The sequence below is a fragment of the Oncorhynchus gorbuscha genome, linkage group LG13 (assembly GCF_021184085.1).
Source record: "Oncorhynchus gorbuscha isolate QuinsamMale2020 ecotype Even-year linkage group LG13, OgorEven_v1.0, whole genome shotgun sequence".
Taxonomy (NCBI): Eukaryota; Metazoa; Chordata; class Actinopteri; order Salmoniformes; family Salmonidae; genus Oncorhynchus; species Oncorhynchus gorbuscha.
The window spans coordinates 53131942-53276120 of NC_060185.1; the positions used below are offsets into that span (position 1 = coordinate 53131942).

The window sequence follows — 144179 nt, forward strand, 5'->3', positions numbered from 1 at the left end:
GGAAACCACCATCCCATGAGACTAGTTACAATGGATAACCTTTATTCGTAATTGTTTCCTCGTTGCCCTGGATATGTTGTTGGTGTCCTTGGCTTGCGCTCAGCGGTTTGCAGGGGGCACGCGGGGGAAGGGGGGTTCCCGACCGGAATTCTACAGGAGGACGATGGAGGGGATGCCGCGGTGCGCATGACGACGAAACGTCAACCAGATGATGCCCCAGTTTCTCCACGATCCACATTCAAGCCCATCTTTCAACATTTTCATCGACATTGCAACTGTAGCTGTGATGAAATGTGAGACCCCGTTCGGGCGTCCCAGCTAATTACAATAGCTAAAATGTCACATGGACCCTATTGATAAATTACACTGAACAAAAATATAAACGCAACATGAAAAGTTTGGTCCCATTTTTCATGAGCTGAAAAAAAGATCCCAGACATTTTCCATACGCACAAAAAGCGTATTCTACTTTTAAACGGAGATGCTAGTTCTTGGTCCCAAGAAACAAAGAGTTCTTCTGTTGAATCTGACAATCAATCTTGATGGTTGAACATTCGTCTCAAATACAACTGTGAAGGACCTCTGCGTTACTCTGGACCCTGATCTCTCTTTTGACGAACATTTCAAGGACAGTTTTTTCCATCAACATAACATTGCAAAAATCAGAAACTGTTTTGGACAAAACTTATGCAGAAAAATTCATCCATGCTTTTGTCACTTCTATGTTAGACTACTGCAATGCTCTACATTCCGGCTACCCTGATAAAGCACTAAATAAACTTCATTTAGTGCTAAACACAGCTGCTAGAATCTTGACTAGAGACTAATAATTTGATCATATTATTCCAGTGCTAGCCTCCCTACACTGGCTTCCTGTTAAGGCAAGAGCTGATTTCAAGGTTTTACTGCAAACCTACAAAGCATTACATGGGCTTGCTCTTACCTATCTTTCCGATTTGGTCCTGCCGTACATACCTACACGTACGCTACAGTCACAAGATGCAAGCCTCCTTATTGTCCCTAGAATTTCTAAGCAAACAGCTGGAGGCAGGGCTTTCTCCTATAGAGCTCAATTTTTATGGAATGGTCTGCCTATCCATGTGAGAGACGCAGACTCTCTCAACCGGTACCACTCTTTACTGAAGACTCATCTCTTCAGTAGGTCCTATGATTGAGTGTAGTCTGGCCCAGGAGTGTGAAGGTGAATGGAAAGGCACTGGAGCAACAAACCACCCTTGCTGTCTCTGCCTGGCTGGTTCCCCTCTCTCCACTGGGATTCTCTGCCTCTGACCCTATTACAGCGTCTGAGTCACTGGCTAACTGGTGCTCTTCCACACCGTCCCTAGGAGGGGTGCGTCACTTGAGTGGGTTGAGTCACTGAAGTGATCTTCCTGTCTGGGTTGGCGCCACCCCTTGGGTTCGTGCCGTGGGGGAGATCTTCGTGGGCTATACTCGGCCTTGACTCAGGATGGTAAGTTGGTGGTTGAAGATATCCCTCTAGTGGTGTGGGGACTGTGCTTTGGCAAAGTGGGTGGGGTTATATCCTGCCTGTTTGGCCCTGTCCGGGGGTATCGTCAGTTGGGGCCACAGTGTCTCCTGACCCCTCCTGTCTCAGCCTCCAGTATTTATGCTGCAATAGTTTATGTGTCGGGGGGCTAGGGTCAGTCTGTTATATCTGGAGAATTTCTCTTCTTAGCCGGTGTCCTGTGTGAATTTAAGTATGCTCTCTCTTTCTCACTTTCTTTCTCTCGGAGGACCTGAGCCCTAGGACCATGCCTCAGGACTACCTGGCGTGATGACTCCTTGCTGTCCCCAGTCCACCTGGCCGTGCTGCTGCTCCAGTTTCAACTGTTCTGCCTGCGGCTATGGAACCCTGACCTGTTCACTGGATGTGCTACCTGTCCCAGATCTGCTGTTTTCAACTCTCTAGAGACAGCAGAAGCGGTAGAGATACTCTGAATGATCGGCTATGAAAAGCCAACTGACATTTAATCCTGAGGCACTGACCTGTTGCACCCTCTACAACCACTGTGATTATTATTATTTGACCCTGCTGGTCATCTATGAACATTTGAACATCTTGGCCATGTTCTGTTATAATCTCCACCAGGCACAGTCAGAAAAGGACTGGCCACCCCTCATAGCCTGGTTCCTCTCTAGGTTTCTTCCTAGGTTTCTGGCCTTTCTAGGGAGATTTTCCAATTTCCCAAGCCACCATGCTTCTATATCTGCATTGCTTGCTGTTTGGGATTTTAGGCTTGGTTTCTATACAGCACTTAGTGACATTCGCTGATGTAAGAAGGGCTATATAAATACATTTGCTTGATATTTATCTCAAGTGTTGTGCACAAATTCTTTTACATCCCTGTTTGTGAGCATTTCTCATTTTCCAAGATCTAGCCACCTGACAGGTGTGGCAATCAACTCTCCTTCCGTGGCCTCCAATTGCTCTTAAATTCAAGTAAAACTAAATGCATGCTCTTCAACCGATCGCTGCCTGCACCTGCCCACCCGTCCAACATCACTACTCTGGAAGGTTCTGTCTTAGAATATGTGGACAACTACAAATACCTAGGTGTCTGGTTAGACTGTAAACTCAAATCAAATCAAATGTATTTTTATAGCCCTTTGTACATCAGCTGATATCTCAAAGTGCTGTACAGAAACCCAGCCTAAAACCCCAAACAGCAAGCAATGCAGGTGTAGAAGTCTGGTTAGACTGTAAACTCTCCTTCCAGACTCATGTGTAACTCTGTGTTGTTTTTCGTGTCAAACTGCATTGCTTTATCTTGGCCAGGTCGCAATTGTAAATGAGAACTTGTTCTCAACTTTCCTACCTGGTTAAATAAAGCTGAAATAAATAAATACAATTAAATCTCAAGAAGCTGATTAAACAGCATGATCATTATACATGTGTATCCTGTGCTTGGGACAATAAAAGGCCACTTAAGCAGTTTTGTCACACAACACAATGCCAACACAGTTGGCAGTACATCCAACTGGCCTCAACACCGCAGATCATGTGTAACCACGCCAGCCCAGGACCTCCCAAGTGGGTGGGCCTACCTATACCCATCCATGGCTGCACCCCTGCACGGTCATGTGAAATCCATAAATTAGGGCTTAATGAATTTATTTCAATTGACTGATGTCCTGATATGAACTTCAATTGTTGAAATTGTTGCATGTTGCGTTTATATTTTTGTTCAGTATATATCAAACCTGGATACAGGCACAACTGTCTTCGCCGGCATAATGAATGAGGCACCAAATATTCTGGACATTCCTCGCAAAATATTTCTTCCAGCACTTGGGCTTTTGTTGCATTGCGTGCACTATCACAACAGCTGTTCATCACTTGATTTAGGAAAGTTCCTCGATGGATCAGATGATGATGTGTGAAAATATGGCGTAACTAATCAGCTGGACACCAAATGTGCAAGTATTATGCATCGTTATTGAAGAACCACAGATATGACGGTATCATTTGATCTTTTAAGCATCACGGTAAGGTGAGTGGGGCCAAGCTTCCTGCCATTCAGGACCTCTATACCAGGCGGTGTCAGAGGAAGGCCCAAAAAATTGCCAAAGAATCCAGCCACCCTAGTTATAGACGGTTATCTCTGCTACCGTACGGCAAGCAGTACCGGAGCGCCAAGTCTAGGTCCAAAAGCCTCAACAGCTTCTACACCCAAGCCATAAGACTCCCGAACAGCTAATCAAATGGCTACCTGGATTATTAGCATTGTCCCACACCCCCCATTTCTACTCTGCTGCTACTTTCTGTGCATAGTCACTTTACCTATCCATAGTCACTTTACCTATCCATAGTCACTTTACCTATGCATAGTCACTTTACCTATGCATAGTCTCTTTACCTACATGTACATATTACCTCAAGTACCTCGACTAACCAGTGACTCTGTACCGGTAGCCCCTGTAGATAGCCTCACTGCTGTTATTTTGTTGTTGCTCCTTAATTATTTGTTATTTTTGTCATTTTTAATTTGATTTATTTTTTTACTTCAGTTTATTTTAGTAAATACTTTAAGAAAATCTTCACTGTAAGCTTGTATTCGGCACATGTGACAAATACGATTTGATTAGACTCTTTCGGTTAGAAGCATTCAATTTTGAAATCACATTTATTATTTTGGATTTGTGTGCCCATTAACTTTTTTTCACCCTGTAACATGAGACACAATGTTATCTAGTTACACTGCATTTCTGAGATCTCTAAACAAAAACCTGTCCGTCAGCTAGATCCAGGATTCTTACAGGGTTCAAGTTCAATGTCTTAATTAACTGATTAATGCTTGATATATGATACGACATCTTACACTGACATAAATGCAAGGACAGAGAAGTAATGTTTTATGTCACGTGATTTTGGAGAAATCCCTCAAGACACCAACCATCATAATGGGATAAACATAGGTTTCAAATCAACTCGGGAATTTGATTGAATATTGATATATATATTATATTGATTGTGTGTGTGCATTTGTGTTGTCAGTAGTAATGTGTGTGTGTGAGCAAATGTCTGTGTATTGGAGTGTCTGTGTGAGTGTGCATCATCACCCTCTGTATCGTTATACGATCAAGGACGGGGCAGTTGCCATACCAAGTAGTGATGCAGCCAGTCAAGATGCTAACAATGGTGCAGCTGTAGAATGTTTTGAGGAGAAAGAGGCGCTGTCGCGCCTTCATGACTGTGCGTGTGGACCATTTTAAGCCCTTCGAGAAACTTGAAGCTCTCGCCCTGCTCCACTGCAGCCCCGTCGATGTGGATGGGGCATGCTTGTTTCCTGGAGTCCACGATCAGCTCCTTGCTCTTACTGACGTTGAGGGAGAGGTTTTTGCCCTGGCACCACACTACCAGGTCACTGACCTGTCTGTAAACAGCGGCATAGGCAGAAATTACTGTATGGCTGGGCATAAGTAGAAGTGACTGGGCCAACATTTTCCAGCCAAAATACCCTGACATATTTACGTGAACATTTTTGCAATCAAATAGCATAATTTAACACATAACACAGGATAAATGTGACCAAGAAACACCAGAAATGCCCCTTGAGAAGCCCGTTATTAGCAGTAGTGTAGGCTTAGTGATATGTCCTTAGGCACTGGTGTGTTTTTAGTGTTTTTATTTGCAACAGGCCAACCGTCCGAGTCCAACAGTAAACAAACATAATGAAATAGCATACATAATGAAATAGCATACGTGCCACCCTAATCTGGTGGTCCCAGCGCGCACGACCCACGTGGAGTTCCAGGTCTCCGGTAGCCTCTGGAACTGCCGATCTGCAGCCAACAAGGCAGAGTTCATCTCAGCCTATGCCTCCCTCCAGTCCCTCGACTTCTTGGCACTGACAGAAACATGGATCACCACAGATAACACTGCTACTCCTACTGCTCTCTCTTCGTCCGCCCACGTGTTCTCGCACACCCCGAGAGCTTCTGGTCAGCGGGGTGGTGGCATCGGGATCCTTATCTCTCCCAAGTGGTCATTCTCTCTTTCTCCCCTTACCCATCTGTCTATCGCCTCCTTTGAATTTCATGCTGTCACAGTTACCAGCCCTTTCAAGCTTAACATTCTTATCATTTATCGCCCTCCAGGTCCCCTCGGAGAGTTCATCAATGAGCTTGATGCCTTGATAAGCTCCTTTCCTGAGGACGGCTCACCTCTCACAGTTCTGGGCGACTTTAACCTCCCCACGTCTACCTTTGACTCATTCCTCTCTGCCTCCTTCTTTCCACTCCTCTCCTCTTTTGACCTCACCCTCTCACCTTCCCCCTACTCACAAGGCAGGCAATACGCTCGACCTCATCTTTACTAGATGCTGTTTTTCCACTAACCTCATTGCAACTCCCCTCCAAGTCTCCGACCACTACCTTGTATCCTTTTCCCTCTCGCTCTCATCCAACACTTCCCACACTGCCCCTACTCGGATGGTATCGCGCCGTCCCAACCTTCGCTCTCTCTCCCCGCTACTCTCTCCTCTTCCATCCTATCATCTCTTCCCTCTGCTCAAACCTTCTCCAACCTATCTCCTGATTCTGCCTCCTCAACCCTCCTCTCCTCCCTTTCTGCATCCTTTGACTCTCTATGTCCCCTATCTTCCAGGCCGGCTCGGTCCTCCCCTCCCGCTCCGTGGCTTGACGACTCATTGCGAGCTCACAGAACAGGGCTCCGGGCAGCCGAGCGGAAATGGAGGAAAACTCGCCTCCCTGCGGACCTGGCATCCTTTCACTCCCTCCTCTCTACATTTTCCTCCTCTGTCTCTGCTGCTAAAGCCACTTTCTACCACTCTAAATTCCAAGCATCTGCCTCTAACCCTAGGAAGCTCTTTGCCACCTTCTCCTCCCTCATGAATCCTCCTCCCCCTCCCCCTCCTCCCTCTCTGCAGATGACTTCGTCAACCATTTTGAAAAGAAGGTCGACGACATCCGATCCTCGTTTGCTAAGTCAAACGACATCGCTGGTTCTGCTCACACTGCCCTACCCTGTGCTCTGACCTCTTTCTCCCCTCTCTCTCTCCAGATGAAATCTCGCGTCTTGTGACGGCCGGCCGCCCAACAACCTGCCCGCTCGACCCTATCCCCTCCTCTCTTCTCCAGACCATTTCCGGAGACCTTCTCCCTTATCTCACCTCGCTCATCAACTTATCCCTGACCGCTGGCTATGTCCCTTCCATCTTCAAGAGAGCGAGAGTTGCACCCCTTCTGAAAAAACCTACACTCGATCCCTCCGATGTCAACAACTACAGACCAGTATCCCTTCTTTCTTTTCTCTCCAAAACTCTTGAACGTGCCGTCCTTGGTCAGCTCTCCCGCTATCTCTCTCAGAATGACCTTCTTGATCCAAATCAGTCAGGTTTCAAGACTAGTTATTCAACTGAGACTGCTCTTCTCTGTATCACGGAGGCGCTCCGCACCGCTAAAGCTAACTCTCTCTCCTCTGCTCTCATCCTTCTAGACCTATCGGCTGCCTTCGATACTGTGAACCATCAGATCCTCCTCTCCACCCTCTCCGAGTTGGGCATCTCCGGCGCGTCCCACGCTTGGATTGCGTCCTACCTGACAGGTCGCTCCTACCAGGTGGCGTGGCGAGAATCTGTCTCCTCACCACGCGCTCTCACCACTGGTGTCCCCCAGGGCTCTGTTCTAGGCCCTCTCCTATTCTCGCTATACACCAAGTCACTTGGCTCTGTCATAACCTCACATGGTCTCTCCTATCATTGCTATGCGGACGACACACAATTAATCTTCTCCTTTCCCCCTTCTGATGACCAGGTGGCGAATCGCATCTCTGCATGTCTGGCAGACATATCAGTGTGGATGACGGATCACCACCTCAAGCTGAACTTCGGCAAGACGGAGCTGCTCTTCCTCCCGGGGAAGGACTGCCCGTTCCATGATCTCGCCATCACGGTTGACAACTCCATTGTGTCCTCCTCCCAGAGTGCTAAGAACCTTGGCGTGATCCTGGACAACACCCTGTCGTTCTCAACTAACATCAAGGCGGTGGCCCGTTCCTGTAAGTTCATGCTCTACAACATCCGCAGAGTACGACCCTGTCTCACACAGGAAGCGGCACAGGTCCTAATCCAGGCACTTGTCATCTCCCGTCTGGATTACTGCAACTCGCTGTTGGCTGGGCTCCCTGCCTGTGCCATTAAACCCCTACAACTCATCCAGAACGCCGCAGCCCGTCTAGTGTTCAACCTTCCCAAGTTCTCTCACGTCACCCCGCTCCTCCGCTCTCTCCACTGGCTTCCAGTTGAAGCTCGCATCCGCTACAAGACCATGGTGCTTGCCTACGGAGCTGTGAGGGGAACGGCACCTCAGTACCTCCAGGCTCTGATCAGGCCCTACACCCAAATAAGGGCACTACGTTCATCCACCTCTGGCCTGCTCGCCTCCCTACCACTAAGGAAGTACAGTTCCCGCTCAGCCCAGTCAAAACTGTTCGCTGCTCTGGCTCCCCAATGGTCGAACAAACTCCCTCACGACGCCAGGACAGCGGAGTCAATCACCACCTTCCGGAGACACCTGAAACCCCACCTCTTTAAGGAATACCTAGGATAGGATAAAGTAATCCTTCTCACCCCCCCCCCCATTAAAATATTTAGATGCACTATTGTAAAGTGGCTGTTCCACTGGATGTCATAAGGTGAATGCACCAATTTGTAAGTCGCTCTGGATAAGAGCGTCTGCTAAATGACTTAAATGTAATGTAAATGTAAATAGGCTACAATATCATAGATGACTTTCATGTTTGGGGAAGCAGCTCAGCCCCAGCTAGATGACATTTTTTTGCCTTTTATAAACACATTTCATGCTATTCTCAAATCAAATGTTAGTCACATGCGTCAAATACAACAGGTAACCAACAATGGTAACCCTAACCAACAATGCAGTTTAAAAAAAATATGAATAAGAATTAGAAATAAAAAAATAACAAGTAATTAAAGAGCAGCAGTAAAATAACAATAGCCTATATACAGGGGGTACCGGTACAGAGTCAATGTATGTCAATGGCACCGGTTAGTTGAGGTAATATGTACATGTAGGTAGAGTTATTAAAGTGACTTTGGTGTAAAAGGTGGGGGCAATGCAAATAGTCTGGGTAGCAATTTGATTAGATGTTCAGTTGTCTTATGGCTTGGGGGTTGTTGGTCAATTTCTTCAACAAATGATCAGGTCTATATAATTATCAAACATACATTAGTAATGGAAAGGAAACACGGACTCTTTGTTTAAGTATTAAAATGATCCTTTAGTAATACAATTGTAAGCAGAAGTTGGTACAGAATACAGTATATGATCGCTTTCCCCAGGTTCTGCAAAATGTCTAAGACATCCTGTAACTCATATAGCCTCTCCCAGTCCTTCTTGCGTGATTTTCTCTGGCAACAATATTTTAATAAATCTAACCTCCCCCTGACAGCAGCAACCATCTTGTCAGCAATTAAAAGCTCAGAAGTGGGTTTGACCAAAACTTGACCTTTCATCACAAGTATAGGGTCATAACAAGGTGAACGAGTCCAAGCATCTTCTGACAGGTGACTGTTTTCATCAGGTCTGCGGCAGCCTTGTGTTCTCAGAAAACCAGTCATATTCTCAGAACCTCAGATAGCCAGGTGGGGCCCAGACACGAGGAGTATGTATGAATGTAGGCAGTTTCCGCCTTTTAATAGTGTCTGAAGGGCACAACACTCAAAACAGGTGTTAATACACACACAGAGGTCTTCTAGAAGTCTATGACTAGGGTGGCTGGAGTCTTTGACAACTTATAAGGCCTTCCTCTGACACCGCCTGATATAGAGGTCCTGGATGGCAGAAAGCCTGGCCCTGTGATGTACTGGGCCATACGCACTCCCCTCTGTAGTGCCTTACGGTCAGAGCCCGAGCAGGGGCCATACCAGGGTGTGATGCAACCAGTCAGAATACTCTCGATGGTGCAGCTGTAGAACTTTTTGAGGATCTGAGGACCCATGCCAAACCTTTTCAGTCTCTTGAGGGGGACTAAGCTTTGTCGTGCCCTCTTCACAACTGTATTGGTGTGTTTGGACCATGATAGTTTGTTGTTGATGTGGACACCAATGAACTTGAAGCTCTCAACCTGCTCCATTACAGCCCGTCAATGAGAATGGGGGCCTGCTCTGTCCTCCTTTCCCTGTAGTCCACAATCAGGAAGTTCTGTTAGTCTGTATCACCACCTGGTACGGCAACTGCACCGCCCACAACCTCAGGGCCCTCCAGAGGGTGGTGCGGTGTGTCGTCCGGAACAGCTGATGCTCTCATGTATGCTTCAGTATTGCTTGCCTTGAAGCGAGCATTTATCTCGTCTGGTAGGCTTGTGTCACTGGGCAGCTCGCGGCTTCCCTTTTAGTCTGTAATAGTTTGCGAGCCCTGCTACATCCGACGAGTGTCGGAGCCGGTGTAGTACGATTCAATCTTAATCCTGTATTGACGCTTTGCCTGGTTGATGGTTCGTCGGAGAGCATAGCGTGATTTCTTATAATCGTCCGGGTTAGAGTCCCGCTCCTTGAAACCGGCAGCTCTACCCTTTAGCTCAGTGCGGATGTTGCCTGTAATCCATGGCTTCTGGTTGGGGTATGTACGTACGGTCACTGTGGGGACGACATCATCAATGCACTTATTGATGAAGCCAGTGACTGATGTGGTGTACTCCTCAATGCCATCGGAAGAATCCTGGATCATATTCCAGTTTGTGCTAGCAAAACAGTCCTGTAGTTTAGCATCTTTGTCACCTGACCACTTCTTTATTGACCTAGTCACTGGTGCTTCCTGCTTTAGTTTTTGCTTGTAAGTGGGAATCAGGAGGATATAATTATGGACAGATTTGCCAAATGGAGGGTGAGGAAGAGTTTTGTACGTGTCTCTGTGTGTGGAGTAAAAGTGGCCCAGAGTTTATTTCCCTCTGGTTGCACATTAACATGCTGGTATAAATGAGGTAAAACAGATTTAATTTTCCCTGCATTAAAGTCCCCGGCCACTAGGAGCGCCACCTCTGGATGAGCGTTTTCCTGTTTGCTTATGGCCATATACAGCTCATTGAGTGTCGTCTTAGTAACAGCATTGGTTTGTGTTCGTAATTAGACAGCTGCGAAAAATATAGATGAAAACTCTCATGGTAAATAGTGTGGTCTACAGCTTATAATGAGATATACTGTACCTCAAGCGAGCAAATCCTCAAGACTTATAATAATAATAATAATAATATATGCCATTTAACAGACGCTTTTATCCAAAGCGACTTACAGTCATGTGTGCATACATTCTACGTATGGGTGGTCCCGGGAATTGAACCCACTACCCTGGCGTTACAAGCGCCATGCTCAATATTAGATTTCGTGCACCAGTTAGTGTTTATAAATATACAAAGACAGACACCCCTTGTCTTACCGGAGACAGCTGTTCTATTTTGCCAATGCAGCGTAATCCCCTCTAGCTATATGTTATCCGTGTCGTCGTTCAGCCACGACTCTGTGAAACATAAGATATTACCGTTTTTCATGTCCCATTGGTAGGATATAAGGGATCGTGGTTTGTCTATTTTATTATCCAATGATTGTACGTTGGCTAATAGGACTGATTGTAGAGGCAGATTACCCACTCGACATCGGATACTTACAAGGCAACATGACCTACGTCCCCGATATCTCCGTCTCTTTCTCAAGCGAATGATGGGGATTTGGGCCTTGTCAGGTGTCTGAAGTAAATCCTTTGTGTCCGACTCGTTAAAGAAAAAATCTTTGTCCAGTACGAGGTCAGTAATCGTTGTCCTGATATCCAGCAGCTATTCGGTCATAAGAGATGGTGGCAGAGACATTATGTACAAAATAAGTTACAAATAATGCAAAAAAACACACACAATCGCACAATTGGTTAGGAGTCCGTAAAAGGGCAGCCATCTCCTCTGGCGCCATTGTCTTGGCAGTGACATAGTGTCCCCATGAGTGACAGAACACTGAGCCAATCATGGCGCAAATAGAGAACATGCCCAATCACGGCACAACTAGAGAACATTACCGTTGGCTGCCCCAACACCACAGAAAGCACTGAGCTAGGCTGAAACACCTGCATTTTGGAGCTGCCTTAAGCAAAAAAGAGACCAAGTTACTATGTGGCTTTATTAACTCTTTGTAACATTTATTTTTTACATGGTTTACAAACTGATGTGTGACACTTATTGTCAATATAACATGCAAAACAGGCAACCCCTACAAAAGTGAATGACGGGTCGCCACTGTGCCTAGGGATATTTTAGATGCTACTCACTGACAGCTGCAATCAGCCATTTCATATTTGCTTCGCGTACGCTGTGCAAACTGCAGGGTTCCCGACTGTAGGCTATGAGCTTGTGATTTACGATATGATTGCGATGTAACCCATTATATCCCAGTAATCTTTTTCTGCATTTAATCGTTCTTATTAGCCAGTAGACAATAAAACCAACAAATCAAGTATATATACAGTCAAAAGTTTGGACACACCTACTCATTCAAGGGTTTTTCTTTATTTTTACATTGTAGAATAGTGAAGACATCAAAACAATGAAATAACACATATGGAATCATGTAGTAACTAAAAAAAGTGTTAAAACAAATCAAAATATATTTTATATTTGAGATTCCTCAAAGTAGCCACACTTTGCCTTGATGACAGCTTGCAAACTCTTGGCATTCTCTCAACTAGCTTCATGAGGAATGCTATTCCAACAGTCTTGAAGGAGTTCCCATATATGCTGAGCACTTGTTGGGTTGAGGTCAGGTGATTGTGGTGGCCAGGTCATCTGACGCAGCACTCCATCACTCTCCTTCTTGGTGAAATAGCCCTTACACAGCCTGGAGGTGTGTTGTGTCATTGTCCTGTTGAAAAACAAATAATAGTCTCTCTAATCACAAACCAGATGGGATGGCGTATCTCTGCAGAATGCTGTGATACAGGAGCCATGCTGGTTAAGTGTGCCTTGAATTCTAAATAAATCAGTGTCACCAGCAAAGCACCCCCACACCATCACACATTCTCCTCTGTGCTTCACGGTGGGAACCACACATGCGGAAATCATCCACAAACCTACTCTGCGTCTCAGAAAGACACGGTGGTTGGAACCAAAAATCTCAAATTTGTACTCACAGAAAAGAACAGATTTTCACCGCTCTAATGTCCATTGCTCATGTTTCTTGGCCCAAGCACGTCTCTTCTTATTAGTGTCCTTATGTAGTGGTTTCTTCGCAGAAATTCAACCATGAACACCGGATTCACTCGGTCTCCTCTGAACAGTTGATGTTGAGATGTGTCTGTTGAACTCTGAAGCATTTATTTGGGCTGTAATCTGTGGTGCAATTAACTCTAATGAACATATTCTCTGCAGAAGAGGTAACTCTGGGTCTTCCTTTCCTGTGGCGGTCCTCATGAGAGCCAGTTTCATCATAGCGCTTGAGGGTATTTGCAACTGTACTTGAAGAAACGTTCAAAGTTCTTGACATTTTCCAGATGGACTGTCTTAAACTAATTTCTCTTTGCTTATTTGAGCTGTTCTTGCCATAATATGGACTTGGTCTTTCACCAAATAGGGTCATCTTCTGTATACCACCCCTACCTTGTCACAACACAACTGATTTGCTCAAATGCATTAAGGAAAGAAATTCCAGAAATGTACTTTTAACAAGGCGCATCTGTTAATTGAAATGCATTCCAGGTGAATACCTCATGAAGCTGGTTGAGAGAATGCCAAGAGTGTGCAAAGCTGTCATCAAGGTAAAGGGTTGCTATTTTAAATAATCTCAAATATATTTAGATTTTTTTCACACATTTTTGGTTACTGCATGATTCCATATGTGTTATGTTATAGTTCTGATGTTTTCACTAGTAAAAAGAAAGAAAAAAAACTTGGTGTGTCCAAACTTAACTTTTACTGTGTCAATATATATATTTTAAGACCCCCTGATTGGGTAGGCCAGTATTCAATCTGGCAGGACCTGGCTTCACCTCTTATTGTAGATCTTATGTTCTCCCTTCATCAAGCATAGCCTACCACCCCTCTCCCACATATTCTGTGTTTAAGTATTATAAATGTCAATATTCAAATGTAAATTGTACTCCCAATTCAGCATGTTGCTGCCACTTGTAACCCCCCACCCCTCCCCCCAAAAAGGAATGATCCTTTTCTCCCTCACCCATCAACAACACTGACAAAGAACACACAGGTAAACCTAAAATAGTTTTATTGACAGAATATTTCAAAGCGATCCCTTTCCACTTCATCCTACCCTGTTAACAAGGCAATAATGAAGTCATGCTAAGGCTATAAAAAGTAATAGAAATGACAGAATGACACACATTCTGCAAGGCTTGCCGAGGTTATTTGTAGTTACAGTATGAGCATCACCTCAATACTGCAAAGACAGGATAGAGGTTCCCTACTACACCCAGTGCAGGAGTGTTATAATCTGTGTGGTTCTGGTCCAAACAGTGTCAATGAGCAGATTGACAACACACACATAAAAGATTCACTGGGTCAGGGCAAAGAGAATGAAATCTTGTTCAAATCACAAAGACCTTGTGCTCAACAGGCATCTTTTATGTCACCATAATAATAATAATAATAATAATAATAATAATGTAGAACAGTCGCAGGACCTCCCCAACAGCAGATGGTGACCCCCTGTAGCTTCACCATCAGTGCAAAAGGGCTGTGACAAACAGTAACAACAAACTGAAGTTAACAGCAGTCAAAAGAATCATGATAATAAGTCGGTAGAAAGAGAGTTAAGAAAGGGACTAGGTTGCAGACATACAAGGCCTTTAAGAAGGGGTGATACCCTCTACCTTTAAGCAGTGTTATTTCTACCTTTAAGGGGGTATTTCTACCTTTAAGAAGGGGTATTTCTACCTTTAAGAAGGGGTATTTCTACCTTTAAGAAGGGGTATTTCTACCTTCAAGAAGGGGTATTTCTACCTTCAAGAAGGGGTATTTCTACCTTCAAGAAGGGGTATTTCTACCTTCAAGAAGGGGTATTTCTACCTTTAAGAAGGGGTGATACCCTCTACCTTTAAGCAGGGTTATTTCTACCTTTAAGCAGGGGTGATACCCTCTACCTTTAAGCAGGGTTATTTCTACCTTTAAGCACGTCCTTTTGATTGCCCAGTGAAAACACTGAGGACAAGCAGCACCATTTCTCTCCTAGAGTCTTATATCCCACTAGGCCCCACAGATCCACCACGTGTGTCAGGGTCCAGGGTTTAAGGGCTCGTGGGTTCAAGTCACAAGAGAAAGGATTACAGATGTTTCAAGCCGCAAAAAAAATAAACAGCAAAGTTAGACAGCAATGATGGTAAAACACGAGTGAATATACAATAATACATTTCATACAACTACGTTGTACATAGAGTCAGTAGAAAATAAAGCATATTTTACCACTGTAAATATATGTATATATAGATATATCCTATAAAACAGACCAGTTATGCTATGAATATAGCTACATGTAAAGCTTTATTTCTTATATATTACTAAAGACAGTACAGTATCAGTGGTTCCCTGACCATTCCAGCTGAAATGGCTTCTGAGCAAGCATCTCCTCAGGGCAGCCCTTGCCTTATACCAAGGACCTGATGCAACCGTAGAATTCTAATTCCATGGTCTGATGCTGCACTCCTCCACAGGCTGAGCGGTAAGCTCAGGGTGGGTACGCAGAGGAAGAGGTCAGATGGCTGGACCCCTTTGGGAGCGTCCTCCCCTCTCCTCGTCTCCAGGGCACATCTGTGCCTCCTGTACCCATTTTAGCCTTTCACAGAGATCTTGTTCTCCACGGCAGCCAGCATGGAACAGAATCGAGAGTTCTCATTGGCCAGCAGGTTGGCCGGCTCATCAAACTCCACCACCTAAAAGAAATGGAGAAAACAAAACAAAACAAGGCTTTAGGGATTCCTTGGAGCATAAATGTGGGGTATCACTATATATATGTTGATTTAGTAAGACCTAAAAGCCTTCCAAGCCCATTAGCCTGTTGTAGAGACAGGAAATGTGAATGTATGCAACCTCATTGTCCGTCTCCGTATGACCGACCCGAGATTCGAACCCTTGTTTGAAACAACTTTGCGACCACAAAGCAGCTTCCTGCCCTACTAAAACCATGCTAAGGTTGAGCTACAGGGCAACACAGCTTCTGGACTCACTAGCTAGCTAGTTCTGCTACACACTAGCTAGCTAGTTCTGCTACACAAATAGTACTAGGCGAGTGAGTGTACAGTAGATGAGCTTGTGTTGTGTGTACCTGTCCCTGGTTGAGCACCATGATGCGGTCACAGTTGAGTACGGTGTGCAGCCGGTGGGCTATGGTCAGGGTGGTGCAGTCCTGAAAGGCATTGCGGATTGTCTCCTGGATCAGAGAATCCGTCTCCGAGTCCATCGCTGCCGTTGCCTCGTCCAAGATCAAAACCTGAGAGGGGGAGGGGTAACCGAGAGCTAAGTCAGAAAAGCACTGTGACCATAGAAGACTTAAAGTTCTCCTTCTTCCCACAAGGTTGACTACCCAGAAAACTATTGGGACGTCAACACACATGAAAATTACAATTCTCTCAATTCCCATTTTGTAGGGTACCTTGCACTGTCTGAGCAGGACTCTAGCAACACAGAGCAGCTGTCTCTCTCCCATGGAGAAGTTCTCTCCGTTCTCCACCACCTCTGACTCCAGCTTCAGGGGCAGCTGAGACACCTGGAGGGATGGACAGAGAGGGAGAGAGTACTGAATCAAAGACAGGAAATTCAACATGGATCTAATTTCTCAGTCCTGTGTTACCTCTTCCCTTCTGAGCCTCTGTGCCTATAACTCCACCCCACCTGCTGGCACACAAGCATCTTTCTAAAAACCAGTCATCTAGTATGAGCATACTCTCTCGTGTAGTCTCTTACTCTTGACAACCGAGTTCCGGATACTCACACACTCCTTCATGTGTGTCCGCTCCAGAGCGTCCCAGATCAGCTCCTCAGCGTATTGTTTAAAGGGGTCCAGGTTTGACCTGGGGGTGGATACAGGACAAGGACAACTTCAAGACAATGCATCGACAGTCACCAGATTACATTGACCAGTGGATGGGACTAAAGGGAAAATCCCTCGTGGCAACTCAGCAAAACCACACAACCACATCTGGGACCATCAGGCGAGTGGCCGTGTTCATTTACAGTCACAATAGTACAGCGAGCGTTTGAGTGGCGTGCCCACCTGACTGTGCCGCTGAACAGCACAGGCTCCTGAGGGATAATGGACAGCTTGCTGCGGAGGTCGGCCAGGCCGATGTCACAGATATTGATGCCGTCCATCTTGATGGAGCCGCCGCAGGGCTCCACCAGACGGAACAGAGCTACGCCCAGAGAAGACTTCCCTGTGGACAGAGCAGGGGGGACATACGCTGTACAATTATGTAACATTCGCCAGCCATAAAACAAATACGGAGATAAATTTGAAATGTAGGTTTCAATAGGAATGAAGTGAAATTGACCTCGGTCCTGGATATATAACACAAGATCATATTATGGATAAGTAGAATTTTCAGATACATGATCAAAGAGCGCATGGCTTCGAGAGATGTTTCACTGACTGTTTCCACTGACCTGAGCCCGTCCGGCCCACTATGCCAATCTTCTCCTTGGGACGGATGGTGCAGGACACCTTCTTGAGAACAAGCGGCAAGTTGTCTCTGTACCTCATCTCAGTCTTGTCAAACACCACCTCGCCCTCCTGGGGCCAGTCTGGCGGGGGCGCCTTGTTCTTGATGCGGGCCGGGGCCTCCAGCGCTAGAGACTGGGGGAAGGCAGAGGAGACCGCTTTAGGGTTCATAATAATAATAATACTGCACTTCAATTCTTTAGCACCTTTCAAATGTATACAGTGCGGCACAAAAGGCTTTAAAAACAAAGTTTAAAATAACTCCGAAACTCTAGGCCTCGGCTATAAGATGTATCTTCTTAGAGTTTCCTAGTTTGAGAATGATGAAAACACGCTGTAGGTCACAGTGGTCGTGAGGCAACATATGCAGTGAGAGTGCAGTGCCATGTATTAGTAGTGCAGTAACCTCAATGTAGTGGTGAATCCTCTCCACAGAAGTGAAGCGAGCCTCAGTTTCAGAGGCTAGTCTGACTGTGAACTGGAACAGCCCTGTGAGCTGAGAGAAGAAGGGGGAGAGGGAGAAGACATTTATCAAATTAAACGCATTAATGTCATCTCTACTACTGTAACCATGTACTCCTCTTTAACCAAGTACGTATAATATAATGGATCTACGCAGCTCTGTTTAGATATATAACAACCAATCAAGGGAAAGATGAGTGAGGAATGAAAGGGAAAGTGGAGTGACAGAAACAGAGGAGATGATAGAGGAAGTAACAGAGAGTAAAGGAGAAAGACTAGGAGAGTAATACTGCTAAGTGAAGAGAAAAGTGACAGAAACAGAGGAAGTAACAGAGAGTAAAGGAGAAAGACTAGGAGAGTAATACTGCTAAGTGAAGAGTAAAGTGACAGAAACAGAGGAGACAGAGGAAGTAACAGAGTAAAGGAGAAAGACTAGGAGAGTAATACTGCTAAGTGAAGAGAAAAGTGACAAACAGAGGAGACAGAGGAAGTAACAGAGTAAAGGAGAAAGACTAGGAGAGTAATACTGCTAAGTGAAGAGAAAAGTGACAGAAACAGAGGAGACAGAGGAAGTAACAGAGTAAAGGAGAAAGACTAGGAGAGTAATACTGCTAAGTGAAGAGAAAAGTGACAGAAACAGAGGAGACAGAGGAAGTAACAGAGTAAAGGGGAAAGGGAGAGTAATACTGCTAAGTGAAGAGAAAAGTGACAGAAACAGAGGAAGTAACAGAGTAAAGGAGAAAGACTAGGAGAGTAATACTGCTAAGTGAAGAGAAAAGTGACAGAAACAGAGGAAGTAACAGAGTAAAGGAGAAAGACTAGGAGAGTAATACTGCTAAGTGAAGAGAAAAGTGACAGAAACAGAGGAAGTAACAGAGTAAAGGAGAAAGACTAGGAGAGTAATACTGCTAAGTGAAGAGAAAAGTGACAGAAACAGAGGAAGTAACAGAGTAAAGGAGAAAGACTAGGAGAGTAATACTGCTAAGTGAAGAGAAAAGTGGCAGAAACAGAGGAGACAGAGGAAGTAACAGAGTAAAGGAGAAAGACTAGGAGAGTAATACTGCTAAGTGAAGAGAAAAGTGACAGAAACAGAGGAGACAGAGGAAGTAACAGAGTAAAGGGGAAAGGGAGAGTAATACTGCTAAGTGAAGAGAAAAGTGACAGAAACAGAGGAAGTAACAGAGTAAAGGAGAAAGACTAGGAGAGTAATACTGCTAAGTGAAGAGAAAAGTGACAGAAACAGAGGAAGTAACAGAGAGTAAAGGAGAAAGACTAGGAGAGTAATACTGCTAAGTGAAGAGAAAAGTGACAGAAACAGAGGAGACAGAGGAAGTAACAGAGTAAAGGGGAAAGGGAGAGTAATACTGCTAAGTGAAGAGAAAAGTGGCAGAAACAGAGGAGAAGATAGAGGAAGTAACCGAGAGTAAAGGAGAAAGACTAGGAGAGTAATACTGCTAAATGAAGAGAAAAGGGAGGGGAAGAAGGCAGAGGAGAGCTGTGGTTGTAAGAAAAAAGCATGTATTTTATGATATATCTGCCACTTAAGCAGACACTTTTACCCTAAACCATTTACAGTACTTTGAATGTACTGCATACTGTATGTAAATGTGATCACTGCATGAATTGAACGTACAACCTATGCATTGCTTAGTGATAAGGGCATCAGTGCAACGTAAAAAAGAATAGGGGAAAAAAGACCAAATCACCTTTAAGTAACGTCAAACCGAACATTATTTCAGTTGATTTGGCCATGAAATTGGGAAAATTGTATGGATGCCCCCATCATTCCCCATTGATTTTTAGATAGCTAGCATCTAACTAATTTAAGTGAAAGTTAAGATTACCCCTTCCCGTAGTTACAGATTTGGAAATAGGAGAAGCACTGACCTGCACGGCGTAGGAGATGGCCAGGCCGGCGTAGGCCGGAGGGATCTGGCCATGCATGAGGACGATCATGAGCGCGGTGATGCTGATCAGAGCCACACTGATGACGTCCAGCCGCACGGCCAGCCAGCGCATGGCACAGCTGAACAGGTAGAAGGGAGCCTGGTTCTGATCCAGGAGCTCCTGATACCTGGAGGCCACAACCAGACAGACAGACGGGAACCTTGAGAAAAAGTCATCAAGGAACTAAGATACTATGTGCTGTGTGGAACTTTGTCTCTGGGGGTGCTCTTGAGCCAAAACTGATGCCCTAAACGGACAGAAGACACAATAATGACCCCACTGTACAGAAAGGGTAAAGCCTCCCCATACTCATGAACAAAGGCATATCGGTTTGCCTCGAACTGAGGGTGTGTGATTTCACGAGATAATAAACGGATTGATATGACATATATGAAAAACAGAGGCAACATTCAGGTGAACATATGACGCAAACAATTATAGACTAAACTTCCATAGTGAATCTTTAACGAGACTGATCTGAGGGGTTCGGTAGAGCATGTTTTCCAGTACAGATCTAGGATCAGCTTCCACTCACCCCACACTAACCTTCAACTTCTCCCCCGAGTCAGATTATCTCATGGACACCATTTTTATGTCTCTGCACTCAAGTGTTTTATGCTAATTTCAATGCAATTGTTTTATTTCCTGTTTTTCTTATACTACTAGTACACTATATAACAAACTTGAGTCAAAGATCATGTTTGTTATATAATTTTTCATGTTTGTTTGTTATAATTTTTTAAATAATTACTATTACTGATAGAAAGGCAATACAAATGGCACCAATGGCAATCATTTTAGTCTTAAGTTTCTTTAGTTTTCAACAACAAAAGATCCAAAAAGTTGTATTGTGACTGCAACCTTCAGAGCAGCCATTGCATGTCCTCTAAGCACTTTTATGCTACATTATCATCATTCATTTCCTCTCTCTCTGACAATGCATTGCTTTTGAAAAATATGAAATTGCTCAAGAGTCAATCATCCGCTTGTGAGCGAAAGGGCCGCAGTATGGTTGAACACACGCTCCACAGGAGCAACTAATGCAGGAACTGCCAAGACCCTCATTGCCACTCAGAACAGTGGAAGAATTGTGTTTCTGAACAGCCCAGAGGTTGTTCTGTCCTTCACAAATGTCAAGTTAGTGACTGAGATGCTGGAGTGGCCACTGAGATGCTGGAGAGGCCACACAGTTCTCTCCTTTGTCTTTAGCGATATGCTGAAAACAGCCCCGACTCCTCTCCCAGACAACAGTCCCTCCTCCTCAGTGGTGGTTGGATCCACAGGTTCCTTAGTCTCTGAAGCCTCTTGCAGAATTACATTTTTTTTTAAAGTAAAGACAAACAAAAATGGTTAGACTTACTATTTTTAGTAGTTTACCATTTATATTAAAATACTGTTTAAATTAAATTAATTAAGTTAAGTATTAATTATATTGGTAAACTTTGACTGTTTTTATGATAAAAAGACACGCACCTTTCACCATTTCAGTCACCTTGTCCTTAATTCCATCATCCCACCAGAACGTGTTGTTCCAGCCACATCAGTGTAAAGGATGGATCTAGCACAGCTGCTTGAAGATGGACATGGTCTGAGAAGGGTGCCATCTTGACATGGATGAAGATTAAAAGAAATCTCCTGTTCAGTGATGCTTGGAGACTTCGAACCAGGTCACTGATTGTGACAACTTCTGTGCTTGGGTAATGTCTGTGGTTTCTGCAAAAGGCTGAAGAAAGTCGCCCAACTCTTTCAGTACACTGAAAGAAAATATGAATTCCTTATGCTCCTCCTCTTCAAGCATCCGAAAACTTGAGGTAGTTGTAATGGGAGCACTGCTGTCACCTGCCTCAGTCTGGAGTTCCAACACGTTCACTGCAGCAGTAGTCCCCCTCACTCCAAACACCCCCAAACGCCTCTGTTAAAGCGGTGCTAGTGTAGAGTTCCAACACATTCACTGCAGCATTAGTTCCCCTCACTCCAAACACCTCTGTTAAAGTGGTGCTAGTGTAGAGTTCCAACATATTCACTGCAGCAGGAGTTCCCCTCACTCCAAACACCTCTGTTAAAGTGGTGCTAATGTAGAGTTCCAACATATTCACTGCAGCATTAGTTCCCCTCACTCCAAACACCTCTGTTAAAGTGGTGCTAGTGTAGAGTTCCAACATATTCACTGCAGCAGTAGTCCCCCTCACTCCAAACACCTCTGTTAAAGCGGTGCTAGTGTAGAGTTCAAACACGTTCACTGCAGCAGTAGTCCCCCTCACTCCAAACACCTCTGTTAAAGCGGTGCTAGTGTAGAGTTCAAACACGTTCACTGCAGCAGTAGTTCCCCTCACTCCAAACACCTCTGTTAAAGTGGTGCTGGTGTAGAGTTCAAACAATTCACTGCAGCAGGAGTCCCCTCACTCCAAACACCTCTGTTAAAGTGGTGCTAGTGTAGAGTTCAAACATATTCACTGCAGCAGTAGTCCCCCACTCCAAACACCTCTGTTAAAGCGGTGCTAGTGTAGAGTTCAAACATATTCACTGCAGCAGGAGTTCCCCTCACTCCAAACACCTCTGCAGTGTAGAGTTCAAACATATCACTGCAGCATTAGTTCCCCTCACTCCAAACACCTCTGTTAAAGTGGTGCTAGTGTAGAGTTCAAACAAACTGCAGCAGTAGTCCCCCTCTGTTAAAGCGGTGCTAGTGTAGAGTTCAAACAGTTCACTGCAGCAGTAGTCCCCCTCACTCCAAACACCTCTGTTAAAGTGGTGCTGCAGCAGTAGTCCCCCTCACTCCAAACACCCCCAAACACCTCTGTTAAAGCGGTGCTAGTGTAGAGTTCAAACACGTTCACTGCAGCAGTAGTCCCCCTCACTCCAAACACCCCCAAACACCTCTGTTAAAGCAGTGTAGAGTTCAAACACGTTCACTGCAGCAGTAGTCCCCCTCACTCCAAACACCCCCAAACACCTCTGTTAAAGCGGTGCTAGTGTAGAGTTCAAACACGTTCACTGCAGCAGTAGTCCCCCTCACTCCAAACACCTCTGTTAAAGCGGTGCTAGTGTAGAGTTCAAACACGTTCACTGCAGCAGTAGTCCCCCTCACTCCAAACACCCCCAAACACCTCTGTTAAAGCGGTGCTAGTGTAGAGTTCAAACACGTTCACTGCAGCAGTAGTCCCCCTCACTCCAAACACCAAACACCTCTGTTAAAACACCTCTGTTAAAGTGGTGCTAGTGTAGAGTTCAAACATATTCACTGCAGCAGTAGTCCCCCTCACTCCAAACACCCCCAAACACCTCTGTTAAAGCGGTGCTAGTGTAGAGTTCAAACACGTTCACTGCAGCAGTAGTCCCCCTCACTCCAAACACCTCTGTTAAAGCGGTGCTGGTGTAGAGTTCAAACACGTTCACTGCAGCAGGAGTTCCCCTCACTCCAAACACCTCTGTTAAAGTGGTGCTAGTGTAGAGTTCCAACATATTCACTGCAGCATTAGTTCCCCTCACTCCAAACACCTCTGTTAAAGTGGTGCTAGTGTAGAGTTCAAACATATTCACTGCAGCAGTAGTCCCCCTCACTCCAAACACCCCCAAACACCTCTGTTAAAGCGGTGCTAGTGTAGAGTTCAAACACGTTCACTGCAGCAGTAGTCCCCCTCACTCCAAACACCCCCAAACACCTCTGTTAAAGCGGTGCTAGTGTAGAGTTCAAACACGTTCACTGCAGCAGTAGTCCCCCTCACTCCAAACACCTCTGTTAAAGCGGTGCTAGTGTAGAGTTCAAACACGTTCACTGCAGCAGGAGTCCCCCTCACTCCAAACACCTGACATCAAACATTTCTGCCATTTGAAATTACGGATTGCCTCTTATCCTGCTTGTCGTCCCTTTATGCCATAGTTTGTAAATCTCAATTGTCAGGAGAAACCACATTTGTGGGGTCAGCCATGTTTTTTTTTAATAGGCATGCTAAAATCACGCCCGCCTGCCCGCCTGCCCGCCTGCCCGCAGACAATACCTAGGATAGAACATTGAGTTTCTTGGGTGAATGCTTCACATTCTCTTTTGCACCCAAACCTCCTCCCTTGTGCTGAAGACTAATTGACTTGACAAGTCCTTGATGAATGCAACTTTATTGGAAATTACCATGTCTGAAATGTGCTGAATAAATAAAGCTTGATTTGATACACGATGCATGATACATAATGTTAAAAACAAAAATCTGAACTTGCTATCCACTTCAGACATTAGGGGTGACCTATTTCAAGCTTGCAAGTTCGAGAACGTTACCTCACTTTAGCTAAAAATCTCCAATTAGAGTCGAGTGTTGTTGTTGCCCCCCCCTGCCCACAGGAGCCGCGTTGAAGTCTGTGGAGATTGGCTGGCTAATAACAGAAGGTGCTGCAAGAGGATGCCATTTTGGGATGGGGAAATCTAAACAAGTCTCCCGAGTCTCGAGTCATACAGCTCAAGTTAAGTCACGAGTCATAGATGCTCAAGTCAAAGTCGAGTGGCAAGTGCAAAGTCAAAGTTTCAAGTCTCAAAATGTGTGACTCGAGTAGTATCAGAGTCCAAGTCATGAGACTTGGTATCTCTGGTATAGAGTTACTTAGTTTTGCAACCCAATGTGAACTAGCATTAGCGTTAGCAATACTAGCTGTACCCAAAGACTTCCAGTCTTTGAGCTAAGCTAGTTAGCATTGGCTCTTGAAACTACCTCCAACTTAATTCATACTGGACGCAGATAAATAAATATGGTATCCACATCATCTGACTCTGGCAAAGTACTGTAGATAAAGGGCTTCATCGCCAAAATCCCAAACTATCCCTTTAACAATTAGTGGAAAAAATGGGAAACTGATCCAAGATTAGTGTCTAGAGGCAACTTCACCCTATACCTCGACAGCTCACCTGTCCAGGAACTCATGGCCCCTGTTGTAGGCGTGGATGGTGGAGAGGCCCTGGATGCTGGAGGTGATGTGAGAGATGAAGGGCGACTGGGTGACATTATCCAGGCGCTTGAGCTCGCGGATGAACACGCGCGACACCATGTGGAGCACGGTGAAGAGCAGCACCAGGGGGCCCACAGCCACTAGGAACCAGGGGAAGATGCTGCCGATCACGCCCAGGCAGAAGAAGACCAGGATGACGTTCTGAATGAACATCTCCGCCTGGAACGGCAGCCGCGTGTCCACTGGGAGGGAGGAAGAGGGGGGAGAGAGAGAAAAGACAAGACGACAGATTGTTCAGTCACTGACTGTTACTTATTCCTGATTACTTACGTAATCACTAAAAACACAACTTCATTACTATCATTACTGTTACAAAGTCATTAGGAAATTGCTCTGTAAGGAACAATCTGTTCATATACATTGTGTATTTAGTGTAATGCACAAGTACAATAGCAGCGTCATGTTAAAGTGATAGTTTGGGATTATGGGAATGAAGACCTTTTTCTACTTCCCCAGTCAGATGAACTTATGGATAACATTTTTATGTCTCTGCCATGCAGTTTGAAGGAAGTTGCCAATTAGAATTAGTGCAAATTACTTTCCACCATAATTTGCAAATAAATTAATGAAAAATCCTACAATGTGATTTCTGGATTTTTTTTTCTCATTTTGTCTGTCATATTTGAAGTGTACCTATGATGAAAATTACAGGCCTCATCTTTTTATGTGGGAGAACTTGCACAATTGATGGCTGACTAAATACTTTTTTGCCCCACTGTATATATGGCACACGAGACACCTGTCTGATTCACGCCTGTCTCAGTGGACTTATCCATTGCGGAGGCCGAGGGGATGGCACACCAGTAGTCCATTCACAGGTACAACCCATAATTTCTAATCTACAATGTTTGTTGCGGTAATTTCAATATATTATTATTATAGTCTTGTCATCATTGGAGTGGACACGTTGTTTTCAGAGCGCACAACCTAGGCTACACTCGTGAGCAAATGGTTTGTTTATTTCGTTCCATTTACAAGTTGTCCATTTATTCATCGTCTTTGGTTTGGAGGGCTCCAATCAAATTTGAGTAAGGACATGCACCTAATTACGCATAGAAGTAGACCTAGGCAGGCCGCTGGAGTGTCGCAGCGTTCTAAGGAGGAGTCACTACACACCCGGGTTTGATCCCAGGCTGTGTCACAGCCAGTCGTGACTGGGAGACCCACGAGATGGTGTTCCTTCCGACACAATGGTGTGGATGGCTTCCGGGTTAAGCAAGCAGTGCATTAAGAAGCAATGTGGCTTGGCAGGGTCATGTTTCGGCGGACGCTCTACCCCTTCGCCTCTTCCGAGTCCATAGGGTGTTGCAGCGATGGAACAAGACTAACTACCAATTCAATATCACGAAATTGGGTACACAAAGGGGTGGGAGGCCCAGGTGCACAACTGAGCAAGAGGACAAGAATGTCTAGTTTGAGAAAGACGCCTCACAAGTCCTCAACTGGCAGCTTCATTAAATATTACACACAAAACACTAGTCTCAGCATTCCGGAGTCACCTCTTCACTGTTAACATCGAGGCTGGTGTTTTGCGGGTACTATTTAATGAAGTAGCCAGTTGAGGACTTGTGAGGCATCTGTTTATGAAACTAGACACTAATGTACTTGTCCTCTTGCTCAGTTGTGCAACGGGGCCTCCCACTCCTCTTTCTATTCTGGTTAGAGCCAGTTTGTGCTATTCTGTGAAGGGAGTAGTACACAGTATTGTACGAGATCTTCAGTTTCTTGGCAATCTTTCACATGGAATTGCCTTCATTTCTCAGAACAAAAATACTGACGAGATTCAGAAGAAAGTTTTTTGTTTCTGGACATTTTGAGCCTGTAATCAAACCCACAAATGCTGATGCTCCAGATACTCAACTAGTCTAAAGAAGGCCAGTTTAATTGCTTCTTTAAATCAGCACACATTTCCAGCTGTGCTAACATAATTGCAAAAGGGTTTTCTAATGATCAATTAACCTTTTTAAAATGATAAACTTGGAATAGCTAACACAACGTGCCATTGGAACACAGGAGTGATGGTTGCTGATAATGGGCCTCTGTACGCCTACGTAGATATTCATTTTTTTTTTAAATAAGCCGTTTCCAGCTACACTAGTCAATTACACCATTAACAATGTCTACATTGTATTTCTGATCAATTTGATGTTATTTTAATGGACATAAAAAATTTGCTTTTCTTTCAAAATCAAGGACATTTCTAAGTGACCCCAAACTTTTGAACAGTACTGTATATTATGCATTTTTTAAGTGGGTTGTAATATTCATATGTGTCAACATTTTTTTTCGGACCCCCTGCAGTACCTCCGATTGAAAAAACCTTGCTGTAGACTTCCAGTCACTGCGCTAACACCAGTTAGCATTGTTTTGAGAAACTTTCTTCATACTGGACGCATTGACAAAAATGGTATCCGCAACTTAATCTGACTTTGGGGAGGTAGATAAAGGGCTTCATTGCCAAAATATCAAACTGTCCCTTTTATTGTTATCCTTTTTCATTTGCGGGTTTGTGGACTCGTACAGTACAATAGGTTTGTGTTCATTAGGGCATGCGCCAGAAAGCAATTTGAAACATTTTATAACGGAAAATCAAAATGAGCGACCTCCAGCCAGTCCCTCCCTGTTTGTCGGTTGTCTTCCATTTGATGCCTAATGAACACAACCCAGGTATGTGTCAGAGGACTGCTCCTGGTGGTCCCTCCCTGTTTGTCGGTTTTCTTCCGTTTGATGCCTAATGAACACAACCCAGGTACGTGTCAGAGGACTGCTCCAGGTGGTCCCCCCCGGTTTCAGTCGGTTTTCTAACGTTTGATGCCTAATGAACACAACCCAAGTCTGTGTCAGAGGACTGCTCCAGGTGGTCCATACCCTCGTCCATGTCTTTAGAGAAGAGGTTGAGGATCCGTCCAGTGGGCGTGGTGTCAAAGAACTTCATGGGGCTGCGGAGAATCTTCCTGAAGAGCTCCTCGTGCAGCCTGGACGAAGCTTGCAAAGTGCCCTGAGGGTACAATAATAGTAGTCATTCCATTTTGGGATTTTTAAAGCAACACTTCTATATCACATAGCTCAAATGTTTTAGACAGATGTGACCATACTCCACTGAACAGAAATAGAAACGTAGCATGTAAAGTGTTGGTCTCATGTTTCATGAGCTGAAATAAAAGATTCTAGAAATGTTCCATACACACAAAAAGTATATTTCTCTCAAATGTTGTGCACAAAATTGTTTACATTACATTAAATAAAGGTAAAATAAATATCCCTGTTTGTGAGAATGTATTATTTGCCAAGACAATCCATCCACCTTACAGGTGTGGCATATCAAGAAGCTGATTACAAAGGTGTACCTTGTGCTTGGGACAATAAATGACCACTAAAATGTGCAGTTTTGTCACACAACCCAATGTCACAGATGTCTCATGTTTTGAGGGAGTGTGCAGTTGGTATGCTAACTGCAGGAATTTCCACCAGGGCTGTTGCCAGATAATGTTAATTTCTCTACCATAAGACGCCTTCGTCATTTTAGAGAATTTGGCAGTACGTCCAACCGCCCTCAGAACCGCAGATCACGTGTATATGGTGTCGTGTAGGCAAGCGGTTTGCTGATGTCAACGTTGTGAACAGAGTGCCCCATGGTGGGGTTATGGCATGGGCAGGCATAAGCTACAGACGATGAACATCATTGCATTTCATCAATGGCAGTTTGAATGCAGAGATACCGTGACGAGATCCTGAGGCCCATTGTTGTGCCATTCATCCTCCATCACATCATGTTTCAGCATGATAATACACGGCCCTGTGTCGCAAGAATCTGTACACAATTCCTGGAAGCTGAAAATATCCACGTTCTTGGCCTGCATACTGACCTGACATGTCACAAAATGAACATGTCTGGGATGCTCTGGATCAAAGTGTACAGTAGTGTGTTCCAGTTCGCGTTAAAATACAGAAACTTCGCACAGCCATTGAAGAGTGGGACAACATTCCACAGACCATAATCAACAGCCTGATCAACTCTATATGAAGGATATGCTGCATGAGGCAAATGGTGGTCACACCAGATACTGACTGGTTTTCTGATCCATGCCCCTACCTTTAAAAAAAAAAACAACAGACGCATATTATGCCCAGTCATGTGAAATCTATAGGTGATAAGTGCCTAATGAATTTATGTAAATTGACTGATTTCCTAAAATGAACTGTGACTCAAAATCTTTGATGTTGCATTTATATTTTTGATCAGTGTACTTTATACATTATCTATTTTAGTTAAGTAGTTTAGTTCACTAAGATTCATCCATCAGTCCTTTGGAGTAATCTCTCTGGGGTTAACACAAACACACAACACCAGACATAACAAGCACAACAAAACCACATCAAATTTGATTTGTCACATTCACCTCACAGTGAAATGCTTATCTGATCCTTTACCTTGACAAATATGATGCCGCGCAGAAGTTTGAGCAGCAGCATGACACCCATAGACGAGGCGTAGACTCCAGCGTAGTGCTGCATCAGGGGGTTGTCCCTCATGCTTTCGCTCACCACCGAACTGTTCCCCACCAACACTGTGGTATTCTACACACACACACAGGACAGCATATTCAATACTCAGATAAGGGAGTATTCTGGGGGGTGGTTGATGGTTCAAATCCCAGGTCAATCAATAAAGGTGGGAGTTGACCTGGCGACAAGCAGGCTTTTTTTAGTTACTTTTTACCCCGTTTTTCTCCCCAATTTCATGACACCAATTTGTAGTTACAGTCTTGTCCCATCGCTGCAACTCCCATATGGACTCGGGAGAGGTAGAGGTCAAGAGCCATGCGTCCTCCAAAACACAACCCTGCCAAGTCACACTGCTTCTTGACACACTGCTCGCTTAATCTGGAAGACAGCCGACCATGTCAGTGTGCATGCGCCCAGGGGTTGCGCAATGGGACAAGGACATCCCGGCCGGCCAAACCCTCCCCTAACCCGGACGACACTGGGCCAATTGTGCAGCGCTTAATGGGTCTCCTGGTCACGGCCGGCTGCGGCACAGCCCAGGATCGAACCCGGGTCTGTAGTGACGCCTCTAGCACCGCAATGCAGTGCCTTAGACTGCTGCACCACTTGGGAGGCCCAGGCTAATGGCTTCTGACCCCAGGTATCTTCTGCTGTTGTGCCTTTGAAAGGCCCCTAACCCCTAAAAGCACTGAATGACAAATGGTTAGAGGAGCATCTGGAAAAGCATTATATGAAACAAATGAATGGTTCTAACAGCCTCTCTCTCTGGCAGGTGAATGCATGGGGGAGCGGCTCTGGTAGAGGCCTTGGGAAGTCCTTGGAAGAGCAGTTTGTCTACTGACCCTTAAGTTGCCCATCCAGCGAGCTGTTATTCAGTTCAAAGGGCAAGGTAAACAGTCTGTCTCCTCAGAGAGTGATGGAGTGCTGCATCAGATGACAATCACCCGACGTCAACCCAAATGAGATGGTTTGGGATGAGTTGGACCGCAGAGTGAAGGAAAATCAGCCAACAACCGCTCAGCATATGTGGGAACTCATATGTGGAAAAGCATTCCAGGTGAAGCTGGTTGAGAATGCCAAGAGTGTGCAAAGCTGTCATCAAGGCAAAGGGTGGCTACTTTGAAGAATCTCAAATATATTTAGATTTGTTTCACACTTTTTTGGTTACTACATGATTCCATGTGTTATTTCATAGTTTTGATGTCTTCATTATTATTCTACAATGTAGAAAATAGCAAAAATGAAAAAATACCCTGGACTGAGTCGGTGTCCAAACTTTTGACTGGTGGCTGGTACTTTTGACTGGTACACAGATATGAATATACTAAACCTAACCCCCCAGCAACACCGCGCACACACAGTCAATGATCAAGGTCAAATTTACACATTCAATATTTAAGTATACCACTCCCCTTACACCTGCTCTCACCACTGATTAGTTGAGTAGCTTGTCCATATCTCACTCACACACAACACTAGTGTGAGAGAACTGTCAGTTAATTGTGTTGGGGAGTTTAACGACTACTACTTCTGAGTTATTGTTGTTACAGTTTCTAACAAAGAAAAGTTCAGTTTGTACTTTTCTGGTAGTTTTCCAGAATGTTCAACTTACCCCCCCAAATGGTTTAGGCCTAAACAACGTCTAAAAAACTAATCTCGGTAAGTAATCAGGCTCTCTCTTGAAGATGGATTTGTCAACACGAATTCTACCTCGAAAGAGAATGGCACTTTCCAATTCTTAAAAAGGAATTGGAATCTCCTAAGTTGACTGAATAGAAAAGGAATTGACCCACAACCATCGGCATTGGGTTTCACATCACTATCATATCTCCATATTGATTTAAAACGGACGGATCAAAGGCAACACCGTTGTAAACAATAAAGTTGATTTTCCAAATCATCACTTGTGTTTTTTAAATGTTCCAACTCAAATCAATGCCCAGAGTATATCAAATGGATTCATTGAAATTCAAAAGTGCCATTCACTTTCCAGTCAGAATTTCTACTCTCAAATCTAATTCTCTTCCAGAATCGACAACTACACTGAAATTACAATGACCCTCCCCCAACCCTGCCACTCGATGCAAACCCTGCCACCAAATGCCACTCACCCCGCTGCCCTGCTTGATCCAGTAGCTGAGCCACCAGTTGCTGAAGGCCGTGCTGCCCACGTTGAGGACGAAGAGGGTCAGGATTAGGAGGAAAGCCAGTGCTCCACCCGAGGCCTGGATGTAGACGCCGTACACAGACCAGGGAACTGAGCCCCGCCCACGCTCCTCCACCTGCATCAGCTGGCCTGGGGGACAAGGAGGGAGGTTGAGTAAGAGAGGTTGCGCTGGGTGGAATCTCGTTCCCAGACACTTCCGTCCACCTTGCAGCTGGGGACGAGGTTATGGTGGGTGACATCTTCTAATTGACAGAATAGCACTGAACTCTGGGGAAAAGCGTTAATACCGGTACTAATTGTGGAAAGAATTATGAACTTCACTCATATGTCCATGACAGGACAACAATTATTTACATAATAAACAAGTTGTGTATTAAATGCTGTCTTGTGTATTACAAGTGTGATGGTTATTTTGGTCAACTTTGCTCGTGGCTTTGTGAGGACGGTTTTGCAGACATAATGCATTGTCCTCTGTCTCAATACTCCTTAACGGTCTCCTTTTCTACTAAAGCACTAGAAGGTATAAAGGATGGATAGCATTCCACCACATGGCTCTCATTCATCAAGTACTTTGTGGTTATGACTAAGGGAAAGAAGCTGAGGACAGGAAGCCAAATAAAACATTTGAGATACAGCCCCACACATCCCTGAAGCACGAGCACACACACAGCAGTAGTCTGCATGCATGCACACATATGAACGCACACACTCTGGGGCTAGTACAATGGTTCCGTACCGTTGTCTTTGCTAACAGGCTTGTCCTTCTTTACAGATCCAGACTTTGTGTTCTCTGGGGGTTTCTTTAAGGAGTTCCCAGACTTGTTAGTTGGCACCTTTTGAGGAACAATGACATGTTACAAGTAACATGAACCACAATACAGACCACACTCAATATACACTGCTCAAAAAAATTAAGGGAACACTAAAATAATACATCCTAGATCTGAATGAATGAAATATTCTTATTAAATACTTTTTTCTTTACACAGTTGAATGTGCTTGACAACAAAATCACACATAAATTATCAATGGAAATCAAATTTATCAACCCATGGAGGTCTGGATTTGGAGTCACACTCAAAATTCAAGTGGAAAACCACACTACAGGCTGATCAAACTTTTATGTAATGTCCTTAAAACAAGTCAAAATGAGGCTCAGTGGTGTGTGTGGCCTCCACGTGCCTGTATGACCTCCCTGCAACGCCTGATAAGGTGGCAGATGGTTTCCTGAGGGATCTCCTCCCAGACCTGGACTAAAGCATCCGCCAACTCCTGGACAGTCTGTGGTGCTACGTGGTGTTGGTGGATGGAGGGAGACATGATGTCCCAGATGTGCTTAATTGGATTCAGGTCTGGGGAAAGGGCGGGCCAGTCCATAGCATCAATGCCTTCCTCTTGCAGGAACTGCTGACACACTCCAGCCACATGAAGTCTAGCATTGTCTTGCATTAGGAGGAACCCAGGGCCATCCGCACCAGCATATGCTCTCACAAGGGGTCTGAGGATCTCATCTCGGTACCTAATGGCAGTCAGGCTACCTCTGGCGAGCACATGGAGGGCTGTGCGGCCCCCCAAAGAAATGCCACCCCACACCATGACTGACCCACCGCCAAACCGGTCATGCTGGAGGATGTTGCAGGCAGCAGAACGTTCTCCACGGCGTCTCCAGACTCTGTCACGTCTGTCACGTGCTCAGTGTGAACCTGCTTTCATCTGTGAAGAGCACAGGGCGCCAATGGCAAATTTGCCGATCTTGGTGTTCTCTGGCAAATGCCAAACGTCCTGCACAGTGTTGGGCTATAAGCATAACCCTAACCTGTGGACGTCGGGCCCTCATACCACCCTCATGGAGTCTGTTTCTGACCTTTTGAGCAGACACATTTGTGGCCTGCTGGAGGTCATTTTGCAGGGCTCTGGCAGTGCTCCTCCTGCTCCTCCTTGCACAAAGGCGGAGGTAGCGGTCCTGCTGCTGGGTTGTTGCCCTCCTACGGCCTCCTCCACGTCTCCTGATGTACTGGCCTGTCTCCTGGTAGCACCTCCATGCTCTGGACACTACGCTGACAGTAAACCTTGCCACAGCTCGCATTGATGTGCCATCCTGGATGAGCTGCACTACCTGAGCCACTTGTGTGGGTTGTAGACTCCGTCTCATGCTACCACTAGAGTGAAAGCACCGCCAGCATTCAAAAGTGTCCAAAACATCAGCCAGGAAGCATAGGAACTGAGACGTGGTCTGGGGTCACCACCTGCAGAACCACTCCTTTATTGGAGGTGTCTTGCTAATTGCCTACAATTTCCACCTGTTGTCTATTCCATTTGCACAACAGCATGTGAAATCTATTGGCAATCAGTATTGCTTCCTAAGTGGACAGTTGATTTCACAGAAGTGTGATTGACTTGGGGTTACATTGTGTTGTTTAAGTGTTCCCTTTATTTTTTGAGCAGTGTACATGACATATGCAAACTAAATTAAAACAAGACATCTGTGGTGGACATTTTCTTCAGCATAACAGTCTATGCACACACACACACACACACACTGTCCCTCTCACCTCCACGAAGGGCGTCTCTCCCAGCTGTAGGTTGTTGAACATGGCTGCGTAGTCTCTATTGAGACGCATCAGGTCCTCGTGGCTGCCTTGCTCCGTGATGCTGCCCTCCCTCATGAAGATGACGTCATCGCAGTCCACCAGGTACTATACATACACACAGAGATTTAATTCTCCCACCCTGAAAGTCATAAGTGAAGGTGGGGCCCAACCTACCCATGAGAGAAGTCCTAACAAGCAAATATATATATACAGTGGGGAGAACAAGTGCATGTAGAGGTCTGTCATTTTTATCATAGGTACACTTCAACTGTGAGAGAAGGAATCTAAAACAAAAATACAGAAAATCACATTGTATGATTTTTAAGTAATTCATTTGCATTTTATTGCATGACATAAGTAATTAATACATCAGAAAAGCAGAACTTAATATTTGGTACAGAAACCTTTGTTTGCAATTACAGAGATCATACGTTTCCTGTAGTTCTTGACCAGGTTTGCACACACTGCAGCAGGGATTTTGGCCCACTCCTCCATACAGACCTTCTCCAGATCCTTCAGGTTTCAGGGTTGTCGCTGGGCAATAAGGACTTTCAGCTCCCTCCAAAGATTTTCTATTGGGTTCAGGTCTGGAGACTGGCTAGGCCACTACAGGACCTTGAGATTCTTCTCACGGAGACACTCCTTAGTTGCCCTGGCTGTGTGTTTCGGGTCGTTGTCATGCTGGAAGACTCAGCCACGACCCATCTTCAATGCTCTTACTGTGGGAAGGAGGTTGTTGGTCAAGATCTCGCAATACATGGCCCCATCCATCCTCCCCTTAATAAGGTGCAGTCATCCTGTCCCCTTTGCAGAAAAACATCCCCAAACTTCACGGTCGGGATTATGTTCTTGGGGTTGTACTCATCCTTCTTCTTCCTCCAAACACGGCGATTGGAGTTTAGACCAAAAAGCTCTATTTTTGTCTCATCAGACCACATGACCTTCTCCCACTCCTCCTCTGGATCATCCAGATGGTCATTGGCAAAGTTCAGACGGGCCTGGACATGCACTGGCTTGAGGAGGGGGACCTTGCGTGGGCTGCAGGATTTTAATCCATGACGGCGTAGTATATTACTAATGGTTTTCTTTGAGACTGTGGTCCCAGCTCTCTTCAGGTCATTGACCAGGTCCTGCCGTGTAGTTCTGGACTGATTCCTCACCTTCCTCATGATCATTGATGCCCCACGGGGTGAGATCTTGCATGGAGCCCAAGACCAAGGGTGATTGACCGTCATCTTTAACTTCTTCCATTTTCTAATAATTGAGCCAACAGTTGTTGCCTTCTCACCAAGCTACTTGCCTATTGTCCTGTAGCCCATCCCAGCCTTGTGCAGGTCTCCAATTTTATCCCTGATGTCCTTACACAGCTCTCTGGTCTTGGACATTGTGGAGAGGTTGGAGTCTGTTTGATTGAGTGTGTGGACAGGTGTCTTTTATACAGGTAACGAGTTCAAACAGGTGCAGTTAATACAGGTAATGAGTGGAGAACAGGAGGGCTTCTTAAAGAAAAACTAACAGGTTTGTGAGAGCCAGAATTCTTACTGGTTGGTAGGTGATCAAATACTTATGTCATGCAATAAAATGCAAATGAATTACTTAAAAATCATACAATTTGATTTTCTGGATTTTTGTTTTAGATTCCAGCTCTCACAGTTGAAGTGTACCTATGACAATAATTACAGACCTCTACATGCTTTGTAAGTAGGAAAACCTTCAAAATTGGCAGTGTATCAAATACTTGTTCTCCCCACTGTATATCTTATGTAGTGCTTTGCAAACAATATGAAATGTATTATGTATTCACCTGCAGCTGGTGAGTGACGAAGACGATGGTCTTGTGGCGGAGCTGCTTCTTGATGGCGTTGTTGAAGATGTGGTTGCCCACGTGGGCATCCAGTGCACTGAGCGGGTCGTCCAGGATGTAGATGGCTCGGTCACTGTACAGGGCACGCGCCAGGCTGATCCGCTGGCGTTGCCCGCCACTAAGGTTGGCGCCACGCTCTCCGATCTGAGGAGACATAACGGACTCATTGATCGGTTAATATAATAACAACACATATGAAGGTGCAGGGGTGGATTGGCCATCTGACATTTGAGGCAAATGCCAGATGGGCTGGGGCATTTTTCAGTTGGGTAGGCTGGTTAAAAATGGACAAACACCGCCTGCCGAGTGGCGCAGCAGTCTAAGGCACTGCATTGCAGTACTAGAAGCATCACTACAGATCCGGGTTCGATCCCGGGCTGTGTTGCAGCCGGCCGTGACCGGGAGACCCATGAGGCGGCGCACAATTGGCCCAGCGTCGTCTGGGTTAGGGGAGGATTTTCCCGGCTGGGAAGTACTTGTCCCATCGCACTCTAGCGACTCCTTGCACACAGACCTCAGTCGCCAGTTGTATGGTGTTTGCTACGACACATTGGTGCGGCTGGCTTCCGGGTTAAGCAAGCAGTGTATCAAGATCTGTTTTCCAATTAATTTGTTGCTCAAATCTCTGTTATACTAATCTATAATGAGCATTTGGCTGATCAGTAGGCAACACCCAGCCCACCTACCAAGATGGGCCGTTCCGTTCTTCTGATAGGCTGAGCTCACACAAAGTCTATTTTCAAAGTCAAACATGGCATCAGCAAAAATACCTGCTCCGACTGTAATCGGTTAGACAGCCAAGATCATGGACCGTAAAAAAAACAGAAAGGGTGCCTATGAACTTAGAAAAAGCACATTCTACATTGTCACTCAAAATGTACTATTGTTTGGGCAGCTAAAACCATGATTTGGTCACACATGATTGCTGTAATGGAAGATGGTGCCCTGCCCTTGTGCCTGTTTTGCTGGTGCCTGCTGTAGATATATATTTTTCTCAACAGCTACTATTTTCAACTAAGATATTTGATATGGCTTTGAGATACGGAGCGGCGCTCACAAGAAACAACGGCCATTGTGAGGGCATAGACCTGTAGGTGCCATGGGTAGTAGCCTACAACTGCAAAGTGTTTTAGGACCACGAATGTAATGATGGATGAACGCATGACTACGACCAGCAGTGGGTATTATTTAGAAGTTAGCTATCTAGTTAATGTTTTGAGTTTTCACTTCCATCCTATCATCTCTTCCCTCTACTCAAACCTTCTCCAACCTATCTCCTGATTCTGCCTCCTCAACCCTCCTCTCCTCCCTTTCTGCATCCTTTGACTCTCTATGTCCCCTATCCTCCAGGCCGGCTCGGTCCTCCCCTCCCGCTCCGTGGCTCGACGACTCATTGCGAGCTCACAGAACAGGGCTCCGGGCAGCCGAGCGGAAATGGAGGAAAACTCGCCTCCCTGCGGACCTGGCATCCTTTCACTCCCTCCTCTCTACATTTCCCCCCTCTGTCTCTGCTGCTAAAGCCACTTTCTACCACTCTAAATTCCAAGCATCTGCCTCTAACCCTAGGAAGCTCTTTGCCACCTTCGCCTCCCTCCTGAATCCTCCTCCCCCCCTCCTCCCTCTCTGCAGATGACTTTGTCAACCATTTTGAAAAGAAGGTCGACGACATCCGATCCTCGTTTGCTAAGTCAAACGACACCGCTGGTTCTGCTCACACTGCCCTACCCTGTGCTCTGACCTCTTTCTCCCCTCTCTCTCCAGATGAAATCTCGCGTCTTGTGACGGCCGGCCGCCCAACAACCTGCCCGCTTGACCCTATCCCCTCCTCTCTTCTCCAGACCATTTCCGGAGACCTTCTCCCTTACCTCACCTTGCTCATCAACTCATCCCTGACCGCTGGCTACGTCCCTTCCGTCTTCAAGAGAGCGAGAGTTGCACCCCTTCTGAAAAAACCTACACTCGATCCCTCCGATGTCAACAACTACAGACCAGTATCCCTTCTTTCTTTTCTCTCCAAAACTCTTGAACGTGCCGTCCTTGGCCAGCTCTCCCGCTATCTCTCTCAGAATGACCTTCTTGATCCAAATCAGTCAGGTTTCAAGACTAGTCATTCAACTGAGACTGCTCTTCTCTGTATCACGGAGGCGCTCCGCACCGCTAAAGCTAACTCTCTCTCCTCTCATCCTTCTAGACCTATCGGCTGCCTTCGATACTGTGAACCATCAGATCCTCCTATCCACCCTCTCCGAGTTGGGCATCTCCGGCGCGGCCCACGCTTGGATTGCGTCCTACCCGACAGGTCGCTCCTACCAGGTGGCGTGGCGAGAATCTGTCTCCTCACCACGCGCTCTCACCACTGGTGTCCCCCAGGGCTCTGTTCTAGGCCCTCTCCTATTCTCGCTATACACCAAGTCACTTGGCTCTGTCATAACCTCACATGGTCTCTCCTATCATTGCTATGTGGATGACACACAATTAATCTTCTCCTTTCCCCCTTCTGATGACCAGGTGGCGAATCGCATCTCTGCATGTCTGGCAGACATATCAGTGTGGATGACGGATCACCACCTCAAGCTGAACCTCGGCAAGACGGAGCTGCTCTTCCTCCCGGGGAAGGACTGCCCGTTCCATGATCTCGCCATCACGATTGACAACTCCATTGTGTCCTCCTCCCAGAGCGCTAAGAACCTTGGCGTGATCCTGGACAACACCCTGTCGTTCTCAACTAACATCAAGGCGGTGGCCCGTTCCTGTAGGTTCATGCTCTACAACATCCGCAGAGTACGAACCTGCCTCACACAGGAAGCGGCGCAGGTCCTAATCCAGGCACTTGTCATCTCCCGTCTGGATTACTGCAACTCGCTGATGGCTGGGCTCCCTGCCTGTGCCACTAAACCCCTACAACTCATCCAGAACGCCGCAGCCCATCTGGTGTTCAACCTTCCCAAGTTCTCTCACGTCACCCCGCTCCTCCGCTCTCTCCACTGGCTTCCAGTTGAAGCTCGCATCCGCTACAAGACCATGGTGCGTGCCTACGGAGTTGTGAGGGGAACGGCACCTCAGTACCTCCTGGCTCTGATCAGGCCCTACACCCAAACAAGGGCACTGCGTTCATCCACCTCTGGCCTGCTCGCCTCCCTACCACTGAGGAAGTACAGTTCCCGCTCAGCCCAGTCAAAACTGTTCGCTGCTCTGGCTCCCCAATGGTGGAACAAACTCCCTCACGACGCCAGGACAGCGGAGTCAATCACCACCTTCCGGAGACACCTGAAACCCCACCTCTTTAAGGAATACCTAGGATAGGATAAAGTAATCCTTCTCACCCCCCCCCTTAAAAGATTTAGATGCACTATTGTAAAGTGGCTGTTCCACTGGATGTCATAAGGTGAATGCACCAATTTGTAAGTCGCTCTGGATAAGAGCGTCTGCTAAATGACTTAAATGTAATGTAAATGTAATGAACCCCTACCTAGCCTATGATATTAGTTAGTGCACATAAAGATGTAGTCAAGTCAATTAAAAATGTTATTTCTTACATGCGCCAAATACAACAGGTGTACACTTCACCATGAAATGCTTACTTAAGAGGCCTTTCCAAACAATGGTCCCATGTTTCATGAGCTGAAATTAAATATCCCAGAAATGTTCCATATGCACAAAAAGGCCAATTTTGCTAAAATGTTGTGCACAAATTTGTTTACATCCCTGTTAGTGAGCATTACTCCCATGCCAAGATAATCCAGCCACTTGACAGGTGTTGCATTTCAAGAAGCTGATTAAACAGCATGATCATTACACAGGTGCACTTTGTGCTGGGGACAATAAAAGGCCACTCTAAAATGTGCAAATGCCACAGATGTTTTAAGGGAGTGTGCAATTGGCATGCTGACTGCAGGAATTTACACCAGAGCTGTTGGCAGAGAATTGGATGTTAATTTCTCTACCATAAGCCGCCTTCAACATCATCTTAGAGAATTTGGCAGTAAGTATAACTGACCTCAGAACCGTCGTGTGGTCAAGCGGTTTGATGATGTCAACATTATGATCAGAGTGCCCCATGGTGGAGGTGGGGTTATGGTATGGGCAGGCATAAGCTATGAACAACGAACACAAATGCATTTTATCAATAGCAATTTGAATGCACAGAGATACGGTGACGAGACACTGAGGCCATTTGTCTTTGTCGCAAGGATCTGTACAGAATTCCTGGAAGGTGAAAACCGCACAGTTCTTCCATAAGCCTGCATACTCAAGACATGTCATCCATTCGGCATGTTAGGGATGCTCTGGATCGAAGTGTATGACAGCGTGTTACAATTCCCGACAATATCTAGCAACTTCGTACAGCCATTGAAGAGGAGTGGGACACCATTCCACAATCAACAACAGCCTGATCAACTATGTGAAGGAGATGTCACACTGCATGAGCTCGACACATCTTGGTCACACCAGACAACTCGTTTTCTGATCCATGCAGTGGTGTAAAGTACTTAAGTAAAAATACTTGAAAGTACTACTTACGTAGTTTTTTGGGGTGATATGTACTTGACTTAACTATTAATATTTTTGACAACTTTTACTCTTCATTTTCTTCAGGAATGCGGTGACGTATGTACTTTTTACTCCATACATTTTCCCCGGACACCCAAAAGTGTCAGGACAGGAATTATGGAATTATGGCTTATCAGGATAGGAAAATGGTCTAATTCACACACTTATCAAGAGACCATCCCTGGTCATCCCAACTGCCTCTGTTCTAGCAGACTCACTAAACATATTCTTCATTTGTAAATTATGTCCGAGTTGGAGCGTGCCCCTGGATATCCGTAAATAAATAAATAACTAGAAAATGTGGCCATCTGCTTTGCTTAATAGAAGGAATTTGAAATGATTTATACTTTTGATTTGTACTTGATTTGATTTGATTGATTTGTACTTTTGATACTTAAGTACATTTGAGCAATTCCATTTACTTTTGACACTTAAGTATATTTACAACCAAATTCTTTTAGACTTTTACTCCAGGTAGTATTTCACTGGGTGACTTTCACTTTTACTGGAGTAATTTTCTATTAAGGTATCTTTACTTTTGACAATAGGGTACTTTTTCCACCACGGGATCCATGCCCCTACCTTTTTGTTAAAGGTATCTGTGAACAACAGATGCATATCTGTATTCCCAGTCATGTGGAATCCATAGTTTAGAGCCTAATTCATTCATTTCAATTGGTTGATTTTCTTGTATGAACTGTAACTCAGTCTAATCTTTGAAATTGTTGCAAGTTGCATTTATATTTTTGTTCAGTATAACAAAGGAAATAGTAACACAATAAAAGAACAATAAGGAGGCTATATACAAGGAGTTGTGGTACCGAGTCAATGTGCAGGTGTACGAGGTAGTTGAGGTAATATGTACATGTAGGTAGGGGTAAAAGTGACTAGGCAATCAGGATAGATAATGAACAGAGTGGCAGCAGCATGTGGGAAGAGTGTGAAAGAGTGAATGTGTGTGGAGTCAATATAGATGTGTGTGTGTTTTGTGTTTGTTGCCTGCTCAAGTAGGGTTGTCTTGGGTCTGAGCGTAGGTTATATGTGTGGGGAATGGGTGTGTGTATGGGGGGTGAGTTGGCAGCGCGTGCAGTGATGTGGATAAAATGCCAGGGCCAGATTCTTGTCCCACTCCGCCCTTATGAAGGTGCTCCAGTTGAAGATAATATTACATCCTTTAAAAACAATATTGAGTACAGCCAACATCCCTGACTGGCAACTACCTTGATTGAAGCACCTGTTGCTCAATTGTGTTCCATATAAATGCTGTTTAAATGTTGAACCTACACACTGAACAATGTTAAGCCAAAACATATGTGTATGCTATCCTGATGCAGTGAAAAACAACACCTTGTGACATTTCTAAGTACGGACTAGGGCTGTTGCGGTGACAGTATTACCTCCACACCAGCCACATGAGTCATGACCGCAGTAAAAATCCACGTGTCCATATCTAAAAAGGCATACAGAGGCCCATTATCAGCAATCATCACTCCTCTGTTCCAATGGCACCTTGTGTTAGCTAATCCAAGTTTATAATTTTAAAAAGGCTAATTGATCATTAGAAAACCCTTTTGCAATTATGTTAGCACAGCTGAAAACTTCTGATTAAAGAAGCAATAAAACTGGCCACCTTTTGACAAGTTGAGTATCTGGAGCATCAGCATTTGTGGGTACGATTACATGCTCAGAATGGCCAGAAACAAAGACCTTTCTTCTGAAACTCAGTAGTCTATTCTTGTTCTGAGAAATTAAGGCTATTCCATGCGAGAAATTGCCAAGAAACTGAAGCTCTCGTACAACGCTGTGTACTACTCTCTTCACAGAACAGCACAAACTGGATCTAACCAGAACAGAAAGAGGAGTGGGAGGCCCCGGTGCACAACTGAGCAAGAGGACAAGTACATTAGTGTCTAGTTTGAGAAACAGATTCCTCACAAGTCCTCAACTGGCAGCTTCATTAAATAGTACCCACAAAACACCAGTATCAACGTCAATAGTGAAGAGGCGACTCCGGGATGCCGGCTGTTATGTTCTGTTAATTACTGATGTCCCCTTTAAGGAAGAAACACCTCGTCATGCGCAGTGTTGTTCTATGTTATTCTGGTACTAACTCGTTCTAGAAAATGTGAAGCTCCATTTCAATTTCTTGTATTCTTATTATATAAATAAGTAATAAGAGCTAAGACACTACAATGGCGACGAGGATGATTACCTGCAGTGTGCATCACAAATGCAGATGGAGCTCATAGAAAGAGAGGAAGATGGCCTCCCGGGTGGCGCAGTGGTCCAGGACACTGCATCGCAGCGCTAGCTGTGCCACCAGAGATTCTGGGTTCGCGCCCAGGCTCTGTCACAGCCGTCCGCGACCGGGAGGTCCGTGGGGCGAAGCACAATTGGCCTAGCGTCGTCTGGGTTAGGGAGGGTTTGGCCGGTAGGGATATCCTCGTCTCTTTGTGCACTATCGACTCCTGTGGCGGGCCAGGCACAGTGCACGCTAACCAAGGTCGCCAGGTGCACGGTGTTTCCTCCGACACATTGGTGTGGCTGGATTCCGGGTTGGATGCGCGCTACTTATTTTCCACCATAATTTGCAAAAAAAAAAATTGAAAATCCTACAATGTGATTTTCTGGATTTGTTTTTCTCATTTTGTCTGTCATAGTTGAAGTATACCTATGATGAAAATTACAGGCCTCTCTCATCTTTTTAAGTGGGAGAACTTGCACAATTGGTGGCTGACTAAATACTTTTTTGCCCCACTGTGTATGGCAAGCGTTTCACACTGGTTACGGATCACCAGCCGTTGCTTTCCATTTTCAGTCCAAAGAAAGGCATTCCGGCATTGACAGCAGCCAGGTTACAGCGATACGCCTTGTTCCTTGCCAGTCATATGTATGACATTGAGTTTAAGCTGTCGTCCCTCCACAGAAATGCAGATGGATTATCCAGAGCAGCATGTACAAGAGAAAGACAAAGGAGTGTGGATGCAGTGGACATTTTCCATACCGCTCAGCTCAAGGCACTACCGGTCACAAGCACAGTTATCAAACTGTACACTTGTCAAAAGAGTACACCTACACCATGTCAGGATGGTCAGCTACTGGCAGAAAGGAGCTGACTCCGTATTTCCAGCGGATAAACAAAATTACAACGTACCAAGGATGTTTGATGTGGGGAATGAGAGTCATGATACCCCAGAAATGCCAACATCAGGTTTTGCAGCAACTACATGAAGGTCATGTTGAAATTGTCAAAATGAAGCTGCTCGCGAGGAGCCTCTTCTGGTGGCCAGGTCTGGATCAACAGATAGAAAACATGGTGAAGAACTGTAGTGGATGTTTGGAAACCCTCCACATGCCTGCTCCTATCCCAGTCCACCCATGGGAATGGCCCGCAGAGCCATGGCAGAGAATTCATGTGGACTACGCTGGTCCCTTTGAAGAGCACATGCTTCTGGTTATAGTTGATGCCCATTCCAACTGGCCAGAGGTGTTTTGCACTGACTCCTCCACCTCAGCTCAGACGATAGAGTGTCTCAGAACAACGTTTGCACACTTCGGATTGCCGCTGCAGCTGGTAAGTGACAACGCACAAGCTTTTGTAAGTGACGAGTTTACAAGATTCATGTCAGTAAATGGAATCAAACACGCAACCTCAGCTCCGTACCACCCTGCCACCAATGGGCTGGCAGAACGCTTTGTGCAAACCCTAAAGCAAGGACTCCGAGCAGCAAAACGAGACGAAGGGACTTTGCAAACAAAACTGGCCAAGTTCCTGGCCTCCTACCGAAACACCTCGCGACTAATGAAAGCCGAGCTGCACTGATGTTTGGGAGGCCTCTCCGCACACAGCTGGACATCATGAGGCCAAGATGCTCTCCGGTGGCCGGGAGCGCCATCTCCAAACAGAACAGGAAGTGATGTTGCGAGACTACAGAAGAGGGAAATGGACAAGAGGGACTGTACACACACAAACGGGACCCAGAACTTACCAGGTTCAAGTGAGCCCAGACATAATGTGGCGGCGTCACATTAACCAAATGCATTCCACGTAAAACAGCACAACAATCGAGAGAGAACAGGCACAGAGAGCTCCCGAGAGTGACACACAAGGAACTGTAGAGGATGGAGGGGCAGTAAAGAGACCCCGGGCTGAAAGAAGGGAACGTGTTGATGAAGGTGCTGCTATAGCAGAAGCTATAATGGAACAAGCACCCACTGAGGATGTTCAGGAGCCTCCAGACAATCCGAGGCGCTACCCAGAACGAAGGCACAGTCCACCAGACAGACTAGACTTATAAACAAACAAACAAAAACTAACTGTTCAAGTTCAAATCAAAAGATGCAAAATAACTACAACAAGTTCTGTGAAATGTTTCAGTTGTGGTTTGGTAAAAGTAACTCTGGTTGTATAAGAGAAGGAATGATTATGTTCTGTTAATTACTGATGTCCCCTTTAAGGATGGATCACCCGTGGTCATGCGCAGTGTTGTTATTATGTTATTCTGCTACTAACTCGTTTTAGTAAATGTGAAGCTCCAGTTCAATTTCTTGTATTCAGAATCTTTCTTATTATATAAATAAGTAATAAGAGCTAAGACACTACACCAGACTTCTAGGCAGAGTTGCAAAGAAAAAGCCATATCTCTGGCCAATAAAAATATAAGATATATTATATAACACAGCCACTTCATATGCATACTCGCTCCCGGAATGGGACAAATATCCTTTCTATTTTATTTAGCTGAGTTCAAGTATATTCTTCTTATTATAAAATCATATAATATAAAATAATGGCACGGGACTTATAAGTATATCCTATCTGCTAAATTAACTAGCCTACAGCATGGCACATAGCCAGACAACATACAGTCAACTCATATTCTGTTCTTCTAAAACACATTGTCCTCATATCATGTTTCTTTAGATCTGCCTAAAATAAATAATGGATTTATTGTGATGGTTTATATTAAATGGATTTATTAGACTTTAAAAAAAATATATATAGATGTTCCAAAAGGCCCTCATTAGTGGCTTGTATGAGGCCTGAATGCGTGGAGGCCTGGAGATGCTAAACGTGTTGATATTAATTTAATTCAATGAATTACTGTGACAAAATGTCAAGACCGCCACAACAGCCTTAGTATAACACTTTTTCTCATCTAGACAAAATAAATCCCAAAGTAGTATTTCCATGGTGGATAAACAATTCGTAATGCTCACCTCAGTCAGATCGGCGTTGGGCAGGATAGCCAGGTCAGGTCTCAGACAGCATGCACTCAGAACAGCCTGGAACCTGGAAAATACACAGTGGAATTATACTTCAGAGCTACATTGGGTAGTAGAGGAGCGCCTTAGAAATCACTATGTACATGAATCCAATCAATTCTCACAGTAGTATCATTCCTGTGGCCTGTGTGCACCAGTGGTTAGTGCTGTGGAGCCCAGTACCCATGTACAGGCAGCCTAGGCTACCAGTGTAGGCATGGGTTTGAATCCGATCCTCCTGCCCTTTTGTCTCGCAAACTCACAGAGCTTTCTGGTCTCCTCTTCACTGTCCTACTTAAAGGAAATAAAGATATACTTGAACCCCCCCCCCCAAAAAAAACTGTTCCGTTACCTTTCCTCCTCGTACTCTTTCCCAAAGAGGATGTTGTCCCTGAGCGTAGCATTGAGGATCCAGGCCTGCTGGGCCACATAGGCAAAGTCCCCGTTCACGGCCACCTTGCCCTCCAGCAGGGTCATCTAAAGGTCATAAAGGTCACAGGTCACTACAGGTCATCCGCCAATCACTCACTTGCTCCGCGGTGAAGTTTGCCCCTAAGTACAGATCTAGGATCAGCTTCCACTCCACTAATTTGAACCTTAATCATTAGTGGGGCAAATGCAAAACTGACCCCAGATCAGCATCTAGGGGCAACTTCACCCTAAAACCATTCACACCCGGGGGTTGTATTGAGTGAAGTGAAACGTACAGATAGAAATGTGAACGATAGAGCCAACAATTCCCCAGTCTACCGGACAAGGCAATCTTGTGCTCTACATAACACAGTTACGTATAACGTTCAGTAAAGTTGCACCCTCTCCAACATGCCCCAGGGCATCATCCAGCTTCGTCAGAGGGTGTCTATAGAGTAAGGGAGGGCCACAGGGGCTGCAGTGTGTGCCTGTTATTAAATTGGTGTACTCATGGGCCAACAAGAGTTTACACCATATTTCTTACAACAGGGGGCCGTTGACGCATCTTACCTGTCCAAGGATGGCAGAGATCAGAGAGGTCTTCCCACTGCCCACGCTTCCACAGATCCCAGTCAGCTTCCCCTGGAGACACAGGGTAGTATGGTGGATATTTGTGTTGTACAATGTGTTACCTCGAAATGACACAACGACAAGGTTCCAGTTTAACAAAGTGTACTATACCGTATGAACACACTACAAGGTAGGCATCCCACTCAAGGCTAGGTCCATTGACAACCAAACTTTCTGCGCAGGCGCACTCTTGACAGAGTGATAGCTCCGTATTAACAGAAATATAGGGATACTTAAAACATGTTCTTAACACAATGTACACATTGGCAGTGAAAAGATGAATCACAGTGCACAATAAAACTAACTCAAGTTTATGATGTTTTCTTACCCCTAGTTTTAGCCTATAAATAGAGACCTGAATTTTCCCTGGTCAGTTAACCACAATAACTCTTCAAACTGTACAGCCCATTGGCCTTTCAACCACACATAGATACGAAGACCACGGTCTTATTTGACTTTTTGCTGAACATGGGATGCATCCCAAATGGCACACTATTCCCCACCTACTATACGGGCCTTGGTCAAAAGAAGTGCACTATATAGGGTAGCAAATGGGACGCATCCCATATTCTTTGACCTCCACCACCTGCTTCAAACCCCTGAATGTGTGCACTGTGTACTACTGTACGTGAAATGTTCTCTGTCCTTTCACAACCATACACTCTCGTCCCGCGGCTAGTTAGCTACCTGCTGAACGGTGAGGTCCACACAGTGCAGGGTCCTCTGCAGCCGCTGGCTGACGGAGGGGATGGGAGGGATCTCCCCCACCTTCAGCAGACGCCCTGCCTGCTCCCCTGCCTCGTCCTCCTGGGCGGGCCTCCGGCACCCAAGCCTCTGGGTGGAGCCAACAGAGGGGGTGCCGCGGGGCGTGGGCTGGGCACTGTGACCCGCCGTCTCCCAAGCTAAGCTGGCGCCCATCATCTCCACGGCAACCTGGGGGTTCAGGGGCTTGTCACGGATCATCTCCACCTCCGCCATCAGGAACAGGCTCTGGTAGGCCAGGGAGAGAGGAGAGAGGTGTCAGAGAACAAGCACACACAGTACAGGCTCTGGTAGGCCAGGGAGATGAGAGAGGTGTCCGAGAACAAACACACACAGTACAGGCTCTAGTAGGCCAGGGAGAGAGGAGAGAGGTGTCAGAACAAGCACACACAGTACAGGCACTGGTAGGCCAGGGAGAGGAGAGAGGTGTCCGAGAACAAACACACACAGTACAGGCTCTAGTAGGCCAGGGAAAGAGGAGAGAGGTGTCCGAGAACAAACACACACAGTACAGGCTCTGGTAGGCCAGGGAGAGAGGAGAGAGGTGTCAGAAAAACACACACACAGTACAGGCTCTAGTAGGCCAGGGAGAGAGGAGAGAGGTGTCAGAACAAACACACACAGTACAGGCTCACATGCATGTAGGAGTCTAGTCATGATGACAATGTCAAGGTCATTGATGTAAAGGTTCAAGCAGTTCAAACCTATCTATTTGGTTTATGTAAAACTCTTTCTTTCCACTGCATCTAGAGCCGCTTGGCACCGCATCGCCCCCTGCCCATAGTTCAGGGAGGTGCTAAATTGCTGTGTGTCTGTGAATGTGTATTATGAATTCATGTGGGTGTGTGTGTGTTTCTCAGAGGATCGAGAGGGGGATTAGGAGAAACACAGCCCCTTCCTGGTCCAGGACAAACACTGTCCTGCCAACATACCCAGACTCAAACACACGCCACTTATATTCCACAGAGCCAACCAGACCAACAGACACTCACATACCACACAGAGCCAAATGAACAGACAGCGCCAGACAAACAGGCAGTGGCAGACAAACAGTGACAGCAGAATAGACAGCGACAGACAAACAAGACAGCGACAGACAAACAAGACAGCGACAGACGAACAAGACAGCGACAGACAAAGACAGCGACAGACAAATAGACAGCGACAGACAAACAATACAGTGACAGACGAAGACAGCGACAGACGAATAGACAGCGACAGACAAACAAGACAGCGATAGACAAACAAGACAGCGACAGACAAACAAGACAGCGACAGACAAACAAGACAGCGACAGACAAAGACAGCGACAGACAAATAGACAGCGACAGAGAAACAATACAGTGACAGCCGAATAGACAGCAACAGACGAATAGACAGCTACAGACAAACAAGACAGCGACAGACGAATAGACAGCGACAGACAAACAAGACAGCGACAGCCGTATAGACAGCGACAGCCGTATAGACAGCGACAGACAAACAATACAGCAACAGCCGAATAGACAGCGACAGACAAACAATACAGCAACAGCCGAATAGACAGCGACAGACAAACAATACAGCGACAGCCGAATAGACAGCGACAGCCGAATAGACAGCGACAGACAAACAATACAGCGACAGCCGAATAGACAGCGACGGACAAACAAGACAGTGACAGACAAACAAGACAGCAACAGCCGAATAGACAGCGACAGACAAACAATACAGCAACAGCCGAATAGACAGCGACAGACAAACAATACAGCGACAGCCGAATAGACAGCGACAGCCGAATAGACAGCGACAGACAAACAATACAGCGACAGCCGAATAGACAGCGACGGACAAACAAGACAGCGACAGACAAACAATACAGCAACAGCCGAATAGACAGCGACAGACAAACAATACAGCAACAGCCGAATAGACAGCGACAGACAAACAATACAGTGACAGCCGAATAGACAGCGACAGCCGAATAGACAGCGACAGACAAACAATACAGCGACAGCCGAATAGACAGCGACGGACAAACAAGACAGTGACAGACAAACAAGACAGCGACAGACAAACAATACAGCGATAGCCGAATAGACAGCGACAGACAAACAATACAGCGACAGCCGAATAGACAGTGACAGACAAACAATACAGCGACAGCCGAATAGACAGCTACAGACAAACAAGACAGCGACAGACAAACAAGACAGCGACAGACAAACAAGACAGCGACAGACAAACAAGACAGCGACAGCCGAATAGACAGCGACAGCCGAATAGACAGCGACAGCCGAATAGACAGCGACAGCCGAATAGACAGCGACAGCCGAATAGACAGCGACAGCCGAATAGACAGCGACAGCCGAATAGACAGCGACAGACAAACAATACAGCGACATCCGAATAGACAACAACAGACAAACAAGACAGCGACAGACAAACAAGACAGCGACAGACAAACAAGACAGCGACAGACAAACAAGACAGAGACAGACAAAGAAAGAAAAGGGGAGAGATCTTACCTTGAACCTCTCCATGGCTACTGATGCTTCTGACAGGGACTTGACAGAGAAAGGGGTGACCTTCAAGGCAAAGGTCATGGCGTTGAAAACAGTCACCACTGTAAATGCCTGCGAGGGGAAGAAACATCCAATACCGTCCATGATTTGTTTCAGTAGTGCAGAGACCTGGTTGACCAGCTTCTGTCATTCAAATCATCCATCAAATCCTGTCCTGGAGAACACCCCCCCCCCTCCCCCTACTGGCTTAACGGGTTCAACAACCCAACTACCAAAGAACATACCCCCCCCTGTTCATAATGTTGCTGTACTTGGGAGGTGAAAATGTTGGCTGTATCAAGCAATATGGTCATCACCTCAACATGCCTTTCTTCTCACTGGCAGGGTTGGAGTGTTGCTTTCAATACTCTCAGATCTACTGGAGTGTCTAGGGAGAATCAAACGGTACCTTATTCCCTATTTAGTGCACCAAAGTAAAGCCCTGGTCAAGTCTAGTGCACTAAATAGGGAATAGGATGCCATTTGGGAGGCAATCTGGGGTTGGACCAGAGACCTGGAAGCTACCTGAGCGGCGGTGAGGTCGTAGCCCAGCAACATGTGAGTGGAGAACGTGGCAACGCTGGCGATCACCACAACGATGGGAGCCACACCCACTGTGATGCTCTGGAAGTAGCCAGTCCTCTCTAGGATGATGCGCTCCTCCTCTCGAATCCCTGCAGGGGCAAATATATCAGTCAGTCAGACAATCAATGAGTTAGTCCGTCAGACAATCAATGAGTTAGTCCGTCAGACAATCAATGAGTTAGTCCGTCAGTCAAACACAGAGTCCGTCAGTCAAACACAGAGTCCGTCAGTCAAACACAGAGTCCGTCAGTCAAACACAGAGCCCGTCAGTCAAACACAGAGCCCGTCAGTCAAACACAGAGCCCGTCAGTCAAACACAGAGCCCGTCAGTCAAACACAGAGCCCGTCAGTCAAACACAGAGCCCGTCAGTCAAACACAGAGCCCGTCAGTCAAACACAGAGTCCGTCAGTCAAACACAGAGTCCGTCAAACAACGAGTCCGTCCGTCCGTCCGTCAAACAACGAGTCCGTCCGTCCGTCCGTCAAACAACGCGTCCGTCCGTCCGTCCGTCAAACAACGCGTCCGTCCGTCCGTCCGTCAAACAACGCGTCCGTCCGTCCGTCCGTCAAACAACGCGTCCGTCCGTCCGTCCGTCAAACAACGCGTCCGTCCGTCCGTCCGTCAAACAACGCGTCCGTCCGTCCGTCCGTCAAACAACGCGTCCGTCCGTCCGTCCGTCAAACAACGCGTCCGTCCGTCCGTCCGTCAAACAACGCGTCCGTCCGTCCGTCCGTCAAACAACGCGTCCGTCCGTCCGTCCGTCAAACAACGCGTCCGTCCGTCCGTCCGTCAAACAACGCGTCCGTCCGTCCGTCCGTCAAACAACGCGTCCGTCCGTCAAACAACGCGTCCGTCCGTCCGTCAAACAACGCGTCCGTCCGTCCGTCAAACAACGCGTCCGTCCGTCCGTCAAACAGCAGCGTCCGTCCGTCCAAACAACGCGTCCGTCCGTCCGTCAAACAACGCGTCCGTCCGTCCGTCAAACAACGCGTCCGTCCGTCCGTCAAACAACGCGCGTCCGTCCGTCCAAACAACGCGTCCGTCCGTCCAACAACGCGTCCGTCCGTCCAACAACGCGTCCGTCCGTCAAACAACGCGTCCGTCCGTCCGTCAAACAACGCGTCCGTCCGTCCGTCAAACAACGCGTCCGTCCGTCCGTCAAACAACGCGTCCGTCCGTCCGTCAAACAACGCGTCCGTCCGTCCGTCAAACAACGCGTCCGTCCGTCCGTCAAACAACGCGTCCGTCCGTCCGTCAAACAACGCGTCCGTCCGTCCGTCAAACAACGCGTCCGTCCGTCCGTCAAACAACGCGTCCGTCCGTCCGTCAAACAACGCGTCCGTCCGTCCGTCAAACAACGGGTCCGTCCGTCCGTCCGTCAAACAACGGGTCCGTCCGTCCGTCCGTCAAACAACGGGTCCGTCCGTCCGTCCGTCAAACAACGGGTCCGTCCGTCCGTCCGTCAAACAACGGGTCCGTCCGTCCGTCAAACAACGGGTCCGTCCGTCCGTCCGTCAAACAACGGGTCCGTCCGTCCGTCAAACAACGGGTCCGTCCGTCCGTCAAACAACGGGTCCGTCCGTCCGTCAAACAACGGGTCCGTCCGTCCGTCAAACAACGGGTCCGTCCGTCCGTCAAACAACGGGTCCGTCCGTCCGTCAAACAACGGGTCCGTCCGTCAAACAACGGGTCCGTCCGTCAAACAACGGGTCCGTCAGTCAAACAACGGGTCCGTCAGTCAAACAACGGGTCCGTCAGTCAAACAACGGGTCCGTCAGTCAAACAACGGGTCCGTCAGTCAAACAACGGGTCCGTCAGTCAAACAACGGGTCCGTCAGTCAAACAACGGGTCCGTCAGTCAAACAACGGGTCCGTCAGTCAAACAACGGGTCCGTCAGTCATCCAACCAGCCAGCCAATGAATAAGACAGCCGGCCAATCAATGAATCAGTTAGTCAGTCAATCAAACAATGACTCAGTCAGTCACTCATCAACGAGCCAGCCAGCCAGTCAAACAATAAATCAGTCAGTCAGTAAAATAATGGTCGTATCCCATGCATACGACTACAGATGGAAGTCAACAGGAGGTACATTTTGCTAATTGTTTATCCCCATAATGCAACGCAACTTTGCAAGGCGGTGACCAACGTTGGGCACAGACTTCACAAAACTTAACAGCTCGAATGCGCACAATGAGTCAGCCAGCCAGTCCGTCTGTCACTAGTCTTCATCTAAGAACATTGACCCAAGATTAAAACACCAGATCACATCTGATATTCTGCGAAAAAGTTTACATGGAATACCACTCGTCATTCAGTCAGTAATTAATCAACCAGCTAATTGTTCAATTAAATCTCACACACGGCACTTACTGCGCACATCCTGGGAGAAGGCCTTGACCCAGGCATACATCTTGATGAATTTGATATAGTTGAGTATCTCGTTCATCTTCTGGACCCGGCGGTCCGTCACGGCCACGCCCTTCCTCCTGAAGTAGGCCGTTAGCCTCGAACTGAACATCTGCAGCAGGGAACACAGAGAAAGGTTGTCTTTTCACTGTTCTGTGTGTGTGTTTTTGTGTTTGTTAATATCCAAGTCTGCATGCATGTAGAGTACCAGTCAAATGTTTGGACACACCTACTCATTCAAGGGTTTTCCCTTTGTTTTTTAAAACTATTTTCCACTTTATGTCTTCACTATTATTCTACAATGTAGAAAATAGTAAAAATAAAGAAAAACCCTGGAATGAGTAGGTGTGTCCAAACGTTTGACTGGTACTGTATGTATGCAAGTGGGCTGCTCACCATAGCAGGGTAGAAGAGGATAAAGACTGCAGAGCCCAGTAAGGAGGTGGGCCCCAGGATAGCCAGGTTGAAGCCCATCCCCAGCACAGCAATAAGAGGCCCGCCTGCCAGCAGACTGCCCACAGCCGCCGCCTCAAACATCCGCTGGCCGTCATTAGAACACATGTTGATCAACTGCAGAGAGAGCAACAGAGGAAGCGAGAGACACTTTACAGCAGTACAGAACTACACCATCTTTATCTCTTACTCTGCATGCACATGTACTGTGTTGCAAATCATGTGTTTTGGCAACAACAGCAGACTGTTTTGCCCTTGCTAGCATTGTATTAAAGGTGTGTCTCAAATACAATAAAAGGAGTGCTTGGCACTTTCTCAGTCACATCTGAAAACCTGAAACACGGCTTAGTCTAAATGGGAGCTAGCATTATTGTGAGGCTGACCATTATCTCACCCATTTCCCCCCCACCCCATCTCACCTGCCCAGTTCTCTTAAAGAAAAAACATTTGCGTGAACCCTGTCTGGTGATCTCACCTGTCCCATGGATTTGTCTCGGATGCTGCGGAGCCGCAGGATCTTGTGGAAGGCCATGGTGAGGATGGCTCCCCGCAGGCGGGTGCCTGTGCGGTAGTTGAGGGCCCAGGTGAGCGCCAGTGACCAGGAGCGGACCAGCTCGGTGCATAGCAGCCCTACGACCAGCAGCAGGCCGTAGGGCAGGTCGGGCTCCGCCTGCTCTGTGTACTCCAACAGCCGCTTCACCACAAAGGCCTAGCAGGAGAAGAGAGGGCAGGAGAGGACGGGGATGAGGAGAGGGAAAGATGAGAGCACAGGCCACATGACTGACAGCAGTACCATGTCCAAGAGACATCTACATAACCACCACTGCAGTCATTATCATGGACATCTACTAAATCAAGACTAGCTAAAGCCGTCATGCCATGACTACCGATAATCATCTGAAGAGGCTCTACTGATTTGAGATAGAATACAATTTTCCTTTAGTTTCAGCTCTCACCCTTTAACCTCTGTTGTCCTTTTACTAAGATTTTGATAAGATCCTTTAAAAGAGAACGAGAGAAACAGTGAAAGATTTTGACACGGCTGTTTTTTGGCACAGACACAGAATCCCATTCCAACATAATCATTTCCTATTGTTTGCATCATCATGTAAGCGGATCCAAACATTCAGATATGATACCTTCAGACATTATACCTACAGTCACAGTGGGTATGGGGCCATTCAGTAATGCTTAAAAGGTCTGGAAGTTAACGGCAGCAGACTATACAGACGGAGAGCGACAAAAGCAATAGGGGGGAAAAGTGTTGAATCTCGCACACACATACTGACACACACACATACGATGGACCAACAATCAATTCCACAGTAAAGTGAATCAGTCCACAAACAGGGAGTGTCAGCAAACCTACATTGTTGATAAATGCATGTTTTATTGAAATAGGCAAAAAGAAACCGTGAAACCATGTGTAAACTATTTTTTTAAATTGCACAAACAGCACTCATGTAAAAATAATAATGAGCTGATCAGATCCAACAGGAAAGAGTAACAAACGCAATTCACATTAGAGGCACAAGTTCAGGTCAACAGAGTCTTTTGTAAGGTTCAGCCTCAGTTTTTTATTTATTTACGTTTCTAGTCCTCTGGGTTGAGATAAGTGACATCTCATATTTAGTTGCGTCTCCCCTTAGGTCATTGTCCAAAGATCCAGAGAGGAGGAAGGCCGAAGCCCCTCTGCCCTGCCTCACTGGCACTGATCCTACAGGAATTGTGTTCCAACAGCGGACCAGGCCAACAAGGCTTTTAGTGAGAGGTACAGTCTGTTGATACAAGTCAAGTACTTTTTTCACCCCCCCAGCCTGAGAGGTTAAACAGTCCAACAACACCTCGCATTTAAGGGGAAAACCGGTCCGATTCCCTGAGACACTAATATGAAAGTCTGACTGATCATTTGGGTGAAAGTTTCAGGTTAACAGTAGATTTTTTTATCAGCAATAAAAACAAAACAGCGTTGGACATTGGAAATAAACATCAAAATAAAAACAATGTTAACATCGAACAGCATTTTACAGTGCATTGTGGTAACCTATCAATTATTTTTATGAATACATTTTTATATGAGGGAGAGAGAGAGCAAGAGCGAGTGAGAGCGAGCGAAAGAGAGAGAGAGAGAGAGAGAGAGAAAGAGAAAGAGAGAGCGAGAGACAAAAGCGTTTCAGAGAAAGATAACTTTGATCCATCCCTGCATGAGAAACATGCCCTTACCTCTCCGGCTTTCTTCCCCCAGGGTCTCTGCCCGCTTCATTCTCTATTTCTCGCCGAGGGGTTTAAACGGACACCCTGTGGAATCTGAAGAACAGCCTCTGTCACACGCCACCTTGCATGGGGGGAGCAGTGAGCACAAACACTTGTATGCCATGCCCTCACCCCACCCCTAACTGCCCATCCATATTATCTTCCCAGCTAACAAATTTTGGTTTACGTTCTAGGAAGGAAAAAAACCGAGGTTGTGGAAAGGTTCCTGAGCCAACATAACGTTACCAAAACGTTGTAGGCAAATTATTTTTCTAATTACCAAAGGAGAACCACGAGGAAACGTTACAGGAACGTTCTGTGCTAGCTGGGTTGTTTTAACCTGGGTGAGAGACACAGGTGTGTTGCTGTGCTGCTATAGTAAGAGCAGATGAGACAGTAGTTGGGTTGCATAATTCCTGAAACTTTCCCAAAGTTCCTAGGTTTTCATGAAAATTCAGTTTCAGAATTTAGCAACCCTTCACAGCACAGAGGTAGAGACGGCTTACTGTGTTCCCTGTGGAAGAGAGGAGGATGACAGAGGCTATCCTAGGAAAAATGGAACTGATTAACCCTAACACCTGGGTCGTGTTCATTAGGACACGCAACAGAAAGCGCTTTGCAACATAACTAAACTAAAATTAGCATTTCTTATTGGGCAAGTCCAGGTAGTCCCTCCCTGTTTCTCTGTTTTCTTCCATTTGGTACCTAATGAACACAACCCTTCCCTCTAAAGCACCTGTTCTCATCTAGGACAGTCCTACAAATACCAGAATAACATTAAAAAACAGCTGTAGGATGGACAATTGCAACAAGTGTCATCTATCTATTCACAGAGACCCTCCAGAGGGTGACAGACAGGAGTACAGTTTCTGACTAGGTGTTGTTAACTAAAGAACAAAGATTCACAATTTCCATAACCCAGAACATTTCCTTAACATCTCCTTAAGCCACACAATGGATCCAAGATGCCACCATTGAATCAAAAAGAAACTAAGTGGGACTGGTAAAAACACAAAAACAATACCCTACCCAATAACTCTCCTCCAGTATCCAGTTAATTTGTTTCGAATAAGTCGTCAGTAAGGCAATTTTAAGAGCCCAGTGTAGCCCTTTACACTCATAACCGTATACGGGTTGAAAATGGCAGAGTTGGACACTGTTAAGCACCTAAATTGGAACGCAGTGGCTGTACAGTAACTGGACACAGCCATTAGCCGTGATATATTGTCCATATACCACAAACTCATGAGGTGCCTTTTTCCTATTATTAACTGGTTACCAATGTAATTAGAGCAGTAAAAATAAATGTTTTGTCATAACCTTTACGGCATTTATAAACTGGGTGGTTCGAGCCCTGAATGCTGATTGGCTGACAGCCGTGGTATATCAGACCGTAAACCATGGCTGTCAGTCAATCAGCATTCACATTCAGGCCTTGAACCACCCAGTTTATAAATGACGTCGGAGCTTCCCAACGCTGTGTGGGTTTTGACTGACAGCCTTTCGGAACTTGAGCACCGCCCACGACAAGAAGTTGTCCCCCACCCTTCCCGCTAATTGCGCAACTTTTGATCAAATAAAATAGTTGTCGGAGTGAGGGGAATGCTGTAAATTAAGAGGACTCTGAGGATTATAAATACTGTTTTGTTGTCAAGCCAAACACCCGTGAGTCCAAATGAAATGTGCACTTCACATTTCAATATCATATATAGTGTTTTGATGACTATGTTTGACGTGCAGTTCCAAGGTGACGTGACATCATACCATGGGTTGTTCTGAACAGAATGAGCCTAAGTTTATCTATTGTGGAGAAAATTCACTGCAGAATACACACCTGGATGCACTCCCGACTCCTTTCTACACACACTAAAATTACCATCTGTTTCTCTGAATTGCCTAGCGAAAGCCTAACACTAAGATCTTATTTTATAACTTAGCTAGTCATGTTGCCAGCAGAACAAGCTATCAAATGATGCCCACCTGACCCGGATTGTGTAAACAACAGTAATTGTGTGATGGCAGGGATGCAGGTTTGTGTTCCAAACAAAATAAATATAAGTGTGCTTGCTCTAGTTCATCAACGGCACATTTAGGAAAGCTCAAAAAGACTATTCTTTGAGTCATAAAAGTGCATTGAAATCATCTAGGAACTGCCCACTTTGGAGAGGTGTGTGGCCCCTTGGAAACACTAGTTAGACCCCTCACTCAAACCCTTGTCATGTTGCATCTTCCCCAACTTTCCCATTAATATTCTTATCATGTTACTGAATGTAACCAGAGTTTTTTCCAGACTTTGATATCAACAAATATGGGTGAAAAATACAGTAAATATTAAATGCATATAAAATCAACAGTGTAATATTTGGATTCAGTCTGGTGTCAGGTGAAAGATTGTGTACTCAACTTTGGTCCAAACTCTTCCCTTTCAATAGCTACCATGCTTATGCTTTTCATATTTCTGTAAGAAACATTTCAATTGAGCCCCATCCATATAGGCCAATTCCCACGACGAGTGTAAAGGGTTAACATTGAGACAGAAGAATCTTAACACATGTAACACTCACCTGTAGGCCTCAGCCTTGATGGAGGGAAGGGGACAGAGGCAGGGGATTGACACACCCTGCTAATAACATTTGAGAGAGCGAGAGTGAGAGAGAGCAAGAGCGAGCTATTGAACGACAAAAGCCTCCCCAGGGGAGGGTGAGATGGCGTTACTTACTGGGCCACTGAAGCCGGCTAGCTGGGTGACCATGAGGCAGAGGATGGTGAGAAGCAGGCGCGTCCGACAGAAGGCCCAGACCACACCGCACAGGGAGGCCTCGTCCCCTTTCACCCTGCGCTCCTGCTCCCACAGCCCGGCCAACCTGCGCACACACAGGCGATCAAACCACAGTCGACCAACAATCACTGGCTGGAACTGTCGTGCCGGAGTCAGGCACCACAAATGGATACAGATCCTGTCTCAGCCTTGTCTCGGTCTTCCTCTACATTCTGGTTATCACAGTTCATAAACTGGAACTGTCGAGATCTCTAAAAACCTTGAGACCAAAACTCAGGTGTAACGAGAACAAGACCGGTTATAACGTTGAGAAATAAGACCGAGGCAGAGACCCGGGCCAAGCACAATCGTGGTATTTTTCAATAAACTGTCCTTGGAAGGGTGACCTTTTTGACCCCGTATATACAGCGATCAGTACTGACCTGCGGTGGTTAACCTCGCAGCTCTCAAACTGGGACACGGACCACACGTCCTCCAGCAGTAGCTGGCCTTTGCGGTGGGCGTGCACGGCCAACGGGGTCAGCCAGTTGAAGGTCATGAAGGAGAAAAGGCCCGCGTTGTCCACTGGGTGCTCGTGCCTGTGGTGGGGGGGGGGGGTGGAGTTGTGGGGGACAGATCATTTAGAGAGAGGAACATCTACACTGGTACAGCAAGAGGAGTCTCCCTCAAGATTTCCTGCTTAGTTATCCCTTCCCACCATGTTGCTGCTTGCTCTTTGGTGGTTTAGGCCGGGTTACTGTAAAGAACTGTGTGACAAATATTATTTTAAAAAGGGCTATTTCAATTGAGGTGAGAGAGCACCTATAACTAGGACCCAGTCTTTCCTGATCACTTGGCCTGACAAAGAACAACTATAGGCCTTACCAACAGTGGTGGTGCTGCTTGCTTACTTGCTGGTGGAGCGGATAGGTTTGAGGACGCCGACGCTGTGTAGGTATTTGCTCCGCACTGCTTCCTCCTCCAGCTCTTTCATGTAGGGAGCGCCACCCTCCAGGGACAAACCGCCCTCTGCCCTTGCTGCCGTCTCCAAAGCATCCTGGGATTGATTGAGATAAATGTATTGTCGATAAGAGCAGATACATTTTAAAACATTGACATGTTGAATTATCAAGAGTTGGATGCATTTAGCTTGTGGCGGATGTTACAGTGCTAGCCATACCACTTTCTCCCACTGAGACTAGAGCCTGGGACCTTTTCATCCAAACACATGTGACCACCTCCTAAAACTTCATTAGCCAGTTGTGCCACCAAAAGGGATTCAAATTAGCAACAAGTGGATACATTAGGCTCAGGAGTGAGTTTACAAATCCCCATCCGTTACACTTGCACTCATTTATTTTTGTTGCATCAGTCCTTTTTTGATGACAGTAAATTTGATAAATTCACTCAGACATGACTTGAGAGGAAAATACTGGTCGACAGTCATCAAGTATTAGGTCATTAGAGAGCAGAGAATTAGCATGCATCCCAAATGGCACCCTAAACCCTACATAGTGCCCCTACTTTTGACCATAGCCCTAGTCAAAAATAGTGCACTAGGTTCTAGTATTGATGTGAGCTGTCCTTAAAAAAGCCCCCCAGCAGATTAAACACGAGAGCCACGGTGCATCCACAAACACAGGTATGATAAAACGTTTATTTTTACTGCTCTAACTCCGTTGGTAACCTGTTTATACTAGAAATAAGGCCTCTGTGTTGCGTTGTGGGTATGAATAGCCCTAAGCCATGGTATATTGGCCATATACTGTTAATTAAAGCTCCCAATTCACCGGTTTATTGACACCGTTTTCAGTCCAAAATGGATCTATATATACTTAAGCATCAAAAGTAAATGGAATTGCTCAAACCATTTCAACATTTCTTATATTAATCAAACCAGACCACACTATTTTTTTTAAATTGACAGATATCCAGGGGTACACTCCAACATTCACACAATTTACAAACAAAGCATTTGTGTTTAGTGAGTGCCAGAACAGAGGCAGAAGGAATGACCAGGTATGTTCTCTTGATAAGTGTGTGAATTAGACCATTTTCCTGTCCTGATAAGCATTCAAAATGTAACAAGTACATTTGAGGTCTCAGGTAAAATGTAAGGAGTAACAAGTTCATTATTTTCTTTAGGAATGTAGTGAAGTAAAAGTCAGCTAAAATATAAATAGTAAAGTACAGATACCCCTCAAAACAACTTAAGTAGTACTTTAAAGTATTTGTACTTAAGTTCTTTACACCTCTGCTAATTTGTGACCTTAATTATTCAATCAAGTACAAGGGAGGAGCAAAAACCCACAGAGACACAGCCCTCCGTGGATTGAGATTTGACAATGTTTTATGGTAACAAAAACACCCTAATTTGTTTTATGATTGGGAAATGTTGGAATTGGGCCATGTCAGTTTCTAAAAGAAATCGCAATAGCAAATTTTATCACATTACTGTAAAGGTGTGGCCAGAATGGTTCATCTTTTGCAGTGACTTTTTCAAAACAAACACTGCATGCCGTGATTTTTTATCTATTCAAACCATTTAAAAGTAAATGCTACAGCCCACACTTCTATGCAAAAGACAATCTTGTTCAATTCTTTATTAATCCATAGATGATTGCGTTTCCATCTCCTGTCTTGGCAACCTGGTCTCAAAGCATTTCGTATTATGTCCGTAAACCCGAGACACTCCATTTAGTGTACGTTACGTTTTGTATGGTGTGTATTAATTTGTGGATGTCCATCAACCATTTCATATTATTTGTTACGTATTGGCAACATTTGTAATCAATTTATAAAAACTTACTAAATGTTACGAATTCTAGCTAGGTGACTAGCGTTAGCTAGGATAGGAGTTAATGTTACATTTAGGAGATGGGTTAAAGGGTTATGGTTAAGGATAGGGGAAGGGTTAGCTAACATGTGAATTGGTGCAAAGTAGCTAAAAAGAAGTAAGTTGGTGAAAAGTTGCTAATTAACTAAAATGTTTAAGGTGTCCTTGATGAGATTCGAACTGGGTTGCTTGACATGCACTTTATACGCACACCCATCTTCTCTGACCTACCACCCTACTTCGTTTTTGCTTTAAGTAACCATTTATCTGTCCCGGATCTGTCCCGGATTTGCATTTACTACTATTTACTACATAGTAAATGCAAATCCGGGACAGATCCGGGACAGATAAATGGTTACTTAAGGGAAAAACGAAGTAGGGTGGTAGGTCAGAGAAGATGGGTGTGCGTATAGTCTATGAGACCAGGTTGGTCTTGGTATCAGCTCCAAGTTTAAAGAGGCTATGATGTCATGCTCCTATCTCACAGCAATAATGTAGCTTGGCCATACCATCTAGGCTACCGGTCCACTTACTTTCGAGCATGCTTAGCATTTGAATGAGTGATGGCGCAATGGTAACCTAATACAGTGCCCTCCTAATTATTGGGACAGTGAAGAATTTTTTTCTTTTGACTCTATACTCAAAGATTGGATTTTAAATAAAATAATGACTGAGTTTAAAGTGCAGATTGTCTACTTTAATTTGAGGGTATTGTCATCCATTTTGGGTGAACCGTTTAGAAATTACAGCACGTTTTGTGTATGGTCCCATCATTTTATTGTAAATAAGAATAGAATGTTTCTAAACACTTCTACATTAATGTGCATGTAACCATGATTATTGATAATCCTGAATGAAGACTGAATAATGATAAGTTAAAAAGTTAGATGTACAAATATCCCACCCCCCCTCAAAAAAGCTAGCCTCCCCTGTTATTGTAATGGTGAGATGTTAGCATGTCTTGGGGTACGATATTAGTGAGTCTAACTTTCACTCATTTATCACAATTCATGTAGAAGTGTTTAGAAACACGTTCTTATTTCCAAAATGACAATACATTATTTACCATTCATTTCTGTTGGGCACAAAATAATCTGAAACACAATTTAAACAAATAGCAAAAGCATCCAACAAGTTTGTAGAGTCAAACTTGATGTAAACATTGCATGCTAGGAATATGGGAATATGGGACCAGGTGGCGAATCGCATCTCTGCATGTCTGGCAGACATATCAGTGTGGATGACGGATCACCACCTCAAGCTGAACCTCGGCAAGACGGAGCTGCTCTTCCTCCCGGGGAAGGACTGCCCGTTCCATGATAATAATAATGATCTCGCCATCACGGTTGACAACTCCATTGTGTCCTCCTCCCAGAGCGCCAAGAACCTTGGCGTGATCCTGGACAACACCCTGTCGTTCTCAACCAACATCAAGGCGGTGGCCCGTTCCTGTAGGTTCATGCTCTACAACATCCGCAGAGTACGACCCTGCCTCACACAGGAAGCGGCGCAGGTCCTAATCCAGGCACTTGTCATCTCCCGTCTGGATTACTGCAACTCGCTGTTGGCTGGGCTCCCTGCCTGTGCCATTAAACCCCTTCAACTCATCCAGAACGCCGCAGCCCGTCTGGTGTTCAACCTTCCCAAGTTCTCTCACGTCACCCCGCTCCTCCGTTCTCTCCACTGGCTTCCAGTTGAAGCTCGCATCCGCTACAAGACCATGGTGCTTGCCTACGGAGCTGTGAGGGGAACGGCACCTCAGTACCTCCAGGCTCTGATCAGGCCCTACACCCAAACAAGGGCACTGCGTTCATCCACCTCTGGCCTGCTCGCCTCCCTACCACTGAGGAAGTACAGCTCCCGCTCAGCCCAGTCAAAACTGTTCGCTGCCCTGGCCCCCAATGGTGGAACAAACTCCCTCACGACGCCAGGACAGCGGAGTCAATCACCACCTTCCGGAGACACCTGAAACCCCACCTCTTTAAGGAATACCTAGGATAGGATAAGTAATCCCTCTCACCCCCCCCCTTAAGTTTTAGATGCACTATTGTTAAGTGACTGTCCCACTGGATGTCATAAGGTGAATGCACCAATTTGTAAGTCGCTCTGGATAAGAGCGTCTGCTAAATGACTTAAATGTAAATGTATGTAAATGTAAATACTAAACTTGACTACTTTAATACACACATTAGTGAATTAGTCCCAAAACTTTCGCTCCCCTGAAATGGGGGACTATGTAAAAAAAAATATATATATTTTTTTAAATGCTGTAATTTCTAAAATGGTTCACACAATATGGATGGCAAATACCCTCAAATTAAAGCAGACAGTCTGTACTTTAACCTCAGTCATTGTATCATTTCAAATACAAAGTGCTGGAATACAAAGCAAAAACTATTTAAAAAATGTGTCACCCTCTCAATACTTTTGTAGCTTACTGTATTTGTTGGGTAGCGGGAATAAACCAGTCGTGATGATTTAAGCTGATAGAAAAGTAAAATTAACATATTAGCCTTTGTAATCTGACCTCCGTACCACTGGAAAATTCATCTGCTTTATCATGACGTTTTAATGGTTTTATTAGCCTACCATTATTACAATTCCTGTGCATCAAACACCTCCATTATCCAAAAACAACAATATTTGATTGCGATACAATTCTTCAACCACTAAAAGTTCTGCATACGCGTGGCCGGAGCTGGGCATGGAGAGACGCACACTTTCCCCGTCAAGTTCAATATGAATAAATACCAACCTTCGCAGGAAAACTGACGCATGCAAGGTTTAAAGTAATTTTTGTGTGCACGCAGCTTTGATAAATAAGGCCCCAGGAGACTATTTGTGGCCTCCAGGTCCTTATATGAAGGTCCATATGAGACCAGTTCTTCCTGTCCAGCTCAGAACAGAGCAGGGGTAGCCCATCTCAGAGAGTTGTGCAAGTTTTGAATATGTGACATTGTTGGTGAGCAAGTCAGGGTAAGAACCGCCACAAAAAGCGGCCAAGCGGAGATGCAGAGGTCATTCAGGCGGCGAGCAGGACGAGAACAATGAGCACCCATGCTGGAGTCAGCCGTACGAGGAGCGTAAGTCTCAAAAACACACGCACAATCATTAAAACATATGTCATGTGACGAGGCAGTATGTAACACTTGCACAACTTTTTTTTTTTGAACCAGCAAAGACAAAGACAAAAAGGGTCATTTGTTGCGCCAGCTGAGCTATGACTCAGCCCTGATTGAGTAATTCTGTCACAGAGGAGGCCTGGGGAATGACTGAGGGACAGCAAAGATGTCAGCTCACACTGCTCAGAGGAGTGAGGGAAACAGAGGGAGGTAGAAATCAGAGGTCATTTTTAAGGATAAATTATTGCAGAATATGGATTGTTTGCTAGATTTGAGTTTCCCTTTACTGTAGTGTGAAAATGCCTTTAATTAGTAAATTATATTAATACATGGCAGTGTTTCCCCTATATGCATTTAGCAGCGGTGCATCGACACAGAGAGAGATCTCTCTACATACAGTGGGGAGAACAAGTATTTTGATACACTGCCGATTTTTCAGGTTTTCCTACTTACAAAGCATGTAGAGGTCTGTAATTTTTTATCATAGGTACACTTCAACTCTGAGAGATGGAATCTAAAACAAAAATCTAGAAAATCACATTGTATGATTTTTAAGTAATTAATTTGCATTTTTATTGCATGACATAAGTATTTGATACATCAGAAAAGCAGAACTTAATATTTGGTACAGAAACCTTTGTTTGCAATTACAGAGATCATACGTTTCCTGTAGTTCTTGACCAGGTTTGCACACACTGCAGCAGGGATTTTGGCACACTCCTCCATACAGACCTACTCCAGATCATTCAGGTTTCGGGGCTGTCGCTGGGCAATATGGACTTTCCGCTCCCTCCAAAGATTTTCTATTGGGTCCAGGTCTGGAGATTGGCTAGGCCACATTGAGATGCTTCTTACGGAGGTCAGAGGAGCCTCTTAAAGAAGAAGTTACAGGTCTGTGAGAGCCAGAAATCTTGCTTGTTTGTAGGTAACCAAATATTTATTTTCCACCATAATTTGCAAATAAATTCTTTAAAAATCCTACAATGTGATTTTCTGATTTTTTTTTCTCATTTTGTCTGTCATAGTTGAAGTGTACCTATGATGAAAATTACAAGCCTCTCATCTTTTTAAGTGGGATAACTTGCACAATTGGTGGCTGACTTAATACTTTTTTGCCCCACTGTACATAAACATACATAAATACACATGTATATATACACATACACACACACATATCAAATCAAAGTTTACTTGTCACGTGCGCTGAATACAACAGGTGTAGACCTTACAGTGAAATGCTTAATTCCAGGCTCTAACCAACAGTGCAAAAAAGGCATTAGGTGAACAACAGGTAAGTAAAGAAATAAAACAACAGTAAAAAGACAGGCTATATACAGTAGAGAGGCTATAAAAGTAGCGAGGCTACATATAGACCCCGGTTAGTCAGGCTGATTTGAGGTAGTATGTACATGTAGATATGGTTAAAGTGACTGTGCATATATGATGAACAGAGAGTAGCAGTAGCGTAAAGAGGGGTTGGGGGTGGCACACAAAAATAGTCCGGGTAGGCATTTGATTACCTGTTCAGGAGTCTTATGGTTTGTGGGTAAAAACTGTTGTGGGTAATAAAAATAAAAAGCATTTTTGTACTCGAATTGGCACTCCGGTACCACTTGCCATGCGGTAGCAGAGAGAACAGTCTATGACTGGGGTGGTTGTGGTCTTTGACAATTTTTAGGACCTTCCTCCGACACCGCCTGGTATAGAGGTCCTGGATGGCAGGCAGTTTTGCCCCAGTGATGTACTGGGCCATACGAACTACCCTCTGTAGTGACTTGCGGTCAGAGGCTGAGCAATTGCCGTACCAGGCAGTGATGTAACCATGCTCTCAACGTTGCAGCTGTAGAACCTTTTGAGGATCTCAGGACCCATGCCAAATCTTTTTAGTTTCCTGAGGGGGAATAGACTTTGTCGTGCCCCCTTCACGACTGTCTTGGCGTGTTTGGACCATTCTAGTTTGCTGTTGATGTGGACACCAAGGAACTTGAAGCTCTCAACCTGCTCCACTACAGCCCAGTCGATGAGAATGGGGGCTTGCTCGGTCCTCCTTTTCCTGTCATCCATAATCGTCTCCTTAGTCTTGGTAACGTTGAGGGATAGGTTGTTATTCTGGCACCACCCGGCCAGGTCTCTGACCTCCTCCCTATAGGCTGTCTCGTCGCTGTCGGTGATCAGGCCTACCACTGTTGTGTCAACTGCAAAAATTGATGGTGTTGGAGTCGTGCCTGGCCATGCAGTCGTGGGTGAACAGGGAGTAACGGAGGGGACTGAGTACGCACCCCTGGGGAGCTCCAGTGTTGAGGATGTTGCTACCTACCCTCACCACCTGGGGGCGGCCCGTCAGGAAGTCCAGGATCCAGTTGCAGAGGGAGGTGTTTAGTCCCAGGATCCTTAGCTTTGTGATGAGCTTTGAGGGTACTATTGTGTTGAACGCTGAGCTGTAATCAACTAATATCATTCTCACATAAGTATTCCTTTTGTCCAGATGGGAAAGGGCAGTGTGAAGTGCAATAGAGATTGTATCATCTGTGGATCTGTTTGGGTGGTATGCAAATTGCAGTGGGTCTAGGGTTTCTGGGATAATGGTGTTGATGTGAGCCATTACCAGCCTTTCAAAACACTTAATGGCTAAGGACGTGAGTGCTACGGGTCAGTAGTCATTTAGGCAGGTTGCCTTTGTGTTCTTGGGCACAGGAACTATGGTGGTCTGCTTGAAACATGTTGGTATTACAGACTCAATCAGGGACATGTTGAAAATGTCAGTGAAGACACCTGCCAGTTGGTCAGCACATGCCCGGAGCACACGTCCTGGTAATCCGTCTGGCCTTGCGGCCTTGTGTATGTTGACCTGCTTAACCTGTTGATCCTACCCCCTACTTTTTCGAACATTCTGTTAAAAATCGCGCAACATTTCAGCGCCCTGCTACTCATGCCAGGAATTTAGTATATGCATATGATTAGTATGTGTGGATAGAAAACACTCAGACGTTTCTAAAACTGGTTAAATCACGGCTGTGACTATAACAGAACGTGCGTTTCATCGAAAAACACAGGAAAATCTGATCACTGAAAACTGGAAAATATATCAATGCGCCATTTGAATGTATTGTTGAATAGAAACCACATTACCTGGAGCCGAGGTTGCAATACCTACAGCTTCCACACGATGTCAACAGTCTTGTCATTTGCCTAGGATTTGTTTCTTGGTCAAACGGACAAGAGACAGCCCATTTCTTCCGGTCTCCGACCGGATATTTTGGTTGAGATTTATCCGGACATTATTTCAAGACGTACAGCTATAGAATATACATCGCCTCGTGATCAATTTGATCGATTATTAACGTTTACTAATACCTAAAGTTGCATTACAAAAGTATTTCGAAGTGTTTTGTGAAAGTTTATCGTCGACTTTTAATTTTTTTTAAATGACTTTGCGTTATAAAACGCTGTTTTTTTCCTTGATCACAGTCTTCAGATCGATATCTAGGCTATATATGGAACGATTTAATCGGAAAAAAGACCCAATAGTGATGTTTATGGGATATCTAGGAGTGCCAACAAAGAAGATGGTCAAAGGTAATGAATGTTTTATATTTTATTTCTGCATTTTGTGTAGCGCCGACTATGCTAATTATTTTGTTTACGTCCCCTGCGGGTCTTTAGGGGTGTTGCATGCTATCTGATAATAGCTTCTCATGCTTTCGCCGAAAAACATTTTAAAAATCTGACTTGTTGGCTGGATTCACAACGAGTGTAGCTTTAATTCAGTACCCTCATGTGTGTTTTAATGAACGTTTGAGTTTTAACGAGTGCTATTAGCATTTAGCGTAGCGCATTTGCATTTCCAGATGTCTAGATGGGACGCCTGCGTGTCGGGTGGAGGTAAGAGGTTAAATGTCTTACTCACATCAGCTACGGAGAGCGTGATCACACAGTCATCCGGAACAGCTGATGCTCTCATGCATGCCTCATGCATTCCCAACAATCACTTCTATGCTCACTTTGAAGCTTGATTAAATGACTGAACAAATCATTTTAAATGGAACTGTAACTAAGTAAACTTATACTCTGTTTTATTATATCTGATTAACAATATGAGTTCATAAGAAGGGATTGTGTGATATAGACAAGGAGTAATTAAAGTTAATGAACACCATTCCAACTAGGAAGAAAGAAATGGTTTGTGGATTAAGTAAACAGATAAAGTAGTTAACCTATGGTTGAACTGACAAAACTGAGCTCTGGGGTGTTTTAGAGAAGGCTGTGAGTGCATTCCTAGGTTCTCTGTTTATTAGAACTGTCAGCTAAGTGGTGATCGATAATGTTGATGGGTCAAAAGTTAATTCAGTTACGTTGTGTGACCTGTGTGTGTGCTAGTAAGTTAGAATGAACTATTAACGCACTTTGTCCCGGTCGAGAGGAGACGATTCTGTTAAGCAATGAAATGACATCATGTTATTGTATATAAACTCTTGCTCGTGGGAACATGGCAGCACGCACCGAGAATAAATCATGTTACCTATTATTGAGAAGACTGGTCTCCGTCTATTTTATGCAAACAAGAATCTTACAAATTCTCATGAAATAGATTAAGGGAATTCAATTAATGAAAACACATTGGTATAATTAAATTACAGTAACAGTGATTTAGCTCATCTGGTAGGCTCGTGTCACTGGGCAGCTCGTGGCTGTGCTTCCCTTTGTAGTCTGTAATAGTTTGCAAGCCCTGCCACATAAGACTGGCGTCAGAGCAGGTGTAGTATAATTCAATCTTAGCCCTGTATCGACGCTTTGCCTGTTTGATGGTTCGTCGCAGGGCATAGCAGGATTTCTTGTAAGCTTCCGGGTTAGAGACCCGTACCTTGAAAGCAGAAGCTCTACCCTTTAGCTCAGTGTGAATGCTGCCTGTAATCCATGGCTTCTGGTTGGGGTATGTACGTACAGTCACTGTGGGGATGACGTCCTCAAACAGGTGATCTAGAATGGTTTTCCCTCTGGTAGCACATTTAACATGTTGATATAAATTTGGTAGAACTGATTTAAGTTTCGAAGACCCCAAGCATACTTACAAAAGTTGTGGAAAAATGGCTTAAGGATAACAAAGTCAAGGTATTGGAGTGGCCATCACAAAGCCCTGACCTCAATCCCATAGAAAATTTGTGGGCAGAACTGAAAAAGCGTGTGTGAGCAAGGAGGCCTACAAACCTGACACCAGCTCAGTTACACCAGCTCTGTCAGGAGGAATGGGCCAAAATTCACCCAACTTATTGTGGGAAGCTTGTGGAAGGCTACTCAAAACATTTGACCCAAGTTAAATAATTTAAAGGCAATGCTACCAAATACTAATTGAGTATATGTAACCTTCTGACCCACTGTGAATGTGATGAAAGAAATAAAAGCTGAAATAAATCATTCTCTCTACTATTATTCTGACATTTCACATTCTTAAAATAAAGTGGTGATCCTAACTGACCTAAAACAGGGATTTTTACAAGGATTAAATGTCAGGAATTGTGAAAAACTGAGTATTTGGCTAAGGTGTATGAAACTTCTGACTTCAACTGTATGTATGTGTGTGTATTTATATATATATTTTTTATATATATACAGTTTTATGTATTTAAAAAAATTATATATACATATATGTATTTTAAAAAACATTATATTTAAAAAAATATATATATTCATATATATGCATTATGTAAAATTATATATATACATATATGTATTTTAAAAAAGTATATATATATATATATGTATAAAAAATTATATATATATATTTTATTATATATATATATTTTAAAAAATTATATATATATATATTTTTTTAAAAATACATATATATATAATTTTTTAAAATACATATATATATAATTTTTTAAAATACATAAATGTATCCATAACTGGAAAGTGGTGCAAAGGTGCATTGGGTACTGCTTCAGCAGGAGCTAGCTACCATTCATAGCCACGACGTAGTCTTCGAGTCCTTGAACTTTTGGTTGTTTACGTACAATTGTTCGTCTAATGGTCGATAATTCTGCTTCTCTGCTCGGAGCCTTTTGAAAGTGGGGCACAGGGCACGTCGCCTCCCCACTATTTCATGAGGAAATAGTTCATTAATAGAGAACGTGGTGTTCTTCAGCTCCCTACCCTGTTGTAACAAGGCAATCTCCATTTTGTAGTGAATTAGCATTAGGTGAGTGGTGGCTTTCAGATTGAACATGGGTGGGCGTGAAAAATACACCCCATCTTTATGTGAATCAGTTAAAGTGTGCATATATATATATATATATATATATATATATATATATATACATACACACACACACAGACACACACACATATACAGTGAAGAGGTGACTCCGGGATGCTGGTCTTCTAGGCAGAGTTGCAAAGAAACAGCCATCTCTCAGACTGGCCAATAAAAATAAACATTAAGATGGGCAAAAAAGCAGACACTGAACAGAGGATCTCTGCCTCTAAGGCCAGCATCCCGGAGTCACCTCTTCACTGTTGACGTTGAGACTGGTGTTTTGAGGGTACTATTTAATGAAGCTGCCATTTGAGGACTTTTGTGAGGCGTCTGTTTCTCAAACTTGATAGGACAAGTACATTAGACTCTTGCTCAGTTGTGCACCGGGGCCTCCCACTCCTCTTTCTGTTCTGGTTAGTGCCAGTTTGTGATGTTCTGTGAAGGGAGTAGTACACAGCATTGTACGAGATCTTCAGTTTCTTGGCAATTTCTCGTATGGAATAGCCTTAATTTCTCAGAACAAGAATAGACTACTGATGCTCCAGATACTCAACTTGTCTAAAGGAAGCCAGTTTTATTGCTTCTTTAATCAGAAGTTTTCAGCTGTGCTAACATAATGGCAAAAGGGTTTTCTTCTAATGATCAATTAGCCATTTAAAATGATAAACTTGGATTAGCTTACACAACGTGCTGTTGGAACACAGGAATGATGGTTGCTGATAATGGGCCTCTGTACGCCTATGTAGATATTCCATTAAATTTCAGCCCATTCCAGCAACAATAGTCATTTACAACATTAACAATGTCTACACTGTATTTCTGATCAATTTGATGTTATTTTTATGGACAAAAAAAGTTGCTCTTCATTCAAAAACAAGGACATTTCTAAATGACCCCAAACTTTTGAACAGTAGTGAGTATATATAACACTTTGAAAAAGACCCAAGACACTTTACAATAGTGACTGGGAAAAGAATTCAAATATCTCAAACCACATGGTACAAAACAGGAATAGGGTTGAAGAATGTTGCGTTGTAGCGGTGGAGGAAGCCAAGGAAATACCCACCCAGTATCTACTCCTCTAAATCAGATAACATAGGCCAAGGAGGGGATATAGAAAGAGGGGGCATGCCCAGCTTAAATAACCTCAAATAACCTCATAGTGATGTGCAGATTTAATGCCCTGTCATGAAAAAAACTGTACCTTGTTGTGAAAATCTATATTTAAATCTGCTTGAATGAATGTGGCTCATAGCGTGTCAGTTTCATCAAAGCGCTTCTCTGCACGTGTGCCCTCTCCTTCCCAATCACCCACAGCTCACGTTTCTACTCTCACATTGCACAAACAGCCATTATAGCCATTCAGCCAACCCACAGCCAATAGAGTGCCTAGTAGTCCCCTGCATCACAGGAAGCAAACATGCTATTGGCTGCCACTGCCAGTGAGGCTGTAAGTGGGAGGGTCTAAATTATGTAAACAATTTAAGCCAGGCAGCAGGGGGATGTAGGGGCTGCTAGAGATAGAGAACAACGAATAATATACTGGTGAGTATGTCGAGAGATCTAGTGTGGTTGAGGACAGAGAGATGGAGATAAAAAAGGACAGGGAACAGAATAAAATACTTTGTACAATTTACCATGGAAACGTAAGAGAAACCCCTTTCCTATCCTGCTGACTAATGCTGACAGGGAACAAGGAGGGGGTTGGGGGGTGATAAAAATGAACAAACACAAAGGGTTGAGCACTTAGAGCGACAAAACAGCTGTTCCTCCATTTTAACGGGGAACTGACACAGGTCCTTATCACGGTGGTCCACTCCGCATGTGCATTTGTCAGGATGACATTTGTTTTTCCCAAAAGGGGTCATTCTCTCCCCCCCTTCCCCCATCATCATCAAAACGACCCCGACAAGAGGCGAGAACAGCCACTGGCCCCACTAAACAATTAACATTTAAAAGAAAGATAGGATGATTATGAATAACAGTTCACGACATGCCATAATGAAATGCAATAATGAATCATGTCAAATAAGGTGCCACAGAATTGTTGTGACAGAACTAAGCTTGAGAAAAGACTACGTTATGACGAGGACAACCGCAAACACTTGGGATATTTAAATAATGGCAAGATGTTTAGCTGACTCTTCACAATTCTACAGACCTCTCCCAGGACCTCAACTACATCAACTTCAGGCTCATTACCCTTATGCCACAAACAAGACAGTGGGTGCTTTAAACTTGGATGCAGAAAACAAACAAGTTAAATAGCATGTGCTTTTCAAAATATTCAATATTTTATTGCAATAACTCAAACACACCCAGTCTGAGTGAGAAGTTGTGCAAAGAAAGATACATCCAATTCATCCTGGCCATTATGATAACAGAGCATCACATACATTCAACTACCACCACACAGACTCACCTGGATCTTGGCGAGCTCCAGCTGGTATGGGGCGACCTCTGTGCCTGGTAAAGTAGTGTCTCTGCTCGGCACGGCCCGGTACACAGGCCCAGGTACCAGGTAGTCCTTTCCCAAATCATGCTCTTTCATCTTCTTTCACCAACATAGGAGCTGACTGGCGTTTCCACTCTGTGCTTTGTTTTCAACTAATTGATATGGAACAAGGGGAGTCGTGTTTGGAAAACATGGACAATTAGACAATCAGTATTGTTATTAACAATGTTAAGTTGGATTGCTTGGTTGCATTTGCCAGGTTTTTGATGAAATGGTCAGCACCTCACCATCAAATAGGGTATTTTCCAATTAAGGACAGGAACGATGATCCCATCCTATCCATGAGCCTTCTAGGCTGCCTGGTATGGGGTGAGCGAGTGGAGATGGATGACTCAGAAATGCTCATGTTTTTTTCGATAGCACAGCAATATAACTGGTGATGCAGAGGCTGTACCGGTTACCACTGATACTGTCCCAAATATATACAGATGTTGCAGAGGGGCCAACTGCAAACTAGAAGGGTTATCCTCAAATGTTTTTAGGCCAGCTATTTCCGACATGGATTAGGGGGGTATTTTTGAAAAGCTCGTCTATTTCCAAGCTTTCTTGCTACGCATGTGTCAGATTCCCTGCCCATATATTACAAAAAAACAGAAGGGTACATGAAGTTCCGGATTATTTGTATTAGGGTGGGGGGGATACGTGACATAATCGGAGGATTCAATAATGTCGATGTGGCCATTTGAATTTATACATTTGAGAACATTATGTAAGCCAACTTCATAGTGTCAACACACGATTCTTCAATTTGGCCTCTATTTATAAAATCGACCTAAAAAACTAAAAGGGAAAACAACCATTTCTTCACGAACCCCGTGACATACGACACCGCTTCGGACTGAGCTGTACAACCTGAGCATCGTTGCAAAAGAAGCATCCTCAAATATCTAAAATCATCAAATTTTGTATGGCCGCTTTGGCAGAACCCGATTGACGGAACTAACAATCAACCTTTTCAGGACTATGCTACTATGCGCAAAACGTTTAGGTTTTATAAAACGTAAGCATGCAAAATGTCACTATAAAATATGAAGTCTACCGATTATACAATCTTGTACGTCTAAAAATATATATATTTTTAAGTGAATAAAATGAGAATCTCGTTGACAAATACCTGCGTCTCGTTGTCAGCCAGCAGAACCCGATCAGTGGCCACAGAATAACAATTTATTTATAAAGCTGCTCTTTGATGCAGTCGCTGTGTTACTGTAACGGAAATGTAGTTCAAGAAAAATACCTAATAATTTACGGGAAGAGGTGGCTACAATCCAGGAGACTACAGTTCCCAAGTGCGCTTGATGGCGAGCACTGAAATTGTAGGTGTAATTTATGCTCTGCTATCATCCTGCCCCTGTAGTCTGGATGCTGCATTGGCACATTGAAGTAGAATATTCATTCAACAAATGTTTATTTTTCTATTCCGGGATTGCGAATTAACTTCCATCGGTTGATCTCCTTGGCACAAATTGGGTCCTTGTGCGCTGCATACTTAGGCAGTTTGCAGTTATTTTGACAATTTAAGGCACACGGAAAGACGCCGTCAACAGTATCAACGTTTTGAGTGCAAAAGAGCGTAAATTCACAAACACCGAGTATTGTATGCCAATTTTAGTAATTAAAATCTATTTAAAAAGTTGTATTTGTCATATTCGCCATGTTGCCCATTTATATTGTTCCTTTTGACTCACCTTATGTCCTCCCAACCTGGCCTCAGATCATTTCGTATTGTTCTGTATGTAAATCTGAGATACTCCATTTAGTTTGATATGTTCAGTTATGGCATTTATTGATTTGTGGATGTCCATCACCCATTTCGTATTATACGTTAAAATTTGCTAAGCGTTTATGTTACAAATTCTAGCTAGGTGGCTTAAGTTAGCTAGGCTAGGAGTACGTTTAGACGTTAGCTAACATGTACTCTTTAACCTAACATGCTATGTCATTGCAAAGTAGAAAGTAGTTGAAAAGTTGCTAATGGCATAAAATGCTAAAGTTGTCTGTGACGAGATAATACGCACGCCCATCCACCCAGACCTTATACACATGCCCTGACCAACCATCTTCCTTTCATTTCTGGTTTAAGTAACCACCGGTTTTGTGCAACCATATCCAATGAAGTGTCTCGGATTTACATACAGAATACGAAACGCTCTTAAAACCAGGTTGGCTCTATGAGAGCCGCAGTATTCCCTCTTGAAATCAGTCCTATATGCGATCGAAAACAGGTAGGCTGCAATTGTTAAATATATATCCCATTTGACTGAAACCTTAGTTTCTGCCCAATACATTATTAACTAAATCTTTAGCTAGTCTATTTACCATTAGGAAGGTCATAATCTCACATTTCGTTTTAGAACATTTGGCATTACCTCCAACCGGCCTCACATCCGCAGACCACATGTAACCACACCAGCCCAGGACCTCCACCTGCAGGGTTTTCAGACCAGCCACCCGGGACAGCTGATGAAACTGGAGGAGTGTTTCGGTCTGTAATAAAACCCTTTTGTGGGGGAAAACTCATTCTGATTTGCTGGGCCTGTCTCTCAAGTGGGTGGGCCAAAGCCCTCCCAGGCCCACCCATGGCTGTGCCCCTGCCCAGTCATGTGAAATCCATAGATAAGAGCCTAATAAATTCATTTCAATATACAGATTTGCTTATTTTAACTGTATCTCAGTAAAATTGTCATCAAAAATACAATATTAGTTTGATATTTTCATATGTATACCTTTTGAATGTGCAGCTGGGCTTTTTGTCAAGAAATAACATAATGCTGGTCAGCGCATCTAAATTGCAATACAGTAAATTTAAATTAAATTATGTGCCAAGCTTAGCAATGAAGCAGTGGAAAAAAAGAGTTGATAGTTGTGTCATATTGAAATAATTAAGTGCAGGTGCCAATTGCAAAGTAGAGGTTTGAGCTATGGAGACTTGGCACCCCCATAACAAATCCTGGACGTCCGTGTTTTGTCAATATATTTTTGTAAGTTTTTGACACCATACCGGCTTTGAAACACTGAGGAACAGAATTTAGATCTGTACACAAAGAATGCCGGACAGGGTATTTGAGGTTTTAAACTAATACTATGAAATAGCCATCCCTGAGGTTTAGAATTGAGACCCTGTTACCCAACTGTGCATATGAAAAATGTATTAGCAAGGCAAAATTATTTCCCCTGATTAAACCAACAAAGACATTGACCTATACCGTTGTCCAATCTTAATTTTATTGAGTTTTAATCCTCAAAATCCAGCACTATTCAGGAAGCACAACAGTAACTTGTTTATGTGTAAAAACACTTGACTGGTCAAGAAAGAATGAAGGTTAACTAAACAATAAATATTGTAAAGCCCTGAAAATAACATTATTTGAAAATGTGTTCACCCCTCCCCCATGCCATGCTACCGTAGAGGCCAGTGATGGATTCACACCCTCCCAACTGCCAAGAGAACACAGAACACCAATTGTGGACCTGACTTGTTTATTGTATGTACACAAAAACAGCACATTACACACGAGATGGGTACAGCATCTGAAAGAAAAGCAGAGAGAGCAGTGAGTGGAGTTCATAGGCACCAAATCAATACAAACCACAGCAATACAGTGAGTGGGAAATTGGCTTTTCCAGATGTTTTTCCAAGCACTTGCCCAATATGTAGTGGTCATGTAGGAAAGGTGGAAAGGTGGAGAGGGTATTAAAGTATTAAAATGGGGCCTACATCATTCTTATCACTAAAAACAATCCATTAAGTAGCATTTAAATAAACCTAATGAAAAGGTTAGTGATTTCTTTGCTCAAACTTTTGTAAGGAAAACAGATCCTTTATTTTTCAGCAGTGGGTTTCCCACAGCGTTTGTAGCTTCAGTAGTACGTTGTTTCTCCCCACAACAATAATAAGTAGTGCCTCACGGTGTAACGCTGCCCATGAAACATTTCAAGGAAACCGACGTGCCTTTCAGGGAAATCCTACCCTTTCTCAACATAAAATGTATGATCTACAGCACCACCCCAACATCTGAAAACTTTATTTTTATCTCAGCATCTCCCAGCTGGCCTCATACACAACCAGTCACTGGACATGTCCGAATACCCATTCAAGCGTACTATATACTTCAACTGCATACTCGTTTTGGCGTTTGATGTAGTAGAATTAACTAGTCTTTACCAACTCCCATGCCTTGACAACAGCCGATAAGCAGCGCATATGGGGCGGCAGATAGCCTAGTGGTTAGAGCATAGTGGTTAGAGCATTGGACTAGTAACCGAATGTTTGCAAGATCAAATCCTCGAGCTGACAAGGTAAAAATCTGCCTAGTTAAATAAAGGTAAAATAAATAAAAAATATATACTCACACAATTTAGTACCCTACAGGGCTTGACAATTAACTTTTGCCACTTCTCCAGAGGACAGAACTTTATATATATAAAAAAATAAATAAAACTTGTCCACTAACCCTAACCCCCCAAAATGGTCCGCAATACAATTTTTACATCATTGTATGATGCAGGGAACCACTTTCCTACTATTTAACATAGGAAATCAGACAAAAATGAAGGCTACACTCTGCTTATTGGATTTGCATATTCAAGCCTGTCTCAAAATACAACAACTGCCCCTTTAAAACCCCTAGAGTCGATTGATGGACCAGTGCGTCAATCAAAAAAACGCTAACAAATTTGTTAGAGATATGTTTCTTTGAACGGGCTGTGTCTCAATTCGCATCCGCCGATGGCAGCCTTCCACATCTGCAGTGGAAGGCAGCCGAGCAAAAGCAGTGTTTGTCAGACTGAGGAGTCCTAAAAAATAAGCATTTTCACGAAAACATATACTGTATGAACAGTTTGGCCTACAAAACTATTATGACTACTATATGGAAAATGGGAGACTCACAAACACAATGGTGTCCTCAGTTTTGCTCTATGACCCCCACCACAAGTGTCACGGGACTCATTTTAAGGTTACAGTTAAAATAATAAATGGAAGTATTGGGGTAGTTTTGTGCCTAACCAAAAAAGGGTTGTTAAATAGTGTAAAGAAATTACATTTAAAAAATCCTGAGCTTTCTTATATCTCCTAGATATAGGACAGAAACAAACTTGTTCCTAAGATTATTTTTTGACTGTCTTTTACCATTTATGAATGTTTTATTCAATGCATTTCTATAGACTACAGTAGTAAAAGCCAAATTCAATATTTTATCATATCATTTTGGGCAACCTAAAGGGGTGCTAAAATTGAAAATCAAATAGCTAAACGATCCACAGTATGACCATCTTAAAACAATTCCATAAAATAATTCCCGCCAAGCTCAAAATTAGCAGCGTTCCGTCGTCCCTGGGACAAAAAAAACAACATTTGAAATAGACTGGAACGACAGATACAAAATTCATAGAACTATGTAAAATGTTAAAAGCAATGAGGCTTTTATTGACCAAGTTTAAATTTCTTCATATTATAAGCCTAACAATGCACACATTGGCTGTGCGAGAATGTTCCAAAATGCAATTAGCAGGAAAACACTTCAGTCTCGGGTCATGAGCATTTGATCTAAATGAACCATGCCTCGAGTATGTCGAATGAATCAAGCTTTTCGACATTAATGATAATTAACCCTCCTTACATTTTTCAAACATGACTGGCATTTAGCCTTCAATCTATATTCTTTCAACATGTCGAGCCCTGCGCTGGTATGGGTATTCGGACATGGCCACGGTCTGCAGCCCAGAACCAGACTGCAGCGAGACTGGGCAGGTTAATAAGCTGCAGGAAACAGTGGGATTATATCTTTCATAGTCAAAAAGATAGAAAACAAGTTACACAATGACATTATCGAGAGACACTGAAGACATCTAGAGTGCATCATGTGATTTTAAACAACTATGGGCAGGTAAAGTGTAGTAAAGTGATTTGCCTGCTCAAAGGTGGTAAAAAAACAAACGTGCCAAACCAACCAAATTTAGGAAATGAAGCACGTTGCCATTCTACAAGTTATTTGTAATGGAAGTTGCATACAAAGTCATACTTTTCATCCAAAGTTTAAACCAATGAACAGAAGGCCTTTTCCCCTGACAAAATATTTTTAAAGAGGGGATCTGGAATTACATGGTAGTTCCTTGAACTACCAAAAGTTAAAGTATATCTAAATTCATTCCTAAAGTACCTCTCATATTAGACATTGTTGTTCAAGCCCTACAAAAAGCACACCTGAATTAAGTAATCAAAAGTCTACGGATTAGCTGTGTAGTTTATTCTACACTGTTGGTTTGCAGCACTTCCTTTGAGCTGTATTAGTTTTTGCTCAAACCCAGCACAGCGCAAAAAAAGGGCTGTGCAGGGCTAGAACAAAACTGGACTGTCTGCTGGGTCTGGAAGAAACCTTGCGCTAATCATCAGCGGAGAGCAGAAGAAGGTACCACTCACCACTCTGACTCTGTGTCCCATGGCCTTTGCTGGGAGGTTACTGCTGAACTTGGCCCGCACCATTCCACTGTTGCCATGAGCACGCATGACTTTGCCCCAGATTACCCGCGTCTTGTTGGGCTTGCCACCAGGAGTCACTGTGTTCCTGATGAGATTGAAGGAGACAGTGAGCAGAATCAGTCTTGTGTCATGGAACTAAATTAAAACAAGAACAAATGAACTAAAAATAAGCTTGCTGGAGGGTATGTGATGTGCATCCTGAGTAGACGCATGTCAAAGAGTGAGCGAGATATGTTGAAACCTCCTTTGGCTTGTCTTAAGTGCCAATTTGCAGGGTGGGGCCAGCCTCCCAGAACTTCCATGACATGTACGCTGAATGCAAAGTGACAGTGTGAAATATGTATTTGTCCTACAAGTCTTTAGTCTCTGAACAGTTGTGTTTTGTATCTTATCTCTTTAAATCGGTCTCTAATACTTGTTATATTCACTGAGTTGTCAAAGTAGGCTACTATTTCAACATTGTGTCAGGCCTAGTCTATACTAAATATATTTGAGGTTATCTACATTTTGAAATAGTCTCTGAATAGTTGTTTGCATTTTTACAGAAGTAAGAATAGCAGTCAAATAGCCTACTTTGTGTGGGTTTTGAAATAGTTTCTGAATATTGTCCTCTGGTCACATTATAATTATTTACATTTAAATATTACAAGTACAATTTAAGTAGGCAATTTAGTGACATTTACTCAAATTATTAAAGAACAGGTTGTGCCCTTTAAAACTAAGTTAACTTGTAATTGTAATTTGAGAAAATGAGCTTTACCTTATTCTCAGTAATCTACAGCAGCATTCTATAATTCTATTGGGGTCCTGTTATTTTTGAGAAACTGTGTACATAGTGATTTAAATGTTATGTAAATGCCAGTTGAAAGTACCAGCAGCCCCAAGTCAAAGCAGGTCCACTAAGGCCATGTGACGCACTGGAGGCAGGCCATGGAGGTGGAAACGCAAAAGCCCGTCTTTTTGTTAAAAAACTGCCGTGTCCTTAGTTGAAATTCGCAATTAAACAGAAGATGTAAAACTTACTTCTTAGCCTTGTAGACGTAAGCACAGCGCTTGCCTAGGTAGAAGTCAACCTCCTCCCGCGTGTACACTCCCTCCACCTTCAGCAGGGCGGTGTGCTCCCGCTGGTTCCTTAGGCCGCGCTTGTACCCGGCAAAGATGGCCTTGCTCCACAGTCTGAAATATTAAAAGAATACATAAACCAGAGCACTCAACCGGTGTATCATCAGTCCCACATCCTGGAGCCATAGTAATCCAGTCAGCAGTCAGTCAACCATATGCCCTAAACACTCAGCAGAATAAAACAACTCACAATTAAACAAACTACATTTAAAATTCAGTATAAACTAGCTTGAAACATTTACTTTACTAAGCTAAGTACTGACTCGCAAATATGTCTAGTAGCAACAAAAAATCTTGGTCGACAGTCGTTGTCCTGTGCTCTTGACCAATCGATTGGTCTAAATGTTTCAACATATATACAGACAGTTTCAATAAAATAAAAACAAAGCATCAGACAAGCTTAGTGTAAGCACACTGATTAATGATAATGGACACAAATGACTTAAAAGCTCAATGGTCACACTTAAAAAAGAAAGAAAAGGTGAGTGCCTGTGTGACTGGCGCAGGTTGTCTCATTCTCCCTACTGCAGCTAAAAAGGCACCACAGCAAGTGTATATTGCGCTGGCTATGCTTTAGCTAAAACAATTTAAGCCATTTAGTTTGTTTCTTTGGTTATCGAAATCCTTAACCCGTTACTCCTACCCCCTACTTTTTAGAACATTCTGTTAAAAATCACGCAACATTTCAGCGCCCTGGTACTCATGCCAGGAATATAGTATATGCATATGATTAGTATGTGTGGATAGAAAACACTCAGACGTTTATAAAACTGGTTAAATCACGGCTGTGACTATAACAGAACGTGCGTTTCATTGAAAAGTGCAGGAAAATCTGATCACTGAAAGTGGAAAAATATATCCATCCGCCGCTTCAACCCATTGTTATGGGCGAAAGACATTAAATAGGGCTGAGGTTGCAGTACCTACAGCTTCCACACGATGTCAACAGTCTTGTCATTTGCCAATTCTTTGTTTCTTGGTCAAACGAACAAGAGACAGGCTTTTTCTTCAGGTCTCCGACCGGATATTTTGGTTGAGAAATACACGGACAGTATTTCAAGACGGACCCCTATAGAAAACACTTGTCTCGTGATTAATTTGATCGCTTATTAACGTTTACTAATACCTAAAGTTGCATTACAAAAGTATTTCGAAGTGTATTGTGAAAGTTTATCGTTGACTTTTTGAATTTAAAAAAATGACGTTACGTTAGGAAACGCTATTTTTTTCCGTTTATCACAGTCTTCATAGATCGATATCTAGGCTATATATGGACCGATTGAATCGAAAAAAAGACCCAATAGTGATTACGGGACATCTAGGAGTGCCAACAAAGAAGATGGTCAAAGGTAATGAATGTTTTATATTTTATTTGTGCGGTTTGTGTAGCGCCGACTATGCTAATTATTTTGTTTACGTCCCCTGCGGGTCTTTTGGGGTGTTACATGCTATCAGATAATAGCTTCTCATGCTTTCGCCGAAAAGCATTTTAAAAATCTGACTTGTTGCCTGGATTCACAATGAGTGTAGCTTTAATTCAATACCCTGCATGTGTATTTTAATGAACGTTTGAGTTTTAACTAATACTATTAGCATTTAGCGTAGTGCATTTGCATTTCCAGAGCTCTAGATGGGACGCCTGCGTGCCAGGTAGGAGCAAGAGGTTAAGAACAAATTCTTAATTACAATGACTGTCTACCATTATTATATGATGCTGATGGCCCGCTATGAACATGACGAAGAACAATCTGGCCATATAATAATAATATAATATATGCCATTTAGCAGACGCTTTTATCCAAAGCGACTTACAGTCATGTGTGCATACATTCTACGTATGGCGTTACAAGCGCCATGCTCTACCAACTGAGCTATGGAAGAACTTCCCTAGCCAGTTTTCTACATCTGCATTGCTTGCCGTTAGGGGTTTTAGGCAGGGTTTCTGTATAGCACTTTGTGACATCTGCTGATGTAAAGAGAACTTTATAAATACATGAGATTGATTAGACTGGTGGAAATCTGTCCTTTTGTCTGATGAGTCCAATTTTGAGATTTTTGGATCCAACCGGCGTGTCTTTTGAGACAGTATGTGAACGGATTCTCTCCACACGAGTGGTTCCCACCGTGAAGCATGGAGGACGTATGACAGTATAGGGGTGCTTTGCTGGTGAAACTGTCATGGAATTATTTAGAATTCGAGGTATAATTAACCAGCATGGCTACCACATCATTCTGTAGCGATACGCCATCCCACCTGGCTTACGCTGAGTGGCACTATCATTTGTTTTTCAACAGGACAATGACCCAAGACACACCTCCAGGCTGTTTAAGGACTATTTGACCAAGGGGTGATGAGTGCTGCATCAGATGATCTAGCCGCCACAATCACCCGACCTCAGCCCAACTGAGATGGTTTGGGATGAGTTGAACTGCAGAGGTTAGGAAAAGCAACCAACAAGTGCTCAGCATATGTGGGAACTCCTTCAAGACTGTTGGAATTGCATTCCAGGTGAAGCTGGTAGAGAGAATGCCAAGAGTGTGGAAAGCTGTCAAAGGCAAAGGGTGGCTACATTAAAGAATATCAAATATATTTAGATTTGTTTAAGGGATGCACGATATATCGGTAAACATATCAGAATCGGACGATATTAGCTAAAAATGCCAACATCGGTCCGATGTCCAGTTTAACGATGATGGGCAAAACCAATGTCAAAGCAGATGTGCATACCTATAACGTAGGCCCATGACCTAATAAGGCCACGACAAATATAGCGCGACACGCGCAACACCGCATTCCTAACCTAGCCAAAAATGTCTGCTGTGTGGATCGAGCAGTCAACAAGTGCAGCAGTCATTTGAAAAAGTAAGAACATTTCAGCGAGACAACGCAAAGGTGAAATCCTTTAACGCCAAGATAATGGAAATCATTGCCTTTGACAATCAACCGTTCTCTGCCTAGGATGAGGTTGGCATTCGCCGAATGGTCGAGCACTGGTACACACTAGCAAGTAGGCGCTATTTTTCAGATGTTGCCCTACCGGCGTTACACAGTACTGTTGAAACACACATCCATGAGCTACTTGGTTTGGGCATCACTGCTATTAGCTTCACAACAGGTGTAGCTTTCATTTGCTATCTTGCATGTGTGATTTAATGAAAGTTAGATTTTTAGTCATTTATTTGAATTTGGCACTCTGCATTTTCCCTGGCTTTTGGCCAGGTAGGACGCTCCACATATCCCAGAGAGGTTAACTGACTTGCCTAGTTAAATAAATAAGCATTAGGCTATTGATTATAGACATAAATAAATTGGGGTTTCCACTGTCCTCAATTGTCTTAGACAATTACGTGTGCAAGTGTTGCAAAATAAATTAACAAACATATTTTTTCAATCATTGCACCCACACCAGGCGCAAAAATAGAGGTTGCTTCTATTTGTGGCACAGAACGCGCTTGCAAGTCCTGCCTCTCATCTCCTCATTGGCTTTTAGAAGCATTTGCGCACATGCCATCTCCTCATTGGTTATACCCACGTGGGTGACTGAAAGATGAACGGAGGTCAGTGGTGGTAATACACCGTATGAAAGTTAGTTGCCAATCGCCATATGATGTCCAAAAGAAAATGCCTGGAAGGAGATTTGACTAGAAACAATTCGGTTGACTGTTTAATGTGTGGATTAATAGTCAGTGTATAGGATTTTGTGCATTTAATTTTTTTAAATAACGTTTATATCCCAAGACAAATTAGCTTACGTAAATTGAATGGTTTTCGCGACCTGTCCCCAAATTAATATAATTGGTTCAGATTGTTTTGATATTTCAACCTGCATTGTGATCGCGTTTGGTGTGGGGGGACTAAATCAAATTTGGCACAAGCGTCCGGTTTGGGTAAGCTTATTTTGTAAAAAAATAATATTTAGTGTTACACCACTCTTTTTTACATAATCTATACTATTTCAGTACCACATATCTTGGTGATGGCCTGTGCCACCCACAATGCATTAGTCCCCTGGCTGATTCTCGCCTGTCTCAGTGGTCTTGCTCACCATAGAAAACATATGCTCGACTAAAGAAATCTCGGTCGACCAACAGCCTATCAACCAAATAGGGTCAGCCCTAAACAACTCAGTATCATTAGTGGTAGGCTAACATTGGCTACTCACCTTCCTGGCATCTTGAGTCTATTCCCAGGCACGGAAAAACCTAATGAGAAAAAATGTAATGTAGTATGGTCTCGACCTGAACGTGATATAACTTAGAACACTACATAGCTCACGTTAGCTAGCTACAAACACGTTAAAGACTAGGACATTGACGAGATCTCATTGGGTCCTAATGGCTGTCGCTAACTAGCCACAGTGGTAGTGTTTGTCCGTTAAATCACCAACACACAAAATAAGGGAATACTTTTGTATCCTAATTAACATTGAAATACTTAGGCTAACTATAGATGCATTTGGTTAACCTCATCCCTGCACTCCGGCGCTTGCCCATTAGTTTCGTAAAACTATCTAAGTTATATCTTCGTCATCACACCCTCTCGGACTCAAAAACCAGACTACATGACAAGCGTAAGTATATTTAACGTTAAAATGACGTACATTTATGCCCAAAGTATACTTAATAACGTTGACATTTCGATTTTAGAAAATTGACTTTTTATATTTCTCACCTGCACTGTAAGAAAAATGGAGGAAAAGGAAGTCGGAACGGAATGCTGGGAAATGTACGTAGTCGGTGACGACAGAGGCGCATGATTGTGATGGGTATTCCGGCTCTTTTCAGTGAGCCGGCTTGTTCGGCTCAGCTCACCAAAATGAGCCGTCTCTCTTGGCTCTCAAACGGCTCTTAAAAAAAAAACAATGTTTTGTATTTTTTTCAAGTCAAACAGTTTGGGATAGTTTGACTATGATTGGTGTTAAACAATTCTAATTAAATTATTAAAACATACTCTACCTTAACCACAATGTATTTAAAAATGCATTGGTTTGTTATGAAAAAGAATGCTATTAAACATTTGCATTTAAAGTATAACTTTTTCATGTATATAAACAAAGTGTGTATAAATCTAACCATTCTAAATGAATACAACATACTAGAATATTGCACCATAAAGAAAAATACATAATAATTTGCAAAATTGCAGCATCCCACAAATTTAAATTAATGTAAAAAAAGAAGGATGCTATTACACATGTGCATTTAAGGTAATAAAAAAATGTATATAAACAAAGTGCATATAAATGTAACAATTCAATATGAGTGGGTCTAGGGTTTCTGGGATAATGGTGTTGATGTGAGCCATGACCAGCCTTTCAAAGCACTTCATGGCTACAGATGTGAGTGCTATGGGTCGGTGGTCCTTTAGGCAGGTTACCTTAGTGTTTTTGGGCACAGGGACTATGGTTGTTTGCTTGAAACATATTGGTAATACAGACTCAGTCAGGGACATGTTGAAAATGCCAGTGAAGACACTTGCCAGTTGGTCAGCACATGCTCCGAGTACACGTCCTGGTAATCCGTTTGGCCCTGCTGCCTTGTGAATGTTGCTTCGGAGCCGGTGTAGTACGATTCAATCTTAGTCCTGAATTGATGCTTTGCCTGTTTGATGGTTCGTCTGAGGGCATAGCGGGACTTCTTATAAGCGTCCGGGTTAGAGTCCCAATCCTTGAAAGCGGCAGCCCTTTAGGTCAGTGCGGATGTTTCCTGTAATCCATGGCTTCTGGTTGGGGTACGAGTGTACGGTCACTGTCGGGACGACATCATCGGTGCACTGATTGATGAACCCAGTGACTGATGTGGTGTACTCCTCAATGCCATCAGAAGAATCCTGGAACATATTCCAGTCTGTGCTAGCAAAACAATCCTGTAGCTTAGCATCTGTGTCATCTTAACACTTCCTTATTGGCCGAGTCACTTGTGCTTCCTGCTTTAGTTTTTGCTTGTAAGCAGGAATCCGGAGGATATAATTATGGTCAGATTTGCCAAATGGAGGGTGAGGAAGATCTTGTATGAATCTCTGTGTGTGGAGTATAGGTGGTCCAGAGTTACTTTCCCTCTGCTTGCACATGCTGGTATAAATTAGGTAAAACGGATTTAAGTTTCTCTGCATTAAAGTCCCCGGCCACTAGGAGCGCCGCCTCTGGGTGAAAGGAAAGGGGGATACCAAGTCAATTATACAACTGAATGCCTTCAACTGAAATGTGTAACCCAGCCCCTCTGAATCACAGAGATGCGGGGGGTTGCCTTAATCAACATCCATGTCTTCGGAGCCCGGGGAACAGTGGGTTAACTGCCTTATTCGTGGGCAGAATGACCGATTTTTACATTGTCAGCTCAGGGATTTGATTCAACTACCTTTCGGTTACTGGCACAACGCAGAGGCCATATCACTGTAAATGCTGCACAGCCAATGCAGACATCAGATTAACCATGAAGAGCCATTAAGTCTTCTGTCTGGTGGTACATGTTCGTCATTGTCACCGACCGGGTAGGAAACATTGTAGAAAATTGTTCCATATGCTAGCTAGTTTGCAACATTGCTGAACATTGAAGATAAAAATGGGGGGGGGAGGAATTGAATTATGCTCTATACACAAATTATACAGCAGGTGGGTCTAATCCTGAATGCTGATTGGTTAAAAGCACATTCCAGGTATCTATTCCACAAATGAACTCTGACGTTAAAATGTATATTTACTCTGTTCTATCTGACTGTGCAATCCACTGTCTCATCAGCCCAGCCAGGCACTTTATATTCACTATAAAACGCATTTAGACATTCTCACATTTATTTTAGACTAACATTTAGTTTAACAGTGAAGATTTGTATAAATCTTGCTGTATGTCTCTCGACATTTGCAACATGGTTTCAATATTCAAATTTGATCTCCTTCTGTCCCATAGTAATGAACGTGTCGGGACGAGACAGACAGGCGGGCTACGTTTCTCAGCTGGTTGAAATCATGAATCAGCTGGCATCATTTTTATGGATATATACAAAGAGATGTCAATTGAATAAAGGTAAAATGAAACAAAGTACAGCTAGTTTGCAGTCTTTCCAGCTTCAGTTTGAAAAGATTGTGGTCGATGTGGGGCGGCAGGTAGCCAAGTGGTTAGAGCATTGGGCCAATAACGGAAAGAATGCTGGATCGAATCCCTGAGCTGACAAGGTAAAAATCTGTCGTTCTGCCAACGAACAAGGCAGTTCCCCAGTAGTCCACCAGCATGAATTAGAATTAGTTCTTAACTGACTTACCTAGTGTAATAAAAGTTTTTTTTTAAAGTGTTGTTGGGTAGCTCCCCTGAAGGACAAGAGCATCCAAATAAATGTCACTTGAAAACAGCTTAAACATTCTGGCTGTACTGTTTTACGTGACTGTAAGTTAGCCATAGGTGGCTAGCTAGCAAGCAATAAGAACGTTGCCAGCCAGTATGGAACATTTAGAACGAATGACTGGGTCGCGTTCATAGATACTGAGCGACAGGGTCGTGTCTCTAGCAACCGAACCGATAGCAGGAATGACCAGTCAGTTTGGGTAGCAACCCTAAATTTGTGTCGGGACTATATTTTGTTTGCTAGCTAGCCAACTACGACTAACTTACAGTCACGTCAAAGTATGAAATAGTATGAATTAATAAAAATAAAGCTTTTAATGTATATTGTATAAAACCGATAATGCCCTCGGAAGCCGGTGTTTGCAGGATAACGGAAACTCACACTTTTGTACATCGCCTTGGTCCGTACAATTGACCTTATTTTAGCGCACAAAAAATGTAATACTTCCAGATCAACTGTAATGTCAATACCATTGTAAAGCACAATTTCTCCCCTTTCCAACAAATTCCATGCCGAGACCTCCACGATGCCCATTTCTGAATGATTCAAGAAGGCAATGAGCTCCATAGGGTCTTTTAAAAATGGCGGGTGGGGAAGCGAAACTAATACGTGATAGTGAGAAGGAGAGGAGTTGTGTGGGAAAATTGCTTTTTTTCACTCGATCTGTCCAACTTATCACCTTATCGCCTCTAAAATGTAAATAAAACACTATAAGGAGTTTATATAATGTGTCATTACATACCTATTTGAAGGTTTGTGTCGAATTTGAAATTGGGTTTTTAGGGCAGTGCTGAAGTGATCTTAGAAGTAAACTGCGGCTTTGAGAATGATGATCGCATGCAATGATGACGAAAAAACTGACTAGGTATCCACCTACCCCCGTCATTGTCCATTTCTTGTTTTTAAACGATGAGAAGTGCTACACCTGGTGGAGAGAGATTGTAAGAAAGAGAGTTGCTTTATGCCTGCTGTACGTTACTGCACGTCACGATGTAACAGAGGGTCCGTTTTTTGAACTTTTCTCCAATACTATAGAGCCATTACCATGTCGATCAATGCTTTAATAGAAACATAGTTCACATCCCAGATTTTGAAGTCAACACAGTTGCTACAGTCCCATTATTTTTCTTTGCAGCCTCGCATGAATGTTGCAGTTGTGCACATTTGTACGGAATGGTGTGAGTTTACGTTATATTGGCACGGTTTGCCAGCCGAGACGAATATATCATCCAAACACCGGCTTCCCTTAAAAAGTCGATGAAGGCATTACAGCTCCTCTGCGTTAACACTAATTTACCAAAGAAAAGAGATGTTTTGGTAAATGTTTAGTGTATCAACTGTGGCTGGCAGTCTGCGATTCATTGAAAATGAAAATGGAGAATTCATTGGTAATAGTAGTTTCTCAGATGTCAATAACCGAGGATCAGGTTAGTGTTCTTAACTCTCAAGAGATCGCCGCCACATACGCTGGTCAAAGTGAGATGGAGGATGAGAAAATGTATGGTTTATGACAGTCATAAATACCTCTCCCCTTTTTCCTCTCTCTAACCTACTGATGTGACTATTGAAAATCCCTTGGTTAACATGTAGATTCTGGGAACATCAGAAGGTGGGGGAAATGAACTATATTTTGGTAATCCAACCAGTTGAACATATGCGTTGGTACTTAATGAATATGATGTCAGTTTGGATGTCATCTGAGACATTCTCATCAATGATCGGATGACATACACTCTACAGTGGAAAGTCTACACATTATAGTTATCAGATTCACATGGAATTGTGCAATTTAAATGTTTGAATATGAAATTATTCGTGATAGGATGAAATGTGATTTTAGCTTCTAAAATGTGAGAATTGGGTTTCATGAGTGAATTAGGCCCGACTCTGTGGCCCACTCACGAGAAGAGACATAGGTTGTAAACTATGAAACACACCCTTCTCCCTCCACTATATAAGTCCTTGACGAAAATGTAACCTCCTGTTCCGGGTACATTAGGATGACGATCCGATGTCAGAAGGGTTCAGAAATAACTACAGAACTAAGCCAACCTCAGCGTGAGCTTTGGTTGTGAATATGTGCATATGTAATTCTGTGTGATTCTGTGTGATTAGTTGGGTATTTAGTAAATAAATAATTAAACCCAATTTTGTATTGCTGATTCAACTTGTTAGCCAGGGTTCGTGAAGATAACCAATAATTTACAACTTTCAGATGAGACTGAAATAAGGTGACGATTAATATTGACTGCTATTGATGTAAAATATTACCAGGTCTTTAAGATTTTTTTTCGGAAGATAACTGCTCTATAAATATTATTTTGTGGTTCCCAACTCTCTAGTTAATTACATTTACATGATTCGCTGAATCAGGTAAAATTAATTACAGAGAAAGGACTTTATAGAATAGCATGTCATATCACTTAATCCGGCATAGCCAAAGACACAACACAACTTTAAGGTGTATTACCACCACCAACTGGACTGAAGCCAGTTCAGCTTTCAATCACCCACATGGGTATATGCTCCTAAAACCCAATGATGAGATGGGAGAGGCAGGACTTGCAGCCCATCATGCGTATAAAAAACTAGAACCAAGTTCTATTTTAGCACCTGGCTACGCAGACGATCGTGAGATTGGATGACATGATTGATGTGTACATTTTATTTTGCAACACTCGCACACGTAATGCGATCGGTGTGGTCAGCATGTTACCCAGAGATTATAACATGTATTGACTCAGGGGAGTGAATGCTTATGTAAATGAGATATTTCTGTATTTAATTAACACATTTTCACTTTGTAATTATTGGGTATTGTGTGTAGATTGTAATTTTGAATTCAGTCTGTAACACAACAAAATGTCAAATAAGTCAAGGGACATGAATAAGTCACTGTACGTGCCATTCAATCATCGTGTTGTCAGGACAAGCTACACTCCCTGCAGTCTGGACCTGGACCCTCCATATCGCTCTTCCCCTGGAGACATTTCTCATCCCATGACTCGCCAATCTGTTTACATTTTGTCATTGTACTCTTCCTGAACAGACAGACAGAGAGCGTGGATAGTTGTTCAAAGCATCCCATCTTGATGCATGACAAGCGCATTACGAAACATTAGTGCACACATACATTTCGAACTTGATCTTAAAAGGGTGACACCTGCCACGGCCATTGTGCAGTTCTTTGTGCAGCCTGGAGGCCTCTTCCTTGTTCCTGTAGCCACAGCCATGGAGAAAGTGCTTACACATTGCAAAAACTTTTTTTTTACTCATCTAAAACCTTATCCCATGAACACTCTCAGTGCTGAGGAACTGTTGTGGTATTGAGTCCACCTTAATACTGGCCAATCCTATACACTCTTCACCCACAATATTCAGTGCTTGCTTGATAAAAACTTGTGACAAACCTGGAACTTCCTTCAAATACTTTGGTATTTTTCTGGGTGAATTACCTTGAAGACATACCAATTCCTTCCAAATGACTTCTTTGTATCCAAGACTTTGTTCCAGAAATAGTTGTAAGACTGACCTTAAATCAAAGAATAATTTCTGCGACTCGTCATGCATTATGCAATACATTTGCAATCATACCCTTTGTATGTGCCACATAAAATGGCTTTATCAGTTACTTCACTGTCAAGAAAAAACACTAACTGTATGAATGATCTAGCCTACAAATTGTCACCATGATCAACTGAAGATATTATTAAATGCATTCTACAATGTGAGCCTAGGACTTGTGCAACATTTGCCTACCTACTGTATATGATAAGTCTGAAGTTTGCAATGATTAATACTGGGATTAATATCAAACAATCTCTAGCTATTTGGCCTATTGTAGTGACCAAATGTAGCTGTAGATAGCTATGTTGTTCCAAGGTAGAGCAATGATGCAGTGATCACTTTCGTTGTTATCACAGCCGATGATGCACCAAAAAATGGTGCTTGTAGCGTTTGAATTCCTATATCTGGCGACTGATCATCTGTCTCAGGGTCCATAAATAGGCTTAGTCTCGACGGACTCTGCTTTCTTCAACAAACTCTCATTTGGTACTTCTGGGGGTCGAGACAGCCGGCGATATATTTTTGTTCTAACTCTGGAATTTGCTCTATTACAAACAGGACAGACAATTCTTTCAACGTCATTGGCACTTTTAAATGAGTAGAAGATTGTGACAGGACCACACCCTGCTTTTGAAAAACTCAGTCAGTGTGGCAGGTCCCGTTATCTCTTCTAAAGCCAATGTGTAGTCCGATTGCAATAAAGACGATTTACCTTGCAAAAGGTTGTTTGTTCCTGTTACAGCCATACACAAACACGGCACACATCAACATATTTTGATGGAGTTTTACTCTCTGATTTCATGGCCATTCTCATGCACTGTTGCTTAACTTAGAGTGCACCTTTGGTGCTCCACCCAAGCAAGGCATTTGGTTGGTCTGATGTGTTGTGTGGCGTCACCGATTTTACACCGGGTTTCCACCATTTCTTTGCTGATTTTGTGCTATGGGCTTCCCGTTTCCGGGAAGCCCGTTTCTCAACGAGGCTTGGTGAAATCCAATAGAGCACAGAGTGAGACCCTTTTTATTTTCAAGTAGTGGTGGCAGCATCATGTTATGGTTATGCTTGTCAATGGCAGGGATGGGGGAGATTGTTAGGATAAAAATAAATATTAAAAGGAGCAAAGCCCGCCTCAGTCTTCAGAAAAACTAACCCTGGGATAGTATATAGTATTTTTCAGCAAGACAATTACATTTACATTTACATTTAAGTCATTTAGCAGACGCTCTTATCCAGAGCGACTTACACAAATGTTAATGCCAAGGACACACCAGAATAGCTCTCCAAGAGGTGATGAGTGTTCCCAAGTGGTCTATTTTCAGTCCTCAGTCAAATTTGCTTGAAAATCAGAGACATGGTTTGCGTATTGCTGTCCATCAATGATTCCCAACCAAATGTAAAATGAGCTTGAACAATTTTGACAAACAATGGATAATACCTTCCTAATATTTACTTGCACCCCCTTTTGCCCTCAGAACAGCCTCAATTTGTCAGTGCATGGACTCTACAAGGTGTAGAATACGTTCCGCATGAATGCTGATCCATGTAGACTCCAATGCTTACCACAGTTGTCATGTTGGCTGGATGTCCTTTGGGTGGTGGACTATTCCTGATACACATAGGAAACAGTTGAGCATGAAAAACTCAGCAGCGTTGCAGTTCTTGACACTCAAACTGGTGTGCCTGGCACCTAATTCCATACCCTGTTCAAAGGCACTTAAATATTTTGTCTTGCCCATTCACACTCTGAATGGCACACTTACACAATCCATGTATCAATTGAATCAAGGCTTAAAAATCCTTCTTTAAATCTGTCTCCTCCAGTTCACCTACACTGCTTTAAGTGGATTTAACAGGTGACATCAATTAAGGATCATAGCTTTCACCTGGATTTACCTGGTCAGTCTGTCTGTCATGGAGCAGGTGTTCCTAATGTTTTGTACACTCAGTGGATGTTGCCCAAGAGTTGAAAATGAAAATGATTCCCAGCTGTAATGGCTGCCAAAGGTGCTTCCACCAAGTATTAACTCTGGGGTGTGAAGACTTATCCAAGTATGATAAAACATTTTGAGGGGGTATCTTCAATAAGATAAAGGGTTTTTATTCAAGGGTTTTTCTATATTTCTAACCATTTTCTACATTGTAGAATAATATTGAAGACAAACTATGAAATAGCACATATTATTCTACAATGTAGAAAATAGTACAAATAAAGAAAAACCCTTCAATGAGTAGGTGTCCAAACCTTTGACTGGAACTGTATATTGGGTGTAGTAGGGTGACTTATTACGTTCTTTAAGCTGCCATCCTAAAACTTCTGTAATGCTGTTATTTAATTGAGATAGTCGAATCCCTAAATCAATCCCTAGCCCCTATTTAGGGGTTGGCAACCTTTATAACAATAATTTTAATTTTTTGTTGCATCATGAGGAAGGAAAATTAAGTGGATATATTGAAGCAACATCTTAAGACATCAGTCAGGAAGTTAAAGCTTGGTCACAAATGGGTCTTCCAAATGGACAATGATCCCAAGCATACTTCCAAAGTTGTGGCAAATGGCTTAAGGACAACAAAGTCAAGGTATTGGAGTGGCCATCACAAAGCCCTGACCTCGATCCCATATAAAATGTGGGCAGAACTGAAAAAGCATGCGAGCAAGGAGGCCTTACAAACCTGACTCAGTTTGCGAGCTCTGTCAAGAGGGATGGGCCACAATTCACCCAACTTATTGTGGGAAGCTTGTGGAAGGCTACCAGAAATGTTTAACCCAAGTTAAACAATTTATAGGCAATGCTACCAAATACTAATTGAATGTATGTAAACTTCTGACCCACTGGGAATGTGATGAAATTTGTAAGTCGCTCTGGATAAGTCTGCTAAATGACTTAAATGTAAATGAAATAAATAAAAGCTGAAATAAAGAATTCTCTCTACTATTATTCTGACATTTCATTCTTAAAATAAAGTGGTGATCCAAACTGACCTAAGACAGGGAATGTTTACTAGGATCAAATGTCAGTGAAAAACAGAGTTTAAATGTATTTGGCCAAGGTGTATGTACATTTTTGACTTCAACTGAAGATATTTTGGACCGGTTTCCTCCAGCATCTTCACAAGGTCATTTGCTGTTGTTCTGGGATTGTTTTGCACTTTTCGCACCAAAGTACGTTAATCTCCAGGAGACAGAATGCGTCTCCTTCCTGAGTGGTATGACGGCTGCGTGGTCCCATGGTGTTTATACTTGTTCATGTGTACAAACAATAGTACATGTGGTACCTTCAGGTGTTTGGAAATGGCTCCCAAGGATGAACCAGACCCAATGATGAGGTCTTGGCTGATTTCTTTTGATTTTCCCATGATGTCAAGCAAAGAGGCACTGAATTTGAAGGTAGGCATTGAAATACAGCCACAGGTACACCTCCAATTGACTCAAATGATGTCAATTAGCCTATCAGAAGCTTCTAAAGCAATGACATCATCTGGAATTTTCCAAGCTGTTTCAAGGCACAGTCAACTTAGTGTATGTAAACTCCTGACCCACTGGAATTGTGATAGATTATTTCACTTATAATTCACTATGTAAAAAAATGACTTCTCATGCACAATGTCCTAACCGACTTGCCAAAACTATAGTTTGTTAATAAGAAATGTGAGGAGTGGTTAAAAACGAGTTTTAATGGCTCCAACCGAAGTGTATGTAAACTTCTGACTTCGACTGCATGTTCCCTCTACCAAGTATTTTCAGCTCTTATTCTCTGAAAGCAAAAAATAAGTCACAATTGTCCCCTTTTTTGTTTATTACACCCCAACAGTCTTATTCCCTGTCTGTCGCCTGCAGATCCAGTCGCGGTGGAGAGGAATGTTAGTACGACGCAGCCTGGGCCCCTGTAAGAAAAGCAAGTAGCTCAAGTCCAATAAAGCAAAGAAAAAGTGATGTTTTCAGGTTGCAGGTGTTCCAGTGAAAGTAAACTCCAAAAAAGTATTGATCCCAAAACAGACATGTTACTTTTCAGTGTTGAATTCCTGATTACAGACAATCAAATTCGACACTTGGCCTGTAGTTAAATATATATTCAATGAGAACTGCTGTTTTTCTTTGATCTAGAGTATAAAGTTGGCATGGCTATTTTGAATACGACTACCACCAAGGTCCTCACAGTCCAACAAGGTCCTCACAGTCCAACAAGGGCAAGAATGGTAATAAAGAAGCACAATCAGGAGACTGAAATGGGAAACTTTTATTAATGCACTTTAACGATAAAGACAAATATTAATTCCAGAAAATAATTCAGTTTTCGGGGACAATTTCAGCAAACTGTAAAAATGTAAAGACCATGTTACGGTCATTAAAAAGGTCCTCTCTGTATGTGGGAAGTAGTACATACTTGTAAACAAATGGAATGCATCTATTTTACTGTACAAATGTCACAGGGTTCAGACCCAGCAGTAGGGGCACATGATTTCTGCTGGAGAAAGTCCAAGTCAGGCAAGGGGGAAAAACACTAAAATATCTATACAAAACATTTATATTTATACACCTTTAACTTCCCTTTTCACAACTCCGTCTATTCAAAATTAAGTTCATGGTAAAAACATACCAATGATATTTTTTTCCCTTCAGGAGCTATGTAGGCAGAATCCCAGCCTACATCGATGCACATCCTTACAGTAAAAGCTATGTAGGCTGCCTACATAGAGATATTACCATTTTAACTTGATGTTCGATAGACCACGAGTTCTGAAAAGGGAGGCTGGGAATCTGCCAACAAGAGCCCATTCAATCAGTTGTCCTCGGGTCAGCCCTGACCAGTATTATTGTCAGCTCTGTGGCTAGCACTCCCTCGTCCCCCTCCCTGGGAACGAGAGGTTGTGTCTGTCTCAGGACTAAGAGTCAGTCCGTTAACCTGTCTTTCTGTAGGTAACACTGCAACTGAAAATCTTTTGCAATGGATAACAAAAATGAACATTTCTTATTGGACAAAAACAGGTAGTCCCTGTTTTTTTATCTTCTGTTTGGCGCCTAATGAACAGACCAACTTAGCAACGTGTGCAGCAAGAGCCACATTTGTGTCCATAAAAAAATGATTGAACCATACACTAAAAACAACTTGATCATGAGAATCGGAAGGGTGTCTTGAACACTGTCAATAGCAAAATCTATAGACTGCTTTAATCTCATGCAAATTTAGCAACATGTAGTGATAAAAGATGAGTTCCGTGCATGATGCAGACAGTGTCCTATTCACTACTACTTGTCTATGGTCTCAACTCTCCATGTTGAACTCAACTGTGAAGGTGATGAGGTGGTTTGTAAAAAATACAAAAATAAAACAGACTTATATTTTCTACAAAGTTAGTGTATGTTTAGCCCCAGACCCTGGCCAGCCCCAACCGCTCATCACTAGAGTGGACAATAATAAGTAAGAACCGTTACTTCAGGACCGAAACACGGAAACGAATGCAAAGGTGCAGGCTATGATGTCATGCTGTCAGTCAACCTGCCCATACATAGGCCCTTGATAAGAGACTTGATTGAGCTGCACTCAAGGAAGAACTTGCCTGTAAACGCTGGTCTAGGATCAGCTTGAACCAATCCCACTAAAAAACACAAACCTTTTAAGAGGCTTGTTTTCTTATAGAACTTTTTATTTGACTTAGCCTGGCACAGCACTTAGGGACAGTGTCTACCTACACCCTGGGGTGCGGTGTCCAATTAATGTAGCTACACGAGACTGCAACTCCTTGTGGCAAAACACATAAATTGAAGCTTTATATATGAGTGATTCTACAGAAGTGGTGCAAATTGCAGTCCCACCCCCCAAAAACTATATATATATAAAAAAATATATAAAAAATGTTTTATTTACTTAATGATATGTTGTATTTCAATCCAAGGCAATAACAAATATAGTTCAATTCGTATAGTACAAAGTCATTTTTTATACACCTATTTCTATTGAATTGGCTGTCCTACACCGATTCCTAAACGTCATGTTTGAAAATAAAGCATTTCAGTAGGTTTTATTATTTCAATAGAACATCTTGAATTGTTATATTATTACATTGAAAGATACTGATCTCATTTGTACTAAACATCTTTCTATAAAAAATGCTGTCCCACCTTTTGATGTCACTACCGAAACACACACATTAAAAAACAATTAGAATTAATGTACCTTAAGCCACACCCCTACAAGTATCACCAGGTGATGGGATTGCACCCTTCTCCAGCATGGCCATATGGTGAGTAGTCCATCTGCAGACATTTTGGAGAAAATGAGTGAGCAAGTTGGTAAATCATGTATTTTGAATTAGTGTCATTAATTACATGTTTGGTGGGATGTACATCTAGAGAGCTATGGGGATTCTTTGAAGCCCGAAACAGTCACAACCAAAACAATTGACACCATATAAACTCAGCAAAAAAAGAAACGTTCTCTCACTGACAACTGTGTTTATTTTCAGTTAACTTACCACGTGCAAATATTTGTATGAACATAACACGATTCAACAACAGACAAACTGAACAAGTTCCACAGACATGTGACTAACAGAAATGGAATAATGTGTCCCTGAACAAAGGGGGGAGGGGGGGGTCAAAATCAAAAGTAATAGTCAGTATCTGGTGTGGCCACCAGCTGCATTAAATACTGCAGTGCATCTCCTCCTCATGGACTGCACCAGATTTGCCAGTTCTTGCTGTGAGATGTTACCCCACTTTTCCACCACGGGACCTGCAACTTCCCGGACATTTCTGGGGGGGAATGGCCCTAGCCCTCACCCTCCGATCCAACAGGTCCCAGACGTGCTCAATGGGATTGAGATCCGGACTCTTCGCTGGCCATGGCAGAACACTGACATTCCGGTCTTGCAGGAAATCACGCACAGAAAGAGCAGTATGGTTGGTGGCATTGTCATGCTGGAGGGTCATGTCAGGATGAGCCTGCAGGAAGGGTACCACATGAGGGAGGAGGATGTCTGGTGAGGATCTGCCTTACAACTGGCCAACAAGCCCTCAGTCCAGCCTCTCTCAGCCTATTGCGGACAGTCTGAGTACTGATGGAAGGATTGTGCATTCCTGGTGTAACTCGGGCAGCTGTTGTTGCCATCCTGTACCTGTCCTGCAGGTGTGATGTTCGGATGTACCGATCCTGTGCAGGTGTTGTTACACGTGGTCTGCAACTGCGAGGATGATCAGCTGTCCATCCTGTTTCCCTGTAGAGCTGTCTTAGGCGTCTCACTGTACGGAGATTGCAATTTATTGCCCTGGCCACATCTGCAGTCCTCATGCCTCCTTGCAACATGCCTCAGGCACGTTCACGCAGATGAGTAGGGACCTTGGGCATCTTTCTTTGTGTTTTTCCAGATTCAGCAGAAAAGCCTCTTTAGTATCCTAAGTTTCCATAACCGTGATCTTAATTGCCTTCCGTCTGTAAGCTGTTAGTGTCTTAATGACTGTTCCACGGGTGCGTGTTCATTAATTGTTTATGGTTCATTGAACAAGCATGGGAAACAGTGTTTAAACCCTTTACAAGGAAGATCTGTGAAGCTATTTGGATTTTTACAAATGATCTTTGAAAGTCAGGGTCCTGAAAAAGGGATGTTTATATAGAGGTCTCGTTTTTGTACCATTATGGCATCTGACAGCCTGGGCAGTGCCATTGAGGCTATCTCCATTTTAAAGTTGCATGCGGCATGCTCTGCCGACTGAGCCACAAGAGGACCACTATGTGGGTAGGGGACAAGTCCACACTTTATGAAAAAGTGTAGAGTATTGAGATGCATATCCAGCAGGGCGATCCAACCATCCAAGACCCCAAACATTAGCATCGATTTAGGCAAAACATAAACATCTATAATGTACTATGCTATACTGCAGGGGTTCCCAAACTTTTTACTCAGGCCCCCTTCCAGCATTGGGGAACATCTGTGGCACAATAACATTACTGACAAACTGTTCACACCCCTCTTGTTGGCTGAGAGAACATTTTGCCATTTTAAATCCTATTTCCTGCAAATCAATAGTCTAAAAAAACATTGCTAAAATATTTTAGCTGACATGGACTAGTTGATGTGGACATTTCTGACATAGACAGCTCTCTAAAGTCTGCAATGACAAGAGAAACTGCTTTTGCACTATCCACTTTCAAAATGGCACCTTGTGCAATACACTACTTCGACTTTAAGGGGTAAGTTGAAAGCCAGACTGAGCCCCCCCATAAAACACTCAAGACCACAAATTTGGTCTTTATTTGTCATCGTCTCAACTCACTGGGTCTGGATCTTGGGACCAATGTCCTGGTATAAATATCGGTCTTGGCTCCTTGATATTACTTTCGTCTTTGGTTTTCAATTTGAAGAAGACAATGCTGTCTGATCATTGGCTGAACTCCGAACCCATAGCAATACACACCCAGTTCACTACTTTTAAATGGTTGAAGCCCTCAATAGCAATGTCTATACTAAAACAAATTATATCCATCTGAGTCCTCTATTGACACTGAAACAGGTTATTTTGTTAATTTGGTATGCAAATCATTTCTCAAATGAATGTGTAATAAGGTTAATGAAAATGATCACTACTGTGCTGGTTCTCCCTTTTACACTGTGTTCCAGAAATGACATCTAGTGTTAAGGTAAAGAGTTCAAATATGCAATACAAAGTGTGAGTAGTGTGTGTGTGTGTATGTATACATATCTCCCTGACATATGCTGGAAGACGTGTGCAGAAAGTTTGGGGAAAATAGGATACAAATGTGAATCGTTTCCAACCCCCAATTTGCACCACTTCTGTATAATGACCCATATACACTGTGTACAAAACATCACGAACACCTCTTTCCATGACAGACTGATCAGGTGAAAGATATGATCCCTTATTGATGTCACTTGTTAAATCCACTTCAATCAGTGTAAATGAAGGAAGGAGACAGGTTAAATAAGGATTTTTAAACCTTGAGACATGGATTGTGTATGTGTGGCTTTCAGAGGGTGAATGGGCAAGACAAAATATTTATGTGCCTTTGAACTGAGTATGGTAGTAGATGCCAGGCGCACCGATTTGAGTGTCAAGAACTGCAATACTGCTGGGTTTTTCATGCTCAACAGTTTCCCGTGTTTATCAATAATGGTTCACCACCCAAAGGACATCCAGCTAACTTGACAATTGTGGGAAGCATTGGAGTCAACATGGGCCAGCATCCCTCAGCCCCAACAATTTGAGGCTGATCTGAGGGTAAAAGGGGGTGCACCTCAATATTAGGATAGTGTTCCTAATGTTTTGTTCACTCAATATATATTTGTACACAACATTGTGAGAAAGAATAAAACAGAGATTCCCAGAGCTCCCTCTCTCTTTCTACTCCAGCATCGCTTTTGAATCAGCTAGCTTGTGATTTGACCACATAATAAAAAATGTGGTTCATTTCATAACAGCCATTGTAAGTTTTGGCAGCATCAACGTGACTGTTGCTCACATGACAACCAACAAGTTCCTAGTCTCCGAACCCTTCCCCCTACCTGACCCCACTGACCTGCAAGGATCTGACATGTGACAGTAAAATGAATATGAGAAATGAGATGCAATAATAATAGTAATGGTGTAAAATAAAACAATCCCTGGTGAACATCAGTAAAAGGAGGATGGAGAAGTGAGAGAAGACAACTGACTAATATTAGAAAATAAAAGAACACTCTTCCTTGCCGTCCAACTGAACGTTTGTCTGGAACAATCTCGGTTGTCTGTCTCTCTTTAGAGGCTGCAAGTCATAAGCAGTCTGTGTGGGGACACTGGGGGAAAGACAGTCAACCTATTCTTTTACCTACTTGTGTTCCCTCTCTCTCTCTCTCTCCATTGGGGAAGACCTGTCTGGGAAGGCTGGGGTGCCCCTGTATGGCTGAGGAGGCTGGGGGAAAATGGGGTAACATTTTTTAGGGTGTCTTCTCTTCACACCCTTGTGCAGGGGGTGGTCGAGAGGGAAAGTCATGTAACATACCCTCGGAGAGGGAGAGAGTGGGTCCTGTGTCTGTCCATCCATGAGAGTGAATGTGGAACTCCGCTGCACTAAATGGCCAGAGGGGTAGTAATGGTCGTGGGGGGGGAAGTTGTGTGTTTGGGCGGGGCCAGCTCCAGGAGCGCACACACCGTCCCGGCCACCTGGGGGAGCCCTCTCTCCTCCAGGATGTGGAGGGGCAGGCACAGCTGGGTCTGGGGCCAGACGAAGAGCACATGCACACACATACATAAAAACACACACGCACACACACAGAAACACACACGCAAGGCAAAAGGAGGATGGAAAACAGGAGAGGGGAGAACAAAAATGGATATGTCAATGGATGGGTAAATAATAATATCAAAAACCACCACCAAAAGATAACAGAAATCATCATCAACAAAAATGTAAAGACATCAAACGCAACATAATGGAAAAGGTGAATGGGATCCAAAGGCATGACCTTGAGGAGAGCATGGAAAAGGAGCAGAGGTGTGATTACAATAAGTAGGGACTGGTGCACTGAGATACCCACTGAACAACATATCCCACAGGAGCAAATACAAGTGTGAGTGAGTGAGTGAGAGAAAATGTGGTATGGCACAATGTAAAGTAGCGCAGAGAGAAGACAGACTGCAGAGAGAAAGGAAGTAACACCAAATATTTGGTTGATTTTATTGTGAAAGGAGGAGCTCTGGGAAAGAGTTGAAAGGTCAACAACAGTAGAAATCGGCACGTGGGTACACATCCTCTAACCAAACAGACCACTGACACAGAGAACATACACACCGCTCTTGAGAGCCAAAGGAGACATTACTCCTTGTCATTCAGCATAGACCAACAACAAACTACACACGCAGCCTGCGCCCCGAATGGCACCCTATTCCCTATTGAGCGCACTACTTTTAACCAGGGGGCCCATAGGGTTCAGATCAAAAGTAGTACACTCTAAGGAATAGGGTTCCATTTGGAACAAACCCAGAGTCACTTACTCGCTCTTTCTCAGAATATGTGCTTTGTCTATAGAACAGTATAAGAGCACTCATTGCAATATGCAGTGCCTTCAGAAACTATTCACACCCCTTGACTTTCCACATTTTGTTGTGTTACAGCCTGAATTTAAAACTGATTACACACAACGCCCAATGTCAAAATTAGATTTTTTTTTACAAAATAAAAGTCTGAAATATCTCTAACCCCTTTGTTATTGCAAGCCTAAAATAAGTTCAGGAGTAAAAATGTCCTTAACGAGTCACATATTAAGTTGCATGAACTCACTGTGTAATATAATAGTGTTGATAATGATTTTTAAATGACTACTTCATCTCTGTACCCCACACACACAGAATTATCTGTCCCTCAGTTGAGCAGTGAATTTCAAACACAGATTCAACCACAAAGACCAGGGAGATTTTCCAATGCCTCCCAAAGAAGGGCGCCTATTGGTAGAAGGGTCAAATAAAACAAAGCAGATATTACATATCCCCTTGAACATGGTGAAGTTATTAATTACACTTTGGATTGTGCATCAATTCACCCAGTCATTACAAAGATACAGGTGACCTTTCTAACACACAACGCCCCAGGAAGGAAGGAAACCGTTCTGGGATTTCACCATGAGCCTAATGGTGACATTAAAACAGTTTAATAATGGCTGTGATAGGATAAAACTGAGGATGGATCAACATTGTAGTTTCTCCACAATACTAAGCTAATTGACAGTGAAAAGGAAGCCTGTACAGAAAAATATTCCAGAACATGCATCCTGTTTGCAACAAGGCACTAAAGTAATACACAATTTGTCCTGAATACATTACTCTGTAATGCATTCATTACTCTGTGCCACTCCACATATTTTCCAGCATAGTGGTGGGTGCATCATGTTATGGGTATGCTTGTAATAATTAAGGACTGGGGAGTTTTCAGGATAAAAAAATAAATGGAATGGAGGTGAAAACTTGGGAGATAAATTCACCTTTCAACAGGACAATAACCTAAAACACAAGGCCAAATCTACACTTTAGTTGCTTTACAAGGAAGAAAGTGAATGTTCCTGAGTGGCATAGTTGTGGTTCTGACCTAAATGCTTGAAAATCTATGGCAAAACCTGAAAATGGATGTCTATGAACGATCAACATCCAATTTCACAGAGCTTACATCTGTAATCGCTGCCAAAGGGGATTATTTTTTAATTGATTTTTTACCCCCTTTTCTCCCCAATTTCGTGGTATCCAATTGTTGTAGTAGCTACTATCTTGTCTCATCGCTACAACTCCCATACGGGCTCGGGAGAGACGAAGGTTGAAAGTCATGCGTCCTCCGATACACAACCCAACCAGCCGTACTGCTTCATAACACAGCGCACATCCAACCCGGAAGCCAGCTGCACCAATGTGTGTACCTGGCAACCTTGGTTAGCGCGCACTGCGCCCGGCCCGCCACAGGAGTCGCTGGTGCGCGATGAGACAAGGACATCCCTATCGACCAAGCCCTCCCTAACCCGGACGACGCTAGGCCAATTGTGCGTCGCCCCACGGACCTCCTGGTCGCGGCCGGTTGCGACAGAGCCTGGGCGCGAACCCAGGGACTCTGATGGCACAGCTGGCGCTGCAGTACAGCGCCCTTAATCACTGCGCCACCCGGGAGGCCCCAAAGGGGATTCTAACAAGCATTGAACTTATGTATTGAATACTTACCTAATCAAGATTAGGGTTTGATCTTTCATAATTTCCCCCCCACTTTGTCAGAGTATTTTCTGTAGATCGTAGACAAAAAAAGGACAATTAAATCCATTTTAATCCCACTTTGTAAGACAACAAAATTTGTAAAAAGTCACAGGGTGTGAATACTTTCTTAAGGCAGTCCAGTCATATCCTGGGGCTGATTTTTACCACAGCTTGTGCCTACCAAGACTGGTCACAGATTTGTTTTCACACACAAACAGACCTGGGACCAGGCAAGTGCTAAAATGGGTGTAGGTTGAAGTTGCCTCCAGACACTGATCGTGGGTCAGTTTTCTCTACTAATGGTTAAAGACGAACTGAGTTCCATCAGCCACTCCTGGGCTACAATCACCTATCCGGACCCATTTTACTGCTGATGCGGAGGCCCACCAGAACTTCATGACTGGACTACAGACGTTATCTGCCCGAGGGAGTTATCCAACTGGCCCCTCCATTGCGACGTTGCCTGAACGCCCATCTGCGGCCCACTAATCGTTAGCTGTCTTATCGGCTGCTATTTGAATAGGTCTATCGGACAATTTTTCCTGGGTCACCATAACTATATCTATTTTGCCAATTGGATTGATCCCCTCTACCACACGGAACCCCACTTATCTACCCACGGAAATGCACGAGGTGGCTAAAAATAGACCTCCATTCAATTCAATTCAATTCAATTCAATTCAAGGGCTTTATTGGCATGGGAAACATGTGTTAACATTGCCAAAGCAACCATTCTCTGCCAAGCCTGCTACCAGCCCGGACGAGCTGTCTGAATCGCCGTGACCCTAACCAACCTCACTACTCACTGGACCCTTATGATCTCTCGACTAAACATCCTTAATGTCAATAAGCCTTGTCCATTGCTGTTCTGGTTAGTGTTTATTGGATTATTTCACTGTAGAGCCTCTAGCCCTGCTCACTATACCTTATCCAACCTTTCAGTTCCACCACCCACACATGCGATGACATCACCTGGTTTCAATGATGTTTCTAGAGACAATATCTCTCTCATCATCACTCAATACCTAGGTTTACCTCAACTGTATTCACATCCTACCATATCTTTGTCTGTACATTATACCTTGAAGCTATTTTATCGCCCCCAGAAACCTCCTTTTACTCTCTGTTCCAGACGTTCTAGATGACCAATTCTCATAGCTTTTAGCCATACCCTTATCCTACTCCTCCTCTGTTGATGTTGAGGTGAATCCAGGCCCTGCAGTGCCTAGCTCCACTTCTATTCCCCAGGCGCTCTCTTTTGATGACTTCTGTAACCGTAATAGCCTTGGTTTTATGCATGTTAACATTAGAAGCATTATTAAAACAGAGGAATTTAATTCCTGCAACACACAAGGGGGACCTAGTGAATGACCTGCAGAGAGCTGGGACCAAAGTAACAAAGCCTACCATCAGTAACACACTACGCCGCCAGGGACTCAAATCCTGCAGTGCCAGACGTGTCCCCCTGCTTAAGCCAGTACATGTTCAGGCCCGTCTGAAGTTTGCTAGAGAGCATTTGGATGACCCAGAAGAAGATTGGGAGAATGTCATATGGTCAGATGAAACCAAAATATAACTTTTTGGTAAAAACTCAACTCATCGTGTTTGGAGGACAAAGAATGCTGAGTTGCATCCAAAGAACACCATACCTACTGTGAAACATGGGGGTGGAAACATCATGTTTTGGAGCTATCCAAAGAACCCCATAGAAAATCTTTGGAGGGAGTTGAAAGTCCGTGTTGCCCAGCAACAGACCTAAAACATCACTGCTCTAGAGGGGATCTGCATGGAGGAATGGGCCAAAATACCAGCAACAGTTTGTGAAAACCTTGTGAAGACTCACTGAAAATGTTTGACCTCTGTCATTGCCAACAAAGGGTATATAACAAAGTATTGAGATAAACTTTTGTTATTGACCAAATACTTATTTTCCACCATAATTTGCAAACAAATTCATTAAAAAATCTACGGCTGACCATGCTTTCCATCTGGCTACCCCTACCCCTGTCAACAGAACTGCACCCCCCCACAGCAATTCGCTCAAGCCTTCCCCATTTATCCTCCCAAATCCAGTCAGCTGATGTTCTGAAAGAGCGGCAAAATCTGGACCCCTACAAATCAGCCGGGCTTGACAATCTGGACCCTTTCTTTCTAAAATTATCTGCCAAAATTGTTGCCACCCCTCTTACTTGCCTGTTCAACCTCTCTTTCGTTGTCGTCTGAGATTCCCAAAGATTGGAAAGCAGCTGCGGTCATCCCCCTCTTCAAAGGGGGGAACACTCTTGACCCAAACTGCTTCAGACCTATATCTATCCTACCCTGCCTTTCTAAGGTCTTCGAAAGCCAAGTCAACAAACAGATTACCGACCATTTTGAATCCCACCGTATCTTCTCCGCTATGCAATCTGGTTTCAGAGCTGGTCATGGGTGCACTTCAGCCACGCTCAAGGCTCTAAACAATATCTTAAACGCCATTGATAAGAAACAATACTGTGCAGCCATATTCATTGACCTGGCCAAGGCTTTCGACTCAATCACCACATCCTCATCGGCAGACTTGATAGCCTGGTATCACAAATGATTGCCTAGCCTGGTTCACCAACTACTTCTCTGATAGAGTTCAGTGTGTCAAATCGGAGGGCCTTTTGTCCGGGCCTCTGGCAGTCTCTATGGGGGTGCCACAGGGTTCAATTCTTGGACTGACTCTCTTCTCTGTATACATCAATGATGTCGCTCTTGCTACGGGTGAGTGTCTGATCCACCTAATAATAAATAATAATATATGCCATTTAGCAGACGCTTTTATCCAAAGCGACTTACAATCATGTGTGCATACATTCTACACCATTCTGTATACCTCTGACCCTTCTTTGGACACTGTTAACAACCCTCCAGGCGAGCTTCAATGCCATACAACTCTCCTTGCGTGGCCTCCAATTGCTCTTAAATACAAGTAAAACTAAATGCATGCTCTTCAACCGATCGCTGCCTGCACCTGCCCGCCTGTCCAACATCACTGGACGGTTCTGACTTATAATATGTGGACAACTACAAATACCTAGGTGTCTGGTTAGACTGTACTCTCCTTCCAGACTCACATCAAATATCTCCAATCCAAAGTTAAATCTAGAATTGGCTTCCTATTTCGCAACAAAGCTTTCTTCACTCATGCTGCCAAACATACCCTTGTAAAACTGACCATCCTACCGATCCTCAAATTCGGCGATGTCATTTACAAAATAGCCTCCAATACCCTACTCAACAAATTGGATGCAGTCTGTCACAGTGCCATCCGTTTTGTCACCAAAGCCCCATATACTACCCATCACTGCGACTTGTACGCTCCCGTTGGCTGGTCCTCGCTTTATACTCGTCGCCAAACCCACTGGCTCCAGGTCATCTACAAGACCCTGGTTGGTAAAGTCCCACCTTTTCTCAGCTCGCTGGTCACCATAGCAGCACCCACCTGAAACACGCGTTCCAGCAGGTATATCTCTCCGACTTGCCAAGTTAAATAAAGATGTTTTTTGAAGAAGCTTGTGCTAGGCACTCTACGAATCTATCATATTATGTTTTAAAGGTATTTTCAGAACATCACCTTCAACAGGGTACATACCTTGTAAAATGTAGGGTGATTTGAGCGTTTCAGTTCCTCTTTAAAGGTTAGGATTGGGGAGGTGTAGCTGATCCTAGATCTGTATCTAGCGGAAACATCTCCCCGGAGCCACAAAATTAGCATTATGACAGAGGGGGGCTGGATCACAGACAGTCAAGGAAATAAAAAGGTTTCCTGTCAGAAACTTGATTGTGCGTCAGCAAAGACTCAAAGGCTAACATGACCCTCGCCGACCTGCTCTCTTGATTAGGCTAAAACTTCAGACTGACTTTGCAGCTTAGGCTAAGCTGTGCTAGAGTCAGGAGAGAAGAGAAGCGCTCGGCATTGATTAGTCAGATTACTCGTGGTTGGTTCTTCTCAGGGACAGGAGGAGGGAGGAAGAAGCACGTAGGCTACATTGGACAAGCACTCCGACTTGATTGATGTTATTAGTGCAATGGAAGTGGCTTCGGGTGGGAATGTTCCATCTAAAACACACACGTTGGCAGGCGGACAAACTTAAGGCACAGACGGAGGTTCAGTAGGTAGGTACAGTAGCGGACAGTTCAGTGACAACACAGCCACCTCCAGGGTCTCGCTGTCTCTCTCAAATGGGGGGAGTGCCAGTACATGACAGAAGGGTCACGAGGGAGCATTGAAGGTCCACCTTGCCACTACTTGAGGAGACGCAAGTAACCTTTCCCCAACAAACAACTGGAACAACAAAAGATAAAACCTACTATATGGTATTTGGCATATGGAGTTGTGCCCGTTTCAGTGGATGACAAACCAGGCAGTGGCGAGCGCTCCTCTTTGTTAAGGTAGAGTGGGACAGAGAGGGAGTGGTCCACTCATTCTTGTGTTTTCCCTTGTTGAGTTCTGCTGACTGCTGTGTCTGAATAGATAATGCTGCAGTGATGGAAAACACCGCAATATGAAATGAGAAGCACAGAGGTGTGCGAGTGATGTGTGTTTGAGATAGTGTGTGTGCACAAGTGGTAGAGAGTCCGTTTGTTGTGGGACGAGGAATGTGAGAAAGGGATTGTGTTGTCCAGACAGACAGTTCAGAGGTAGGGCACCAGGTGGCAGTACAGGGCACACAGTACAGACATGATGGACAGATAGAAGAGGGCGAAGCCTGCCAGCTGGGCCGGAGGAGAAGGCATTTGGAGGGGGGGGGGAGCCATGGAGAGCAGGACCCCCAGCGTCCCGTAAACACAGCCTCCCCGGCCATCCAGAACCTCCTCCACTGTGCACAGCCTCTCCTGTCTCACGGGAGGTGAAGTGGGGGCAGAGAATGGTAGAGGAATGGGTTAGGTGGGGGGGGGGGGGGAGGATAAGATCACACAGATAGGGGAGTTTTGTGTTTGGATGGAAGATGCATTTGAGAGGGAAGCGGAGGAACGGAAAGAGAGAGAGAGAAAGTTACTGTTATTAAGCGGTTTACAAAAGCTATGCAGGTTGCCCGTTTGTCATTTGAGTTAGCTGGAGTCAACTGATAAACAGCAGGGACAGAGAAGTAGGCTAAACTGAGTAGAGGGAGTCTGTCTCCCTACTATGAACAAAACATCTTATGATAGAAGAGAAAAACCTGCACTGTCTGAAAATAGCCTTCAGGTATTTCATTCATTTGTTGAGGTCACTGCCTGCTGCTAGCAAATTAAAATCTGAAGAACAGTCAGTCAGTAAAGGTTCTCTTGGATCATATGCTTTTTCTAACCCATCACAAACGTTTTAGCATGAAGACTAGTGAGTTGAGTATGCCAGTCCTTTATTCAACTAGTGTGAAGGTCTTACCTGTGGAACCCCGATCCTGCGACACGCCTCCAGAAAGTTCTCCACGTTCCGCCGACATTTGGCCATCGTCAGTTTGGGCTTGATGGACAGAGACAGAACGGGGATAATGGTAAGCACAAAGACAGCGGTTGTGTCCCAAATGGCACCCTATTCCCTGTCAAGTGCACTACTTTTGACCAGGGCCTATAGGGCTATGTCACAGCATATAGGGAATAGGGTTCCATTTGGGATGTAAGCAGTGCCTGATCATAACCCAAATGCAAAAAAGTAGCATTGTTGTATTGATATGCTTGAAGTGTAGAGTTCCTGAGAGAAAGACACACTGACAAAATGTATTCTAAAACTGATATCTCACCAATACACACATGGTTTGCACACACAGCACACGCACAAAGTGCGCAAACACACAAACACTCACCACAGCAGGGGAGGGCACATGGATGCTGGGTACGGATCGTGGCCGCACGTGATTTGCCAGATGGCAGAGGACAACCCCGTCGGTCAGTGCTGCCCCCAGGTCGCTTGGCAAGGACACTTTCAGACGCGACTCTATGTTCTACAAAATAGAGCAGGACACAATTACAGGGGGATCAGCACATGTCGGGACTGGAGTTTTTCCTGACCTTGTGATCTGACCTGGGCTCATGAAGCACCTGAGAGTAGGAGTGCCGATCTAGGATCAGGTCCCCGTGTTCATATAATTGTACTCATTACGATCTGAAAGGAAAGACTGATTCTGGTTGAGCACTTCTACTCTGAAATGCTTTATGAATACGGGCCAAGGAACCCAGTAGAAACTCCAGGCCCTAATGGCTTGTTCAAAAGGGGGGGGGGGAATCTGTTCACCTTCCGCAGTTGCTCCACCAGAGCAGCCTCCTCTCCCATGGGGCCTTGAGCCTGGGTAGGGGTCACATCTTCAGGCTCTGGCCTGGGGGCGGCACCATCACCTGGCGAGGAAGGCAGAACCAGACAGGCTCAAACATACACACACAAGATCAAAAGCTGGTGAAAGCAGAATGGCTGCTAATCATTGATCCTGAAGACGAGGAAAGTCCAGCTCTACGGATACAAGTGCATGACCAGACGGCTGGCAAACAATCCAGAAGGCAAACTACAGCAGATAGAACTACAGCAACAGAAGGAACTTGAAGTAATAGAGAGTCGGAACAAAACCAACAGAAAACTGAGCTACGAAACTATAAGCCACAGATGCATGTTAGTCACTGAACCAAACAGACAAAACTCTGACCTATAGACAGACAGAAATCAAAGTCATAGACCAGCATACATAAGTCAAAACAAAAGCCGACAATATCCCCTTCCCTATTTAAAACATAGAAATCTTTCCATACGCAAAATGATCTAATACTACTACCCCCCATCCCCGACCCCCAAATTAATTCTAAGGGTGTGAAGCATCTATTTTGTTTGACTATCCACAGTATCGCTCAGTGACTGTGCAGGATCCCATCCAGACGTGTCTATCAGCCCAGCTAGTTACCAGAGCAATGTCACATGACACTCAATTGCGACATGCGCATTGCACACTCAGGAGGTACCAACACTCTCTTCTGAAAGCTCCCCAGGCCATGCAGCCAAGATCCAGAGTTTGTGATCCAGTGACATACCTCTCCTCTGCTCTTCCTTCTGGCTGAGGCGAAACAAGAAGCTGTCCGGCCGCTGGGCGGGTCCACAGCAGGAGGGCGGAGTAACAGGGCCGGGGTAAGAAGGTGATTGGAGCGCTGCAAGCAGAACAGGAAGTGAGCAGGTGGGAGAGTGGTAGAGTGAATATGGCGTGTTATAAAACCCTTTCAGATCCACAGGAACGTCTAGGGAGTTGTAGTCAATTTGGGATACAGGAAATGATTAAGGAGAGGGGAAGGGTGTGTTGGAATCTGCTCTCGTTCACAGCCATTTACACTCTGGTTTCCCTGGAAGCCAATGGGACTAGCTGCAACTAGCAGTGAAGGGCAGCAGGAATAGTGTGACTGGTGTCTTACCTGTGGGAGACAGGGAGGAGCAGCGATCCTCGCCCTGCTGGGTGGCCAGTCAAGTCCCGGCGGAGAGCAAACAGAGGGAGAGAGAGGGTTCATTTCATCCCACTTTCAACTGGAGTCAGGAGTGAAACTCCGGCATTCATGCACATACGGTTCTCTCAACAACACTCAGGTAAATATCACACCTCTGTTGGCACCAGAGATGTAATGAGGGAGAGTAAAGGCCCACAAATATCACGAGAGCACCTTTTGACACCAACATTAGCGCTGTTAGCATTAGCATTCATCTTTTACTGTTTGGTGTTAACAAACCTATCTTTTACCACTAGATCAAAGATGGGCAACTGTTACAGAGAAGAGGGTGGACTGTGGGCATAGAGCCATGGATCAGACTCTCTGGCTGCAGGTAGGTAGAGTGGCCCCTTAGGGTCAGCTTATAATGATATATTCATGGATTAGATTTATAGACACCTAGTGCTTTCCTAATAGGTGCTCAACCCGTTTCCATTATGCAGGGGAAACTCACCTCATCCACAGCCAAAGTGTAGCTCACACCTGGGTGGTGCCACAGCAGGCACTTTGCACAGGGGAGCGCACCACACATGCACGAGCCAAACTCTAACCATCACTAAACTGGCCCTGGACCAGTGTTTAACAGCATGCTCCAAAATCCAAAGCATAAGGAAATAAAAAGAGAGAGAGAGACAGAAAAGGGAGGTTGCTCTGAAAAGACGACGTGCAAGGTTGCAGTACCTGCAGTAGACAAGTTGGGGCAATATCGGCAGGATAGGAGAGACACCCATCTATGGACATCCCAGACACAGTAAGAGACTGGGGGGAGGTGGTTGGAGAGAAAGAGTGCAGGAGGACAAAAATATAAGGAGAAATAAGGAGAGAGACAAGGGAAGGAATGGCAACAGGTGGATTGAGGGATTTATAAATAAATAAAAATTACAATTGAGGAGAAAGAGTAACAAGGAAGTGTGAAGGAAAATAAAGAGACGTGGAATAATGGAGAGATTTATAAGCAGAGAGAGGTTGAAAATCGAGTACTGTTCTGTTAATTGAGTAAAGCACAGTGCACACACAGCATGCTGCAGATACAGGCCACAAACAAACAACTGTGTGCATGTTTGTGTGTGGGATGGTATGTTTGCAGACAGCCTGTATATCATTTTATATTTCAGTAATTTAGCAGACACTCTTATCTAGAGCAAATTAAAGGAGCAATTTGGGTTAAGTGCCTATGACTTGGTTGGTTTGTTTGTTTGTATGTATTGCTGTGCTCCAACAATGTGCGACTGTGTGTATGCTGTGCACACATAGTTGCTCCCTAAATGTGCATGTGAAACAAGTCAAATTTGTATATGTGTAGGACTGTAACCAAAGGAGTGTTTCACCTGCTTGTGAGTGCCAGGCTTCCTCTTTATGGTGTTGGTGTCAGTGTCTATCTCAAACACCATGCGAGGCTGGTACTCGCTCTAACAGTGAACCAGCCGGAGAAGGGAGAGAGAGAGAGAGACAGAAAATAAACACATACAGAAAGAGGGGAATCAGAAGAGAAAGAAGTGGAGGAGGAGAAGAGGGGTTAAGCCAGGACAGGTGTAAGGTACAATGCACCAGAAAAAAGGGACTATTTGTTATGCCCTACGGGCGTTGGTAAAATGTAGTGCACTATATAGGGAATAAGGTGCCATTTGGGACACAACTCCTGTCTCTGGAACAGGTTAGTGAAAAAGTCAGAAAGCAAGGGGACAGGCAAGGATTCCAACAGCCAGCTGAAACCCAGAACCAAGCAGCAGGTCATCTCATGACTAAACTAACAGCGTTTTCACACGACCGTGCTGACCCAAACCATACCATGCTGTTGAAGATATTTCCATTTTCCTTCCATGCACCTGATTAGGTATCTGATTCCAGCCCCCTTTTAGAGGGACATTATACAAAAAAGTGTATTTTGTTCATTAGTCTACTGTTGACAGTCACAAATTGTGTATGTCAACAGTTTAACATTTCAAGACGAAGGACTGTAATGAAAGTGCTCTGACTACTTGAAGGTTTTGTTTTAAAATAAACAAGTCACGCCAAACCAGGCTGTAAATAAGCCATGTGTAACAAAAGCAGGCTTATACTTGGGTTACACTGTACTGTGCTCAGAGAAAAGTGAGCCAGGGGGGTAGAGTTTGGGTCAGAGGAACATTACTGTGAAAAAGTTATAATACCCAGGGTTGTGTTCATTAGGGCACTTGACAGAAAATGAAAATGTGAGTTTTATCCTAGTCCCACATGGAAGTTCAATCTGCTTTCTTCCATTTGGTGCGTAAGGAACACGACCCAGTTAATGATGTCAAACGCCACTTCTTTTACAGTGGCAGTGAATGGCGGAACGCATCGCTCACTGACCAACAGATTGTTAGATGCAATCAGAAAAACCAGATTTCCACACAGGCATATGACGAAACACAGGTTTCACAACTGCCAAAATAAAGGAAAGTCCAAATGAAAGCATCTTAGTAGGGCGTTGGGGCACCACGAGCTGCCAGAACAGCTTCGATGCAACTTGGCATAGATTCTACAAGTGTCTACAACTCTATTGGAGGGATGAGTCAGCATTCTTCTATGAGAAATCCCATCATTTGGTGGACTGAGGTGCCGCTACAGAATCTCCCATAAGTGATCAATTGGGTTGAGATCTGGTGACTGAGATAAACACCCTTTAAACTCTGTATGCTCCTTTGAGACCCCTCTTTCAAAGTCATCAAGATCTCATCTAACCATGGTAGCCAAAATAATGGGCAACTGGGCATGTTTTTACATGACCCTAAGCATGATGGGATGTTAATTGCTTAATTTACTCAGGAACCACATGTGTGTGGAGGCACCTCATTTACTCACGTTTCCATTTTTTGAGCAGTTACCTGAAAGTCCATAGATTCATTCTCGTGTGAATGTGTTTAGCTATATAACCAAACAATAGACAAGAGTATTAGAGATGGAGGGGGAGGACTATGAAAGGTTATTGGGTGTTGACAGGTGGGTAGAGGGTGGATAGAGAGCAGGTGAGACACAGGTCGTGTTCCCATTTCCTACTGTTTTCCTAACATGGGCACTTGTTTACTCCGCCACAAGTGTTTAGAAGCATAAAGATTAATTTTTGTTAAAAAAATATATATAAAAGAATTCCCCCAGAACAGCTTTAGATTGGTGTAAGCATGCCATGGGCTACCATATATCTTTCCCCAGTTGCTCCCTTTTAAAACAGTGTTATTCAAAGTCGGGGTCGAGACCCCTTGTGTGGCCGACCGGGAACTGCAGATGGGGTCGCCAAGTATTATTTCTAAATTAACATGACAGATTATTGTATGGAATGATACGTTTTTGAAAAAGATACCTCGAAAAATACATTCATTGGCTTCTTTTCATTTGGATAAGAGATGAAAATGCAATGAATTTAAGGTCATTTGTTGATGTAAAAATCTAAATTGACCACTGTTCTAAAATTAGTGGAGAGAGAGTGAAGTAGTGCACACTTGTTGGCTTAGGGAAGAAGCGAAGGGGAGCACAGCAACGGGGCCTTACCATGAGGAGGGCCGAGTCGTCCGTGTGGGTGGAACGCCTGGAGGGGTACGCGTTCTGGCAGGGAGGAGTGGAAGAGGGGGAATGAGGACAAGAACACACATGGAAGACAGGAGGTGAGGATGGAGAGGGGGTGAGGGGGAGATCACTAGGATATATAGCCAGCGCTCTAGACTAACACTTTCCCCTGGTGGCACAAACATTTTTAGTTGGTGGCACCAGCACATGATGTGGTGGCACCCCCCCCCCCCCCAAAAGAATTGTGCAGCGTCCCACACCAGAATACATTTGAGTCAGCATCTTAAGTCATTATAAAGTCATTTACAATGCTTTATTAATTAGTGTCAGACTACAGAGATGGCATTCAATAAATAAGTTACTACATTTAACATGTCCAAGCAGGAATGAATGATAAAAAAATACGGGGATATACAAGCCTAAACCAGTGATGGTCAGGAATTTTGGGTTGACAATTAAGCTACTTTTGTTATATTTTACTGTCACTATAGGGCTCCAGAATTCAGATGTTTTTTTGTCTTGATGTGCTCTAATATTATTGGGTTATAGTATATGCATTGGTTGAAGCTCAATGTTACATTCACATTTACATACCATCATATCTTAAACCAATATGACACCAATGTCGATGAAAATGAGCAAATGAACTTGTTTGGTGGTACACAACACACTCCACGCCTCTGGTCATGATTTGTCCGGCCGTTGGCGGGAACCACTATACCGGATCTTTGACCGTTAGCATTAGGGTCGTCAGACAATTTCTTTCAAAAACATAGGTCAAATTCTAGACGTCGGATTCATACGAGTCCACAGCGTCCATAAAATGAGCATCAGACTTGCCACCTTTCAAATTGAATACGTTTGTAGGTGCAACCGTTAATGAAACGTATAAGGTATCCAGTGGCGACCCGTCATTCAGGGCATATGGGGCTGATTTGCTTGTTATTTTGGCATTAATACCTGCCACATCAGTTTTCAAACAATTTAAAATAAAAAATAAAAACAAACATTCATTGAGTTCATAAAGCCCCATACAAACTTAGTCTCATTTTTGTTTTCTTGAGTAAGGCAGCTCCAAAATGCAGGTGTTTCAGCCTAGCTCAGGGCTTTCTGTGGTGGTGGGGCGGGCCAGCAGAAAATACAGACCGTTGCGTAGACTCAGTTTTCTACCACTCATGGGACAGTACAAGTCTAAAGTTAGAGCTAGAAAATGTATATTAGAAGTGTCCATCCAAGGAGGCTCAAGGTCATTGGCCACAGAAATTACGTCAAATCACATTATTTGTACAGTAGCTTTGATTGGACTGATCATGTCAACATCTTACTTTCAAAGTCTTAGCTAACAGTCATCATCATAAATCAAGTCGACAATCTACTGGCAAATCCTTTTTAATGCTCGTCATATGAAGATAAATAATGAATAAACGAAAACGTATCGGTACTCATCTGACAGAGTAGCCTATAACTTGTTTTAGAGAGATGTCATAATCTAATATTGTAAGAGATTTCATTATGTGCTGATATCCCCCCTCTGCATTCGGTCACTTAACATTTCAAATCTGCTGAACACAGTTATATTGACTACGTCCGTCGTCACTCACTCATTAAGGATTGGTGGGTCCCCCTCTGGACGGTTGAGCTAATGTAGGGTACTGCGATTAGCATGAGGTTGTAAGTAACAAGAAAATTCCAGGACATAGACATATCTGATATGGGCAGAAAGCTTAAATTCTTGTTAACTTGTTGAGTGTAGGGGGCAGTATTTTCATGATTGGCTGAAAAACGTACCCAATTGAAACTGCCTATTTCTCAGGCCCAGAAATTAGAATATGCATATAATTGTCAGATTAGGATAGAAAACACTCAAGTTTCCAAAACTGTCAAAATATTGTCTGTGAGTATAACAGAACTGATATTGCAGGTGAAAACCTGAGGAAAATCCAACTAGGAAGTGCCTCTTATGTTGAACGCTCCCTGTTCCATTGCATGCCTTCCCTCCATTTAAAGGAATAGCAACCAGATTCATTTCCCTATGGCTTCCACATGGTGTGAACAGTCTTTAGACAGTTTCAGCCTTTTATTCCTGAAAAATGAGCGAGAACGACACATCGCGTCAGTGGATGGCTGGGTGCCAGCAGAGTTTTGCAAGAGCAACAGCTTGGAGCAGACATTTTCTCTCTCTCTCCTATTGAAAAAGCTACAGTCCGGTTGAAATATTATTGATTATTTATTGTAAAAACAACCTGAGGATTGATTATAAAAAAACATATGACATGTTTCTACGAACTTTACGGATACTATTTGGAATTTTCGTCTGCCCTGTTGTGGCCGCTCGAGCCTGTGGATTACTCAACAAAATGTGCCAACCAAATGGAGGTATTTTGGATATAAAAATAATCTTTATGGAACAAAAGGAACATTTATTGTGTTACTGGGTGTCTCGTGAGTGCAAACATCCAAAGATCAAAGGTAAGCGATTAATTTATTGCTTTTCGGACTTTCGTGACCAATCTACTTAGCTGCTAGCTGTTTGTAATATTTTGTCTACTGAGAGAGATGTCCTTACATAAAGTTTTATTGAAATCTGGCACGCCAGGTGGATTACCAACATGCTAAGCTGTGTTTTGCTATATTGCACTTGTGATTTCATGAAAATTAAATATTTTTAGTCATCTAATTTGAATTTGGCCCGCTGCAATTCAGCAGATGTTGATGAAAATGATCCCGGTAACGGGATGGGTACGTCAAGAAGTTAATCTAACGCCACTGTCCAATTTACAGTAGCTATTAAATAATACCATGCTATTGTTTGAGGAGAGTGCACAGTTATGAACATGAAAAGTTATTAATAAACCAATTGGGCAGTCTTGATACAACATTTTTGTCACGCCTTGGTCATTGTATTTTGTGTTTTCGTTATATATTTGGTTAGGCCAGGGTGTGACATGGGTTTATGTTATTGTATTTTCGTATTGGGGTTTGTAGTATTTGGGATCGCGGCTGATTAGGGGTGTTGTATAGGGTTGGCTGCCTGAGGCGGTTCTAAATCAGAGTCAGGTGATTCTCGTTGTCTCTGATTGGGAACCGTATTTAGGTAGCCTGAGTTTCACTTTGTATTTCGTGGGTGATTGTTCCTGTCTCTGTGTAGTTTCACCAGATAGGCTGTAATAGGTTTCACGTTCCGTTTGTTGTTTTTGTATAAGTTACTTCATTAAAGACATGAGTAACCACTACGCTGCATTTTGGTCCGACTCTCTTTCTACAAACGAAGAACGCCGTTACAGAATCACCCACCACACTTGGACCGAGCAGCGTGTTAACAGGCAGCGACAGCTTGAACAGCGAAGGGAGGACGTTATGGACAGCAGAGGCATGGAGTATACGACGTGGGAAGAAATCGACAGGTGGGCGGCCGACCCAGAGAGAGTGCAGGAGCCCGCCTGGGATTCGCTGGAGCAGTGCGAAGAGGGCTATAGGCGAATGGAGTCGAAAAGTAAAACACGGCGGCGCAGAGCGAAAACCGAAAGTAACCCCCAAATATTTATTGGGGGAGGGCTCAGAGAGAGAGTGGCTGAGTCAGACCTGAGCCTACTCTCCCTATTAATTGTGAGGAGCAGCGATATAGGGACTTCTGGTCTTGGGAGATGATATTAGACGGAAAAGGACCCTGGGCTCAGCCTATCGCCGTCCCAAGGAAGAAATAGAGGCGGATAAAGCGGAGAGGCGCTGGCATGAGGAGGCAGCACGGCGACGCGGTTGGAAGCCCGAAAAGCAGCCCCAAAAAATTATTATTGGGGGGGGGGCTTAATGGGAGTATGGCTATGCCAGGTAGGAGACCTGCGCAAACTCCCTGTGCTTACCGGTGGGCTAGAGAGACCGGGCAGACACCGTGTTATGCTATGGAGCGCACAGTTTTTCCAGTGCGGGTGGCATAGCCCGGTGTGGTTCATCCCGGTGCGGTTCATACCAGCCCTTCGTATTGGCCGGGCTAGAGTGGGCATCGAGCCAGTTAAGCTTGGGCAGGCTCGTTGCTCAAGAGCTCCAGTGCGCCTGCACGGTCCGGTCTATCCAGAGCCACCTCCACACACCAGTCCTCCGGTAGCAGCTCCCCGCACCAGGCTTCCTGTGCGTGTCCTCGCTCCTGTAGCACCAGTTCCAGCACCAGGCCTTCTGTGCGCCTCGCCTGTTCAGCACAGCCAGAGCCTTCCTTCCCTCCTGCGCTGCCGGAGCCTCCTGCCTGTTCGGAGCAGCCTGAGCTGTCAGTCTGCATGAAGCAGCCAGAGCTGTCAGTCTGCATGAAGCAGCCAGAGCTGTCAGTCTGCATGAAGCAGCCAGAGCTGTCAGTCTGCATGAAGCAGCCATAGTTGTCAGTCTGCAATGAGCTGTCAGTCTGCAATGAGCTGTCAGTCTGCAAGGAGCTGTCAGTCTGCAAGGAGCTGCCAGTCTGCAGGGTGCCGTCAGCCTGCATGGAGCAGTCAGAGCTGTCAGTCTGCGTGAAGCAGCCAGAGCTGCCAGTCTGCAAGGAGCTGTCAGTCTGCAAGGAGCTGCCAGTCTGCAGGGTGCTGTCAGCCTGCATGGAGCAGTCAGAGCTGTCAGTCTGTATAAAGCAGCCAGAGATGCCAGTCTGCAAAGAGCTGTCAGTCTGCAAGGAGCTGCCAGCCTGCATAGAGCAGCTAGATCCGCCAGTCAGCCATGATCTTCCAGATCTGCCAGTCAACCAGTCTCTTCCAGATCTGCCAGTCAACCAGTCTCTTCCAGATCTACCAGTCAACCAGTCTCTTCCGCCAGCCAGCCGGATCAACCGGAGTCTACTACCTGCCTGAGCTTCATCTCAGTTCCGGGCTGCCCCTCAGTTCCGGGCTGCCCCTCAGTTCCGGGCTGCCCCTCAGTTCCGGGCTGCCCCTCAGTTCCGGGCTGCCCCTCAGTTCCGGGCTGCCCCTCAGTTCCGGGCTGCCCCTCAGTCCCGAGCTGCTCCTCAGTCCCGAGCTGCCCCTCAGTCCCGAGCTGCCCCATAGTCACGAGCTGCTCCTCAGTTCTGTGGGGTTCTGGGTGAGGACTATTAGGCTGGGTGGGAGGGTGGGAGGGACAACAAACAGATCCAGACAGGGAGGGAGGGACAACAAACAGATCCAGACAGGGAGGGAGGGACAACAAAAAGATCCAGACAGGGAGGGAGGGACAACAAAAAGATCCAGACAGGGAGGGAGGGACAACAAAAAGATCCAGACAGGGAGGGAGGGACAACAAAAAGATCCAGACAGGGAGGGAGGGACAACAAACAGATCCAGACAGGGAGGGAGGGACAACAAACAGATCCAGACAGGGAGGGAGGGACAACAAACAGATCCAGACAGGGAGGGAGGGACAACAAGCAGATCCAGACAGGGAGGTAGGGACAACAAGCAGATCCAGACAGGGAGGTAAGGACAACAAGCAGATCCAGACAGGGAGGGAAGGACAACAAACAGATCCAGACAGGGAGGGAAGGACAACAAACAGATCCAGACAGGGAGGGAGGGACAACAAAAACATCCAGACAGGGAGGGAGGGACAACAAACAGATCCAGACAGGGAGGGAGGGACAACAAACAGATCCAGACAGGGAGGGAGGGACAACAAACAGATCCAGACAGGGAGGGAGGGGCAACAAACAGATCCAGACAGGGAGGGAGGGACAACAAACAGATCCAGAGAAAGAAAGAAATGAAGCCGCTGCAGCAACTCCTTCCAGAAATGAGAGCGATTAGGAGATAAAGACACTGGGCCCAGACATTCCATTTGATTATTTTGTCAGCAATGGCTGCAAAAATTGGAAAAAGCTTTGTTTATCTTCGGGTAAACATGAAATGGCATGGCAAAGCATGGCAAAGCTACCAGGCAACTAGCAGTCATGGTGCTGGTGATAGTGATATTGCAGAGAGAAGGGAGTATCTGAGGAGAATTGTTGCGGTCACCTCAATGTTAGGAAGACAGGGACTCTCTTTCTGTGCCAATGATGAATCTAGTGAAAGCACAAATAGAGGGAACTTTCTTGAATGTATGGAGCTTTTGAAGGAGTTTAACCCTTTCCTGCAAAGGTACAATACTCCATCAAACGCGACATCTTTCTCTCCAGAATCTCAGAATGACATGATCGAATGCTGTGCTCAAGAGATTACGGACGCCATGGTCTCTGAGATGTCAAAGTCTGGAATGTATGCCATTATGGCGGATGAGGACAGGGATGGGCAGCCTGAACAGTTGGCCCTGTGTGTTCGGTATGTAACAGAGGGGACAGTTAAGGAGCGTTTACTAGCACTAGCAGAAATCAAGTCATTTGATGCCCAACCGATAGCAAATGAGTTGCAACAGCAACTCCAAATGAGAGGGGTATAGCAGGCCTAAAGTGCGTTGCAAAGACCTATGAACAAAAGGGTTTAACTTAAATATTTGTTTCTAGTGGTATAATATGACCTTGCATGTCTCTCTCTCAAAATAACATCCAAAAAGTATTTTGGCTCGAATATTCAGCCATTTTTGTGCCTTTTGTTGTTGTTTGAGGGATGAGGACAGAGAGGACTTTTATTCTATCCAAATAAAGAAATTAAGTAAGTCATATTAGATCAGTGTCAAACAAAAACTGAGACCGGTATACCTTTAGCCAACCTTGTCCAAAAATAACTTTATTTTGATCGATTTTACACCCGTTGCTTATCTAAAAATACATGATGAAAACACATTTTAGAGGCTTTAAAACAAATCCTGGGGGAGTATGCCCAGACCCCCTTAAAAGAAGCTTAGCCCCCCTATCCATGAATTTCTAGTGATGTCCCTGGTTGTAAGTAACATCCAACTTTCCAGGACATAGACATGTTTTTTGGGGGCAGAAAGCTTAAATTATTGTTAATCTGCACTGTCCAATTTACAGTAGCTATCACAGTGAAAAAATACCATTCTGTTTGAGGAGAGTGCACAACAACAACACTTTTATCACGGCAACTGGTTTGATACGTTGACCTCTGAAGGAATATAATGTACTTGCATTCAGTAATCTTGCTCCGATTTGTCATCCTGAGGGTCTCAGAGATAAAATTGAGCATAGTTCTGTTTGTCAAAATCAATTTTTATATTCAAATGTAAGCACTGGGTTGTGAAGTTTGTACCCCTGCTGTTTGTGTTAAGTTAGCTGTCGTTCATTTTGTTACCTGTCCGGTCATGTCAAAAATGTGTAAAGTACATTACTTAAGCCTGGGGCTATACAGTAAGTCCCCATTGACGCATCTGTTGAGCTGGTTCTGCCATTATGAGCTAGCTGCCATCTAAAGAAGCCGTCAGTAAGATGTGAACACGAAGATGACCTCACCGAGTTAACGATGGCCGTGCTCTGTCGGTCAGTGAGAATTTCAAGTTCTTGTAATTTTAGGGTTTGGGACATGCTTGGTGATCGTATTAGGTTATTTAAAAAGGTCCCTTACTTCATAAATGGTTTCAGTTCCACTGAAGAGAAATGGTAGAAATAGGCAGGGTTTATGACTGTGGGATCCAATCTGAAGGTCTTGGGTTTAGGACATTTTGACCATTCTCTTTCCAGTCCCGACACACATATTGGCCCGCAGTCACGGTGTATGCTTGCAGGCCAATGTGGCAAAAGACAGGGACAGTGGTGTCTACTACTGCGAGCGTCTTGCCAATAGTGTGAGATTGCGGCCCACCCCGAGCATCCCATTGGTTTCTGCAGTCGGGATTTCCCCCGATTGTCTACGTCATACAAGTATTATCTGAGTTTTTCGGGGGCGAAGGACAGTCTCCTAGCTAGCTACCGGCAATGTCGCCCGTGCGTCCTCTTCTGTGGGGTTTATCAGCAGTTGGCATCCAATGTGATGGTGCATTCCCGCCACCTACTGTACTGGAGCGCTCCTGCCTGTGTCCCCGAGTCCCAGCTTAAAAATGGACCAATAGAAGTATGAGAGATTCCTTCAGATTTAATGAAACCTTGATTTAACTAGGCGGAACTAATTATTATTTACAATGAAGGCCTACACCGGCCAAACCTGGACGACGCTGGGCCAATTGTGGGCCGCCCTATGGGACTCCCAATCACGGCCGGTTGTGATACAGCATGGATTCGAACCAGGGTGTCTGTAGTACTGAGATGCAGTGCCTTCGACCGCTGCACTACTCGGGAGCCCTAAAGATGCAGGAAAATACGCAGGAAAATACGCAGGAACGCCCCGAACTATGTACTGCAATTGCACCATTCTCCATCTTGCTACTATGGAGGGAATGGTGTAGACTTGAGACCAACTCAATGAATACGTCATTGCCCTCTTCCGTCAGATGCATTCCACTCCTACATCCCAGGGTGGGGTGGCGGATTGTGTTCCCTGCTGATTGACTGAGCGCCAGGCCACCTCCATGCACTTCTGGTCCCACTGGGACATCCAGCTTCTCCGCTGTGCGATATCAGACCACCCTTGTCCAGGGAAACATTCGGATGACCGTCTGTAAATCTCTGCATGTGCCGCACCAGTGCCGTCCCCTTGGCATATCCCAAGTCGTTTCCACCGAGGTGGATGACCAGGATGTCAGGGGGAGAAGTAGCACAGGCCCTCTGCTGGCACAGAACACGGAGCAGTTTGTGTCACTTCATGCATTGCTCTCCGAGCCACCTAATGTGACAGTCAATAATGAAAGTAAATAAATAATGGGTTGGCTACATGTTTATTATTTCTGTATTTTCCAGGAGCTCTCTCGATTGGCTTGTTAAAATAGTTTACTCCATATTGGCTTCAGTGAGTTTCTGTTTTTTCACCTCCCTCTGGAAAATAAGCTGTTAATATGAAATAATTACTAATAACTACATTACTTTGGTTGCCATTTGTCACTGTGTAATTTTACTTGATTTGTATTGGTGTCATGCTGGACAATCACCTAAAGTGTAAAAAAACATGGAAATTAAAAACTGTTTGAAGTGAGACGTAGGCATTGGTCTGAAGCCAAAACATGATTAATATGAGCACCACAATGCCTTCCCCACCCCATGCTCTACCAGGGGTTTCGAGCACACAGTTTTGACCTACTACAGTAGCTATGTTAGTCTACTGTACTTCAAACAATGTGCATGCAGGTTGCTTAGGATTCAAACCCAATTCATACTCTGAGAAAAGGTGCTCCCACAATAATGTCATCTGTACCGCATTCAGACCCTCCTCTCTTTAATATGGACAACTAGTTGCTCCCCGTATTTGCATATTGCAATGTAATACAATCACAAGAGGCCCACAAGGGGGTAGAGCGAGCCCACAAGGGGTTAGAGCGAGTGCCCCAACGAAACAGGCTGTACCAACAGCAGGGCAGACATGATGAGGGTAATGCACTTTATTGTTTAACAAATTCATGTTTTTTTCCTCCCATAAAATAGGACGTTTTGATTGAGGTGTCCAGGTAGAATGTGCGACCAATAAAAAACGTAACTCGCACAGTGAGGTTAAAGGGTCGCAAGATGTGACGAAATGGTTGCAGTCTAGAGCTCGGCCTATTTTAAAGTAGGCACAACAAAGTAAAGAACAATACATTGCTGGGGTCATAGATGTTTCGTCTTTACCCTCAAGAATCAGTGATGGTAAAACTGAAGGGGAGGGAGTGTGAAGGAAGGCACGTGACCACAATAGGAGCAAAAGAGAGGGGTGTGTGTGTGTGTGTGTGTGTGTGTGTGTGTGTGTGTGTGTGTGTGTGTGTGTGTGTGTGTGTGTGTGTGTGTGTGTGTGTGTGTGTGTGTGTGTGTGTGTGTGTGTGTGTGTGTGTGTGTGTGTGTGTGTGTGTGTGTGTGTGGGGTGAGGTGGAGGATTAATGGAGGACAATTGAAAGGGGGATGACATAGAATTCATGGGGGGAATGAACACCGGACATGACTGCTGAAGAAAATGCGTAGTCATGTTAACAGAGAGCCCCTGTGAAATTTTATTAAAACTTGTGCTTTTTGTTGTTTTTCTAGAACCTTTCATGCCAACACATGCATTAACTCAGCATGGCGAGACCTTTAGAGTGAGAGAGAACAGAGGAAAGAGGTGAGAGAGCGAGTTAGAGAGAGAGAGAGCGAGTTAAAGAGAGAGAGAGAGAGAGAGAGAGAGAGAGAGAGAGAGAGAGAGAGAGAGAGAGAGAGAGAGAGAGAGTTAGAGAGCGCAGTGTGTGGACTCACCTCGTTCTCTGTGGGACTCAGCTTGGTAGGACTTTGAGACACTTTGTGCTGTTGGAGAGACCAGTCTCAGTCATACACAATGCTCTCCAACAGGTCTACTTAGAAAAAGCGCTAGAGAATGTCATTCATTTGAGGCCATTCATATTTATCCTTTACTTTAAACATTTTTAACATAAGGCTACTGCAGACATACACAGCATCAGTGTAAACTCCAATAACGTTTCACCAACTCCCCCACTAAATCCACCACTAACAGAGATACAAGAGCAAGACATAAATCAACAATAAAACTGAATAGTAGTCGGAGGAACCTTGACGTAGGTCATGACGGCGTCCCGCTGCACTGAGCGTGGCTTCTGCCTCTCCTCCTCGTACCGCAGGGCGGCCAACTGGGCCATCCTCCGCACGCGCTCCACGCTCGGACCTGCACCAACGCCAGCCCCTGACCCTCTCTGAACACAAAGAGGGGGGGGGGAGAGAGGAAGGGGAAGGAAACACAGCGAGGGGAGAGAAACCAAGAGAGAGGAGAAAGATGAATGATGGAAGATAGGGGGAAACAGAGGGAGAGGAGGCGGAACGAGGAAGAGAAGAGCGGAGTTGAAGAGAGGCGGTATCAACAGTTAGACTCAATACATCAAGATTAAAAACATGATAGTAATTACGTAGTAATAAACAGTATTGGAAGCTGTACCCAGCATTTAGACATACTCGGGTTACCTGATTATGAGAGGTAGAAGAGGTTGGATCATGGACAGTCCTGAGGGAGGGTTGTGGGTGGGAGACAGAGGGAGGAAGGGAGGGGGTTAGATGTGTGATCTAACTAAATACAGATTAGATTAGGGATCTTTATTTAGACTGGAGACTGTATGGTCTGTTGAGCACAGTCATTTGGTAAGTCAATTTGTTTTGTTAAAAACCAAACAGAGACACGACAGTAACACAGGCTGAGAATCTGCAATAGAGATTGGCTCATGTGTTTGTGTGAGAGTGTTATACGTCACATACAACACTGCTATAGGTCAAGTTACAAGAAAGATAGGGTGTGTGTACACACACACACACGTCTCCCTACCTGTTCTGCAGAGAATTGTGTCGCCTCGGGTCGTCTGTCCTTGAGTCTCTGGAGGAGTTGGACTTGACTGGAGAGCTCTACAAAGAGACAGTCATCAATACACCAGCCACGATCTCGCTGTAACGCCACACACCACCAACGTGCACACACAGACGGAGTGTGTTCAGTTTGGTTCAATGTTTACTATGTTGTGTGAAGACTTGCCCTGATTGACACGTTTCCCTAAAACGATGCGCACCATTCTTCAACAGCCTTTTGGAGGTATGTTTGCTCCTGTTTGGAGAGTGTGGCCTGATCAATACAAATTGCAAAACTCATGCAGCACACCATACACTACCGCTTCCTGGTCACCATAATCAGGTTCTTCAACTGGTCATTCAGAACAGTAGTTTCGGTTGAATTATTTAAAGAAATATATATATTTTCTCCCTCATGATGTATAATTGTGATCTTGACTCATCGCTACAAATCCAACGGGCTTGGGAAAGGAGAAAGTCGAGTCATGAGTACTCTGAAAACATGACCCACCAAGCCTCGCTTCTTAACACCCGCTCGCTTAACCCATAAGCTAGCTGCGTGAATCTGTTGGAGGAAACACTGTTCAACTGACGACCGAAGTCAGCTTGCAGGCACCTGACCCGCCACAAGGAGACGCTAGAACGCAATGGGCCAAGTAAAGCCCACCCAACAAACCCTCCCCTAACCCGGATGACACTGGGCCAATTGTGCACCACCCTATAGGACTCCCGGTCATCGAACCTCAGGCTGTAGTGATGCCACAACACAACGATGCAGTGCCTTTGACTGGTGCACCACTCGGGAGGCCGTTTCTGTTGAATTAAACATGGCATACTGTTCTGTCGTGATGAACAGGCCCACAGCCTTCTACATACAGTCCTGTACTCACTGGCCAGTCTCACGCACAAGCGAACTCATGAACACACACACAGTTGTTCCAGTTGGCGGAGTATGGCGCTTATACGGGTGAGTGATTCCCACTGGGGTCACCCATACAAACATGTCCAATTGGATGAAAGACTCATATGAATGGCATATATTCTATTTTATATCACACACACACACACACTTACCTCTCCAGTGATGCGGCGCTCGATGTATGCCATGAACTGGGAGCTGAGGCTGATGGTTTCTGCTACTTCTCCTCTCCTACCCTCCTCTTCCTCCTCTCCTGCACAACTGTCTATAAAGTCTATCTGCTCCAGCTCTCCCTCTACTACAGACAGACACAATAGAGACAGATTGCCACCAGTTCAAAGTAAAGATGACGAAAGATGTCGAATATACACTGAACAAAAATATGAATGCAACATGCAACAATTTCAAAGATTTACAGTTCATAAGGAAGTTGGTCAGTTGAAATAAAATTAGGCCCTATTCCATGGATTTCAGGACTGGGAATACAGATATGCATCTGTTGGTCACAGATATCCTTCCAAATAAAAATGCTGTGACCACCATTTGCCTCATGCAGCGCGATATCTTTGCATAGAGTTGATCAAGCTGTTGATTGTTGATTGTGGAATGTTGTCCCACTCCTTTTCAATGATGTGCAAAGTTGTTGAATATGGAACACACTGTCGTACACGTCTACCCAGAGGATGGAAATATGCTCAATGGGTGACGTCTGGTGAGTATGCAGGCCATGGAAGAACTGGGACATTTTCAGCTTCCAGGAATTGTGTCGAAATCCTTACGACATGGGGCCGTGCATTATCATGCTGAAACATAAGGTGATGTGGGCGGATGAATGGCATGACAATGGGTCTCAGGAACTCGTCATAGTAAATGACCTATGATAAAATACAATTGTGTTCGTTGACCTCTTTTCCCTCCCCATACCATAACCCCACCGCCACATTGGGGCACTCTTTTCATAAAATTGACATCAGCAAAACGCTCGCCCACATGACACCATACGCTTTCTTGCCGGTACAGTTGAAACAGGGATTCATCCGTGAAGAGCACACTTCTCCAGCGTGCCAGTGGCCATCAAAGGTGATTTCCCCACTGAAGTCGATTACGACACTGAACTGCAGTCATGTCAAGACCATGGTGAGGATGACGAGCACATAGATGAGCTTTCCTGAGACAGTTTCAGACAAATTCTTTGCTTCTGCAAACCCACAGTTTCATCAGCTGTCCGGGTGGCTCGTCTCAGGTGATGATGCCGGATGTGGAGGCCCTGGGCTAGCATGGTTACACGGGGACTACGGTTGTGAGGCCGGTTGGATGTACTGCCAATTTCTCTAAAACAACGTTGGAGAGAAATTAACATTCAATTATCTGGCAACAGCTCTGGAGGAAGTCCCTGCAGTCAGCATGAAAATTGCCGCTCCCTCAAAACTTGAGACATCTGTGGCAATGTTTTGTGTGACAAACTGCACATTTTAGAGTGGCCTTTTAATGTCCCCAGCACAAGGTGCACCTGTGTAATGATGTTTAAACCTTTTGGGATAGGGGGCAGCATTTTAACTTTTGGATGAATAGTGTGCCCAGCCTCTTACTCTGTCCCAGATGCTAATATATGCATATTATTAGTAGTATTGGATAGAAAACACTCTGACGTTTCTAAAACTGTTTGAATGATGTCTGTGAGTATAACAGAACTAAAACAAAATCCAACCAGGAAGTGGGACATCTGAGGTTTGTAGTGTTAACTCTTGGCCTACTGAATACATGTTGAGATATATATAAAGTTGCACTTCCTATGGCTTCCACTAGATGTCACCATCTTTAGAAACTTGAATGAGGACTCTACTATAAAGGAGGGACTCATGGGACCTCTTTGAGTCAGTGGTCTGGGAGAGAGCCTCGGTCTCATGACGCGCGCTCCCAACAGAGTTACTTCATTCCAGTGCTTTTCTGAAGACAAAGGAATTCTCCGGTTGGAACATTATTGATATTTTATGTTAAAAACATCCTAAAGATTGATTCCATACATCGTTTGACATGTTTCTAAAGGACTGTAATGGAACTTTGAGATATTGTCTGGAGGAAGTGCCTGCGCCTCATGAAGATGGATTACTGGGCTGAACTGTCACCACCGATAAATCCGCTATAATTGAGAATTTCAATAAGCATTTCTCTATGGCTGGCCATGCTTTCCACATCGCTACCCCTACCCCGGTCAACTGCCCGACACCCTCCACAGCAACCCGCCAAAGCCCCACCATTACTCCTTTACCCAAATCCAGATAGCCGATGTTCGGAAAGAGCTGCAAAATCTGGACCCCTACAAATCAGCCGGGCTAGACAATCTGGACCCTCTCTTTCTAAAATTATCCGCCGAAATTGTTGCAACCCCTATTACTTGCCTGTTCAACCTCTCTTTCATTGTCGTCTGAGATTCCCAAAGATTGGAAAGCAGCTGCGGTCATCCCCCTCTTCAAAGGGGGTGACACTCTAGACCCAAACTGCTACAGACCTATATCTATCCTACCCTGTCTTTCTAAGGTCTTCGAAAGCCAAGTTAACAAACAGATTACTGACCATTTAGAATCCCACCATACCTTCTCCGCTATGCAATCTGGTTTCAGAGCTGGTCATGGGTGCACCTCAGCCACGCTCAAGGCCCTAAACAATATCTTAACCGCCATTGTTAAGAAACAATACTGTGCAGCCGTATTCATCGACCTGGCCAAGGCTTTCGACCCTGTCAATCACAACATTCTTATTGGCAGACTCGACAGCCTTGGTTTCTCAAATGATTGCCTCGCCTGGTATACCAACTACTTCTCTGATAGAGTTCAGTGTGTCAAATCGGAGGGTCTTTAGTCCGGACCTCTGACAGTCTCTATGGGTGTGCCACAGGGTTCAATTCTCGGGCCGACTCTTTTCTGTATACATCAACGATGTTGCTCTTGCTGCGGGTGATTCTCTGATCCACCTCCACGCAGACGACACCATTCTGTATACTTCTGGCCCCTCCTTGGTCACTGTGTTAACTAACCTCCAGACAAGCTTCAATGCCATACAACTCTCCTTCAGTGGCCTCCAACTGCTCTTAAACGCAAGTAAAACTAAATGCATGCTTTTCAATCGATCACTGCCCGGACCTGCTCGCCAGTCCAGCATCACTACTCTGGGCGGCTCCGACTTAGAATACGTGGACAATTACAAATACCTGGGTGTCTGGTTAGACTGTAAACTATCCTTCCAGACTCACATTAAGCATCTCCAATCCAAAATTAAATATACAATCGGCTTCCTATATCGCAAAAATGCATCCTTCACTCATGCTGCCAAACATACCCTCGTAAAACTGACCATCCTACCGATCCTCGACTTCGGTGATGTCATCTATAAAATAGCCTCCAACACTCTACTCAACAAACTGGATGCAGTCTATCACAGTGCCATCCATTTTGTCACCAAAGCCCCAAACACTACCCACCATTGCGACCTGTACGCTCTCGTTGGTTGGCCCTCGCTTCATACTCGTCGCCAAACCCACTGGCTACAGGTTATCTACAAGTCTCTGCTAGGTAAAGCCCCGCCTTATCTCAGCTCACTGGTCACCATAGCAGCACCCACTCGTAGCACGCGCTCCAGCAGGTATATCTCACTGGTCACCCCCAAAGCCAATTCCTCCTTTGGTCGTCTTTCCTTCCAGTTGTCTGCTGCCCATGACTGGAACGAATTGCAAAAATCTCTGAAGCTGGAGACTCACATCTCCCTCACTAGCTTTAAGCACCAGCTGTCAGATCATTTTACAGATCACTGCACCTGTACTTAGCCCATCTGTAAACACCCATCCATCTACGTACCTCATCCCCATACTAATATATATTTATTTATTTTGCTCCTTTGCACCCCAGTATCTCTACCTGCACATTCATCTTCTGCCGATCTACCATTCCAGTGTTTAATTGCTATATTGCAATTACTTCGCCACCATGGCCTATTTATTTCCGTAATTTCCTCATTTACACTCACTGTATATATACTTTTTGTTTTCTTTTGTTCTACTTTGTTCTACATTGTTTATTCCATGTGTAACTCTGTGTTGTTGTATGGGTCGAATTGCTACGCTTTATCTTGGCCAGGTTGCAGTTGCAAATGAGAACTTGTTCTCAACTAGCCTACCTGGTTAAATAAAGGTGAAAGAAAAGAAAATATAAAAAAACACGCTAACAACAAGTGGCTATTTGGACATAAATTAATGACAAATCGGTCATTTATTGTCGACCTGGGAGTGCCTTCTGATGAAGATCATCAAAGTGAATATTTATGGTGTTGTTTCTAACTTTGTTGACTCCAAAATGGTGGATATTCCTCTGGCTTTTTTGGCTTCTGAGCTCTGTTCTCAGATTATGCTTCTTCCGTAATAAATAAATAAAAATCTGACACAGCGGTTGCATTAAGGAGAAGTCTATCTTTAATTATGTGAATAACAATGGTATCTTTTATCAATATTTATTATGAGTATTTCTGCAAAATCACCGGATGTTTTGGAATCAAAACATTACTGCACGTAAGGCGCCAATGTAAACTGAGTTTTTGGATACAAATATGCACATTATTGAACAAAACATACATGTATTGTGTAACATGATGTCCTATGAGTGTCATCTGATGAAGAACATCAAAGGTTAGTGATTCATTTTATCTTTTTTTCTGCTTTTTGTGACTCTTATCTTTGGCTGGAAAAATGGCTGTTTTTTCAACTTGGCTATGACCTAACAATCATATGTGGTGCTTTCGCTGTAAAGTATTTTTTAAATCGGATATGATGGGTAGATTAACAAGATGTTTATCTTTCATTTGCTGTATTGGACTTGTTAATGTGTGAAAGTTACATATTTCAAAAAAAAAATGTATTTCAGCGGAATGTTGTAAAAAGGTTGCGCTAGAAAGGTTAATCAGCTGCTTGATATGTCACACCTGTCAGGTGGAAGGATTATCTTGGCAAAGGAGAAATGCCCACGAAAAGGCATATAAACAAATTGTGCACAAAATTGGAATGAAATAAGTTTTTTGTGCGTGTGGAAAATTTCTGGGATCTTTTATTTTTGTGTTGCATTTATATTTTTGTTCAGTGTATATTTCCACAGATGTATAATACTATTAGCCTGAAATCCAGGCCCATTATGCTACCATTCCACTCCTTGTACTCTGTGTCATATGCCAAAAAGTCTGGCATGACAAGGAGTGGCAGGGAGAGACATGCTAAACCAACAGACTGGTTCCCAAGCTAGAAAACCATAGAATAATACTGGAGATACACTAGAGTACAGTTCACACACAGACAGGCCTTGATTCTCACATGTGCCGTTGGTAACAGGATGGGAGCCAGTTGTCCTGTGCTCCTCCCTCTCCCTCCGCTGTCTCTGTTCTTTGGTGATCTCTGCCACACGCAGTGGCAGGTCCGGCAACTCATCTGTGGGCTGTAGGTACACAAGGAATGAAAGCGAAAATGGATGGGAGAGGAATAAAAACATGAATGGAGAGATTAGCTTCAACATAACTGAAATATTACACTACCTTGCAATCATAGAACCTTTGTGATTGCTCTTTGTTTCCATTCATGATAACTGACGTGTGCACGTGTGTGGTGTCGGGCTGTGATGATTATGGAATTTTGGATAATGTATATCACCACAGTTGTCATAATTGTCATCTTTGTTTAATGTTTTGCGCTTGTAATGCAACATAATGCATCTTTGATAATTAGCGACAACACAGCTTTGGAGACACCCCTGTCTTAAAATGTGATGGTTTTGACCACTTGGAACTCAGTCCGTCTGTCATTTGGGACACACTAAGAACCTTCAGCAGTGTCATTACATGTAAAAACTTGATATGGAAAAGAGTTCTCTGTGGAGTAGTGTACATTTCCTGGAGTCTGTTCTAGAATTGGGGACTGTGAAGGGACTAGTGGCATGTCTAGTATGCATGGGTGTCTGAGCTGTGTGCTAGTCGTTTGAAAAGACAGCTGGGTGTGGTCAACATGTCAATACCTCTAACAAAGACAGGTACTGATGCAGTCAGTATCTTCTCTACTTTGAGCCAGGAGAGGTTGACATGCACATCATTGATGTTCATTTTTTGTGTACATTTAAGGGTCAGACATGTTGCTTTGTTCTGGGCCAACTGTAATTTGCTTGACCATATTTGCTTGACCACCACTTGACCATATGACTGGTCCAGGTGACAAAATTAGGGCATGTAGGACTTTTGTTGATAGCAACGTCAAGAAAGAAAAGCCGCGCTCTATTACGGACAGACTTCTCCCCATCTTAGCTACCATTGCATTAATATGTTTTTACCATGACAGTTTGGAACCCAGGTTTACACCAAGCAGTTGTCTACTGTCATGATGTTGGCCTGGGGATATGTTTATGACAGTCATAAATACCTCTTCCCCCCCTTTTTCCTCTCTCTACCCTACTGATATTACATTTGCAAAACCCTTGGTTAACATAGAGATTCTGGGAACATCAGAAGGTGGGGGGAAATGAACTATATTCTGGTAATCCGACCAATTGAACATATGCGGTGGTACTTAATGAATATGATGTCAGTTCGGTTGTCATCTGAGACATTCTCATTAATGATAAGATGACAAACTCTACAGTGGAAAGTCTACACATCAGAGTTATCGGATTCACATGGAATTGTTGTTCAATTTAAATGTATGAATATTACATTATTTGTGATGGGATGAAATGTGATTTTAGCTTCTAAAATGTAAGATAGGGCCCTGCTCAATCAGTGGCCCACCCCTGTGAAGGGACATGGGCTATAAAACTTTTCAAACACACCCTCCTCTCCCTTCCTATATAAAGCCTTGACGACAATGTAACCTGCTGTTCCGAGGATGTGAGGACGACGGTCCGATGTCAGAATGGTTCAGATAATAACTACAGAATGAAGCCAACATAAGCGTGCAAATGGTATGAACTTTGAACTCTTATTCACTACATAAGTGATACCTCCTAACCGTTGTGTTAGCAACAGCAGCTGCAAACGCAGGTTAGGAAGGAACAGACAGAGTATCCCGTCTACCACACAACAACGTTACTACAACGTAGCCAATTTACCAGCAGAGACATTCTTCAAAGGACTTGGTTGGGCAACATGGCCTTCCATCTACAACCAACCTTTCCCGAAGCGCAGCTCAGAGTAAATATTTATTGCATTTTCCTTTACCAAATGGGAGGTCATTTAGAATGCATCAGAGTGTATTTACGATAGCACAGCTTCTCCCCGGTATCCCTCAGTCTTCCCGCTCTTTCACTCAAACCCAGCCCCCTTTCTTTTGTGTAACCAGCTGTCATATGTTCCGCCCGATAGGGACGTTTTCCTCTATGACGTAATTTGTAATCAGTTATGATTAATTATGTGTATATGTAATTCCGTGTGATTAGTTAGGTATTTAGTAAATAAATAATTAAACCCAATTTTGTATTGCTGATTCAATTTGTTAGCCAGGGTTCGTGCAGACAAACAAGAATTTACAACTTTCAGATGAGACAGAATTAAGGTGACAATTAATATTGACTGCTATTCATGTAAAATATTACTAGGTCTTTAAGAGTTTATTCGGAAGAAAACAGCTCTATAAATATTCTTTCGCGGTGCCCAGACTCACTAGTTGATTTGCTCAATCAGGTAATATTAATTATGGAGAAATTATTTTATAGAATAGCATGTCACAAGATGGTGTCGTGTCTTTGGCTATGCCGGAGCATAGCCAAAGACACGACACCATCTTGTGTGTGTGTGTCTTACCTAGTTGCCTAACCATCTTGTGTGTGTCTTACCTAGTTGCCTGACCATCTTGTGTGTGTGTGTCTTACCTAGTTGCCTGAACATCTTGTGTGTGTGTGTGTGTGTGTGTGTGTCTTACCAAGTTGCCTGACCATCTTGTGTGTCTGTCTTACCTAGTTCCTTGAACATCTTGTGTGTGTGTGTGTCTTACCCAGTTGCCTGACCATCTTGTGTGTCTTACCTAGTTGCCTGAACATCTTGTGTGTGTGTGTCTTACCTAGTTGCCTGAACATCTTGTGTGTGTGTGTCTTACCTAGTTGCCTGAACATCTTGTGTGTGTGTGTCTTACCCAGTTGCCTGACCATCTTGTGTGTCTTACCTAGTTGCCTGAACATCTTGTGTGTGTGTGTCTTACCTAGTTGCCTGAACATCTTGTGTGTGTGTGTGTCTTACCAAGTTGCCTGACCATCTTGTGTGTCTGTCTTACCTAGTTCCTTGAACATCTTGTGTGTGTGTGTGTGTCTTACCCAGTTGCCTGACCATCTTGTGTGTCTTACCTACTTGCCTGAACATCTTGTGTGTATGTGTCTTACCTAGTTGCCTGAACATCTTGTGTGTGTGTGTCTTACCTAGTTGCCTGAACATCTTGTGTGTGTGTGTCTTACCCAGTTGCCTGACCATCTTGTGTGTCTTACCTAGTTGCCTGAACATCTTGTGTGTGTGTGTCTTACCTAGTTGCCTGAACATCTTGTGTGTGTGTGTCTTACCTAGTTGCCTGAACATCTTGTGTGTGTGTCTTACCCAGTTGCCTGACCATCTTGCGTGTGTGTGTCTTACCCAGTTGCCTGACCATCTTGTGTGTCTGTGCCTTACCTAGTTGCGTGTGTGTGTGCCTTACCTAGATGCCTGACCATCTTGTGTGTCTGTGCCTTACCTCGTTGCTTGACCATCTTGTGTGTGTGTGTGCTCATTCTCACCTCGTTGCCTGACCATCTCTTGTCTCCACTGTCCACGCTGTTGAAGCCAGAGTCCAGTGCGCCGTACGGCCGGCCAGGGTATAGCTCCTCCACACTAAGAGTACAGAAGATAAGATCACCTTGAAACAGGACGTGGGTCAAAACACAACATCAAATGATTTCAGACACTTGAGCTGCGCTGTACTTTTATTTTACTTTAGCAGGGAGTCAGGCAGAGATCACGGTTTCTTTTGCAGATGAGCCCTGCATGAACACATCAATAAACAACATTACACTTAACATACCTATATACACAATATATCAACAGGAAACAAAACACTAAAAGCAAAACACAATCATATGAAACAAAGCAATTTATTGAGTTGCAGTACAAGTGCAAAATCAAGGAAGTCCCTTGACCCAGGTACGGTTTGTGTCACTGGGGAGTGGATATGTCTGTCTGTCAGAGAATGGGGACAGCGATAGTATCTACAGTGCACTTGGAAACTTCTCAGGCCACTTGACTTTGTCCACATTTTGTTACGTTACAGCCGCATTCTAAAATGGACTAAATTACAAAAAACATTCCTCGGTAATCTACACACAATACCCCATAATGACAATGCAAAAAATAAATGTATTTATAAGTAATCAGACCCTTTGCTATGAGACTAAGGTGCATCCTCTTTCCATTGATCATCCTTGAGATGTTTCTACAACTTGATTGGAGTCCACTTGTGGTAAATTCAATTGATTGGACATGATTTGGAAAGGCACACACCTGTCTTTTTAAGGCCCCATAGTTGCATATCAGAGCAAAAACCAAGCCATAAGGTCAAAGGAATTGTCCATAGAGCTCCGAGACAGGATTGTGTCGAGGCACAGATCTGGGGAAGGGTAATAAAAAAATGTCTGTCACATTTAAGGTCCCCAAGAACACAGTGGCCTCCATCATTCTTAAATGGAAGAAGTTTGGAACCACCAAGACTCTTCATAGAGATGGCCGCCCGGCCAAACTGAGCAATCGGGGGAGAAGGGAGGTGACCAAGTACCCGATGGTCACTGACAGTTCCAGAACTCCTCTGTGGAGATGGAAGAACCTTCCAGAAAGACAACCATCTCTGCAAAACCACCAATCAGGTCTTTATGGCAGGGATATCGACATGATTCCTCCAGATGTGACGCTTGGCATTCAGGCCAAAGATCTCAATCTTGGTTTCATCAGACCCGAGAATCTTGTTTCTCATGGTCTGAGAGTCCTTTTGGCAAACTCAGTGGGCTGTCATGTGCTTTTTACTAACAAGTGGCTTCCATCTCGCCACTCTACCATAAAGGCCTGATTGGCGGTGTGCGGCAGAGATGGTTGTCCTTCTGGAAGGTTCTCCCATCTCCACAGACGAACCCTGGAGCTCTGTCAGAGTGATCATCGGGTTCTTGGTCACCTTTCCGACCGAGGCCCTTCTCCCCCGATTGCTCAGTTTGGCCGGACAGACAGCTCTAGGAAGAGTCAACTGTGGGCCCTTAGACAGGTGTGTGCGCCTTTCTAAATCATGTCCAATCAATTGAATTTACAACAGGTGGACTCCAATCAAGTTGTTGAAACATCTCAAGGATGATCTATGGAAACAGGAAGCACCTGAGCTCAATTTCGAGTCTCATAACAAAGGGTCTTAATACTTACGTAAAAAGTATTTTTGTTATTTTTATTTGTAATATATTTGCAAAACATTCTAAACCGTTTCCACTTTGTCATTATGAGGTATTGTGTGTAGATTGATGAGGCAAAACATTTATTTAATACGCTTTAGAATTAGGCTGTAATGTAACAAAAATGGGGAAAAGGGGAAGGGGTCTGAATACTTTCCGAAACTCAGCAAAAAAAGAAACGTCCTCACTGTCAACTGTGTTTATTTTCAGCAAACTTAACATGTGTAAATATTTGTATGAACATAAGATTCATCAACTGAGACTAAAACTGAACAAGTTCCACAAACATGTGACTAACAGAAATTGAATAATGTGTCTCTGAACAAAGGGGGGTCAAAATCAAAAGTAACAGACAGTATGTGGTGTGGCCACCAGCTGCATTAAGTACTGCAGTGCATCTCCTCCTCATGGACTGCACCAGATTTGCCAGTTCTTGCTGTGAGGATGTTACCCCACTCTTCCACCAAGGCACCTGCAACTTCCCGGACATTTCTGGAGGGAATGGCCCTAGTCCTCACCCTCTGATCCAACAGGTCCCCGATGTTCTTAATGGGATTGAGATCAGGGCACGTCGCTGGCCATGGCAGACACATTCCGGTCTTGCAGGAAATCACACACATAATGAGCAGTATGGCTGGTGGCGTTGTCATGCTGGAGGGTCATGTCAGGATGAGCCTGCAGGAAGGGTACCACATGAGGGAGGAGGATGTCTTGCCTGTAACACACAGCTTTGAGATTGCCTGCAATGAAAACAAGCTCAGTCCGATGATGCTGTGACACACCGACCCAGACGGACCCTCTACCTCCAAATTGATCCCGCTCCAGAGCACAGGCCTCGGTGTAACGCACATTCCTTCGACGATAAACACAAATCCGACCATCACCCCTGGTGAGACAAAACCGCGACTCATCAGTGAAGAGCACTTTTTGCCTGTCTGGTCCAGCGACGGTGTGTTTGTGCCCATAGGCGATGCTGTTGCCAGTGATGTCTGGTGAGGATCTGCCTTACAACAGGCCTACAAGCCCTCAGTCCAGCCTCTCTCAGCCTATAGGGGACAGTCTGATGGAAGGATTGTGCATTCCTGGTGTAACTCGGGCAGTTGTTGTTGCCATCCTGTACCTGTCCTGCGGGTGTGATGTTCGGATGTACCGATCCTGTGCAGGTGTTGTCACCCGTGGTCTGCCACTGCGAGGACTATCAGCTGTCTGTCCTGTCTCCCTGTAGAACTATCTTAGGCGTCTCACAGTACGGACATTGCAATTTATTGCCCTGGCCTCATCTGCAGTCCTCATGCCTCCTTGCAACATACCTAAGGCACATTCACGCAGATGAGCAGTGACCCTGGGCATCTTTCTTAGTGTTTTTCAGAGTCAGTAGAAAGGCCTCTTTAGTGTCCTACGTTTTCATAACTGTGACCTTAATTGCCAACCGTCTGTAAGCTGTTGGTGTCTTAACGACCGTTCCACAGGTGCATGTTCATTAATTGTCTATGGTTCATTAAACAAGCATGTTTAAACCCTTTACAAGGAATATCTGTGAAATTATTTGGATTTTTACTTATTATCTTTGAAGACAGGGTCCTGAAAAAGGGAGGATTGTTTTTTTGAGTATATTGTGTGACTGAAGGGAAAGGTGTGTGTGTAAAACTACTAGAGTGACAATGCAGGTCTGGATAAATAAACTTGTGAGTTGCTTGGTTAGCTTATGTAAAGGAAATGTTACTTTGTGCATCTTGTCTTTGGTGTCATAAACATTCCTTGGTTCCTGCCTGTGCCTGGTAAAGATATGAGGGGCTGTCATGACCTCCCCCTTTAAACTATTTGGCAGAAAGCCCAGAACATGTTCTTTAAGTTAAGATAGGAGACGGTGCCAGAAATGCCGGAACCAACTCTATGAAATATGCCTATATAAGGGAACTAAACGGGACTGACCTGTTTGTGCTCCTGACAGACATTCACTATAGTGCATCAAGTTAGTTGGAATCTCTCCAGCGCGCGGATAATAAGCAATGATTAATTTAAGTTTGACTTTGAGTGTCCCTGTGTAAGAATGTCCACAACACCCACCTGTCGCAGAACTTTTTGAATTGGAAAATTATTTGCAAGGACATGTAGTTTTGGACAAATTCAGGTTGGTCCCTCCCTGTTTTGGACTTATTGGACAAATTCAGGTTGGTCCCTCCCTGTTTTGACCTGCTTGGTTTCTAGTAAATACACCCCTGGGATTCAGTGAGCATAATTCATTTTGTATTTCTGAGTGTTTGCAAGGTTGTTGTTATGGTACCTCCCATTCTCAACTCCCTCTTTCAGCTGTGCTCCCCTCATAAACTCTACCCACCTTTCCACCTTCTCTTTTTAACACTCCCTCACTTCCCAATTGATCTCAATTTCTATCTCTCCTCCCAAACAGTTTCTAGTAAGAACCTTTTAACATCTACAGAGGGCTCTGAGAAAGCAAGAGTAGAGCACAAAATATAAAAATTATGAGGGAGAGATAAAAGTAGAGATACTGACAGAAAAAGGCAGGGAGATGTAGAGGAAAGAGTGCCCCCTCTTTCTGCCTCTCTACAGCTGTTCCTCTGCACACAGCTGCTTCCAGGACTGGCTTCTGCCTTATTATTGGCAGTGGAAGCGTGTGTGTGCAAGTGTCTCTCACCAGGATCCGAAGGGGAGGGGTCTCCTGTCGTAGTCTGGGAGCTCAGGTGGAGTCTTGCTGGCCTCATTGTTCAGATACTTAAATATATGGATCATCCCCTTTATACAAATCTGGGAATGACAAGAAACACATGATAGACAATAGAAGGAACAGTTTCACTAGGTTATATTAAAACGTGTGGTGCAGGTCAACTGTTTTGTCAAGCTGAGTGTGTGTTTGTATAGTCAGACTGTGTCCGTGTGTTACCTGTGCAGGTGGGTTCTGTAGTGGGTTGTTGTCCAGCACGATGCTCTGTAGGTGGCGCAGGTTGCGGTAACACACAGGGATGGATGTCACCTTGTTACAAGAGAAGTCCAGACGCACCAGGGGCAACTCAGACAGCTCTGTATGGACATAGGACACACAGGTTAACTTTAATCCCCTAGAGTCCATGTCTCCAATGCTTCCATTCTTGATACACACGGGAGACTGTTGAGCAACGTTGCAGTTCTTGACTCTCAAACCTGGAACCTTCTACTATACCCAGTTCAAAGGCACTTAAATATTTTGTCTTGCCCATTCACCCTCTGATTGGTTCATATACACAATCCATGTCTCAATTGTCAAGGCTTAAAAATCCTTAAACCTGTCTTTTCCCCTTCATCTACACTGAGGGGCGGCAGGGTAGCGTTTTTTTTTAAACACAACCACCTGGACCACACACAAAAGTATATTTTGAAATAAAACAATACCATAATTGCTTGATAAGGTAAATCTGGCATGTTAGAGCTTGACAACACACGTGTGTGTGTTATTTTCAATGACAGCCTAGGAACAGTGGGTTACCTGAAAAGGGGCATGTTGTCCGCCCAAACAAAGGATCAGAGAATTAATCTAGTACTGAAGCAAAAGCTACAGCTAGCTAGCACTGCAGTGTACACAATTTTATTTATTTTACCTTTATTTAACTAGGCAATTCTTATTTTCAATGAAGGCCTAGGAACAGTGGGTTAACTGCCTCTTTCAGGGGCAGAACGACAGATTTTTACCTGGTCAGCTTTTTTACCTTGTTACAAGTCCAACGCTCTAACCACAAGGCTACCCGCCGCCCCACCCCACTCAAAAGAGAGAAAGACAATCGTTGAACAGTTTTGAACTAATTAATTTCTTCCAAAATTAAGAAGCAGGAAGAGAGAAAGAGATTGAAAGTGAAAAAAAAAAACAGCTAACTCGTTCGCCCTACTGAAACACCCTGCTCAAACAGAGGGATACCATGTTAGGTAATTGGATATGACTATCCAACACAACACTGGAACTCTTCCAAGTCAAGTTAAGCTTTTGGTTTTACTAATTTATTGCCACCGGGGCCTGCCAGTGTAACTGTTTACTGACTGTACACTGTCACAGCATGATTGTATGGGTTGACTAACACTTTAGTGCTATTAGCTATGTTGACGAAGACATTACTTTAGCTAATATGGTTACAACGATGTAGGCTGTGTGCTGAAGTTATGATATGGTTTGGCTTGGAAAGTTTCTCTCTCGGCTGGTCACATACAGCTGATTTGTTGTGCATTGAAGTCCTCAAGTGAAGCGAAGAAGAATACAACGTGGCTGTTATGAGAGTGAACTCTATTCATTTCACCGATACTGTTGAAAAATGTTTCTTAAACAGAACGAGGATAAACATACCTGAATTTCTCCAATAGAACCTTGTTTGCAACTGTTGGACTAATGATTACACCCTATATCAGCTAGATTCTGGCAAGAGTGTGCAAAGCGGTATTCAAAGTCACCTCAAATTCTCTCTCAGCCTGTGTGCACCTACGTTGTACTGGGTGAATGGAATATGAATGGGAGTCATCCAACATGCTGTCATAGAAATAAGGCCATGCTCATTAAAAAAAATCATCCCCATCTTAAACAGCACTGCGCGCCACTGGTGTGTGTGTGTTGAGCAGTGCAGACACTGCGTCGGGCCAGGTGGTTGAGTGTGTGTGTTGACCTGGGGGCAAGCGGGCCAAGTGGTTGCGGCGGATGTTAAGGTCTCGCAGCGAGTCCAGTCGACCAACCTGAGGAGGGAGTGTCTGGATCTCATTACAACTCACGTCCTGGAGAGAGGGATGAGAGAGGAGAGGATGACCTGGTTAAACAGTAATCAAACCACAACCACCAATAAGGGGGTAAAAACAGGCAAATCAACATGGTGGTTTTGACACTAAAACCCACGGTCAATTAAGCCAAAACTGTGTGTGTCTGCTGTACTGACCAGTTCTGTGAGCTGTAGTAGTTGGCCCAGCTCTTCGGGAAGGGAGACAAGCTTGTTGTTACAGGCAATCAGGACCTTCAACGGCAGACTGCACACCGGGCTGGGCAGGGTCGACAACTGGTTTCGACTGAAATCCAGATGAAAGAAGAACAGAGCAACAGGAGAGAGGGCGGAAAGAAAATGTAAGAGGGGTTTTTGACTAAAGCTTAGTAGATTTATGTCCATTCAAATAGTTGTGATGGATGTTTTTTAAGTGTACTGGCAAGATGGCAAATGTTTATTATTAAACAAAGTTACAATGTTCCAATGATGTTCTTGACAATCTTTTGCGATTGTCTGGGAACACTTCCTACCAAACAGGTTGATGTTACAGACCAAAAATCTTTCAAAACTGTTAATCAGATATGTTGTGACGTTTCTCTATGCCCAAAACAGATCGCTTTACTATTGGTTTATGAATGAACATGGGTTTTGTTCCAAATGACACACTATTCCATATTTAGTGCACTACTTTTATAGTGAATAGGGTGCCTTTGGGATGCTGACCATCTGTTTAAAGGCATCACACATCTTCACACAGGTGTGTGTAATATGCATGCATAGGCCGTCTTTCTATGGTTAAGTGTACAAGTGTTTTGTCAAATTTGTAAATAGATGTGTCCATCAGAGTTCACTCTGTGTTTATCACCATATGTTCAGGTATGTGAGTGTCAGTGGTGGAAAAAGTACTCAACTGTCATACTTGAGTAAAAGTAATAGAAAATGACTCAATTAAAAGCAAGTCACCTAGTGAAGTATTACTTGACTAAAATTATCTGGTTGTAAATTAACTTAAGTACAGTGGTGGAGAAAGTAGTATACTGACATCATTTTTTAAAAGTAAAAGCCATACATCAAATTCTTTATATTAAGCAAACCAGACAGCACAATGTTCTTTTAATTTTTATTTATTTATGGACAGAGGGGGCCACAAACACTCAGACGTAATTTACAAATACAGAATTTATGTTAAGTGAGTCTGCCAAATCAGTGTCAGTAGGGATGACAACGTGTTCTAATGATATAGGACCATATTGCTGTAATTCCTGAGCAGTTTGATGGGGTTGAGGTCAGGCTCTGAGCAGGCCAGTCAAGTTCTTCCACACTGATCTTGAAAAAAACATTTCTGTATGGACCCCATTTTGTGCACAGGGGCATTGTCATGCTGAAACAGGAAAGGGCCTTCCCCAAACTGTTGCCACCATGTTGGAATCACAGAATCGTCTAGAATGTCATTGTACGCTGTCACGTTAAGATTTCCCTTCACTGGAACTAAGGGGCCTAGCCCGAACCATGAAAAAC

General features: G+C 44.0%; 3 protein-coding genes across 17 annotated transcripts in view; all 3 read right to left on the reverse strand.

The window, feature by feature from the left end:
* Positions 1-13743: 13743 nt before the first annotated feature.
* abcc5 (ATP-binding cassette, sub-family C (CFTR/MRP), member 5) lies at positions 13744-74328 on the reverse strand. 8 transcript variants are annotated; one of them, XR_006831376.1, is made up of 31 exons: positions 74193-74328; positions 73306-73377; positions 72986-73170; positions 59264-59409; positions 58796-58951; positions 58314-58458; positions 53817-54050; positions 53285-53458; positions 52853-53000; positions 50421-50569; positions 49860-49967; positions 47278-47580; positions 46531-46602; positions 45902-46026; positions 45505-45577; positions 35674-35877; positions 33831-33974; positions 32015-32111; positions 31223-31407; positions 29037-29183; positions 27474-27603; positions 24505-24787; positions 19554-19740; positions 17611-17700; positions 17150-17339; positions 16761-16920; positions 16479-16557; positions 16140-16253; positions 15813-15977; positions 14429-15420; positions 13744-14386 (listed from the first exon to the last, which is right to left on the reverse strand). XR_006831376.1 is itself a non-coding variant. In XM_046294984.1 (30 exons), exons 3-30 carry the CDS (start codon positions 73112-73114, stop codon positions 15319-15321), a joined length of 4239 nt encoding a protein of 1412 aa, XP_046150940.1. In that variant the 5' UTR covers positions 73115-73170; positions 73306-73377; positions 74193-74328; the 3' UTR covers positions 13744-15318. The 8 variants fall into 8 exon arrangements, 5 of the variants coding, with proteins under 5 accessions (XP_046150940.1, XP_046150941.1, XP_046150945.1 ...); XM_046294984.1 differs by having other exon boundaries at positions 13744-15420; XR_006831378.1 differs by lacking the exons at positions 13744-14386; positions 14429-15420 and adding an exon at positions 16338-16378 and having other exon boundaries at positions 15835-15977.
* Positions 74329-76541: 2213 nt separating this feature from the next.
* Positions 76542-85456, reverse strand: rpl35a (ribosomal protein L35a). Its single transcript, XM_046294990.1, has 5 exons — positions 85354-85456; positions 84845-84884; positions 80583-80735; positions 79500-79644; positions 76542-76609 (listed from the first exon to the last, which is right to left on the reverse strand). The coding sequence occupies exons 2-5, from the start codon at positions 84853-84855 to the stop codon at positions 76586-76588; spliced, it is 333 nt and encodes a 110-aa protein (XP_046150946.1). The 5' UTR covers positions 84856-84884; positions 85354-85456; the 3' UTR covers positions 76542-76585.
* Positions 85457-100663: 15207 nt separating this feature from the next.
* Positions 100664-144179, reverse strand: part of LOC123993152 (DISP complex protein LRCH3-like) — a 75029-nt gene continuing 31513 nt past the window's right edge. The window contains exons 3-22 of one of the 8 annotated variants that reach the window (XM_046294993.1): positions 142839-142965; positions 142575-142680; positions 140837-140973; positions 140591-140700; positions 136249-136342; positions 132825-132945; positions 127630-127772; positions 126539-126615; positions 126184-126223; positions 125778-125918; positions 125467-125514; positions 115275-115328; positions 113096-113176; positions 112449-112526; positions 111699-111735; positions 111327-111440; positions 110545-110645; positions 110117-110254; positions 109699-109776; positions 100664-101792 (exon numbers count right to left, since the gene is read on the reverse strand). In XM_046294993.1, coding sequence (XP_046150949.1) covers positions 101649-101792; positions 109699-109776; positions 110117-110254; positions 110545-110645; positions 111327-111440; positions 111699-111735; positions 112449-112526; positions 113096-113176; positions 115275-115328; positions 125467-125514; positions 125778-125918; positions 126184-126223; positions 126539-126615; positions 127630-127772; positions 132825-132945; positions 136249-136342; positions 140591-140700; positions 140837-140973; positions 142575-142680; positions 142839-142965 — 1969 coding nt within the window. In that variant the 3' untranslated portion in view covers positions 100664-101648. Of the gene's footprint in view, positions 101793-107619; positions 109167-109698; positions 109777-110116; positions 110255-110544; positions 110646-111326; positions 111441-111698; positions 111736-112448; positions 112527-113095; positions 113177-115274; positions 115329-125466; positions 125515-125777; positions 125919-126183; positions 126224-126538; positions 126616-127629; positions 127773-132824; positions 132946-136248; positions 136343-140590; positions 140701-140836; positions 140974-142574; positions 142681-142838; positions 142966-144179 lie in introns of those variants that run through there. The other 7 variants (XM_046294992.1, XM_046294991.1, XM_046294995.1 and 4 more) reach the window with 7 other exon arrangements.

Bases quoted from the DNA above. Each gene is read 5' to 3' on its own strand.
- abcc5 (XM_046294984.1), bottom strand. From the start codon at position 73,114: ATGAAAGAGCATGATTTGGGAAAGGACTACCTGGTACCTGGGCCTGTG. The intron at 53,001-53,284 runs GTGAGCAGCCCA...TCCCTGCTGCAG, and splicing joins TCCTCTTCTACCCTGCTATG to ATGTTCAGTTCGAGGCTAAC. The intron at 35,878-45,504 runs GTGAGCATTACG...ATGTCTCCTCAG, and splicing joins CCAACGCCGATCTGACTGAG to ATCGGAGAGCGTGGCGCCAA.
- rpl35a (XM_046294990.1), bottom strand. The intron at 79,645-80,582 runs GTAAGTTTTACA...CAATCTCATCAG, and splicing joins TACGTCTACAAGGCTAAGAA to GAACACAGTGACTCCTGGTG. The intron at 76,610-79,499 runs GTGAGTGGTACC...CTTTTCTTTCAG, and splicing joins TGGGACACAGAGTCAGAGTG to ATGCTGTACCCATCTCGTGT.